Genomic DNA, 115,735 nt, shown 5'->3' with positions numbered 1-115,735 from the left:
CCTAGAGTTATGTGAAAAAATATTAAGAACATGACTGATACTTTTTAAGATTTCCAAGAATATTTAAAACGTTAAGAACCAATGCTGATATGATATCAAAAGCATGGACAACAAAAGCATAAACTGACAAATGAGATATCAAAGAAAACAGTCATCAAAGAGAATAGGCAACCTACAAAATGGGAGAAAATATTTACAAACTATACATATGATAAAGGGTTAACAGCCAATACATGTAAGGAACACATGCAATAGCAAAAATGTCAAAAACCTGATTAGAAGTGGACAAAGAATATGAATAGACATTTTTCCAAAATGGACATACAAATGTCTATGAAGAGATGCCCAACATTGTTAATCACCAAGGAGATACAAATCAAAACCACAATGAGATATCACCTCATACTTGTTAGTATGGCCATTATAAAAAAAAAAAAATAGCAAGTATTGATGAGAATTTGAAGAAATTGGAAGTCTGTGCTCTGTTGAAGGGAATGTAAAGTAGTGTAGCCATTATGGAACAGTATTAAGTTCCCTCAGAAAGCAAAAACTGAACTGCCATGTAGCCCAGCAATACCTTCTGAGTATTTATCCAAAATAATTGAATACAGGATCTTGAAAAGATGCTTGCAGTCCCATGCTCACTGCAGCATTATCCACAATTGCCAAGATGTGGAAACAACCAGAATATCCAACAACAGATGGATAAAGAAGGTGTGGTACATGCATATTATGGAATATTATTGAATTTTTTAAAAAAGGTGAGGTGGGACATTTGGCCTAGTGATGCCACCTTGGACACTGGCACCACACACCTGAATGCCTAGAGTTGAGTCCTGGCTCTGTTCCCTGTTCCAGCTTCCTGCTAATGTAGACCCCAGGAAGTAGCAGTCAACGGCTCAAAGAGTTGGGTCCCTGCCACCTATGTGTGAGACCTGGATTGAGTCCCTGGCTTCCATCTTTGGCCTTCCCAGGCCCAGCCATTGTGAGCATTTAGGGAGTGAGTCAGTGGATGAGATGCCCCCTCATCTCTTTGCTTTTCAAATTAATTATTTTTAAAAAAGGAGATCCTGCCACATGGTATAACACCGAGTTTGAGGACATTATGCTAAGTGAAATAAGCTAGTCACAAAAAAGGCAATGATTCTAAAGTAGACAAACTCATAGAAGCAAAAAGTACTGGGAGCCAGGGACTGCAGGAAGTGAGAAATCAGTTGCTGCTGAGTGGGTATAGGGTTTTAGTCATGCAAGATGAAACCATTCTAGAGATCTTTTGTGCAAAATGTACATATAGCTAATAACACTGTACATGTAAAAATTTGTTAAATCTTGTGGTTTTTTAAAAAAAATGTACTTTTTTTTCTTTCTTTGAATAGCAGTAAGACAGACAGACTGACAGATCCCTCATGCACTGGTTCACTCCCCAACAACAAATGGAGCTGGGCCATGCTGAAGCTAGGAGCCAGGAGCTCATCCTGGGTCTCCCATGTGAACAGCAGGGACCCAGCTACTTGATTCATCATTACAGCTGCCTCCCAGGGTCCACACTGGCAGGAAGCTGGGGACAAGAACGCGAACAAGGCAATCCAAGACAGATGCAGCCATCCCAACTGGTGACTTAACCACTATGCTAAATGCCTGCCCTCTACCTTTTAAATAAATGTTAGGATATAAGGTATGCAAGCTGATGCTACAAAATCTTTATGTATGTGTGTATGTGTGTATACAACAGTGGATCCAGTGAGCACATTAATCATTACATGTCTATTATGATTAAAAAAAAAAAAATCAGTGCTGTATGGCTAGACCTAAGCTTTGCCTTTATTTCTCTCTAATCCAACTGTGCCCTCTGGTGGGCATAATGGTTGTTAATAGATGTCAAACAGTCTGCTCCCTTTATAAATGTGACCTTTCCAAATGTATCTGTATGTCAGCTGATGGAAGACAATAATTTCCCTGTAGAAACAATGATATAAATCGTGGCAGATATTGCAGAACAGCCACCAAAACCCACATAATAGTACTTGAAATGGTACTGATGGTAGCCCTATGTCACTTGATCCATACCCTCCTTTTTCCTCCACCATCGGCCTCCTTGCTAGTAAATCAAACAAAATGCTGCACACCCAGTCATTGCTACCACTACTACTGCTGTGTCCTCATCACCACAGAAGTAGAAAGAGAAGAGAGAAAAATCTAACACCTTTATTAGTGGGCATCCTCTTTTCCCTGAAACTCCAAACCCATCCCAGGGCCTCCAAGGAAGTGGACCAGCTAGAAGGAAATTTAAAAGGTCCTTTTTTCCCCTTTCAGAATCTTGGGGGGCATATATTTTTAAAAATCCTTCTTTCCTCTTGCTCCACACATATTCTCTCTTAGCTCTCCACAGCCAGGGTCACCTTCCAAGTTGAAGGCAACAAGAAAGGGAAGGAAAAGAGAGAGAGAGAGAGAGAGAGAGAGAGAGAGAGAGAGAGAGAGAGAGAGAGAGAGAGAGAGAGAGAAAACCCTTTGACCCCAGGTGTCCTCATATCCAGAAGCCAGAATCACTCATCTGTATAACAGACCTTGCTTCTCCCCAGCTTTGTAAAACTCTGCCTCACTAGTCCCTACTAGGGTCCAGGTGGAAAAAGGCAGGGCTGAGGGAAGAAACTGTCTGTCTGGGTGATGTCCATCATAGGAGGAACTATCAAAAAGTTCATGAAAAATGCCTATTATGAAAACATTATGAATGATTTCAACATCTTGCCCACAGATAAAACTTTACTTCTCTTTCCATGAACTTTCTGAAGTTCCTTCATATAACATCAACACTTACTTGACGTGGTCAGCTTCATTTTTTGCTGTGTAATTCCTAGAGCCCCTCTCTAGAAAGGGAGCGATCCAGAAAGTGAATGACATAGACTCCACTGTCTAAACAGATATTTTAAAAACCCCATTATAGAGGAACTAGAAAAATTCTGTGGAATATTATCAAACCCACCCAAAGTGGCAAAAGAGAAAATTATGACTTTAGTAAAGTAGGAATAACAAGGAACTGGAAGAGCATATAGACAAGTAAAACACTAGGATTGGTTAGGATCTAGTGGTGGTGAATTATTTAATTTGGAATTACTGTAACATATCTACAATGTACAGTTTTAATAATAAATACAATCAGGATTGAGTGTTTAGCCTAGCAGTTGAGATGCCTGTATCCCACATTGGAGTACTCGTGTTTGTCTTGGCTCTGGCTCCTGACTTCTCCAAAATGAGGACTCCTCTTTCTTTGTCATTTTGCCTTTCAAATACATAAATCTTTTTTTTTTAATTGCCATCAAATTTATCTCTTCAAGAAATTTCCAGGGCTGGCGCTGTGGTGCAGCAAGTTAAAGCCCAGTCTGCAGTGCTGGCATCCCATACAGGTGCCAGTTCAAGTTCCAGCTGCTCCACTTCCATTTCAACTCCCTGCTAGTACACTTGGAAAAGAAGCAGAGGATGGCCCAAATCCTTGGGCCCCTGCACCCACATGGGAGACCAGGAAGAAGCTCCTGGCTCCTGGCTTCAGATCAGCTCAGCTCTGGCCATGTGGCCATTTGGGAAGTGAACCAGTGATTGGAAGATTTCTCTCTCTCTCTCTCTCTCTCTCTCTCTCTCTCCCTCCCTCTGTGTCTCCCTCACTCTCCGTAACTCTGCCTTCCAAATAAATTTTAAAAATCTTTTATAAAAGATAATATACTCACAAGTATTCCTATGCACAGTTACACATGGTATTAATTACAGTGAGTGAGATTAAATATGGAAATATGTTATCAACTGTAGGCACTTCAGGTTTTTCCCCTTTACATAATATGTAGAATATCTAGATTTCAATAAAACTAAGAAGCTTTTCATTTATTTCCTCTAGCACTTACCTGTGAAGCAATTAGGAACTTTAAGTATAAAATAGCTATTAGTTAGCAATTATCAGTTCAAATCAAAGGCTAAAAAAACATTCTGTTTACCCTTGGAAAGAGTATTTCCCACACAGAACTTGTATTTATGGTGTTGATTACAGCCAACTATCCTTCATGGTCGTAGGCAGTAGAAACCGTCACTTGTCAATTAAATGACATTTGTGGTAACACAGAGTTGGATTTTCAATTTAATATTCAAATCAATTTGTTCTCCAGTGCCACAAAGATCAGGAGTTCTTTGAGTGTAGTGGCTAGTCCCAGTAGTGCTCTAAAAGGTAGGGGAGGAGAGGAATCCTTATTAATATCTAAATATTCAATCACCTTTGGTATTATTTTAATAATAACAAAAAATACCATTAGTGAGTCCTTACAACATGCCAGACACAGCAAATTTTTTCAACAACTGTTCATTTAAAACAGCGCACCACGCTGTTCCGATGGCAGGAGCCAGGTGCTCATCCTGGTCTCCCATGGGGTGCGGGGCCCAAGGACTTGGGCCATCCTCCACTGCACTCCCTGGCCACAGCAGAGAGCTGGCCTGGAAGAGGGGCAACCAGGACAGGATCGGTGCCCCGACCGGGACTAGAACCCGGTGTGCCGGCGCCGCAAGGCGGAGGATTAGCCTGTTAAGCCACAGCGCCGGCCAGAACTGGGATTTAAACTCAACTATTTTGGTCCCAAAACCTCTGATCTCATGGTCTACTTTTATATGTACATATATAATTTTTAAATTATATTATATGGGCATATATATATAATTTCTTAAATAGTAGAATGGATAACTATAGAAGTATGTGGGAATGGTAAATGGTCATGTTTATTCTGTAAAGGGTGTAGAATCTTCAACTCAACCTGAAAACTGGCTATGTGTATTTGTTTTTGTAGGTCCTTTATAACCTTAAAAAGTGATTTATGTGGATTTCATATTCAAGTTTTTTCTACAATTAGACTTCCTAAAGAATAATTACTTTGTGGTTGAGGTCAATATTTAGCTAAAATGTTAGAGATGTATGACCAGTAATACGATGAGATATTTAATTATTTTCTCACAAAATCACATAGCAGAAAAGAATTGTGATAGGCTAACACTTCAAATTGTTAATTTCTGGTTCCTTCACCACCACCCCCAACTGCGTAAATGAATAGACATGAGTCACACAGAGTAAACTGAAGAAAATCAAGGTGGCAAATATTCAACCATTAACTCAAAAAAAGCCTCTGACTTGGGCCTTATATGGAAAGATTGCAGGCACACTCAGAGAGAGCTTTCACTCCTAGAGATAAAACGTGATCTCAGGGCTGAGAGGAAAAGCAATATGGACACGCAAGCACATGAAAGAGAGACCCCAAGTACTCACCAGTGCCTGGACTCACCAGCCCAGAGCCAGGGTGCTGCTTAGAAGCTGAGGCAGAGCTGAGCTGATCCCCTCAGTGTCATCCTCTGGCTTCTACCACTCACCAGGATTCACGAGTTCTATTTAAGTGAAGTTTGCCTATGCCCCAAGAATCTCTCCATGTTCCTCTGGTGGACCCTCTCTTGGGAGTAACCCTCATGTAACAGCCTGTTTTGCACTCCTCTCTGTCCCCAAAGTGGAGGGTAGAAGGCTTGGACTCTGTATTGAGGTTGGAGAAGGTTTAGAGACTGTTGGGTGAAGTTGGTGAGGGGTGAAAGAAATGGTTTGGGTCCAAAGAAAGCAGGTTATTTGCAATCAGTGTGAAATCATCTACTGAGCCAGGATAGCTGAGGAACACACTCTCCCATTTCCAAGTGTTAAGCAGCACCTTGTGCAGGTAGAGAAAGTTACAGCTGGAAGAGAACTTGGAGAACATGTAGTCCCACCCTGCCACCTGACAGAGGAAGCCCAGCAAGAAGCAGATTTGGGCTGGAAAGGGGACCTGACTGGCTTGAAGTCAAATAACTGCTGATTTGACTGACTTAGGACCAGAAATAAAATGTCCTGAGCATTCTCTTCAAGAAAAAACAAAGACAAATCGGGCTTGGGAGATCTTCCTTTGGAGGTAGATTTTTCTCTGATATTTGCTCATCATGATCAATGTAACAGAAATCTTAGGTTCAATGTAACAGATCCTAGGTTCTTACAAGTCCAAAAATCAATAGCTCAGGGTGATAAAGTATTTGTTAAATACTTTGGTTTACTGCCATAAGATAGGAGATTGAAGACATTTTTTAAATGGAGAGTTGTATCTGCTCATGGGTCACTTCCAAGATTCTTTTCCAGAGAATCTCTATGGAACTGCTCAGATTAGTCCACAGGTGCCTTTAACAGAGTAGTAGGATGAACTGCATTTTATTAGAGAGACTCCAAGCTTCTTTTCCCATGATTCATAAGGAACTGACATTCTGTGCAGCTATGCCTGTGTTCCACTGCCCGTTATTCCATGAATACTTCCGCACTAGGATTTTCATAGGTGGAGAAGGCAGGTGTCAACCTGTTGCTCAGCACTTCTCTAATATTCACTTTTTTATAAAGATTTATTTATTGAAATACAGAGTTAAAGAGAAGGAGAGGCAGAGAGAGGTGTCTTCCATCCACTGGTTCACTCCCCAGGTGGTCACGATGGCCAGAGCTGCACTGATCAGGAGCCAGGAGCTTCTTCTGGGACCCAAGGACTTGCATCATCCTCTACTGCTTTCCCAGGCCATAGCAGAGAGCTGGATAGGAAGTGGAGCAGCAGGGACTCAAACCAGCACCCATATGGGATGCTGGCACTGCAGGCAGCAGCTTTACCCACTATGCCACAGCACTGGCCCCTCTAATATTCACTTTGAAGTGTGTACACCTGCAGTTTCTCTGGATGTTTCCATGGCTTCACATCACTCAACGTTATCACACCCACAAAGCCCATCCTATTACATTGCATTTGTTCTCCATGCGCTCCCATTTCCTTTTCAGGTTTTGTGTCTTAGAAAACTGTTTTTTTTTTTTTCTCTGAAGAAACACTAGATTTTAGCACCACCTTATGTATGTCAGAAGGGATTTAATAGGTTTTTTTGAGGGATAGCAGATCAAAAATTTAAAGACTTCTCTTAGAGAAGTGTTGATGTAACATTCAAAAACTTCATTGACAAGGTACACAGATAGCCATATATGAAATAAATCAAAAATGGTTCTCACACATTTTTAAAACTGATTCCTTGTTGGCATTTTATACTCTTACTAATATTTTACACATTGTTTCTTCTGTTCAATCAATTGCAGAACTTCATGAAAAAGTTGAGTGGTAGGTTGGGTAATAGGGTAACACAACGGGAGCCTTTTTTTCAAGGCTGGCATGTGAATAAAGTACCTGCAAATCACAAAAAGAAAACAGTTTCACGAACAAGTATTTTCACACTGGTGACTTCAGTACACTCACATTCACTGCTGTAGCGTTTTTGGGTGCGGGTGTCTAAGTCCCAAGATTTAGTCAGTACTGTGAGCTTCCAAACCTCCTCCATTTGTGACCTATAAAACGTCTGACCTGGGTGCCTTTCAGCTCACCGAAGTGCTTAAGCAGAGAAGTGCAATACATTAATCATGTACTGGTCATTAACGAGTTAATAAGGAAGCTGCAACTGTCCTCACCACAGTTTGAGATGGGACTTCTGCTTCTTGGATTCTCGGGCCTTGCACCGTGGGAGCTGAAACGAAAGGTTCAGGCTAAGGCGATCATTAAGGCCACCTCAAGAGGGGAGGAAGGTTCATCTCCACAGACTTAGTAAAAGTCTAGGGGAGGCCAACAGGAGACACAAACCTGAGAAGGCCGTCAGTGATCCCTTCGGATGACCTAGAGAATGGCTCTCAACTGAGTGTACATCAGAATCACCTACCACTGCCCCGGGCTCACTTGGAAAAAACTGAAACAACTTCTGCTTTTGATACCTGGTTATCAGTATTTTAAAACAGTTACACAGGTGATTCAAATGCAAAGTGAGTTGAGAATCACCAGTTTAAAACAAGGACCACAAATCTAAATGCCCAAAAATAACATGAGGGGCCAGCACTGTAAGTATGGGCACTGGTTTGAGTCCCAGCTGTTTCTCTTCTGATCCAGGTCTCTGCTGTGGCCTGGGAAAGCAGTGGAGGATGGCCCAAGTCCTTGGACCCCTGCACCCACATGGGAGACCAGGAAGAAGCTCCTGGCTCTGGGCTTTGGATTGGGCCCACTCCAGCTGTTGCAGCCATTTGGGGAATGAACCAACGGATATAAGACTTTTCTCTCTCTCTCTATAACTCTACCTCTCAAATAAATAAAATCTTAAAAAAAAAAAAAAAAAAAAGTAACCAGCTCTCTGCTGTGGCCCAGGAAGGCAGTGGATGATGGCCCAAGTGCTTCGGCCCCCTGCACCCGCATGGGAAACCAGGATGGGGCACCTGGCTCCTGGCCTCAGATTGGCGCAGCGCGCTGGCTGTGGCAGCCATTTGGGGGGTAAACCAAGGAAGGAAGACCTTTCTCTCTGTCGCTCTCTCTCACTGTCTAACTCTGCCTGTCAAAAAAATAAAAAAAGAGTAACATGAATTAGGGAGGTAGGGTAAAAGTAAGCAAGAGAGAGACTGTGTTAAGCTAAACAAACACGATTCACTGTGGCGCAGCTGTAGCGAGTTCCAACCAACTGTTGTCATCTATTTGTGTGATATCATTTTTGCTGGTGGTCCTGCTTTTTAAATGTTCATAACTAAGTTTTTAAAATTGGGTTGTAGGGGCTGGCACTGTGGTGCAGAGGGTAACGCTCTGGCCTGAAGTGCCAGCATCCCATATGGGCGCCGGTTCGAGACTTGGCTGCTCCACTTCCTATCCAGCTCTCTGCTATGGCCTGGGAAAGCAGTAGAAGACGGCCCAAGTCCTTGGGCACCTGCACCCATGTGGGAGAGACCAGTAAGAAGCTCCTGGCTCCTGGCTTCAGATAGGTGCAGCTCCAGCCATTGCGGTCAATTGGGGAGTGAACCATCGGATGGAAGACCTCTCTCTCTCTGCCTCTCCTCTCTCTGTGTAACTGACTGTCAAATAAAAAAATAAAAATAAATCTTTTTTAAAAAATTGAGTTGTGTGATATGTGCTACAACATGGATGAACTTTGTAAACATTATGGTAAGTGAAAGCCCAACACAAAAAACTGCATGTGGTATGATCCCATTTAGATTTCTGCATGAAATCTGCAGTATAAGCAAGTTCACCAAGACATTCTATTAGTGATTGCAAGGGACTGGGGGCTTCGGAGAGAATGCAGTGTGATTATGAACGGGTACTGAGTTTGCTTTGGGATGATGAAAATGTTCTGCAATTAAATAACAGTGATGGTTACTAAGCATTACGAAATAGAGTAAAAACTACGGAGTTACACAGTTCAAAAATGGTAATTTCATGCTATGTGAATTTTACCTTAAAAAAAAAAGAAGTGGGAGGAGCTGAAATTGGATTTTTTGGACCAACTCAGCAAAAAATAAATCCCTTTAATGAGAGCCAGAATGGAACCTATGGTATAATACCACATGGGGTGTGGTGGGGGGACAAAGTCTACAAACTGGGGCCAACATTTTTAAAAAACCCACTCTAAGGCCAGAATGTAAACCTCCACATCCTTTAATATCTCTGTTCAGACTAGTGACAAAGCTACGCCCATTGCGCCCTTTTCATCTTAAGTCAAATGTAACCTGGTTTTTTCCTTAATAGGTGTTAATGCCGGTCTGTACTGCTAAGTGCACTTGGCTTCGCCAGCCTATAAATAGAAGTGCAACCCCTGAGGTGCAGAATAAGCTGGCTGATGAAACAACGCTGGCTACTGCACTTTCTTACTGTTCTGCTACTGAGCATAAGAGAGGGGTAAATGAAACATACAGACAAAACTTAATAACACCATTACTAGCTGTTCAATTGTGTCTTTCCAATGACTGAGTTGAACTCACAGTCCATAATCTATCACCCTTTCAATGGGATTTGTTACTCTAATTACTCACAGCAGATGAAAATTATTACCACTTCCATAAGACGCAGGATGCAGTAAAGAAAAAGAGCAGGAAACAGTTCTTCAAAGAGAAATGATGTCTTACTAGTCTTCTCTGGCCTGAGAACATACTTCAAATGGCAGTAGTTCTCAGAACTCCCCCAAATCCTACTTCACTTCAAATCAAGGTGAAATATTATTAAAACTAAAAATAGATTTTTCTGTTGTTACCTAATCTTGTAAATACTGGGCCACGTTGCAGGTTTGCGTGAAAATTAGAAATGAGTGGCGTTCTACTGCAGATTATGTTCATTATTTTTTTCTTACCTGAATTCTTCTCTGTAGTCATTTCTAATGTACTCAGCTAGGGTCTTGCTGTACTGCAGGCAGCTCTTGAGGATATAAAACTGCTGGTACAACAGAACTGCTTGGCGTGGACTTAGCAGCTGCAATGAAGCTGAAAGCCCCTTCATCACTTGCTTCACAATACTGGCCACAAAAGTAACCTAGACAAGGGAAAAGCAGTTACCTGGAGGCTGCCAGCTGCCCACAGAAGCACCTACTTCAGCTGCAGCCTCATTGACCAATCTAGGCTGACGCCCTCACCACCCTTCTGTCAATGCCTTTGCCCTACTTCTCACCAAAATGTAACTCAGTACTAGGACACAATCCACCTGAGGATTCAATCTGCAACTTCTTTAGCACCTTGTTCTAAGCAAGTGAGATAATCAGAGCAATTGACATGCAGGTGCATTCAATGATCCTGACTGTCTTTGCTCCAAAATTTCTCTCCCCTGGTCTGTTTCTGCTCATCTGGTCTAGAGCTGGGCTAACTGAAGCTTTCAGCAATGCTAACAGTCTTTCTGCCTTTTGCCAACCTTCATCCTGACAGGCTTCATGGTCACACTGGCCTCAAATTCAATTCAGTTCCTCTGTGAACCAGCTCTAGAGGCTGCTAAAGAAACTTCTCTATTGCTTGGAACCCTTGGGACCCCAGATTTCCACATATCAGTTCAGATGATGGGGTCTGCAACCATTGCACAGAATAAGCAAGGGGGTTGCATCTTGCTGAGATGAGCTTCCATTGCTGTTAGTGAATAACGTTATGACACTCTGTGAGGTGGGTCTGTAGACCAGCTAGGGTCTGTGTGCTGCTGAAGGAGCCAAGCTTAAGGGCTCAATCTCTGAATAAGGCAGTTGGCTGTTCTACCAACAAGTGTACCTTCTTGTCACCCTTGTCACAAGTGTTGCAGGGACCTGAGAAGGACAATCTAGATTTCCTAGGACAGACTATCACTCTGGGGGGAAAAAAAAAAAACAGCCCAAAGCCAGGAACTACTGATGATCAGCAGGCAATCAGGAAAAAGAACACATTACCTCATGTCAAGTCACCATTATTACTGAATATTTAATGTGGATATTTCCTATTAAAATGTGTTGATTGAATTTGCATGAATAAAGGGAAACCAAGTTTGAGGAGTTAAGAAGATATTAAAGGATAAAGCCTTTTTTAGAATTTATTCAGCAGATATTCTATTGAGCATCTATTATGTAACTAGCACAACAGACATAGCTCCTACCTTCATGGCACCAACAGTTTGTTGGGAGAGAGACACATTGTAATCATCATAATGGACTAGGTTCTGCTGGGGTAACAAACTTCCCTATGTACGATTAATTGCTTTGCATAAAACAACAGAGGTTCGTTATCAGTTTACACTGTATGTCCCTCATGGGTTGGTAAGTGACGCTGCTCGTTGTAGCCACTCAGGGCCATCAGATGGCAGGGTAACCACCATGTGGAGCATCGCCAGTTCCCATGCCAGAAGGAAAAGAGAAAGCAGGGAAGCATGACTGGCTCCTCTTTAGGCTTTTGTCAAGAGATCACAGAGGCCACTGGGCACATCAGACCTGGACAGAGGGGTCAGAGAATCATCCTCTGCTGCACCATGAATGGGGGCCAGCGAGGTGGGGAAAGGAATAAAAAGCACTTTGAGCCAGACATACTGTATGGTTTCAATGTGTCCTCCAAGTTCATGTGTCGGAAATTGAATCTCCAGTGCAACAGTGTTGGGAGAAGGAAGCTAGCAGGGGTGCATTAGGTCACAGTGGCTCTGCCCTCATGCATGGATTAAAGCTGTTATCTATGTGGACACTCACTGGAGTGGGTTCATTATCACAGAGTCAGTTTTTTATCAAAGTGAGTTTGCTCTGCCCTTCTGCGTTCTGCCGTGGGGTAGCAGGAGGTCCTTACCTGATGCAGCCCTTTAATCACGGGCTTTCTATCAGAACCATGAGCCAAATAAATATCTGTTCTTTATAAATTACCCATTCTGTGGTATTCTGTTATAGCAACACAAAACAGACTGAGACAGGGGCCATGGTAAAAACTCTGTGATAGAGTTGTTAGGGGAAGAGATGCTGTCAGTGTGTAAGAAACCCACAGAGCCAAGTAATGAGGCTGCAGGACCATAACCCTTGGGCCTTAGAGGTCCTATCAGTGAGTTTAGTTTTTATTAAAAGTGGAAATCTGATAAGAGATTTAAAGCAAGAGATGATTTTTACTTTAAATAGCTCCCTCTGGCTGTAATCTGGTGTGAAGATAGAGACAGACCATTTAGATGCAAGTGTAACACCAAGGTCAGACATGGTGCTAGTATGGACTAGGGTGGTATCTTCCAGGACAGGTGCACAGATGACCCAGATGTTATATTCATATTATTTAAGTGAAACGTTAATCTTTTTACTTAATTACAAAGTCAATAATTTGATACTATGTTTTTTGCACATATCCTAGAGTCTTTCATGAAATAAAGATCATTTTTAAGATATCATTTCAGTAAACAATCAAGTCTCGATGCAAAAACATTCTATTTCAATTAAATAATGATCAAATTTACATTTTTGTTTCTGTTTTACAGACGTGACTCTGTCACAGAGAAAATCTGTGTTTTACTAACTAAGCACAAGGGCATATCTTGGATGGTTTTGTTTTCCTGATAGATACTTACTATGGGAGGACAGTTTTGTAGAAAGGACATCATCCAGCTAATGGCAAACTTAGTGGATCCCAAGCCAAGATTCCCCTCAAAAATCAAGGAAATAAGTAAGATACAATCATGAAGCTCAAGTTCTACTGAAAAGGATAGCCTCAAATACATTTTTATCCTGACTAATCAAATAGTTAAAATTAGTGTTTAGTTAAATAAGCCAGCTGAGCACTTCATAGCAAAAGTAGTATTTAAGTAAAATAATTCTAGTTCATTATTAATAACACAATTTTATATACATAATAGTTAAGTCATATAATACACAATAAAATGTACCTGTTGAAAGACAAGAAGTATCTCATATAAAAGTGCTGTAGCTGTATCTGTATATTCCAGGATAAGCTTCTGTAACTAGAATTTTCAAGAGTTATCAATGCAAAATTATAGGTCAAGTTGGAAAACAATAATTTCTCTTAATTCCCTGTAACTACTTATACTTAGTCAAAAGAATTATGGATTAACTGAGAACATAATTAGTGTGGACCATTTTTCTGTTCCATTTGGTTCATTCATTCTCAAGAAAGCAGTTCTCATAAAAAGACCACACATTTAATAGTGGCTCAAAAAGTAAGACAAGGAAAGAAGATAGCAATGACCCACAAAAAACTAACACAAAAAACCTGAAGAATTGTTTGGCAAAATCAAGCAGATCAACAACCCTACTTCCTTTCAAGAATGTTAGAAATATGCTCCCAAGAATGGAGGTGGGAAGTTCTCTGGGAAATTGGGGCTTATTCCTGACTCGTTAAGATTCCTCCTGTGGTGCGAGTATATACAAAGCTCAGAGGCATTTTGTTGTTCTCAAGAACTCCAGCACTTGGTGACGCTGTCTTCTGCTCCATAAACTACTTAAGGCACGAGAACTGTCTGTAGGCAAGATACCAGGCAGCACATTCTCCCCAGCTATGTTCTTGCAAGGCAGGGCTCTCATTTGACATCTCACTCTATTAGACCTTGGAACCAAAATGTATATTACCTGTTGATGACCACACTAATAGCCAGGTGCAACACATCGGCAAATTCCAAAACAAGAAAACATGAAGTTGAGACCTATTCATTCTTCCTACTTGATATTTTCATATGGAAATACCATAGGAAAATCAAATCAACCCAAAACCAATTCAACAATTCCCACTTTGAACCTACTCTTCTGGCTGTAATTCTTACCTGACTCTCAAAACAAAACCTAAAAGTCATTTTCTAATCTTCACATTTTATTTTCACATCAACTTATCAACCCAATTTCCTAAAAATTCTGGAATCCACCTCTTTACTACTACCACCCTCTTCTTTTTTACTCATTCAACAACTATGCATCAGACACTGTGCTAGGTGCTGAGGATAAAATGGCAAACATGCACAGTTCCTTCTCTCAAGGAATGGAAGATCCAGTTGGGGAACAGACATCAATGTAACAATCAAATAAACAAAGACATAGTTATAAACTGAGACAAAGGCTGGAATGAAACAGAAGAGCCCCCAAAGAAAACTAGTTTGGGGTATTAAAGAAGGCTTCCTTCTGGCCCCACGTCATCTGTCACCTCGACTACTTCATTAGCTTCTAGCTTTTGTGTTTGTTTTAAGACTTATTTATGGGACTGGCACTGTGCCTAGTGGGTAAAGCAGCCGCCTGAAGTGCTGGCATCCCATATGGGTGCTGGTTCACATCTCAGCTACTCCATTTCTGATCCCGCTCTCTGCTAATGCGCCTTGAAAAGCAGCAGAAGACGGCCTAAGGACTTAGGCTCCTGAACCCATGTGAGAGACCCAGAAGAAACTCCTGGCTTTGGATCACCCCAGCTCCAGTAGTTGCAGCCATTTGGGGTATAAAACAGCAGATGGAAGATCTCTCTTTCTCTCTCTGTCACTCTGCCTTTCAAATAAATAAATAAATCTTAAAAAAAAAAAAAGTATACAATACCAGCCCCTGCATTAGCTTTCTAACAGCTTTGCCCATCTGAGTCTTGCTTCTGTCCCTCTCTCTCATCCCTGATCCACTCAATCATTGAAAGCAGTACTGTAGACACTCTGTATTACATGTAGATGCTCCATTACAGACTGCAGTCCTACTCATATATTCACAGGTGTTTTCTTCTTCCCCATCATATTATCAACTGATGAAAGCCGAGATTGAGGGGCTGGCACTGTGGTGCAGCAGATTAAAGCCCTGGCCTGAAGCTCCAGCAACCCATATGGGCGCTGGTTCTAGTCCTGGCTGCTCCACTTCTGATCCAGCTCTCTGCTATGGCCTGGGATAGCAGTAGAAGATGGCCCAAGTGCTTGGGTCCCTGCACCCACGTGGGAGACCTGGAAGAAACTCTTGGCTCCTGGCTTTGGAATGGCGCAGCTCCAGCTATTGGGGCCATCTGGGGAGTGAACCAGCGGATGGAAGACCTCTCTCTCTGTCTCTGCTTCTCTCTCTAACTCTTTCAAATAAAATAAAATAAATCTTAAAAAAAAAAAAGCAGAGACTGAATCTGTTTTACGTGTTGCTGGACACCACTGCCTAGCACACTGTTTGCTCACAATAGATGCTGACTAATATTTACTGAGTGAATGAGTAGATGAGAGTTGTCTAAAACGACTCTGCCTCAATGTTTAATAATGATCAAAACATGTCCCATTCTTGAAAAAAATTCTGTGTGACCTGGCTGAAAATAAACTAAAAACAAACTGACTCATTTTCTCAGAATACATGCTTTCTAGGCAGTCTGATATTTCTGATGTTTTAGTACAGCCTTAAAAAACAAATAACTCCCACTGAAAGTTTTCACTGCTCATTCAAGTAAAGAGATGGTAAATTAAAGCATGAGAGTTAGCTCTACATGTTTTTTTTCCAAGATTTATTTATTTATTTGAAAGTCAGAGTTACACATAGAGAGGAGAGGCAGAGAGAGAGAGAGAGAGAGAGAGAGAGAGACCCTCCATCCACCGGTTCACTTCCCAATTGACCACAACGGCCAGAGTTGCGCCAATCCGAAGCCAGGAGGCAGACCCTCTTCTGGGTCTCCCACAGGAGTATAGGGTCCCAAGCACTTAGGCCATCTTCCACTGCTTTCCTGGGCCATAGCAGAGAGCTGGATTGGAAGTGGAGCAGCTGGGACTAGAACCGGCGCCCATATGGGATGCCAGTGCTTCAAGCCAGGGCATTAACCCACTGCACCACAGCGCCGGCCCCAGCTCTACATGTTTTTTAAGATTTTATTTATTTGAGAGGCAGAGTTATACACAGAGAGAGGGAGAGACAGAGAGAAAGGTCTCCCATCCGCTAATGGCCGCAATGGCCAGAGCTGGGCTGATCTGAAGCCAGGAGCTTCTTCCGGGACTCCCACATGGTGTAGGGGCCCAAGCACTTAGACCATCTTCCACTGCCTTCCTAGGCCATTAGCAGAGAGCCGGATCTGAAGTGGAACAGCTGGGACATGAACCATTGCCCATATGAGATGCTGGGGCCACAGGACCATGCCACAGAGCTGGCCCCAGTTCTAAGATTTCTAAGACAGTGTGTTTCTTTTTAACTCATTAGACTTCTACTATGAAATTACATATACATCAATATTGTATTCAGAAACAGACATAAACTGAATTATCTACTTTATAAAGAATGCTAATTATTTTCTGTGGTATATGTATATAGCTTAAAACATATCAAATATATATAGAGAGAGCTTAAATATATAGCTTAACATATATAAAATAGGTATACTAGTATCGACTCAATAGTTATCCGAGTTTTTACATTAAAGACAAAGCGTCTACTCTTTAATTATATTCTCTATCCTACAATGTCATGGTCCACATTAAAAGCCAGAAACCCAAGATCTCTTAGAATTATATTTGGCCTGTCACCATAATTCTCATCTTACCTCAGCATCAACTAAAGTCGCATCAGCCAACTGGATATCAAACACAGGACAAGATTTTGGAATCTGAGGCTTGCTAATCAAAATTTCCAAGAGATTAAATAGTGTTCCCCTGGAAAATAAATAAATAAACAACAATTGATGGCAAAATTTAAAAAAGAAAAACTCCCAAGCTTTCACACACTGGATTTAATTGTATTTTTAAAAGATGAAACGGTGGGCACGTGGCACCGTGATTAAGATGCCACTTAGGATACCCACCTCCCATAACAGAGCGCCCTGAGTTTGTATCCTGGCTCTGCTCCCAATTCCAGCTTTCTATTAATGTACACTTGTGAAGCAGCAGGTGATAGTTCAAGTACTTGGATCCCTGCCACCCACCTAGGAGACCCAGACTGAGTTCCTGATTCCCTTTGGCCTGGCCCAAACCTGGCTATTGTATTTGAGGAGTGAACCAACAGATGGCCGTGTGCGCTCTCTCGCTCTTTGTCTTTCAAATATGAAGCACTGTAGATCATTTTGGACTGAACTTCTGGACACTTGCACATGCACATGAATATCCAGATACAAGAAATTTAAATGAAAATTTAATTTCTTGGTCTTTTGAATCAGCCAAAGGGTAGTTCTAGAAGTTCATATAGCTTGTAAAGCTTAGGATCTGGATTTAAGGGAGATTTGAGTGACTTCAATTATAGCAGTGTTTTCCAGAGGGCTTTTTATGGATTACTAATTACAAACAATATTATAATCAAATAGAGTCTGTGGTTAAATTACATTAGGGAGATACATGGTTAACCCAAGTTCACTGAGAATCTTCATACGAAGACTTCTCAGAGGCCCTACCATGCTAACATGTCCCGTGTGTCTCTGAGACAATGAAACAGCATGCAACATTTTTTTAAAGCTTTTTTAATTGGGCCAGCGCCGCAGCTCACTAGGCTAATCCTCTGCCTGTGGCGCCGGCAACCAGGGTTCTAGTCCCGGTCGGGGTGCCGGATTCTGTCCCTGTTGCTCCTCTTCCAGTCCAGCTCTCTGCTGTGGCCCGGGAAGGCAGTGGAGGATGGCCCAAAGTGTTTGGGCCCTGCACCTGCATGGGAGACCAGGAGGAAGCACCTGGCTCCTGGCTTCGGATCAGCACCACGCGCCAGCCGCAGCGCGCTGGCTGCAGCAGCCATTGGGGGGTGAACCAACAGAAAAGGAAGACCTTTCTCTCTGTCTCTCTCACTGTCCACTCTGCTTGTCAAAAAAAAAAAAAAAGTATTTTTAATTGGCAAAAATTGCACATGTTTATAGATGTTTTGAAATATCTATACATTATGGAATGGTTAAACCAAACTAATTAGCATGAATTCCTTCATGTGTCATTTTTTGGTAGTGAGAACATTTAACATCTGCTCTTGGCTGGGGCTGGTGCTGTGGCTCAGCAGGTTAAAGCCCTGGCCTGAAGTGCCCCCATCCCATATGGGCGCTGGTTCTAGTCCTGGCTGCTCCTCTTCCAATCCAGCTCTCTGCTATGGCCTGCTATAGTGGAGGATAGCCCAAGCCCTTGGGCCCCTGCACCCAAGTGGGAGACCGGGAGGAAGATCCTGGCTCCTGGCTTCGGATCGGCGCAGCTCTGGCCGTTGCGACCATCTGGGGAGTGAACCAGTTGATGGAAGACCTCTCTCTCTGTCTCTACCTCTCTTTGTAACTCTTTCAAATAAATAAAATAAATCTTTTGTTTGTTTGTTTGTTTTGACAGACAGAGTGGATAGTGAGAGAGAGAGACGGAGAGAAAGGTCTTCCTTTTTGCCGTTGGTTCATCCTCCAATGGCCGCTGCGGCCGGCGCATCGTGCTGATCCGAAGCCAGAAGCCAGGTGCTTCTCCTGGTCTCCCATGCAGGTGCAGGGCCCAAGCACTTGGGCCATCCTCCACTGCACTCCCGGGCCATAGCAGAGAGCTGGCCTGGAAGAGGGGCAACCGGGATAGAATCCGGCGCCCCAACCGGGACTAGAACCCGGTGTGCCGGCGCCACAAGGCGGAGGATTAGCCTGTTAAGCCACGGCACCGGCCTAAAATAAATCTTTTTTAAAAAATCTGCTCTTGGGTGAATTTTAAGTATGCAATACCTCATTATTGATTATAGTTGCCATGTTGTGCAATAGATCTCTTGAACTTATTTCTCCTATCTAACTGAAATTTGTATCCTTAGTTCAACATCTTCCAATCCCACCCACTCCCAGGCAACCACCATTCTTTACTTTCTGTGGGTTTAATTATTTTCAGATTCCACATTTAGCTGAGCTCCTGTGATGTTTGCCTTTTTATACCCAGCTTATTTCACTTAGCATAATACCCTCCAGGTTCATCCATTTTGTCACAAACAGGACTTCCTAATATTTTAAGGCTGAATAATATTCTGTCCATTTTGGTCACATTGTCTTTATCCATTCATCTGTTGCTGGGCATTTAGGTTGATTCCATATTCTGGCTGTTATAAATAATGTGTAGCATTTATTAAAATGTTTATTTATCCCGAGGTTTTTTGTTTTTGTTATTTCAGAGCCCTCATTTAAAAAAAAAAAATGTATTTGTTTATTTGAAAGTCAGAATTACAGAGGAGGGCAGAACGAGAGCAAGAGCGAGAGCAAGAGTGAGAACAAGAGCGAGAGAGAGCTTCTATCTGCTGGTTCATTCTCCAGAGGGACACAACAGCTAGGGCTAGACCAGGTCAAAGCCAGGAGCTTCTTCCAGGTCCCCTACATGGGTGACAGGGACCCAAATACTTGGACCATCTTCCATGGCTTTTCCCAGGCTATGAGCTTGGAGTTGGAATAGAAGTGGAGCAGCCAGTCTCAAACCGGCACCCATATGGGATGTCGCAGGTGGCAGCTTTACAAATGCCGGCGCCCTTCAGAGCCCTTTATTAAAACAGCATTTCAGGGCCTTACTGTTCTGCTGAACACCATTAGCTAATAGTTAATAAAACTAGTATTAAACCTCAGGTCTTTTGCTTTCAAATGCTGTACTGTCTATTGTACTTTCAAGTGTACTGTCTATTAATCTGCAGGAACAAATTACTTAAATGCCATTACATGTCTGAATAATATGCCCTTCTAATTGAAAATAAAAAGACCAAACAAAAATCACAATTCAAAATGTGCAGCTGAGGAGTTGAGTTAGTAGCATCATCTTCATATGTCAAGTACAATCCCTGTTTGGTTGAAAAGTAACTGGAAACAGACCATAAGAAAAGTCAATTGTCTAGTTGAAGACAGTGTCAGAATAGGCTTGAAGGGTGGAGTAGTGAAAGAATTCAAGATATGACCATACAAAGATGCTCTGTAACCATACGCATTCCTTTCCTACTGGAATAAAGGAAACTACAAACTGTCCTAGATTAGTAATATTTGAGGGTTCCTAATCTTCTTACAATCATTTCAGTCATTGTTGCGATCAGCAGCTAATGATTAACCAAAATTCTAATAAAAATACAATTTCTTTCCTTTTTCCAACTCAAAAAGTAACTCTAGAAAGCTCCGTGTCAATTTCTCAAGAAAAGCAGGATATATAATACAGAGTATTTATTCAGGCTACTTTAAAAGGCCAATTTTACTTCTGAAGACCCTTCCAAAATCAACAGAGCACTCCTTTTAGAAGCCTTTCCTGATACTAAGTTTGAAGTGACATTCTATTCACCATTATATTTAATTATAGTCTTTTATTTCCACCAACAGATTCTTTCCAAAGCTAAGGTCACTTACTGTGATAATATATGAATTCAACCATAACAGTACTAAAATATGAAAGGACATTTCACATTTCAAGAAGAATACAGCAAAAAGGGTTGAACTAATAAAACCTCCATTTATGAAAATAATAAAGAGGGGAATGCTGAAATGAATAACTGCATTTTTATTTGCTCAAAGGGAATTTAATTTGAAACACACCCCTTCTGCCAACTCACTTCATTTAAAATCCATTAAATCAATAATGGATAGAAGGAATTTTAATCAAAATGGTAGTTTCATCCTGAAAATATTGACTTACTATAGGATGGACAGCTCAGCCTTAAAAACAATCCCAACTATTTAATACATTCATTGTTCAGATGTTATTATTTCCAACACTTGAAGTTTTAATGCACTATAATATCTTTTAAAACAGACTTTGAAGGGCAAACTCACATCCTCCTAAGTCAGTGGGTGTTAAGATTCTAACATGACTTCCAAGACACCCACCTCCCTGCTATACATATTCTATTTAAGTTCCTTCGCCTTAAGTATGGGCTGGACCTGTGAATATGTTTGACGACCACTCTTGTGATTATATTAGGTGCAGAGGGTGAAGGCGTTTTGCAAATATAATTAAGGCCCCCAGTTAGCTATTTTTGAGGTTAGCAAAGGGAGATTATCCTAAGTGGGCAGGATCTAACCAGGTGAACCCTATGAAAGAATGCTTAGTCCTTCCCTGAACTCACAGAATGCTCCTGCTAAGAAATAAGCCTTAATGGGTTCTGCAGCTCAAAGGAAATTATTTCCACCAATAATTACCAAAATGAGCTTGGAAGAGAGCCCCAGGCCTCAGACAAGACTGTGGCCCAGCTAACACCTTGCTTGAAGCCTTACGAAACCCTGAGCAGAGGATGCAATTAAACAATGCCCAGATCCCTAATAAACAGAAACTGTGAGATAATAAACGTATGTTGTTTTAAGCCACTACACTTGTGGTAATTTGGTACTGGCAATAAAAGACTACTACCACTATATTGGACATTTACTGTGCTAGGTAATGCTGAGTCATGTGACTTGACCCAATGCTTATCAAAATTGGCTGAAAACAGTCTCTGCTGCAGCAATTCAATGCTCTTGTATTGAAGGAAATAAAAAAGTCATATCAGGTAAGAGATTTGATATAGTGAAACTGATATGGTAAAAACAAATTCAAAATAATTATCAAAAGTAATACTTTGCTACAGAGGTAAGGGTGATTTTTTTTTCACTTGATTAGAAAAAGGTAGGGACTAAAAGGTAGAGAAAAAGAGTAACAAGCTTTACTAATAATTTTCAAAATAGTCTTGAGGGGCCATCACCGTGGCTTAGCAGGTAAAGCTGCTGCCTATGATGCCACATCCCAGATGGGTACCAGCTCAAGACCTGGTTGCTCCACTTCTGATCCAGCTCCCTGCTAACACTCCTGGGAAGCAGTGGAGGATGGCACAAGTGCTTGGGCCCCTGCATCCACATGGGAGACCCAGAAGAAGCTCCTGGCTTCAGCCTGATCCAGTCCAGGTTGTTGCAGCCATTTAGGGAGTGAAACAGAGCATGGAAGATCTGTCTCTCCCTCTCTCTCTGTAACTCTGCCTTTCAAATAAATAAAATAAATCTTAAAAAAATAGTCTTAAATCTCCATTTTGGACATTGAGGAAGAGTGGCAGTACTACCAACTACATAACAAAGTGGGCAGAGAACATAATAAAGTGTATTGTCCTTGTTTGCTGTATAGCAGGGATCAGCAAATTATAGCCTGCTGGCCAGACTCAGTCCACAGCCTGTTTTTGTATATAAAGCTTTACTGGAACATAGCTGTGCCCATTCATTTATGTACTATAGTTGCTTTTGTGCTACAATGACAAAGTAAAGTAGGTGCAACAGAGGCTGTATGGCTTAAAAAGCCAAGAATATTTGCTGTATGGCCATTTACATAAATGTTCACCTACTTCTGCTATAAAGCAGAGCACGCCCATAATCCTTAGCACATAGCCAGTTACTTAAGAAACACAAATGAACAGCATCATTAACATTTATCTTTAAAGGACTTTAATAAATAGCCTAGGGAAATGCTACTAAAAGTTCTTATCCTTCTCCATGATTCATGCCTTCATCCTTCTGAATTCAGGTAAATAATTAATGAGGGTAGAAAAAAATTAAGATTTTTGGGCAAAGTTGTATAAATACGTATTAAAAATCAAGAGATAATTCAAAGCATGCAAACACAAACTTTCTGTAGCAAAGATGCCATTGTGCTCCACTAAACATTTTTCCATTCTTCCTTGTAATGACAGATGCCCTTATCACCATCCAAAGTTTAGCTAGACACATAGCTGTCCAACTGCAGACATATTTCCTAGCTCTCTTGAGTTCTCACCAACAGAACAGAGCAGAAGTGTTATATGCCTTGATTAAAAAGGAAATGTGTTTGCCCTCTACCTCTCTTTGTGCTTCCCACAGTCTGATGAAGGCATGAAGAGCAGCCAGCTCAACCAAAGGACAAGGACAGCATGACAGAAGATGGCAGAGGCACAGGAGGTGGCTGGCTTATGTAGGGGAAAGCTTGACTGTCTACTCTGAACTGTTACATGAGAAAGATTATCAATTTCTGTCTTCTTTGGATCACATATTTTAAGAGTGGCTTTATTACAGCTGCTCATCCAATATGTGGATAAATCCCCAGGTCATTCACTGCAAGGTCCCATAATTTCAGTCACGTGCCATACAATGACACATTCATCAACAAAGAACCGCATATATGATGGTGGTTTCATAAGATTACAATGATGCTGAAAAATTCCTACCCTCTGGCGACACTGTAGCCATCCTCACATTGTAGCACCACACATTACTCACATGTATGTCTATTTCTGTGCTGTCAGTCATATAAAAGCATAGCACATACAATTATGTACCAAAAAAGTCTGTGGGAAAATGGAATTAAAGTTTATTTAAATGCAAATAATTTTGAAATCCATGCACAGCTTTTTCATAACCCACATTTTAACATTTTAAAGAACTCTCATGTGCATGGATTTCAAAAATTTTTTGCACCAAAGTAAACTTATCTTTTAATTCAACTTTTCTATGAGCTTTTAGAAGTATCCTCATGTGTATGTATATGTGTGTGTATATGAAGTTATGCCATTTAGGCTAGTGCAAGTTTACTCCATATTTTCACAATGATGAAATTGCCTAACAGTACATTTCTCAGAACACATCCCAATCCCTAAGCAAAGCCTGACTGTACATAGTAAGTAAGGCTACTTATAACTCCTGCCTTTACAATGTAGTTTTTCTGTTGCGTAAATATAAGCGTACTCTGGAAAATTTCTAACAGAGACCTCCTTGCTTTTAATGTAGGATGGGCCATTTGGTCTTTTTCAAGTTCACCAGACTAGCACAAAAGATGAAATTATGCTAAGAAAATCTTTGTAGTCTTAACAATCCAGGGGAGCAGAGAGGACTCAGCATGTGCCAATTAATGTGATCATCACAGAAGGAAGTGAAAAGACAAGAGGGTATTATACTTTCAAGGGGATTGAACAGAAAAGTGAGAGATTCAAGTTCTGAAAGACACTCAACAAGAGTAGTTAATGGATTCCAACTACAAGGTCCCAGTGTTTTCCAAAACACTTTACTTCTTAGCTGCCAGTGTGTTCAGACGTGATGATTCAGTTTCTCTCTGAACATCAGTCCTAGGGTCTGCAGAATTTCAATGCATACCCTAGAAAACAAAGAGAAAAGAAGTATGGGAATGGCATGATTTCATTAGATATTCAGAATTCCACACATGTAGATAAGCTTGCTAGAATGCTTCAGATAGATATAAAAACACAAAGGCAGGACATTCTGTGCATGAAACTGCCAATATTGGTTGAGTGCCTCTCTGATTGCTACATTCAAAATTATCTGTTGAATGAGTAAGTAACTGGATGGTCACGATTAAGTCATTTTCATATTTTTATATATTTTTTCAACAGTTTTTAGGATAATCACACACTATTTTAAAAGCATTTTTTAAAATTTAGAGTTTTTTCAAATAGGTTATAACTGGCCCAAAACATCAAGAGTAGGACAGGTGTTTGGCCAAGAAGTTAGGAAACCTGCATCCAAGCAGCTGGGTTCAACTTCCAGCTCTGCTTCCCATTCCAGTTTCTTGCTAATGCACACCTTGGGAGGCAGCAAGTGATGATTCGCGTACTTGGTTCCCTGACACCTATGTAGGAGATCTGGAGTAAGCTCTTCGCTACTGGCTTCAACCTGACCTTGCCCTGGCTGTTGCGAGCATTTACAGAGTGAACCAGCAGACAGGAGTTCTCTCTCAATTACATTAAATTGATTAATACATTTTAAAATCTCAAAGGTAAAAACCAGAATACAGGAAAAGGTGTCTTTCCTCCAGACATCCATTTCTCCCATTAAAATTAGAACAAAATGAATGCTATTTTAAAAAATTCATGTGGAGCAAAACTTGCAGCACCATTAATCATTAATACTGCATATACGTTGTCCGGTGCCTTCAATTTTTCTTAAACATCCTGGTGGGGGGTGATCTATGGTTACCTACTTAATACTTACACCAGCTCATCAGCCCTTTGGCTTTTATTTTGACGTGCATTCTTATCCCTAGACTCTGGCAAATATTCATGAAGTTTGTTCACTAGGAAATAGAAAAGGTCACTGGTCTGTGAAAACAAGTGGAAAAGAAGATGGTAATTAAGAGTTCAGTTGTCAAAACTTGCTATCCTTACATTAAAGTATGAGGAAATGACTTGTTCTTTGGTGAGAGAACTGAGTAATAATGTCTCTCATTAAAACTAGCATAACCCAAATTGACAACACACTGTATACATGGAACTGGGCGATCGCCAGCGTGGAGCACAGAGAAGGAGCTAGGGAGTGATGCCAGGGTGATGTTATTGAAGCCTGGCTTGGTTATTAATATTGAAGATCCTCTAGAAATAGGTATGCAATTTCAGACAAGTCAGTCACTTTGGAAAATAGGGTTACTATAATTCCTGCCTTCCCAAAGTAATCTAGGCTTTGTTAAGGTATAACAAAATAATGGATAGGAATACTGGCATTTAAAAAATACTAGCACAATGATACATGTGTGGTATAGCCCTTAACAACGCTGCAAAACGATGTGAATACTTCTGGCAATGAAACAGAAAGGCAGATTTCCATTTCAGTCTCAATAAACACAGACTTAAGAATTGGGGAACTAATATTTTTGTGCTCCTATTCAGTCTCATGAAGTAAATTGAGCATGATAATAGGCACTGGTCCATGAAATCAGGCAGTTGGTACTAATGAGAAATATAATGGAATTGCTTTTCTTTTCTGTTCCTGTATTGTTCATTGTTTCTCCAGGACTTCTGATGACTAGTGACAACCTAGGCTCTTTGCTTAGGCGAGTATCTGTGTGCTTATTTAGGTGGCATACCACCAGAAGAGACTGAGGATGACGGTGTAGAAAGAGAAAGAGGAGCAGGAGTGGGACATATTCCAGGAACTGTCAAAAGTGCTTTGCTTATGCAGAACCTGAAAAATTAGTGGGGCTGGTGTTGTCACTTAGTGGGTTAAGCCACAACCTGTGGCACAAGAAAACTGGAATAGCAGGTCCTACACGTGAAGCAGGTAGAATCTAAGAAATTGCGAGACCTGCCTTGAACTGTGGGAAATTGTGTACTTCTGCACTGTTCAGTGAAGTGTGACTGCAGGGCAGGTGTTTGGCCTGGCAGTTAAGATGCCAGTTGGGATGGTCACGTTCCATAATGATGTGGCTTGGCTTGAGTTCTAGCTCAACTCCTAACTTCAGCTTCCTGCTAATGCACACCCTGGGAGGCAGCACATGGTGGCTCAGGGACTAGGTCCCTGCCAGCCACATGGGAAACCTAGACTGAGTTCCAAGCTCCTTGGTTCAGCTTGGCCCAGCCCTGACCTTGTGGGCATTTGAGGGAGCAGATCAGGGAGCACTCTTTCTCTCTCCTCAGCAAATAAATAAATAAATAAAAATGGTAGTAGCTATAAATGAGACCACTGGCCAGAATTAGGATTCAACAGAGAAACATCAACATGAATTCAGCCCTAGGCAAGGCTCACCTCCTCACCTGGGTCTCATTAGCACCACACCATTTTTTGGCATTTCCTTTTCTTTGTGTTTAGAGCCTACCAGCTCCTGCTTGAATTTTTTATACGGGATATAATTTACTGTGAACTATAGTTGCACCAATAGGCAGTTCACTTGAGCGCCTTAACGCCCTCGCCTGAAACTGAAAATGAAGCTCTGTTACTTACTAAGTGAGAACTAGGTTGCCTTGACTTCCCAGGGGTCGTACTTTATAAAATATCAGTCTTACACTTGTAAGTCAGTTGTAAAAATTATTTTTGTTATACGGGAAGCTGCACCGAACAACCTCATGAAATCTACTTTCCCATCTCAACGTCTACACTGATATGTGCATCTCGCATACCAAAAGCATCCCCTCTTATCTTGATATTCTGTGACTCTACTCACCCAACCAAGGGGCTACTATTTTGCTATCGACCCCTCCCTTCCACCCTAGTGCACATTTTTGATAACATCACAAATTTGCAGGTGCTAAGGTGTGGCTGCACTAAACTTAATCAGTTGTGGTGTAGTGGCTTAGCCTCCACCTGTGGCATCAGAATCCCATATGGGCACTGGTTCAAGTCCCAGATGCTCCTCTTCCGATACAGCTCTCTCCTATGGTCTGGGAAAATAGCAGAAGATGGCCCAAGTCCTACGGCCCCTGCACCAGAGTGGGAGACCTGGAAGAAGCTTCCAGCTCCTGGCTTCAGATCGGCTCAGGTCCGGCCATTGTGGCCATCTGCAGAGTAAACCAGCGAATGGAAGACCATTCTCTCTGTCTCTCCCTCTCTCTATAACACTTCCTTTCAAATAAATAAATAAAATCTTTCAAAAAATGTAATTACAAATAACCAAATCTTTAAAAAAATTAATCATCCTTTTAAAATACAGCATCAGCGGCCGGCACATGGCTCAATAGGCTAATCCTCTACCTGCGGCGCCAGCACACCAGGTTCTAGTCCCAGTCGGGGCGCCGGATTCTGTCCCGATTGCTCCTCTTCCAGTCCAGCTCTCTGCTGTGGCCCAGGAGGGCAGTGGAGGATGGCCCAAGTGCTTGGGCCCTGCACCCGCATGGGAGACCAGGAGAAGCACCTGGCTCCTTGCTTCGGATCAGCATGGTGCGCCGGCCACAGCGAACTGGCCGCAGCGGCCACTGGAGGGTGAACGAAGGGAAAAAGGAAGCCCTTTCTCTCTGTCTCTCTCTCTCTCTCACTGTCTACTCTGCCTGTCCCCCCCCCCCCAAAAAAAAGCATCAGCATAAAAGACACTTTTTATATTTTAATTCATGCCTGAATTTAATAAACAGGTGAAACAATTAATAAATGTTAAAAATAAAAGAAAACACTTACTTTCCAGAACAGCCTTTTCAGGATGAAATTTTTCCGGGCTGCTGCTTTAAGCTCCATAATTAAACAAAGTATCTTGCTCAGAGTATTGTCTTTAAGAAAAAGTTCAGATTTAAGTTGACTGAAGTGCTTAATTTTCTCCTCAGATCTACAGAAATGTGAGAAATTTTTCCATGAGAAAATTATAAGAAACATCAGGTTAGGAATACCAACAATTATTGACAGATTTGTACAACTTTGTTAGCGTAATTTTAATATAGTTTTGTACTTTCAGCCTTATTACTCATCAGTAGTGAAACTTGCTCCCCAAATGCAAACTGGTAAAGCCACTATGGAAGACAGTTTGGAGATTCCTCAGAAACCTGAATATAGCCCTACCACACGACCCAGCCATCGCACTCCTTGGAATTTACTCAAAGGAAATTAAATTGGCAAATAAAAGAGCTGTCTGCACCTCAATGTTTATTGCAGCTCAATTCACAATAGCTAAGACATGGAATCAACCTAAATGCCCATCAACAGAAGACTGTAAAAAGAAATTATGGGATATGTACTCTATAGAATACTATACAGCAGTAAAAAAAAAAAATGAAATCTGGCCATTTGCAACAAAATGGAGGAATCTGGAAAACATGCTGAGTGAAATAAGCCAGTCCCAAAGGGACAAATATCATCTGTTCTCCCTGATTGGTGACAACTAACTGAGCACTTAAAAGGAAACCTTTTGAAGTGAAATGGACACTAGAGAAACAATGACTTGATCAGCCCTTGTCCTGACTGTTGAGGAACAACTCTATTTTATTCCTTTTGGTGTTTGTTTGTTCTGCTTAATACCATTGGTTGAACTCTTAGATTAACACACAATTATTCTTAGTCGTTTAAATTTGACTGAAAAGTGATCCCTGTTGAATGTGGGAGTGGGAATAAGAGAGGGAGGAGATGTACAGTTTGGCACACGCTCACTCGGACTTACCCTAATGGTAGAGCTAGAGATGTGCCAGGGGATTCCAATTCAATCCCATCAAGGTGGCATGTACCAATGCCATCTTACTTGTTGGAGTGATGAGTTTAGGTTCATGGTTGATCGGGGGGATGGAATTGAGTGTGTCAAGGGGATTGCATGGATGGGACCAGTATCTGCAAGTAATTGATATAATTAAAAAGGAGAGAATGATCCTACATGGGAAGCAGGATACATAGTAGACTCATAGAATGGCAAAAGCCCTAAACAGCACTCTGGCCTCACAATCAGCCCTTAAGTCATTTGGATCTGGCTAAAAAGCCCATGAGAATTTCACAGGCATGGAAAGCCAAGACATTGTGGCAAAAAAAAAAAAAAAATGACCTTAATGAAAGATCTCTGTGAGTGAGATCCCAGTGGAAAGAATGGGCCATCAAAGAAGGAGGTACCTTAGGAGTCACTGTGCACTTGCTCCTCATGTGGGATCTCTGTCCTTAATATGCTGTACATTGTGATTTAATGCTATAACTAGTACTCAAACAGTATGTTTCACTTTGTGTTTCTATGTGGGTGCAAACTGTTGCAATCTTTATACTAAATTGATCTTCTGTATATAAAGAGAATTGCAAATGAATCTTGATGTGAATGGAAGGGGAGAGGGGGCGGGAGAGGGGAGGGTTGTGGGTGGGAGGGAAGTTATGGGAGGGGGAGGCCATTGTAATCCATAAGCTGTACACTGGAAATTTATATTCATTAAATAAAAGTTTAAAAATTAGAAAAAAAATAAAAAAATAAAAAATAAATAAATAAAAATAAAAATTATTTTCAGTAAAAAAAAAAAAAAAGAAGGAGGTACCTTTCTCTGAAGGGAGGACAGAACTTCCACTTTGACTATGACCTTTCTAAATAAGATCGAAGTCGGCAAATTCAAAAGGCTTCCATAGCCTCAGAAGCTCATGACAAGAGCCTCGAGTGATTACTGACATCATAAATAAGAGTGTCAATAGTTAAATCAACAATGGAAGTCACTGTGCACCTGCTCCCCATATAGGACCGCTGCCCTTAATGTGTTGTACTATGAGAATTAATTTTAAAACTACTACTCAAACAGTACTCTATACTCTGTGTGTCTGTGTGGGTGCAGTCTGTTGAAATCTTTACTTAGTATATACTAAGTTGACCTTCTGTATATAAAGATAATTGAAAATGAATCATGATGAAGAATGGGATGGGAGAGGGAGTGGGAGATGGGATAGTTGCGGCTGGGAGGGAGGTTATGGGAGGGAAAGCTGCTATTATAATTCAAAAGTTGTATTTTGGAAATTTATATTTATTAAATAAAAGTTGAAAAGAAAAAAAAGAAACTTGCTCCCCAAAAATGAGCCTGTTTATTACTCTCAAATACATTTTTGCCCATGTCCCTTTACTCAAGTTGTACCATACTAGGAATACTCACAGTCCCTAGCAAACTGTCCCTTTTTGCAGAATTTAGCCAGTACCATTTACCATCATTCATAACACATATGTAACACTAGCTTAATATGTTTTCTTTCAATCAACTCATTTTTCTGCTACAGAATATATTACATTGGTGTTAAGATGCCACTTAGGGCACTCACATCTCACATTGGAGTGCCGAGGTTTGAGTCCCACCTCCACTTTAATCCAGCTTCCAGCTAATGGGCTCCCTGGGAGGCAGCAGGTGATGGCTCAAGTACTTGGGTTCTTACCATCCACCTGGAAAACTTAAAAACTTAGATTGAGTTCCAGGATCCTCAGCATTTGGGGACTGAACCAGTGAATGGGAGCTAGCTTGCTCTCTCTGCCTTTCAAAAAAAAAATTTAAGGGATTGGCGCCATGGCTCACTTGGCTAATCCTCCACCTGCGGTGCCGGCATCCCATATGGGTGCCAGATTCTGTCCCGGTTGCTCCTCTTCCAGTCCAGCTCTCTGCTGTGGCCTGGGAAGGCAGCAGAGGATGGCCCAAGTGCTTGGGCACCTGCACCCACGTGGGAGACCAGGAAGAAGCACCTGGCTCCTGGCTTCGGATCGGCGTAGCTCTGGCTGTAGCGGCCATTTGGGGGTGAACCAACAGAAGGAAGACCTTTCTCTCTGTCTCTCCCTCTCACTCTCTGTAACTCTACCTCTCAAATAAATAAATAAATAAATAAATAAAATCTTTTAAAAAATTTTTAAGTATACTTACAAAGAAAACTTCGTATCACTTGGCATAGCGGGTAACTATAAAAACAGCCTGAAAGTAACACAAATTGTCAGGAGCTGCTCCATATTCTGAGCCTGAGGGCTGCTCTCTCTGACTACAAGGCAGGTGAGTGTGGGTTAGAGCTGTCCCTATTGACACCAAGCTGAGAAATTCTCACTGATGAGATCAGACTAGCTGGAAAAAGGTACATTTTTCCACCATGTAATTCAGTTATTTCATGCTAGGTCAAAGCACCACCTGAAATCATCTCCTATCATTGATCCACATGCATCCCACACTTCAGAGAACACTGGCTTAAATGAAAAAGCTGACACCTTCTCCTTAGATCTTTCCCTAATTCCACCAACAAAGGTGACCCCTCTCCCACTGCAGTTTTTCATACTTCTAATTTCACACTAATTCTACTTCACCTCACTGTGGTTATTTGTGTATGCATCCTGGCCAGTTAGCTGATTTTTATCAACTTGAAAAATTACTGAGTTAAATATTGTCTGTATGTCCCACAATGCTCAATAATAACTTGTATTTCACTGGGCACTGACCATGTGGCACGTCCTGCCCTTGGGACTTTTCATAGATGAGCTCACCCACTGAGTTTGCTCCCACTGAGGGATCTGAGCTGGGAATTATTATCACAATTTGTAGGATGTTAGAGGGGTCATCTAACCTGTCAAGGCTCACACAATGAGTGATTCAGAAAGTCAAGGAGCAAAATAACAGTGGGAAGAATATTTCATATCTGCACAGGCTGATGGAATCTTAGAATTTTTTTAAAAATTTATTTGACAGATAGAGTTACAGACAGTGAGAGAGACAGAGAGAAAGGTCTTCCTTCCACTGGTTCACCCCCCAAATGGCCACTACGGCCAGCACTACACTGATCTGAAGCCAGGAGCCAGGTGCTTCTTCCTGGTCTCCCACGCAGGTGCAGGGCCCAAGGACTTGGGCCATCCTCCACTGCCCTCCCGGGCCACAGCAGAGAGCTGGACTAAAAGAGGAGCAACTGGGACTAGAACCTGGCACCGATATGGGATGTGGGCACCACAGGCGGAGGATTAACCAAGTGAGCCACGGTGCTGGCCCCAAATCTTAGAATTTCTAACATGAACTAAAAACACTTATGCTACCTGCTCTAGAAACCTGTGATACTAGCCATTTATCCCAGAACTGCTACATAGAATGTTGGGCCTTTTTTCTTCAAAAAAAATTTGTGTGTATGTACAAAGGCAGAGAGAGAGATCCATCCTCCATCTGCTGGTTGACTCCCCAAATGCCTGCAACAGCCAGGGCTGGGCCAAACCCAAGCCAGGATCCAAGAACTCTATACTTGTCTCCCACATGGTAGCAGAGGCCCAAATACCAAGGCCATCACCTGCTGCCTTCCCAGGAACATTAGCAGGGAGCTGGATTAGAAGCAGATGCAGAGCAGGCAGGACTCAAACCAGCACATGGAAATGGGATGCCAGCAATGTAACTGGCAGCTTAACCCACTGTGCCACAATGTCAGCCCCTGGAATGCTGGATCTTACCCACTACCTTCCCTCTTTATTTAAAAAATATATATATCTAAGATGTTTTCCTTTCTCCAATCAATAAGCCTTCTTGCTGATGCCAAAATTAAGATTTTCTGAGAAAATGGTCTCTTTTAATAGAGATGCTGGAGGAAAAATCATCAGGAAATCAGCAACAGCAGTCACTGAGGTAGAAGAACAAAATGATTATGAGCATGAGGACTGAGGTAGGATCCTAGACCTGTCCCAACATGGCTAAGTAATTACCGTGGGCAAGCTGCATAGTCTTTCTGTGCCTCCACTTCCTCATCTGTAATGTGGGTGATGACTGTATTTCTGTGGTGCTTGCTGTTTCCATACATTAGTTAATGCATCCACTTAGCATACAGTAAGTGTTTAATAAACACTCTCAAAAAATGAATAAAGCAGGTTGTGCTTCGTATATACCCACTTCTAATCCCTAACATATTTCATTTTTAAAAAACTATAAAATCCCTCTATTCTTTGAGAATTCTTAAAAACAGCAAAAAAATGTAGTTTTCACAAATAAATAAGCTTAGAAAAACAAAAGCTCAGGTAAAATACAATGTCAACAGAATTATTCAAAATTGATTTTCCAGTTTTCCCCCTGAGGCGTCAGCAATTTGCTAAGATCTATAAGAGAGACAAACTGCTTTTAATCTTTGCCATCAATGATAAAAGATGATAATGTCAAACTAATTTCTTAAAGCGTAAACATTTTTCAATGGAAATTGCACACTAGTCTTTTATACTAAAAATTAATTCATATATAAATTGAGGTTTCATATGCACAATAAATTCAAGTTAGATCAGTCATTCTATATTACTATTACAGATAAGTTATCAAAATTATGATTTCTTTGGACATTTAGGAATATTTGCTTTTATATAAGTGACAAACTTCATTTGCCCAAATAAGAAAAAGTCTAGTGCCAGAAGACTACATTATTCAGTTTAGGAATATGAGGGAAATCTATATTAATAGTAACAGATACTCTATATTTTCATTAACTAGAAGACATAAATTTACCAAAATAATGTTGCAAGAAGGATTTTTATTAAATGATGTTCTATTTTTTCCTGTACTTTTTCATTTTCCAGACATTTAGTATAAATAGTACTCTACATTTACATCATGCTTTACAGCTGGAAAATCTTTTCCTATATTAAATGAGAGTCTAATTTGTATTTGTTTCCTTTGAAATTGAAGGTGCCTTGTAGGCAGAGATCATTTGTTGTGTACCAATATATCCTTCAGTATATTTTAAATACGTATGTTGCCTTCAGGAATTAGCTTTGTATTAAAGGCTCTTTTCGGGGCCAGCACCGTGGCTCACTTGGTTAATCCTCCACCTGCATCACCGGCATCCCATGTGGGCGCCAGGTTCTAGTCCCGGTTGCTCCTCTTCCAGTCCAGCTCTCTGCTATGGCCCGGGAAGGCAGTAGAGGATGGTCCAAGTGCTTAGGCCCTGCATCTGCATGGGAGACCAGAAAGAAGCTCCTGGCTCCTGATCAGAGCAGTTCCAGCCATGGTGGCCATTTGGGGGGTGAACCAGCAGAAGGAAGAGCTTTCTCTCTGTCTCCCTCTCTCATTATCTATAACTCTACCTATCAAATAAATTTTAAAAATTTCCTATTTTTATAAGGCACTCACACTTTTTTTTTAAAGACAATATTTCTTTTTTTTTTTTAAGATTTATTTATTTTACTTGAAAGTCAGAGTTACACAGAGAGAAGGAGAGGCAGAGAGAGAAAGAGAGGTCTTCCATCCTCTGGTTCACTCCTCAATTGGCCACAACGGCCGGAGCTGTGCCGATCCGAAGCTAGGAGCCAGGAGCTTCTTCCAGGTCTCCCACTCTGGTGCAGGGGCCGTAGGACTTGGGCCATCTTCTACTTTTCCCAGACCATAGCACACAGCTGGATCGGAAGTGGAGCAGCTGGGACTCAAACTGGCACCCATATGGGATGCCGGCACAGCAGGCTGCAGCTTTACCCACTACGCCACAGCACACTTTTAAATCAGACTCATGTTTAACTGTTTTAATAAAAGCACTCCATCAGTGGTACTATTCCATATTAAAGCAAATATAATGAGGCACAAAAAAGTCTGGTTGTTTCACTTAAGTGACACTATTTCTGATCAAAGGATTTAGTCAGTTACAACATGATCCCTCTGTTTTGAAGTTTCACTTTGCCTTTCCAGCTAATGCTTTCAGACACTGAGAACAGGTGCATGAATATCTTTATTCATTAGATGCTGCAAAATGGTAATGTTCTAATGCTAAGCCTCTTGTATTCATTAGCAAGAACTCTGTAAAATGGAATTTACCCTCATCACTTAGGACACCTTGCTCATCCTGAACAGGTTACAATTCATGCAGAAAAGGCAGGATGATTCTTTCCATCTGTTTGCTGTTTTTACAGAGTAAGGGATTGGTGCCCTAAGTTTCTTCCAATGTTCAATATCTTCTATTTCTTCTGAGGCTGGTGGGACAGGGAGTGACTTCTTTCTATGATGCACTGCTACACACCTCTGAATTTTTATATATTCACTGTGCTCAAACACCTCATTCCTTATTTATTCTGATGTTCAAATTGTACCACCTTTGTCAAATGGGAGCCTCTTCATGTGGATAGCTAAATCTCTTTAGTTAGGACCTCTTTTCCTAGGATTCTATTGCAGATTCATTTGATATATTTCTTGCCCCAGAACTAGAATTCTTCTGAAAACTTTGAGTTTTCATTCCCACCTTTTAGTGGGGAACGAAATTGCATCTTTTAAAATTAACTTAGTCTTAACTCATTTACTTGACCCATCCAAACTTCACTATCATACTATCATAAGCCTCTCAAAACTTGCCTATGACTTACTTGATATGTGGGGAAAAACTGTTATAATCCAAAAGTTATACTTTTGAAATTTATTAAATAAAAGTTTACTAAAAAATTTTTTTTAAAAAGATTGATGACATTAACTCACCAAGTGCTTATTATGTACAAAGAACTGTTTTAAGTAAGAAACATACTAAGATTTATATAAGGGATCTTTAAAAATTCATGGAAATGCATATAATGCAAAAATTGATGCACAGGTTATATAACTCATTGACTACAATAAACATGTTTAAATTCCATTTTTACATAAACATCTTAAAACACCCTTATAGGACTTTTCCATACCCTCCAAATACATATACCTTACCTTACTCACAATCTAGTAGGGAGATAGTCACATCACAAAGAACTACCACAATATAAGACTGATTGTGATAAGAACAGGAGAAAACTCTACAGTCTGAATACAATCCAGACTTACATATAAGATCTTTTATGATCAGATCTCAGCCTCTGTCTCATCTCAGTTACTCATTCATTGAAAACCGCATAACAACAAATGAAGCTAGCAATCATAATACAGGCTGGTAAGTCCTAAGCAGAGGCATGAATAGAGGCATCTCCTTCATGAGTTAGTTTTGAGAGGTGAAGGAAAGATTTCTAAAGGATGAATAAGCTAGGACTTGAAAAGTTGAAGTTATTGAGGAAGGGGGAAAGAGAGTAGAGTTGATGCATTTGGAGCAGGAGCTTAGGGCCAGAGAAAGGGAACTATGATAATTGAGGATGGGAAAATTAAAAGAGACATGAACTTCTTAATAAGCTGTTAGAGTTTAGACTTTCCTCTACGGGCAATGGGGAACCATTCAAAAGCCTTCAGGAAGGTGTTTCAGGATCAGATTTGCAATGGAGAACAGGCAAGAGAGGGGAAAGAATAAAAGGCAGAGAGACCAGCTAGGAAAGTACTGTAGAGGCCCAGAAGGGAGATCACTGGGCCTGCACAAGGGGCAGAGGAAAGAAGTAGATGTTATCCAGATACATTAAAAGCATATGGTGACTGGCTGGATAGAGGGAAAATGGGACTCCAGCTTAGGTGATCTGAGGATAACAACATCATTCTCTGTACTGGGAAGCACAAGAGGAAGGTCAGTTCACAGATGGAAGAGGCTGAGTTCTCTCTCGAATGTGCTTTCCGGCTGTTTGTGATACATGAGAAGTAACTAATATCCAGCAGCTGCCTGGGTTTGCAGGCCTAACTCAGGGAGGAGGGCGGCAATAGAGGCACAAATGTGATGGCCACACACAGTACAGTTAGGAGAGGCGAAGAGAAAAGAAAAACGCCCCAATGCAATTCTCTCATCCCTTCACACCTTACCTATATGGCTTCGGACTTCCAATAGCAGGAATGAGCTCACTAGCGTACATGGGATCTTGTAAAAGAGTAGCTTTCTGCAAGAGGACCAAAAGGGAAGCTTTAGAATCTTTGCTTACTGACAATCAATTCCCCCTGCCTTTAGTCATATCATATACAAGGGTAGAAGGCTCACGACAGGGGCTGGTGTTGTGGCACAGCAGGTTAAGCCACTTCCTGTGATACTGGTATCCCTTTTGAGCACCACCTGACTTTGTCCTGGCCCTGCCATGGCCATTGTGGCCATTTGTGGAATGAACCAGCTGAGGGGTGCTCTCTGCCTACTATCTGTCTCAGTCTCTCTTTCAAATAAAAAATTATAAATTTGTTAAAGTATGTTTATTTTGGTGCAAAAAAATTTGAAATCCATGCCTACCGGGGTCTTTGAAAAGTTTATGAGGAAAAACACTATGCATGGATTTCAAAATCTTTTGCATTAAAATAAACTTATCTTTTAATTCTATTTTCATGAACTTTTTGAAGTATCTGCCTGGGAGGACAGCAGAAGATGGCACAAGTATTTGTGTATCTGCCACCCATGTGGGAGACCCATATGAGTTCCTGGCTCTTAGGTTGGGACTGGCCCAGCCCAGGCTGTTGTGGCCATTTGGGTAGTGAACAAGCAGATGGAAGACTTCTTTGTCTGTCTCTTTCAGTTAGCCTGCCCTTCAAATAATAAATAAAATAAGCCTTTAAAAATTGTTGTGTTTCAGTCTCTGCATTTTATAAACCAAGGAACTTAAACTAGTTACCTCTAGATAAAGTTATCGGCTCCTAAAACAATGATTTCCATTAACCTACTGTTGGTAGTACAGCTAAGAAATACAAAAACACACTGACAATTAGAAATTTGAAATTTTCCTGTCACTCCCTCTAACTGCAGAAGACACCCTACTCACAAATGTTCCACGGTCTGTCTCCATCTTCCTGATGACTCCCATGAGACACACTATGGCCATCTTGTCTCTTGTCTTCCTGCCTCTTCAAAACCCCACTCCCGGCCGTGCCGCGGCTCACTAGGCTAATCCTCCGCCTGCGGCGCCAGCACACCAGGTTCTTTTTTTTTTTTAATTAATTAATTTATTTATTTTTTAATTTTTGACAGGCAGAGTGGACAGTGAGAGAGAGACAGAGAGAAAGGTCTTCCTCTTGCCGTTGGTTCACCCTCCAATGGCCGCCACGGCTGGCAGGAGCCAGGTGCTTCTCCTGGTCTCCCATGGGGTGCAGGGCCCAAGGACTTGGGCCATCCTCCACTGCACTCCCTGGCCACAGCAGAGAGCTGGCCTGGAAGAGGGGCAACCGGGACAGGATCGGTACCCCGACCGGGACTAGAACCCTGGGTGCCGGCGCCGCAAGGCGGAGGATTAGCCTAGTGAGCCGTGGCGCCGGCCTAGCACACCAGGTTCTAATCCCGGTTGGATTCTGTTGCTCTTCTTCCAGTCCAGCAGGATTCTGTTGCTCTTCTTCCAGTCCAGCTCTCTGCTGTGGCCTGGGAAGGCAGTGGAGGATGGCCCAAGTCCTTGGGCCCCTGTACCCATGTGGGAGACCAGGAGGAAGCTCCTGGCTCCTGGCTTCGGATTGGCGCAGCACGCCGGCCATAGTAGCCTTTTGGGGGGTGAACCAACGGAAGGAAGACCTTTGTCTCTCTCTCTCTCTCTCACTGTCTAACTCTGCCTGTCAAAAAAAAAAAATCACTCCCTGTTAATGCACATTTTCTCTATTTTGCAATAGCCTGAATAAAAGCAAACCATAATTGCCCAATGCATTTGTCTTTCACAATATTATTAAATCTCAAGACTAAATTTCCAAAATGGGGAAGTTGAGCAGGAAAGACACATTTGTCATTAAACAAAACAAAAACTCAGGTCAAGGCTAACTTATGAAGGCACTTACAATAATATAATTGTTCCATGAACTTTTTAAGTGGAGAAAGATAGATGAGGTGGTAGAAATAATGTACAAATGAAGTTCCAACTCCTTTTTCTCCAGGTTTGTGCTGCTCTGTAAAGGGGATGTTAGGAGGGAATTTTCTAAATAAAACTCATTTTTGTTCCCATTGCACTTGAAAGGGATTTCACATACAGAATCTTTGTGAGCTGCAAAGTCTTGGGGTTTTTTTGTGTTTGTGGTGCAAGAAGTCTTGCTGATGGCCTTGCCAGTAGCTGGTGTGGACTGACAGCTCCTCCTGGAGGGAGAAGGCAAGGGTTGAAAGGCACCTTGGCCACGAAGGGACAGCTTCTTGAAGTTTGGGGAAGGACAGAGAGTTGAGTCCTTGGACGGCGTGCTGCTCTCCAGGCAGTACCTGTCAGGTAGAAATTAGTGTTAAATGTGACATTTAGAATTGAACAGTAAGGAGCAGAGAGCCCCATAGCCCAATGCAGCAGTTTCAGACTCTGAAAGCAAATGTTTTCACATACTTGTAAATGGAATGCTTGTCAAGAGGAGGGAGTGATTTAACCTCACTTGCTACTACCCACTGACTAGGAAAAGTATGGCACGGCAATCCTCCAGAATATATTTTTTTCTTTCAAAAATAAAACTCTATCCAATGTCATATGAAGAAGCACTTTTCATTTTGGAAGCATGGTGCAATTCTTCATAGAGCCCCAAAATTTCCACAGAAAGGACTTTTCAGTCCAATTTTGAAATCAGGTTGCCCTTCAATTGTGTAACTGCTATTAGATCCTATAAAGAAAAAAATGTTCATAGAGATATAGGGGTGGGCACTGTGGTACAGCAGTTAAGCTACCAATTAAGACGCCTATATCCTATACTGGAGTGCCAGGATTTGAATTCCATGTACACTTCTGATCCAGTTTCCAGCTGATGCACACCCCGAGTGGCTGCAGATGGTGGTTCAAGTACTTAGGTCCCTGCCACCCAAGTGAGAGACCATGATGGAGTTCTGGGCTCCTGGCTTTGACCTGACCTACCCCTAGCCATCATGAGCATTTGGAGAGTAAACCAGCAAATGGAAGATTTCTCTCTCCCTCTGTTGCTCTGCTTTCAAATAAATGAAAACGTTTTTAAAGATATAAAAAGAGGTGCTTAAATGGTATTTTCTTCAACATCTAGCTAATTATCTAATGTACCCCATATCATCCCAGTAGCACTGGCACTTTTCCTAGAATCAATGCTGTGTCACATCTCTTTAGCATCTATTCTCTTCAGCTCACTAAGTGTATTCTCTATTTTGCTGTACAAGAAGCAAGGTAGTGAAGCTAAAACACTGCAGAGCTGGATCAGATTCAAATTCCTACCTTTGCCCTGGTAGGTATGTGACCTTTGTTACATAAAGTTTACAGAGGCCATTACCTTGGACCAGCCGACTGCACTAGACCCTAACAACGAGACCACACCACACCACACCACACCACTAAGGAGTCACTTAAGCTAATGCCACCAATCAGGCTGAAATTTGACCTGGGTTAGTTTCCAAAAACAAAAACAAGACAGGAGATATCAGTCAGCCTGAGTTGGAATAAGGAGAAAATCCACTATATTTTAACCAGACAAGGAAAGCACCTTTGAAATGACCGATTCATTTTTTGTCTCTGTTTCTGCTTTCTGCCTATAAATCTAACCTCATCTGATCAGAACATCAGAACATTCATGCTATTCTACAGAATGAAGCATTGCCTGATTTTAGAATCACAAACATTCCAGAATCACCTATAAACCCAATTAGGTGTGTTCAAAGAACCTTAGACAAGTTAAATTTAACACAGTTTAACTGAGCAAAGAACCATTTGCAAACTGGGATGCTTGGAGAACCAGCACAGGTTCAGAGAACTCCGACCTGTGATGTGGTCAGGCAGCAAGTGAGGACAGAAGATGGAAGGCGAAGATAGCTTGGTGAATTACAGACGGGCATTTTGCCTTATGTGACTTCACTTGGCTGCCTGTGATTGATGGAGGCTCAGCTGCTGCAAGATTAGGTTATTTATTGGACAAGTATATATTCTGAGGATAGGCTTTCAGTCAGTTTATATACTGGACTAGGCTGTAGTTCATTAGGTAAGAACTGAGGTACAAAAGCACCCTTGGGTCAAATTTAGTTTAACTTAACAGACATCTAAACTAAGTTTGTGTTAATTTTGTCTTTTGACACCTTACTTGACCTAAACTTTGATTTCTTCATTTAAAAATAGGAATGACCATAGCACAATCTCAGAGTTTCTGTAAAGATTGAAGAAAATACAAGGAATGTATATGTAATTCTGGAAACAATAGGAACTAACTAGCTATTGCTATCACCCTGTATAGCCTTGAGTTGAGGTTCCATAAGATTAGAAGTTCCACTTGGCTTTTATTATCCCTTCAGTTAATTTTAAATATACATAAAATTCATGTACTATCTGTACAGCGCTATCAAAAATGCTGAATTCCCATCTCCAGCTCCCTTCTCCACTGACCTTCCAGTTGTGTGCACACACACGCACTCACACAGAGCAGTGGTCACTCCAGGTCTTTCATCCAAGTTCTCCCTTCCCTTTTGCTAAGCCCTCAGGCTTAGGAGTGTGCACTATGCAAGCTGACATTGTTGTTTTTTTGTTTGTTTGTTGTTGTTTTTTTTTTTTTTGACAGATAGAGTTAGACAGTGAGAGAGAGAGAGAGAGAGAAATTTCTCTCCATTGATTCACCCCCAAATGGCTGCTACGGCCGGCGCTGTGCCAATCCGAATCCAGGAGCCAGGTGTTTCTTCCCGGTCTCCCATGTGGGTGCAGGGGCCCAAGCACTTGGGCCATCCTCCACTGCCCTCCCAGGCCACAGCAGAGAGCTGGACTGGAAGAGAAGCAACCGGGATTAGAACCTGGTGCCCATATGGGATGCTGGCACGGCAGGCGGAGGGTTAACCAAGGGAGCCATGGCACCGACCCCAACATTGTGGTTTTAGACTGTAGTCTAGAAGAGAAACACAGGACCTGTGGGATGACACATGGCATAGCCAGGTATTAGTATGTGACTGGATGTATTATTGTTTATAATGCACAATAATTACTGGATATCAACTAGTTCATAAGGTTCTACATGTACATAACAGTGTTATTAAAGTGTCTAAGAATATAGGATGCTCACACTAGGATTTTTAGATAAATGAATATTATAGACTGAATACTTGTGTCACCTCCAAATTCAGGTGTTCATATCCTAACCTCCAATGTGATGGTATTAGAAGGTAGGCTAGCCGGCGCCATGGCTCAACAGGTTAATCCTCCGCCTAGCGGTGCCGGCACACCGGGTTCTAGTTCTGGTCGGGGCACCGGATTCTGTCTCGGTTGCCCCTCTTCCAGGCCAGCTCTCTGCTGTGGCCTGGGAGTGCAGTGGAGGATGGCCCAAGTCCTTGGGCCCTGCACCCCATGGGAGACCAGGGGAAGCACCTGGCTCCTGCCTACGGATCAGCGCGGTGCGCCGGCCGCAGCACGCCGGCTGCAGCGGCCATTGGAGGGTGAACCAATGGCAAAGGAAGACCTTTCTCTCTGTGTCTCTCTCTCACTGTCCACTCTGCCTGTCAAAAAAAAAAAAAAAAAAAAGAAGGTAGGCTTTTGAGAAGGATTAGGGTCCTTATAAAGGAGACTTCAGACACTTCCCTTACCCTCTTTCTGTTACGTGAGATATAACAAGAAGTTGGCAGTCTGCAACCCAGAAAAGGGTCCTCACCAGAACTTGACCACACTGGCATTCTAATTTCAGACTTCCATCCTCCAGAACTGTGACAAATAAATTTCTGATGTTCATGAGCCACCCAGTCTGTGGTGTTACGTTAGCCTGAACTGACTAACACAGTTAATATGTCTAGATCAGAAATGAATGAAAATACCTCTTTGAAAAAATATATGTATTTTTATTCTTGCAAATGATACTTTCTAGAATTTTTGCTATGTAAATTGAAGAAAATTAAATAACCAGAGTGCACAGATAATGATATGTGATGTTATGGCTTTATGTTAAAATGTTCTATACAGAACACGTTTCATATGAAAGTTCAGTGAGAATGATTTCAGGAAATGTTAAAGTCTCACTTTAAGTAACTTTTATTTTCTCTGTTGTGCCAAAAAAAGTTATTTTGGAGAGTTAAAAAGGATTTCTTGGGGCCAGTCCTGGGGCAATGTAAGTAAAGCTGCTTCCTACAGTGCCAGCATCCCATATGGGTCGCAGTTCAAGTCCGAGCTGCTCCACTTCTGATCCAGCTCCCTGATAATGTGCCTGGGAAAGCAGTAGAAGATGGCCCAAGTCCTTCGGCCTTTGTACCCACGTGGGAAACCCAGAAGAAGCTCCTGGATCCTAGCTTCATATTATCTCAGCGTTCATTTGGAGAGTGAACCAGAGGATGGAAGATCTCTCTCTCTCTCTCTGCCTCTGCCTCTCTGTAATTCTTCCTTTCAAATAAATAAATAAATATTTTTAAAAGGGGGGGTTTCTTCTCACTGTATACAACACATAAAAATATTAGGTAATATATTTTGCTAATTAGCTAGATTTAGCCATTCTATGCTGTATACATTTCAAAACATCATGTTATATACTATAAGTATGCATAATTTTATGTCAACTTAAAAAGATAAATAAAATCTTTTTAAAAACAGGTTTCTAAAATGGATTTTTTGACAGCATAAATGAATATATCATGAGCATTATATCTTCACCAGTTAAGCAAGGGAACTCATTAAGCTGCTTTCTTAAGGTGAAATTCAATACTTCCCTTATTGTCCAATTAAAGAGCAAGAGTTCCAAAATAATGAATTTGCACATTTGCAAACTTCATATTTGCAGGACTAGGTTGCTCAAAGTCAAGTGGTTTTCTAACAAGCTAGTCACATTATTTCTGAGGAAAATCAAGCCACAAAGGAGAAAAGAGAAGCTAGAAAGAGAACACAAGAAATCAAAAGCGGGGGCCAGCGCTGTTAGGAAAGTTAAGCCTCCAGCTGCAGTGCCGGCATCCCATATGGGCAGCTGTTTGGGTCCTGGCTGTTCCACTCCCAATCCAGCTCGCTGCTAATGTGCCTGGGAAAGCAACAGAAGACGGCCCAAATGCCTGGGCCCCTGTACCCACATGGGAGACTTAGAAGAAATTCCTGGTTGAAACAGAACATTATTTGTTTAAAATTCAGGCAGCAACCATTTTAAAATATTTTATTTGAAAGACAGAGATCTCCTATCTGCTGGTTCACTTCCCAAATGAGCTCAAAAGCCAGAACTGGACCCAGATAATGCCAGGATCCAGGAACTCAATCCAGGTCTCACAAGGGGATGGCAGGACCCACCTCTCTGATCCATCCTGCTGCTTCGCAGGGTGCACATTAGCAGGAAGCTGGAGTCTGGAGATCTGGGACTTGAACCCAGGTACTCTAACATGGGATGTGAGGATCCACAGTAGGGTCTTAACTGTTGTACCCAGAAACCATTTCTAACTTACTAATAATACACACATGCCAGTTATGATGTCATTACAAAACAATTTCTCTTAGGTAATAGTGGAGACACTGTAAATACTCAACACTGAGTACAGGGTGTTAAGCTCCCAGGTAGGGGTTACAATAAATATCATAAGCATGCTCTCAAGTAAGCAAACATTAACTCCTTGGAGAATACTTTCATTAATGTAGTAACTGGATTCTACCTAAGACCTTGTCCTATTACTAAACAATTATTTATTATTTATCTTCTGAATTTTTATACACATCATAGATTGCCCCATTGTTATAGAGATGTGGTACTTATAAGAGAAAGAAAATCTCCATCCTTACCCAGGATGTTTACAATTTTTGGAAACAATTAGAAAAAAAAGAACTTATATTTTAGTCCAATTTGTACTTCCACACTGGGTGTGTTTTTGTTGTTGTTTTTCATCTGAAAAGCAGAAAGCACAGAGGAGAAGGAACAAAGAAACACAATGAGAGAGCTACTATCCACTGGTTCACCATCAAAATGCCTGCAACAGTTGAGATTGGGCCAGGAAAGGCCAGGAGCCAGAAACTCCATTCACATCTTCCATGTGGCTGGCTGGAACCCTGTTGCTCAGGCCACTACCACTGCTTTCCAGCGTCTGCACTGGCACGAAGCAGAAATTGGAAGCTGGAGCCAGGTATGAAGCCCAGGCAGCCCCACATAAGACACGGGTATCTTAACTGGTACCTTAACTGCTAGGTTAAATGCCTGCCCCAGATTGGGTAACTTATAAAGAACAGAAATTTATTATCTCATACTTTCAGAGGCTGAGAAGTTCAAGACCAAGGCACTGCTGGGTCCTGTCTCTGGTCCCAAGATTGGTACCTTGGGCTAGCACTGCGGCTCACTAGGCTAATCCTCCGCCTGTGGTGCCTGTACTCCGGGTACTAGTCCCAGTTGGGGCGCCGGTTCTGTTCCAATTGCTCCTCTTTCAGTCCAACTCTCTGCTGTGGCCTGGGAGGGCAGTGGAGGATGGCCCAAGTGCTTGGGCCCTGCACCTGCATGGGGGACTGGGAGGAAGCACCTGGCTCTTGGCTTCGGATCTGCGCAGCACACCGGCCATAGTGGCCATTTGGGGGGTGAACCAACAGAAGGAAGACCTCTCTCTCTCTCTCTCTCTCTCTCTGTGTCTAACTCTACCTGTCAAAAAAAAAAGATGGTACCTTGTTGCTCCTCTCTGTTTCTGATCCAGCTTCCTGCTACTATACCTGGAAGACAGTAGATGATGGCTCAAATACTCTTCCCCCATTGGAGACAGGGATAGAGTTATGGCTTCTGGCTTTGGGCTGGCCAGTCCCAGCTGTTGAGGCATTTGGAGAGTGAACTAGCATATGGAAGACCTCTTTCTCTGTCTCCTCTTTCTGTCACTCTGCCTTTCAAATAAATAAATAAACCTAAAAAGCAAAAAAGTTGGAGATCTTGAATCTTTTCTCTTGAATTTCTAAACACCCTGGATTCATGCGCTTATACACATTGTATATTTACGTAAACATAGGACTTGCTTCTCTAGTAGAATTAGAACAACCCATTGCATAAAAAATTCTTAGAGGGGCCAGAGTTGTGGCGTAGCATGTGGAGACACTGCCTACAGTGCTGGCACCCCATGTGGGCCCTGATTCGAGTACCAGCTGCTCTACTTCCAATCCTTCTCTGCTGTGGCCTGGGAAAGCAGTGAAAGATGGCCCAGGACCTTGGGCCCCTTCACCAGCATGGGAGACCCAGAAGAAGCTCCTGGTTCCTGGCTTCAGATCGGCACAGCTCCAGCCATTGTAGCCATCTGGGGAGTGAGCCAGCAGATGGAAGACCTCTCTCTCTCTTTGCCTCTGCCTCTCTGTAACTCTGCCTTTCAAATAAAGAAATAAATCTTTAAAAAAATTCTTAGAAAACTAATACAGGTGACACCTTATGCCATATTATTGCACAACAGCATATTTCTTTTTTTAAAGTAGTATAGTGATTTTTTTTTTTTTTTTGACAGGCAGAGTGGACAGTGAGAGAGAGACACAGAGAGAAAGGTCTTCCTTTGCCATTGGTTCACCCTCCAATGGCCGCCGCGGCCGGCACGCTGCAGCTGGCGCACAGCGCTGATCCGAAGGCAGGAGCCAGGTGCTTCTCCTGGTCTCCCATGGGGTGCAGGGCCCAAGGACTTGGGCCATCCTCCACTGCACTCCTGGGCCACAGCAGAGAGCTGGACTGGAAGAGGGGCAACCGGGACAGAATCCGGCGCCTCGACCGGGACTAGAACCCGGTGTGCTGGCATCGCTAGGCGGAGGATTAGCCTGTTGAGCAACGGCGCTGGCTGTATAGTGATTTTTTTAACAAAAATATTTATTTATTTATTTATTTATTGATTGATTGATTTTGAAAGTCAGAGTTAGAGAGACAAATTCTCCATCCACTGGTTCATTCCCTGGATGGCTACAACGACCTGGGCTGGGCCTAGTGGAAGCCAGGAGCCAGGAGCTTCATCTAGGTCTCCCACGTGGGTGGCAAGGGCCCAAGCACTTGGACTATCCTCTGCTGCTTTTCCCAGGACATTAGCAGGGAGCTGGACTGGAAGTGGAGCAGCCAGGACACAAACTGGCACGCATACAGCATGGTGGAGTTGCAGACAGTGGTTTTACCTGCTATGCCAGGCCCCAATACTAAGTGAGAGTAGAAAAAGAGGATAGTCAATCTACCCCAGGCCTTGATTCTAAGGATGCTGACTTGGTGACTGTCAAATCAGTAATCAACAGTAACAGAAGAACAGAGATTCAGTAAGGTGTCATTAAACGATGCATAGAGTGTAAGCACTTTACATCTACATGAGTGAGCCCTTATGTATCACCCTGTCTGGTAAGTATTACTATGAGCTGGAAAGTAATGATATGAGTATTACATCCCACCTATGAAAGAGTGAAGCCTGGGAAAACAGTCACCACAAAGCAGTCAGGATTCAAGTCAGTCAGTGTGACTCCAGAGCCTGCATGTGTACTTACTATGTAGAGAAAAATATCACAGCTCTCTTTTCCTACATTCAACCAAGAAATCCGTCTTGTTAGAGAAAAATGTAAGCTTCACTTTCTTAGGTTTTTCTCCTTCCATTTTTCTAAGATGTACAAATAAGTGTATACATTCTAAGTTCTTAAGAACACCAAGTTGGTCAGCTGTAAATTCTGTTTATTTAAGAGATCAGCTGGGGTGGTCACTGTAGCACAGTGTGTTATGCCACCACTTGGGGACATCCACATCCCATATCAGAGTAAAGTTTTCAGTCTTGGCTCCTCTACTTCCAACCCAGCTTCCTGCTAATGTGCCTGGGAAACAGTGGACAATGGTCCAAGTACTTATATTCTTGCCATCCATGTAGGAGAACCAGATGGAGTTCTGGATTCCAGGATTCCTGTCTTCAGCCTGGGCTGCCCCAGGCTGTTACAGGCATTTCAGGAGTAAACCAGTGGATGAACGATAGTGCGTGCTCTCTCTCTCTCTCTTACTTGGCCCTTCAAATAAATGAATAAACCTTAAAAAATTAAACAAAGACCTTTCCACAAGTTTATCTCTGTATTTGCCATGTACTGTGTTTAGAAAACCTACTTTCAGGAAGGGGCTGGAGTTGTGGTTCAACAGGTTAAGCTGCCTGTGACACTGGCATCCCATGAGTGCCACTTTGACTCCAGCTTCCTATTAATATGCCTAGGAAGGCAGCAGAAGATGGTCCAAGGGCTTGGATCCCTGCCACACCTCTGGGAGACCTGGATGGAGTTCTAGGCTCCTGGCTTTGGCATGGCCTAGCCAAGACATTGCAGGCATTTAGGGAGTAAACCAATGGATCTCTCCCTACCTTTTAAATAAATGAAAATAAATAAATAAAATGGAAAGCAAAATAATTGTTCTAAAAATAGATAAAAGCAATAGTATCTTTTTAAAAATTCAACCTAGAAAATATGGACTTAGTAGACCCAGACTAAAGCTAAGTATTGTCACTTCACATTCTGGCCATTTAGTGAGTGAAGTGAACCAGCAGATGGACACACACACACATTCACACACCCCATGTATATGTACATAAAATATATATTTCTCATACATACGAATTTCTCTCTATATATATAAATATATATAAACTGCTTTCAAACTTTCTTTAGCTAATTACCATTAAGGACTACAGATTCACATAAATTAAGATCAAAATCTACCCTGGGGGGTAGGCATTTGGTGCAGATACCACATGAGGTCTCAGATCTTCTATCAAAATGTCTGGGTTCAGGCCAGTGCTGCGGCTCAATAGGCTAATCCTCCACCTTGTGGCGCCAGCACACCAGGTTCTAGTCCCAGTCGGGACGCCGGATTCTGTCCCGGTTGCTCCTATTCCAGGCCAGCTCTCTGCTGTGGCCCGGGGAAGGCAGTGGAGGATGGCCCAAGTACTTGGGCCCTGCACCCGCATGGGAGACCAGGGGAAGTACCTGGCTCCTTGCTTCGGATCAGCGCAGTGCGCCGGCCGCAGCAGCCATTGTGGGTGAACCAACGGAAAAAGGAAGACCTTTCTCTCTGTCTCTCACTGTCCACTCTGCCTGTCAAAAAAAAAAAAAAAAAAAAAAAAGTCTGGGTTCAAATCTCAGTACTGCTTCCAATGCTAGCTTCCTTCCAGTGTGTACCCTGGGAAGCAGCAGGTGACAGCTCAAGTACTTGGGACTCTGCCACCCATGTGGGAGACTTAGATGGAGTTCCCAGCTCCTGGCTTTGGCCTGACATGGCTCCGGTCATTGCAGGCATTTAGGGAATAAACCAATGGATGAAAGATCTCTCCCTATCTTTTAAATAAATAAATAAAATGGAAAGTAAAATAATTGTTTTAAAAATAAACAAAAACAATAGTATCTTTTAAAAAATTCAACCTAGAAAATATGGACTTAGCAGACCCAGACTAAAGCTAAGCATTGTCACTGTTATTTTTCCCCTTGTATTATTCAAAGTGAAGTTAATTAAATTTATATAGTGCTGGCACTACTAGTTTCAATATTCCTCTATATTTTTAATACTCTCAAACAGTACCTTTAGGAAACTCTTAAGTCACAAGACATTTTCTCCTAAAAAATTATTTTGTTGAAATACCCACTTGTGTTTCCTCCTATGAAATGTCTATGAATACACAAAACTGTGCACTAATGAAGAGCTACCCTAAATACCCTAAATACCGATCTCATTATCAGCGATCACTGGTCTGTTTCCTATCCCTCAGGTGTTTCAAGCCCTGTTGTTTACTACTACCTTGAAAAGTAAGCATACTTATGTAAGTCTGGTGTCCCAAGATAACAGCATCCTCCTTATGACCTGGGGCTTCTCATAATTAGGCCTAAAACTTCACACCAAGGAGGTGTTTCAAAGCTCTGTATATGACAGCACACTTTCATCCCTTAATTAGTGTTTTCTAATTCTGATTCAAATGTTTAATTACACAGACGACAGTGCTTGAAAACTGTGAGAGTTCCCTCCTTACCTTTATTTGTTAGCTACCCCTCCCCTCCCTTCTGTGTGGAACACCCAGAAGCTGCCCTGTTTTTAAAGCCCCTGATGCTTTGGCAGTGGTGAGTGTTGTTCATTAGTGAACCATTTATTCAAGCTGGGAAGTCAGAGGCCTTCTCCAGGATTTTTAAAATTTGATGTAAGAAAGTGTTTCAGTTAGCCTTTGTCTAGTGGTTGGAGCTGTAAAATGTGACTTTGAGACAAGTGGAGATGGTCTACCATACCCTGGAGGATGCAGGATTCAACAACAGAAAATGAAGCTGACACACAAGTATCAGAGACAGAGTTCCCTGACACTCAGGCCCCTGGTTCCTAGCCTCACTCTTACCATTCCTACATTCTCGTGGTTTAGTCTTGCTCACTATGGTACAACCTCAAATGGAGCCCAGAGCCCAGGGATCAGAGTATGCCAGTTTAGGTAGATAGTTAGATTGACATCTATCTCTGTATCAGTCTATCCATCTGTTAAATGACATGCCTTAGTAATTTCAATAAATTCCCCATTTGCCCTAAGCTGGATTTCAACATACTTTCACAGAGTTCTAACTTCCAACAATAACCAAAATAACTACTGAAAACATTCATTAGAAAACTCCTTTACTTTCCTAAATTGCAGGAAAACAATGAGATCATCAGAGCATGCTGGAAGATTCTGGTAATTATATGCCAAAATGTGCAATGAAGACTAGTAATTCTGGAAGCATGCAGATGGCTGTCACTGGAAGTGCCTTTCTCTCAAAGCTCCTACCAAGGCAGAGAATCCTCCTCCAAGAAGTTCATAAACCACAACAGTGAAAGTAAATCAGCCTCTTCAAAACATGGTTTGTTATTATATAGATTCAGAGCAATTCACACTCTTGTAAGCCTACACAATGCAAGCCAGCCTAAGTTGTAAAGAATGCTACTTATTCAACAAATAGTAAACACCTATTATGTCCCAGGCTCTGGGCCAACACTAGAAATTTATCAGCATGCAAGAATATCTAGGTCTTATATTCTAATGGGAAGGCAGGCTACAAACAACAAATGTGTAATCAAAGCTAACAAAAGTGCTATGAAGGAGCCAACGTTGCAGTGGGTAAAACTGCTGCCTGAGACATCATCATCCCACATGACCACTGGTTCACTTCCAATCCAACTCCCTGCTAATGGCCTGAGAAAAGCAGCAAAAGATGGCCCAAGTGCTTCAGCCCCTGCCACCAATATGGGACACCTGGCTGAGGATCCTGGTCCCTGGCTTCGCCTGGTTCTGCCTCAGCCTTTGCAGCCAACTGGGGTGTAAACCAGCATATGGAAGATTCTCTCTCTCTGTAACTCTGACTTTCAAATAAATAATTTTTAAAAAGTGCTATGAAATAACAGAGCACTAGGGAAAAAAACCTGTATTTGCTGGAGGTGGTAAACTCAGACCAGATGATCAGGTAAAATCCAGTGGGGACATTGCAGATAAGATGTGAAGGGTGAGAAAGAGTGAGCTGGGTGAACGATAATGTTAAGAAAGGAAAAGAAGTGCAAAGGTCTGAGCTAGAAAGGGTTTGAGGTGTTCTGGCCAGTATGATGAGTGAAAGGTGACCTGGCATGAAATAAAGCTGCAGCAGTAAGCAAAGGGCAGGCCTTGCGGGGATGGCCAGACACAGTAAAAGGTTTTATTTGCTGTGCAATGGAACACCACTGAATTTTTTTTTCTTTTGGAGAGGGAGAAGGAGAGGGAGGGAGAGGAGGAGGAGGAGAGGTGGGGGAGGGGGAGACGTTGAAAGGTTTTAAGTAAGAAGGGAACATTTTCAAAAGATCACTTTGGTTTTAGGATGGATAATAGATGGGTGGGGAGATAGGTGGTGGAGAGGTACTGGAAATGGAATTGGGGAGGGTGGTCAGAGGTACAGGAGTACAGGTGACAATGACAGTGGCTTGTACTGGGTGTACTGGTAGTAGAAACTGAGAGAAGCTAGCAATTAGGGATAGATTATGGGTATAGACCTCAAGGGTCTCAATAATCTAGGAGAAGACCAGTCAGTGGAGAAAATCTAAACCAGTAACTCCCCAACCTTGGTAGCCAGCTAGCAGAACCATCTAGGAAATGACCAGAAACCAATTGCTGAGCACATCCCTGAAGATGGGGATTCAGTAGTCTGGAGTATAGCCTAAGAGTCAGCACTCTCCACCAGTGCTTGAGAAACTCTGATACATGGCCAGTCTTGAAAACTGAATTTTTGCTGTTACTCTAGGTCATCTTTATTCCCACTCCTACCCCCAAGCTGGGCTGACTCCTCATATAGCCTACATAGTCAGCACATGTTAAGATTGTAATTAATGGCCGGTGCCGCGGCTCACTAGGCTAATCCTCCACCTGCGGCGCTGGCGCCCCAGGTTCTGGTCCCAGTTGGGGCGCCGGATTCTGTCCTGGTTGCTCCTCTTCCAGTCCAGCTCTCTGCTGTGGCCCAGGAAGGCAGTGGAGGATGGCTCAAGTACTTGGGCCCTGCACCCACATGGGAGACCAGGATAAGCACCTGGCTCCTGGCTTCGGATCGGCACAGTGCGCTGGCCGTGGCAGCCATTTGGGGGATGAATCAACAGAAAGGAAGACCTTTCTCTCTCTGTCTCTCTCTCTCTCTCACTGTCTAACTCTGCCTGTCAGAAAAAAAAAGGTTGTAATTAATCTCAATGCAACAATACCACATTAGGAAGCAGCAATGAGTGTTTCAGATTTTGGACTCCTAGCCGCAAATTCAAGTCCCTGAGACCAATTTAATTCCTAACAGCAAGAGTTCTTGGGGATCAATGGGCTTTTGTGTTCAGTTGGTTTATCTAACCAACTTTGTTTTGGATATTGAACTCTGTTAAGATTTTCTAACGATGTGTGTGGCTTTTTGTTTTTGTAGAAGTCAAAATCTCAGGCATTCATGAATATTTGATAATCAGGGTCCTTCTAAGCTTCCAAATTATCTTTATTAACCTAGTCCAGAACTGGAATTGGTGAGTAGGTCTGAAATAGCAGGTTCCAAGAGCAGAAGCCAAGGCACGGGGATGTACACTGCCCCTCATCCCCTAGGATTTCCAACAGTCATCTCCCCCGTGAACCAGCACAAATAAATATATGTGCTACATAAAAACAATGCAGCTGTACCTGCCAAGGGAAAAGGAGTCTCCAGCCATCCTGAATAAGTATACAGTCTAAATAAATGGGTTCTCTCAACTCCTCTACTCTTGCCCCAAAGATCCTCTTTTAGAAATTCCAGAATCATCACTGTTTCCAAGAGGAATCTAATACCAATCCAAATTCTTGTCCATATATACTGAAGTAAGTGTCAAATTTTACCGGTTTTCTTCCACTTGCAGCCGAGATGGAATAGTACAAACCAGACATACCCTCCCACCTGATACAACCAAAAAACTGGACAAAATACCGAAGTAGGAAAAATAGGTTAAGACATCAGGAAAAAAAACACTGAGCTTTGAGAGACAGGAAGCAATTCATGGTGAAACCCAACAGTTGCCCCAGTTTATCACCTTGAAAAATTTCCAGGCCCCAGTGTAGGGAGAACAACATACAGGTATAATTTACTGTGTGTCAATTATACATCAATAAAGCTGCTAAAATTCTACTAATAGAGATTCTTTCCTAGGGCTGCTAGCTTTGATGTTTGTTAAAATGGAAGTCCCACAGAGGGGTAACCATTTAAAATCAGTATTGAGCTATCACACTATGATAAAAACCCAAACCCAAACAATAAAACCAATAAAAACACAAAATTTTGTGCTTACCAGAGAAGGTTAGAGATAGGACCACACAGGGAAGGGAGAAAGAACACAGGATGGGGGGAATGGAAACCAACTGGACCACCTGACAGGTGTGTTGAGTATTGGGACCACTGGAGTGGTTCACAAGAAATGTAGAGCAATGTTTCTAGTTGCCACAATAAACAGCAAACATTACTGGCACTTTTTTTTTTTTTTTTTTTTTTTTGACAGGCAGAGTGGACAGTGAGAGAGAGAGACAGAGAGAAAGGTCTTCCTTTTGCCATTGGTTCACCCTCCAATGGCCGCCGCGGTAGCGCGCTGCGGCCGGCGCACCGCGCTGTTCCGATGGCAGGAGCCAGGTGCTTATCCTGGTCTCCCACGTGGCTCAACAGGCTAATCCTCCGCCTTGCGGCGCCGGCACACCGGGTTCTAGTCCCGGTCGGGGCACCGATCCTGTCCCGGTTGCCCCTCTTCCAGGCCAGCTCTCTGCTGTGGCCAGGGAGTGCAGTGGAGGATGGCCCAAGTGCTTGGGCCCTGCACCCCATGGGAGACATTACTGGTACTTAACGGATACTAGCAAGGGAAGCTCAACTCCCACAAAGTGTGGAATTGTTCCACAGGACCATAAATGGTGCCCTACAAAATGTCAATAGCACCCTACTGGGAAACCCTGGTGAAAGAATTCAACTGTACAGGCTGTTGGTCTCCTCCTCAATACCAGCATTAGAAAGGGATGTTGGTGCGCATTTAGAGCTAGGAGGGGGCTTCAAAAGGATCATGGGAACAATTTAAAACAACAAGTTTATTTTCATGTAAGAAATGATTGAGAGGCCTGTGTGTGGCACACCAGGTTAAGTCACTGCTTGAAACATCGCATCCCATTTAGGTGTCAGTTTGAGTCTCAGCTGCTCTACTTCTCATCCAGCTTCCTGCTTGTGCATGTTGAAAAAGCAGTAGAAAATGGGCCTCTGCCACTCATGTGGGAGGCAAGGATAGAGTTCCAGTCTCCTGGCTGTTGTAGCCATTTGGGGAGTAAATCAACAGATGGAAAATCAATAAGTCTCTCCCCCCCAACTCCCATCACTCTACCTTTCAAATAAATAAGTAAATATTTTTAAAAGAGAGAAATGGGGGGAGGGGTCGGCACCATGGTGCAGTATGTTAATCCTCTGCCTGCGGCGCCAGCATCCCATATGGGTGCCGGTTCTGCTCCCAGCTGCTCCTCTTCCAATCCAGCTCTCTACTGTGGCCTGAGAAAGCAGTAGAAGATGGCCCGGGTCCTTGGGCCCCTGCACCCATATGTGAGACCGGGAAGAAGCTCCTGGCTCCTGGCTTCAGATCTGCACAGCTCTGGCCGTGGTGGTCCTTTGGGGAGTGAACCAACAGAAGGAAGACCTCTCTCTGTCTTTCCCTCTCACTGACTGTAGCTCTACCTCTCAAATAAATAAATAAAATCTTTAAAAATTAGAGAGAGAGAGAGAAATAGGGGCCAACACTGTGGCACAGTAGGTTAAGTATCCGCCTGCAGTGCCACATCCCATATGGAGTCCAGGATGTTTCACTTCTGATGTAACTCCCTGCTGATGGCTTGAAAAAGTAGCAGAGGATGGCCCAAGTACTTGGACCCTTGCACCTGCGTGGGAGACCTGGAAGAAGCTCCTGGCTCCTGGCTTTGGATCAGCCCAGCTCTGGCTGTTGCAGCCATTTGGGGAGTGAACCAGCAGATGGAAGACCTCTCTCTCTCTCTCTTTCTCTCTCTCTCTCTCTCTCTCTCTCTCCCTGTAACTCTGCCTCTCCGTAGTGGGTAAAGCCACTGTCTGCAATGCTGGCATCCCATATGGGTGCCAGTTAATGTCCTGGTTGCTCAACTTTCTATCCAGCTCCCTGCTGGTGGCCTCAGAAGGCAGCAGAGGATGGCCCAAGCGCTTGGGCCCCTGCTCCCATGTGAGACACCAGGGAGAAGTTCATAGCTTTTGGCTTCAGTCTGGCCCAGCCCCGGCCATAGAGGCCATTTGAGGAGTGAACCAACGGACGGAAGATCTCTCTGTGTCTCACTCTCACTCTCTGTAATTCTGTATGTCAAATAAATACAATAAATCTTTAAAATGAGAGAAATGGTTAAAATCCTGTAAAACAAATTGAGATGTGTTCCAAGTAGGGGGGAAAAGACTTCCTAAACCACTTTGGGTTTTGAAGGAAAGGCGATTATAATGCTGACTGTGGTCCTGCTGTGCAAACTGTGAGAGAAGATGAGAAGGAGGAAGGGGCGGTATGAGAAGGCCCCTTCCTAGCAGCGTAAGCAGATCAGCGTGTCACCCCACAGGTGTCTGAATCCTCCCCACGCTGGCCTCACTTCTCCCAGACGGCATTTACAATGCTTCTCTAACTTGGACATTTCCCATCGGCCATGATCTGTTTTTCAGGGCCCACAACACATATTAATTTTCTTGTATTATTATTGATTTATTTGAGAGACAGAGGGTAAGACAGAGACAGAGACAAAGAGAAATACAGACAGAAAAGGGTTCACATGGGAACTATCCAAATGCCTACAACAGCTTGGGCTGGGACAGTCGAAGTCAGGTGTTTGGGGACTCAATCCGGGTCTTCCATGTGGATGACAGAGACACAACTACTTAAGCCATTACCTGCTGCCTCCCAGAGTGCACATTAATAGGAAGCTGAAATTGGGAATGGAGTCAGGACTTAGACCCATGGCTCTAATATGGAATATGGCATCATTACTCTAGGTCAAATGCCTGTTCTCACATTAATTTTCCCTCTGCCTATGTGTCCATTCACAGCCAGCTCTTAGAATCCTAAGTTCCCCTCCTCTTTCTAATGTAGAGGTACTTAAAGTATATAATAGTATCATACTTCAACCTTGGAAATTCCTCTTTAAATTTACCAACAAATGTCACTCTTACTTCCAGACTGAAATTGCAACTGCCCAATGAAACTCTCCCCAGAAAAGGCCCACCAGGACCTCAGAATCAACCTGTCTAACCCAGTACCCAGGCTTGCTCCTACCTGACATCCTTACTTCTTTGAAGGGCATCACCATTCAATGACATCTGTAAACAACCAGAAACTCCAATATGGGTGGTAAAAGTCTTTCTTTCCAAGGTTGGTTGACTGATTTGAAAGGCAGCATGACAGAGAGAGATCTTCCACCCACTGGTTCACTTGCCAAATGGCTGCAAAAGCCAGATCCAAGCCAGGCCAAGGCCAGGAGCCAGGAACTCCATCCTGGTCTCCCACATGTGTGGCAGATCCTCAAGCACCTAGACCATCTTCTGCTGCCTTCCCAGGTGCATCAGCAAGAAGCTGGATAAGAAGCAGAGCAGCCAGAATTTGAACCAGCACTCTGATAAGGAATGCAGGCATCACAAGAGGTGACTTAACCTACTGTGCTACAAGGACAGCCCCAGAGGTAGGCTTCTTAATTTCCATGCCAAACACCTACTAGTAAATTTAAATTTAATCAATTATTTATTTATAGCATGACTTATATATATGCAGTTGAAATGAGAAAAATTACAGTTTACTATTTAACTAACTGGATTTCAATTTAGGAGAAAGTTCTCTCAAAATACCTTCTTCATTATTGCATATTGAGAAAACAGAACTCAATCCAAAGCCATTAGTAGAAGAAAAGCATGGGGGCCGGCGCCATGGCTCACTTGGTTAATCCTCCGCCTGCGGTGCCAGCATCCCATGTGGGCACTGGGCTCTAGTCCCGGTTGATCCTCTTCCAGTCCAGCTCTCTGCTGTGGCCTGGGAGGGCAGAGGAGGATGGCCCAAGTGCTTGGGCCCTGCACCCGCATGGGAGACCAGGAAGAAGCACCTAGCTCCTGGCTTCAGATCGACATAGCTCCAGCCACAGCAGCCATTTGGGGGGGGTGAACCAACAGAAGGAAGACCTTTCTCTCTGTCTCTCTCTCTCTCTCTCACTGTCTGTAACTCTATCTGTCAAATAAATAAATAAATAAAACGAAAAGCATGAATAAAAACAAATTGTCATATAAAATATCTTTTGGCTAACACATTACAAACATATTCCAAACAACAATCTCACCTGAGAGAGGATTCATTCGGACTTCTAGGCTCTTTGCTTTTCCAAAAGACAAGGCCATTATTCTCTTCCTTAACTTAAAAAAAAAAAAAGTTATTTGGCCATTAATTAAATAATTTTATTGAGTATATGAAGAAGACATATTCACATGTACTGATTTAATGATAGTTCAAAATTATAAGCCTGACAGCATGATGGAGAAAAAAGAACATTGGTTTAAATGCTAAAACATGTGCTCAAGTTCAGACTCTTCCAATAAACATGTGTGTGAACTTCACGAGTTCCGATTTTCTTCTGGCTTTTTTTTTTTTTTTTTTTTTTTTTTTTTTTTTTTTTGACAGGCAGAGTGGATAGTGAGAGAGACAGAGAGAAAGGTCTTCCTTTTTGCCATTGGTTCATCCTCCAATGGCTGCTGCGGCCGGCGCATCATGCTGATCCGAAGCCAGGTGCTTCTCCTGGTCTCCCATGCGGGTGCAGGGCCCAAGCACTTGGGCCATCCTCCACTGCCTTCCTGGGCCATAACAGAGAGCTGGCCTGGAAGAGGGGCAACCGGGATAGAATCCGGCGCCCCGACCGGGACTAGAACCCGGTGTTCCGGCGCCGCAAGGCGGAGGATTAGCCTGTTAAGCCACGGCACCAGCCTTCTTCTGGCTTTAATATCTTAATTTGTAAAAATGAAGATGGGGGCCAGTGTTGTAGAATAGTGGGTAAAGTCACCGCCTGTGACACAGGCATCTGGGCACTGGTTCGTGTCCTAGCTGTTCCACTTCCAATTCAGCTTGCTGCTAATGGCCTGTGAAAGGTAGTGGAAGATGGCTCAAGTATTTGGGTCCCTGCCACAAAGTGGGAGACCTGGATGAAACTCCTGGTTCCTGGCTTTGGCAGGGCCCAACGCTGGCCACTACAGCTACCTGGGAAATGAACCAGTGGATGGAAGCGCTATCTCTCTATCTCTCTTTCTCTCTCTCTCTCTGTAACTCTGACTTTCAACACAAATAAAATATACCTTTTTTAAAAATAAAAATGAATATGGTAATTTTGTGAATGAAAATGAGATAATATGTATAAAGATGACTTAGTTGCATGATGCCTGGTGGAGTGGGTGCAAAATAAATATTAGCTTCATTTAAAGTAAAAGCTGCCCTTCTTCTGATCCAGCTGTCTGCTAATGGCGTAGGAAAGCAATGGACCAAGTGCTTGGGCCCCTGCATCCATGTGGGAGACCTGGAAAAATCTCCTGGCTCCTAGCTTTGGATCAGCCCAGCTCTGGCTGTTGTGGCCATTTGGGGAGTGAATGAGAGGATGAAAGACCTTTCTCTCTGTCTCTCCCTCTCTCTGTAACTCTGCCTCTCAAATAAAAAATAAATAAATACAATAAAACAAAATCTTAAAAAATTATTTTAAAGTAAAATCAAAGAACCAGTCATAATTTACATCAAGAAAACTGTCACATCATCCTCATTATGAGTGTATCTTGGTTAAGATATTCTTATCTCTAGGTATTCTGAACAAGAACTGAATTCACATTTCCATAAACTACTGCATGGGGTCAGTATTGGCTATGCATTCAACCTCCAATGGAAACCCAGCATTCCCTGTCTGAACTCCTCCCCTTCTCTGAGGAAGAAGAGAGACTGAGTCAAGGATGCAAGAGCCAACCACAGCACTAGGGTGGGAAAGGCGGGAAGCCCTTGATCCCACAGAGAATTCTTGACCAGGGTTTCCCTGGCTCTCTTAGCTGTGTCCTCCCTTGGTGCACTTGTTTCCATTTCCTCCCTGACCTTCCCTTCCTTTTTTCAGTTTATTTTTCTTTTGAGGTAAAATTTGAGAAGATAGAATGAAAATATTGAGTGTATTTTCACTGACTTTGGCTATTTCCTTGTGAACGGCTCTGAACAGCTCTTCTGTCTCATTTATGCGTGTCTGAGAGACCAAGACACCTCAAACTTGAGAGAAAGAACTCCCGCACTTCAGAGGGCCAGAGACAGTATAGGAAGGGATCTATAGAGACATGGAATACACGGGCCACTACAGCTTGCTCTGGTCCAGGCATGAGAAGACAACCCAGAAATCAAAGACAACCAGGGGATTTGAGACAAAGGCCAGATGAAGGTAACATTCTTAAGAAACCTACAGCTGTAGAAGATACTGTTGGAAGCGTCAAAGTGTCGTCGTGGTTGGTGTGGTCTACACATGTATGTGAATCCCCACAACTCATATATTGGAACATAACACCCAATGTGATACTATTAAGAGGTAAGGTCTTTGGGGAAGTGATTAAACTATGAAAGACCTGCCCTTACGACTAGGATTAGCGCCCTTATAGAAGAGGCTGACAGGAGCAGCCAAGTCCATTCTACTCCTTCACTGTGTAAGACACAGAGTTCCTACGGAGTCCTTCAGTCCTTTAGTACAATCTGTATCAGATGGCATGTTAGTAGTGCTGACCTACTGAGGGACGTTTTTCACAAGGGACACTACAAAAATGATACGTCTGCTTTTTCAGTTGGAAGAAGTTTTATTACACTTATCAGAATCCTATTCCTGTAGAAAAGAGTTTCAAGCTTCCAGTTATAAAAACAAAACAAAACAAAACAACAAAAACAACAAAACTGTCTACTAAACCTGAGAGAATTGTCAGCACCTTGTGATTCTTGTCTCAGGACACGTCATTGTTTTTAGAGAAAGCCTAGGTTTTAGTTTACACATGCATACACACACACACACAGAGCTTGTGGACAAATGGAATCAAAAGGTAAGCTTATGGGTGGGGCATCTGACCTAGAGGTAAAGATATCAGTTAGGACACCTGCATTCCATATCAGAGCACCCAGCAATGTCCGGCTCTGACTCCAGTTTCCTGGAGTTTCCTGCTAATGCAGACCCTGGGATGCAGTGGTGATGGCTCAAGTAGTTCTGTCTCTGCTGCCCAGAAACGAGACCTGAACTGGGTTCCTGGCTCCTGGCTTTAGCCCCAGCCCAACCACACTCATTGTGGGCATCTGGGGACAAACCAACAGATGAGAGCTCTCTTTCTTATCTGTCTGTCTGTCTTTCCTAAGTAAATGATTTCTGTAAATAAAAAAATTTTTAAATCATCAATAGTTCTGTGCATAATATGCATTTTTATGAATTTTTAAGAACCCCCCAGGTATGGATTTCAAAATCTTCTGTACCAAAATTATCTTTGTTTCATTGTGAAAAATAAATTTTTTTTGACAGGCAGAGTGGACAGTGAGAGAGAGAGAGAGACAGAGAGAAAGGTCTTCCTTTTTCCGTTGGTTAACCCCCCAAGTGGCCGAAACGGCCCGCGCGCTGCGGCCAGCACACCACGCTGATCTGAAGCCAGGAGCCAGGTGCTTCTCCTGGTCTCCCATGCAGGTGCAAGGCCCAAGCACTTGGGCCATCCTCCACTGCACTCCCAGGCCACAGCAGAGAGCTGGACCGGAAGAGGAGCAACCAGGACAGAATCCGGCACCCCAACCGGGACTAGAACCCAGGGTGCCAGCACCGCAGGCGGAGGATTAGCCTCGTGAGCCCCACGCCGGCCAAAAATAAATATTTTTAAATTCTGTTTTCCATAAACTTTAAAAAATATTTATTTATTTATTTATTTGAAAGGCAGAGTTACAGACAGAGGGGGTGACAGGGCGAGAGATCTTCCATCCACTGGTTCACTCCCCAAATGGCTGTAACAGCCAGAGATGCGCTGATCAAAAGCCAGGAGCCAGGAGCTTCTTCTGGGTTTCCCACATGGGTACAGGGGCCCAAGTGCTAGGACCATCTTCCACTGCTTTCCCAGGCCATTAGCAGGGAGCTGGATTGGAGCAGCCAGGACTTAGGCTAATACCCATATGGGATGCCAGCACCGCAGGCAGAGGCTTAACCTACTATACCATGGTGCTGGCCCCTTCCATAAACTTTATTTATTTATTTATTTTTTGACAGGCAGAGTGGATAGTGAGAGAAAGAGAGAGACAGAGAGAAAGGTCTTCCTTTTTGCCGTTGGTTCACCCTCCAATGGCCACTGCGGCCGGCACATCTCGCTGATCCGAAGCCAGGAGCCAGGTGCTTCTCCTGGTCTCCCATGCGGGTGCAGGGCCCAAGGACTTGGGCCATCCTCCACTGCCTTCCCAGGCCATAGCAGAGAGCTGGCCTGGAAGAGGGGCAACCGGAATAGAATCAGGCGCCCCAACCGGGACTAGAACCCGGTGTGCTGGCGCCGCAAGGCGGAGGATTAGCCTGTTAAGCCACGGCGCCAGCCAACCCTTCCATAAACTTTAAAAAAAAAAAAAAAAAAAAACAAACAAAGAAACAAAGAAAAAAAAGATTTATTTGAAAGGTAAAGTGACAGAGAGAAGAAGAACAAGTAAGAGAGGGAAACAGAGAGAGAGAGAGCTCTCATCTGCTGGTTCACTTCCAAAATCTGGCAACAGACAGGGTTCGACCACGCTGAAGCCAGGAGCATGGAACTCTTTCAGGGTCTCCAGCATGGGTGGCAGGAACCCAGGTACTTGAGTCACCATCCACTTCCTTCCAGGCACACAGCAAGAATATGGATTGGAAGGGTAGAGTAGCCTGGAATGGATGTGTCTCATATTAAGGTGACTTAATCTGTTGGACCTCAATGTCCAAAGCCCCTCCACCCACAAACCTTTTAAAGTACCTGTGTGGGGGGGCAGCGCTGTGGTGCAGCAGGTTAAAGCCCCGGCTTGAAGTGCCAGCATCCCATATGGGTGCCAGTTTGAGTCCTAGCTGCTCAATTTCTGATTCAGCTTGCTGCTAATGCAGCTGGGAAAGCAGCAGAGGACGGTCCAAGTGCTTGGGCTCCTGCATTCACATGGGAGACCTGGAAGAAGCTCCTGGCTCGTGGCTTCAGATAGGCTCAGCTCCGGCTGTTGTGGCCATTTGGGGAGTGAGTGAGCAGATGGAGGACCTCTCTGTCTCCCTCTCTGTCTCTCTCTGTAACGCTTTCAAATAAATAAAATAAATTTTAATAAGAAAATAAATAAAGTACCTGTGTAAATAAATAAAGTGTGTGTGTGTGTGTGTATAAAACCTTGATTCAGTTTACAGTTCATTAAGCTGTTTCATGCAGGTTTGGAAACTGGTTGATTTCATTTCCTGCCTATATCTCAAAATATACCATTAAAGCTTTAAGGTCTTTTCTGATTCTAGACTTATGGTGAACATTTAGTAGTCACTAACCATCTGTGAGTATTTAGATTTAATTTAAAATTAAGATTCAGTTACCCATATTTCAAGCGCTAAATGGCCATGGGTAGCCTATGTCTACTGTAATAGATATAATCAGACCAGATCTAGAATATCTCCATTATTGCAGAAAGTTCTACTGATAGTTCTGTTCTAGAACATATCTGAAACTAAGTCATAATAACCCAATCTACTCAAGAGCTTTAGCTACTAATGCAATTCACTACTGTCACTCTATTCTCATCAACATTGTTTAATAACTATTTTCTTTCCTCTAAATGTAAAAAGTATGATTCAAAATGCTAACTGTGGGCCAGCGCCATGGCTCACTAGGCTAATCTTCCGCCTGTGGCGCCGGCACCCCAGGTTCTAGTCCCGGTTGGGGCGCCGGATTCTGTCCTGGTTGCTCCTCTTCCAGTCCAGCTCTCTGCTGTGGCCCGGGAGTGCAGTGGAGCATGGCCCAAGGGCTTGGGCCCTGCACCTGCATGGGAGACCAGAAGGAAGCACCTGGCTCCTGGCTTTGGATTGGCGCAGCGCACCGGCTGTAACGTGCTGGCCGTGGCGGCCACTTCGGGGGGTGAACCAATGGAAAAAGGAAGACCTTTCTCTCTGTCTCTCTCTCTCTCTCACTGTCTAACTCTGCCTGCCAAAAAAAAAAAAAAATCTATATATATATATTTTTAAAAAATGCTAACTGTGGCCACATGTATACTACAAACAAAAGACTCTTTCTCAATATCTCCAGAAAAGTTGGGTCTCATAAGGAATCCTGTTAAAAGTGTTTTACTATAAATGATGGGCAGTTTTGAGTTTGTTCAGATGATCAAGCTGATTAGAGTGTGGGCACCTCTGCCACATGACAAAAATATTCCCTAGGCTTTCACCCAAGAGGTTTGGACTCAGTTCTAATAATTACCTGTACTTAAGTGTACAGTGGCTAATACACACTGCTTCTCTAGGCATGACATCATCATTAACATTAAAGACTCTAGTAAAGACTATTTTTAAATGGATGGTCAGACGGGTTGTAGCCTATATATTCCTTCAGGACCGTGTATCATAGAATGTATGGCAGGTGAAGCGCTAGGGTATATACAGCAACATATAATCCAAGAAACAAGCAGCTTGGAGGAAAGAGAATGTTTCCATCCTGAAATGTGCTGTGGCTCTGTGTGACAGTGACCATTTTGTTTTCAAATCCTCTATGCAAAAGGGTCAGATGGTTGGGGATGAGGGTAAAGAACAAGCTGAGGTAATGTTATGACCAGCCAGGCACACAAAAACTCTTCACTGCTTCAACACCATTTGAAACGCTTCTAGGCGTTTAAATTTCATAGAACTTCAACCTGTTTTATTATTCTTTTCACATGTGTTTTCATCTTCTTACACATGTTGGGGACAAAAAGCCAAGAATAATTACACTCATGGACAAGGATAAATATGCATTTAAGGCAAACACCACCAGTTAGACGCCTTAATTAGTGTGACAAGAGACCTGGTGAGCAACCAGGGATTTAATAAGCCTGCTAATTACAACGACTTCTGCAAAGTTTCCATGCTCATAGTGTGTTAGTGTGGAAAGGTGCTCATCCATGAAAACGTACAAACACCAGATAACCGCCTCATACTTGTAGCTATCCAATGCTCCAAGAGGCTCTAGTCTGACTTGGAGACCCAGCAGAATAGCTGGCATGGGCTAGTCCAGTCACACTGACCGGATGCCAGATGTGGAAAGGCCTATCCAGGAGCCACCTTGGACCTTTACCCTTCCCTTCTCCTATGCAAAGGATGCAATCTTTTTTTTTTTTTTTTTTTGACAGGCAGAGTGGACAGTGAGAGAGAGAGACAGAGAGAAAGGTCTTCCTTTTTGCCGTTGGTTCACCCTCCAATGGCCGCCGCAGCTGGCAAGCTGTGGCCGGCGCACCACACTGATCCAAAACCAGGAGCCAGGTGCTTCTCCTGGTCTCCCATGGGGTGCAAGGCCCAAGTACTTGGGCCATCCTCCACTGCCTTCCCAGGCCACAGCAGAGAGCTGGCCTGGAAGAGGGGCAACCAGGACAGAATCCGGTGCCCCGACCGGGACTAGAACCTGGTGTGCTGGTGCCGCTAGGCAGAGGATTAGCCTGTTGAGCCACGTCGCCAGCCAGGATGCAATCTTAATGACCGACCACATTAAGTCAGCCATCCCAGCTGTATGTACTGTATGTACTCCCAGTACTGCTCACACTGTTTCATGTTAACACAGTTCTGTGAAACTAGTGACAGAGTGAGGAAATTGAGGCTCACAAAGGTTAAGTAACTTGCAGAAGGTTTCTTAGCCAAACCTGAGCTTAGCCAAGTCCAGGGTCCACATTCTTTATCCCTGCTTTTCAGCAGCCCTCCATTACAGGGGCAGATGCCTTACAGAGCTCATGTATCTACACAGGTATAGCTATGTCTACAGATCTCTAACTCTGTATACCTGATCTGGTTTTACTCACAACATGTCTGACAGCAAATATATGGGGTTTCTCCTCCACCCCAAAAACCAATTTTCCACTTCTTCAGACACCAAGTAGGTATTCTACAATTCAGTTCAATTCTGACACTGAAGCGTAGACCCACAGGTAAAGGTTTTAGCGCCACAAGACTGCCCCAACTTCAGGCACCAGTTGTCAAATCCTAGGTTTCCACCTGTAGTTCTGCCCTCCTAAAGAGGATCAGTAGATGTAGCCTTGAAAGATGCCACTTTGGGCCGGCGCCGCTGCTCACTAGGCTAATCCTCCGCCTTGCGGCGCTGGCACACCGGGTTCTAGTCCCGGTCGGGGCACTGATCCTGTCCCGGTTGCCCCTCTTCCAGGCCAGCTTTCTGCTGTGGCCCGGGAGTGCAGTGGAGGATGGCCCAAGTGCTTGGGCCCTGCACCCCATGGGAGGCCAGGAGAAGCACCTGGCTCCTGCCATCGGATCAGCGTGGTGCGCCGGCCGCAGTGCGCCTACCACGGCGGCCATTAGAGGGTGAACCAACGGCAAAAGGAAGACCTTTCTCTCTTTCTCTCTCTCTCTCACTGTCCACTCTGCCTGTCAAAAAAAAAAAAAAAAGAAAAGAAAGATGCCACTTTGATGTGTTGGTTATTTTGAGCTGAAGGCACTTGAGAAAGAACATATGCAGGAAGGGCTCTCTGTTCTTTCTACCTAAAAGATAGGTATAAATTTCCCATGAAAAAAATGTGACCTCTCTGTGCCAAGAAGGGGAGAGCACTGTCATTACCAGAAACAGGGAGTTAATGTAAAGATGTGTAATAACTCTTATCATTCGTTAATGTTCCCACATATTTCCTAGCCATCTCTCCTCTATGAGGGCCTCCATGCCATGTGAAAATGTTAACATTTGGGTGTTAGCATTGCAATGCAGTGGGTTAAGCTGTCACTTGCAATGTCAGCATCCCACACCAGAGTGCCAGTTCAAGTCCTGGCTGCTTTGCTTCTGATCCAGCTCCCTGCTAATGTGCCTGAGAGAGCAACAGATAATAGTGTAAGTGCTTGGGCCCCTGCTACCCACATGAGAATCCAGGTGGAATTCTAGGTTCCTGGTTTCAGTCTGGCCCAGCTCTGGCCATTGTGGCCATTTGGAAAGTGAACCAACAGATGGAAGATCTCTGTCTCCCTCTCTCTCTCCCTTTCTCTCTCCCTGTCACTCTGACTTTCAAAACAAATAAACCTTTTTAAAAAAATCATTAACATTTAATCGAATATGCATGCCTTTTCCCTGTTAATCTGCCCTTTTGTCAGTTTAATCCTCCAGCCCATCCACATAAGCTAACAGGGCAGAGGAAAAGTCGCTCCTTCCCTGCACCCCAACCCCATCCTCAGGCTCCATAATTTGCAAGAACAGCTCACAGAACTGAACACAGTGCTTTACTTACTATACTCCCACTCAGTTATAAAGGGGACCACTCAGGAACAGCCAAATGGAAAAGATAGATAGGGCAAGGAGTCTGGGACAGGTGCCCTCTCCCAGTGCAGCATCCTTCCCAAAAGTCCACGTGTTCACCAACCCAGGAACTCTCCAAGCCTCATCCCTGAGGAGGTTTTCTGGAGGTTTAAATGGGCATGATTGTTTACAACATTGGTCACTGGGAATTCACTTGATCTCCAGCCTCTCTTCCTTTCCTGAGGGTGGAAGAGGACTGAGAGTTCCTACTTTCTGCCCCCTTGTCAGAGGAACCAGCCCTCCACCTGAGGCTACCCAGTGGCTCACCAACGGTGGCTCCATTAGCACAGACTCAGGTATGGTAAAAAAGGAGCTTGTTATGAATAACAAACAAATTCTTGTCACACCTATCACTCAGAATATTCCAAGGTTTTAGAAGTTCTGTGTCAGGAACCTGGGACAAATACATATTTTAATTGTATAACAATATATAAATAAATTACATATAATAGATATTAAAATATATAATAAATAGTAAATTGCTGAAGTACATATGATATTACATGGATAATTATATTTTTACCCATTTGTCTGTGGATTTTTAAAACTTCTTCACAGGAGAAAAGCCTGGGAAAAGCCTAACAAGTGAAACATACAGGCAAAGTAGTTTTGGTTGAGTCAGGAGGGTGCTAGGACCCCTGGCTCCTCGCCCTTCTCCTCTCCCCACCCCACTGTGGATCTTCCAGATCTCCATGGGCTCAGTAGGAAAATCACCTGCATCAGATGCTGAGCTCTCCAAGAACAGGATCTAAGGTGACTTTTCATCTTTGTATCTAGGTGTGTGTCGCAGTTCTTGGGTGGTGACAAAGATTCTTTCCTTGGTCAACCTCACCTCATGCTCCCCTAAGCTTTTCCATTAGGCTTTAACTCTTGGACTTGTCTGCACCATCCAGTTTTAGCAAAAGTTCTGCTAAGTTGGTTTAGCCAGCAACCCCATCCTCCATATACAATCATTCTTTACCTCTCATAGGCTTTCTCCCCCAGGTGATGTCTGATCACCCTGATCTGCCTTCAGCTAGGATACTATTAGGTCAGTTTTGTCAGAATCCCCCACATACCTCACTCCAAGGTTTTCTTGTGGTAATTTTCTTTTCTTTTTTTTTTTTTTTTTTCTTTTTTTTTTTGACAGGCAGAGTTAGACAGTGAGAGATCTGAAGTCAGGAGCCAGGTGTTTCCTCCTGGTCTTCCATGCGGGTGCAAGGCCCAAGCACTTGGGCCATCCTCCACTGCCTTCCCGGGCCACAGCAGAGAGCTGGACTGGAAGAGGAGCAACCAGGACAGAATCCAGCGCCACCAGACAGAACCCGGGACTAGAACCTGGGGTGCCGGTGCCGCAGGTGGAGGATTAGCCTAGTGAGCCGTGGCGCCGGCCACTTGTGGTAATTTTCTATCCAACAACCCATCCTGTTCCTTGGCTACAAATCCCCACTTGTCCTTACTGTACTCAGAATGGAGCCAGGGTCCGTACTGAGGTCTCTTTTTTTCTACTGCAACAATCCTGAGTAAAAATCTGTTTTTCCCACTTTACTATCCAGTTCTAATTTTTGTTGACAGATTCCCAACAAATATTTTTGCATAAAGAGTGAATGCTGTTAATAACCATAACTATCAGAAAACGAGCTGATGGCTTCCCTGTCTGGTGAGAGGCCCAAGGCTCATTTCTATAAAGCCAGATTCAAAGTATTTCTGGTTACCTGACTGTACTTCTTCTCCAGGTTTTAGGTTAAAATTTTTAGATATTAATAAGATTATTAAAATAAAACAAGAACTGACCACATGGAATCATGATCCTAACTTTATTTAAAACTAGGATGTAGTGAATAAAGTTCTTTTTCTCTTTTCCTTTCTTTCCCTTTCCTTCTGTTTTTATTTATTTTCATTTTATTTGAAAAGCTGGAAAACAGAGTGAGAGACTGACAGAGATCTTCAATTGGCTAGTTCACCCTCAAACAGCCAGCGCTGGGTCTGGCCAAAACCAGGAACCCAGAACTCAATCTGGGTCTCCCATGTAGGTGGCAGGGACCCGAATATTGCTTCCCAGGGTGTGTATTAGCAGGAAGCTGGACTGGAAGCACAGTAGCCAGGACTCAAATCAAGTACTCTGATACAAGATGGGGCATCCCAAGTAGAAACTTAACAGCTGCACCAAACGCTCAACACCCTCCCATTCTAAACACTGGTATTCATGGCAAACTTTGTCCAGCCACTGTGCTACTGATAATGGACTGGTCAGCTCAGCTTTGGTGTAAAGAACATTAGGATTTTTTTTATCTCATAAAGAAACATATTTTGTTATAAATTTTAAGAAATATATTACATACCTTTTTTATTCTTAGCATTGGCATAATGAAATGGAAACAGGAATTTTCCAACACCTTTTGACTTTTCACATTCTTTTTTAACAGTTGAAGAATAGATGATACGAATATGTTGGTTGACTTCTCTATCAGGTGAATTCAAAAATTCTGGGTAATCATCAATCTGAAAAAAAGTAATTTAACTCATTGAAGATAAATATGACTACTTACCTATTCTGGAATAATAAATCTCCCAAAGCTGGTAGCAAGTTTAAACTGATTTATTTCTTCTTTTATTTTGTCCACTAGGACATCTTTCTTCTTCCTTTTCGGTTTCTCAATTCTTCCACTATGGGAGAAAATGTGCTGAAAATGGGCTCAGCAGCAGAACCCAAGAAACTACTGACTCTCTAGGATTGTTAAATAGTAACAATGTTTTTATTTACTAAATGTATCCCCCTCCATTTCCATTTTGTTGTTTGTTTTCTTTCAAGTTTCTTTTTCTTAATAACTTGATTTTTTAAATTTATTTTTATTTTATTTGAAAGATTGGAGAGAGAGAAAAGAGAAAGATTTTTTCCATTCAGTGATTCACTTCACAAATGCCCCAATAGCCAGGGCTGGACCTGGCCAAAGCCAGGAGTCAGCAACTTTACCTGGGTCTCCCACATGGGTAGCAGGCACCCAAGTACTCTAGCCATCACCTGCTATCCTCCAGGGTGTACCTACATCATCAGGAAGCTGGAATTGGAAGAGAAGCTGGGACTCAAACCCAAGCACTACCCTGATATGTGCAGCCAAGCAACTTCTGAACTGCTGCACCAAATGCTTGCTCTTTCATTTCCAATTTGAAAAACAGATTAAGAAAAAAAGATTTTTAAAATGTACAATGAATGGGTTTAACTTAGGATTTTTCTATGGAGGATGCAATGTCCTACAACAGGCTCTGTAAATACAAACATTCAGAGCTGAACTATGGGAAATGCTTCCTCTCCAACATGCTTGGTTTTCTGTTCTTGATTAAGAGGGAAAAGGCGGGTCGCCACTGTGGCACAGCAGGTTAAAGTCCTAGCATGCCGGGTTGGTATCCCATATGGGTGCCAGTTCGAGTCCTGGCTACTCTACCTCAGATCCAGCCACCTGCTAACGTGCCTAGGAAAGCAGTGGAGGATGGCTCAAGTTCTCGGGCTCTTGTTCCCACGTGGGAGCCCCCAGAAGAAGCTCCTGGCTCCTGGCTCTGGATCAGCTTAGCTCTGGCCATTGCAGCCATTTGGGGAGTGAACCAGTAGATGGAAGATCTCTCTCTCTCTCTCTTTCTCTAACTCTCTCTGTAACTCTGTCTCTCAAATAAATAAAATAAATCATAAATGTGGGGAAAAGATCTTAATAAATACTTAGGACTTTTAAATCTTGTCTTTGATAAGCTAACTTCTCTTTTTATGACAGGCAACAAAGCATCTGATTGAAATGAATAAAAGCTAGAGAATCATCAGAGGGATATCTAAAACCATTAATTCAAGAATCAGCAGGGGTTCCTCTATAGACTTTTTATAAGTTCTAAGAAATTACAAAATTCTATGATCATGTAGCTTCATCTTTCTCTTTTCACAAATATAAGAAAATGTCAAGTAATAATAACATTTAGAAAATCCAACTCAAATAGTTGAAGATAGGAAATGGATTAATGAACTCAGTCTTTAAAATCAAAGGCTGCTTGGGATGCCCACATCATAGGTTCAAGTCCCAGCTCTGGCTCCCAATTCCAGCTTGCTGCTAATGTGCACCCTGGGAAGCAAAATACAATGGCTCTAGTACTTGGGTTCCTGCGACCCAGGTCAGAGTTGTAGACTGAATTCCAGGTTCCCAGCTTCAGTCTGGCCCAGCCCTGGCTGTAGTGGGCATTTAGGAAGTGAACCAGCAGATAGGAGATATCTGTCTTTCTGCATTTCAGAGAATTAAATGTTAAAAATTCCTTTAAGGGGCCAGCGCTGTGGCACAGCGGGTTGATGCCCTGGCCTGAAGCGCCGGATCCCATATGGGCGCCGGTTTGAGACCCGGCTGCTTCACTTCCGATCCAGCTCTCTGCTATGGCCTGGGAAAGCAGTAGAAGATGGCCCAAGTCCTTGGGCCCCTGCACCCACGTGGGAGACCCAGAAGAGGCTCCTGGCTCCTGGCTTTGGATTGGCAGAAAATTGGGGCGTGAACCATCGGATGGAGGACCTCTCTCTCCTCTCTCTCTCTCTGCCTCTCTTCTCTCTGTGTAACTCTGAATTTCAAAAATAAATAAATCTTAAGAAAAAAGTCCTTTAAAATAAACAGAGTAATTCAAACCAGCAAATGAATCATAGCCCACTGGAGTTCAGTCAATGGTAAGGTTTTACTGTTAGTAAGGCAATTCTTCTCTGCACAAGAGTTCAGAAATGCCTTATTATAAATCTTTCCATTTTTAAATGATTTTTGTTATATATCTCATTGTAAAAATAAATTTAAAATGCATGCATGTAAAAACAGAGGAAAAAAAGAGAAAATCATCAGTGACTCCTTTACTCTGAGAAATCCACCATAAACTGGGCATGTAGATATTTCTTTTTCTTTGCAAAGCTGTGTTTATAAAATTAGAATCATACATAGCTAAGTCTTTGTGTTGCATAACTGTATGATGAATATTTTTCTCTTGCCTTTATCATGAAAAGTTATGAAAGACTTTGAAAGGAACAAAAGAGATTACTCAGGTTTTTGCCACATTTTACTCTTTGAGCTGTTTTAAACTGTAAATTATAGAAAACTGATAAGAAAATGGTTCTTGTCCCTAATGATATAAATGGATTATATACAATTTGACTGATCTTTTATACAAATTGATATAGATGAAAATGACTCTTGTCCATATGTCCAGCAGAATAAAACCTATTATTGCTCTCCAGCAAAGAGCATCTGGACCAGCATTTCTATGTTTATTGATCTGAAGCTCTAACTTCTTTCTACATGTAGATATTTGTAATCCAGAAAAGCTTTTATCTCTTACTCTGTTGGTGTGTAATATTTTCCTATACTGAGGGTATTAATAAATTAGAATATAAAAACTCCTGGGACAGGCATGTAGGCTAGCGGTTAAAACGACGTGTGCCATATCGAAGTACCTGGGTTCTATTACCAGATCCAGTTCCTGACTCCGGCTTCCTGCTAAAACAATGAGACACTGTGGTGATGGTTCCAGAGCTGGATCATCACCACTCACGTGAGAGACCTGAAGTGGGTTCCCAGCTCCCAGCTTCAGCCTTGGCTCAGTCCTGGATGTTAAAGGTGCGTGGAGAGGGAACCTGAAGATAGGAGCTCTCTAATTCTAGCTATCTGCCTCTTGCTTTGTCTCTCTGCCACTCAAAAAAAAAAAAAAAAAAAAATCTCTTAATGGAATCTGACTCTAATTCCCAGAAAAATATGAAAATTTAACATCTAATAATTCAAGTATGCTATACTTAAAGAAAATTATTCTTACAAAAACTCAGAAATCTTCAGACCACAGGTTTAAAAAATTAACATTCACTTTGGCAAAAAAGATTAGTTTAATAATTTTGTTTTAATTGAAGTAGCTTTGTCTTCTCTAATTTATCTGTGTTACATAAAAATCATATATTTCATTTTATTAGGGTTTATTTTTCCTAAATTTATAAAGATTTGCTAATCTAACAAACTAACATTACTTATATACAACGTCAAAAATTACAAAAAGTATAAATTTGGGTTCAACAAAATGGAATCACTATTCTGACAAATGTTTATTTGAACTTCATGTTTTATAATATCTTAGATTGAAGATAATTTCCAAGATTTTTAAGCAACTTAAAGCTTTGGACGGATATTCAATTGAGCTAATTAGTGGATAATTATTAGATACTAAGATAAATTCTGGGGTTGGCGCCCTGGCATAGCAGGTAAAGCTGCCGCCTGCAGTGCCAGCATCCCATATGGGAGCTGGTTCGAGTCCTAGCTGCTCCAATTCCAATCCAGCTCTCTGCTATGGCTGGGAAAGCAGTAGAAGATGGCCCAAGTGCTTGGGCCCCTGCACCCACATAGGAGACCCAGAAGAAGCTCCTGGCTCCTGGCTTCAGATCGGCCTAGCTCCGGCCATTGCAGCCATTTGGGGAGAGAACCAGCAGATGGAAGACCTCTCTTTCTCTCTCTGCCTCTGTGTAATTCTGCCTTTCAAAGAAAAATAAATAAATCTTTTTAAAAAGTAAGATAAATTCTAAGTAACAGAGGATAGTGAAGTACTGGCTACTTCAGGATAATTTTAAGCATATACACTTATGCTTCTTATTTTTATATTCTATAAAGAAGTAATGTTTTGATCCTGTTAACCAATGTGCTCATTGACAAAAGTCTCACATTTGTGAAAGGCATTTTTTTCAAGCATGTTGGTTTCTCTGTCTATTGTTAGGTGTTTTATTGTCACCTTCACTAAATAGATAACCAAGTACATTTCACAGGCACCCATGATTCTCTCTTAACCAAGAGTCTAAATTTCCTCTAATAACTTCTTGATTTTTACCTTCCTCAAACATGATCCTAATCATAAGAAATATTTAGGGGTAGGCGTTTGGCACAGCAGGTGAAGGCCACATTACATTTAAAGTCCCGGATCAAGTCCTGGCTAGGAGGCTTCCAACCAAGCTTCCTACTAATGCATCCCAGGAGGCAGCAGATGATGCTTCAAGTACTTGAGTCCATGGCACCCACATGGGAGACCTGGATGGAGTTTGGGTTCTTGGCTTTGGCCTGGCAGAATCCTAGTAGCTGCAGGCATTTGGGGAGTGAACCAGTGAATGGAAGATCTCTCTTTGTCTGTCTCTCTGTATCTCTCCATCTTTCTTCTTTTCAGAGAAATTGAAATTTTTTTTGTAAAAAGAAAAATAGACTGGCGCTGGAGCTCAATAGGCTAATCCTCCGCCTGCAGCGCCAGCACACGAGGTTCTAGTCCCGGTTGGGGCGCCGGATTCTGTCCCGGTTGCCCCTCTTCCAGTCCAGCTCTCTACTGTGGCCTGGGAAGGCAGTGGAGGATGGCCCAAGTCCTTGGGCCCTGCACCCGCATGGGAGACCAGGAGAAGCACCTGGCTCCTGCCTTTGGATCAGCGTGGTGCGCTGGCCGCAGTGCCATGGCTGCGGCGGCCATTAGAGGGTGAACCAACGGCAAAAGGAAGACCTTTCTCTCTGTGTCTCTCTCTCACTGTCCACTCTGCCTGTCAAAAAAAATTTAAAAATAAAAAAGAAAGATAAATATATAGAACTTTCAGGGTCTTTTATCTCTAAAATATATTTGAGATTTCTAAGAGAGTCCCTGAAAAAAAAGTCAAAGACATGTTTCCTTCTTTTATAAAGGGGGGGGGGGGGATGTTTGAATCAATTAGCTTTACTTTATCTATATACTCTTGTAAAATTAAGAGGAATAGTTGTAAAACCAGAAGAGACATCTGGCCTTCTTTAAGCTAAATTTTTATGGGTAAATTTTTTTAAAGATTTTTATTTATTTATTTGAGAGGCAGAATTACAGATAGTGAGAGGGAAAGACAGAGAGAAAGGTCTTCCATCCATTGGTTCACTCCCCAAATGACTGCAATGGCCGGAGCTGCACCGATCCAAAGCCAGGAACGAGGTGCTTCTGCCCGGTCTCCCACATGGATGCAGGGGCCCAAGCACTTAGGCCATCTTCTACTGCTTTCCCAGGCCACAGCAGAGAGCTGAATTGGAAGAGGAACAGCTGGGACTTGAACCAGTGCCCATATGAGATACCAGCGCTGCAGGCCAAAGATTAACCTGCTGCATCATGGCACCAGCCCTGGGTGAATTTTTATAATATAAAAATTTCAGAAAGTGTTTGTGTAATGGGAAGCCTTTGTGGATTTGTTGGTACTCTTGCTATCCATTTATCAGTCTTGTTGGTGCATGGACTGAATATGTGAGACAACTGGAATATGTGTTATCTGTCATAATTTCAGACATGCAAAATATTGACTTGCCAAACAGCCTTTTTTTTTTTTAATTTGAATGTATCACCTTCTAGACCGGTAAATTATTAGTGGGGAAATTATGTCAGTCTTACCTACTCAATTTGTGAAAAATACAGCTATTTAAGCCTTACTTCAAACTTGTGAATCCCTCTACTTACTACTCTTGGCATCTTATTTATATTATATTATATATATATATATATGTTATATGTATATACATACATATATATATACTAAGATATATAGTATCAGTAATATTATATGTCATATCTGAAGACTTTCCCTCTACATAAACTATATCCATTTCCTTTTTTTAAAAGCCTGGAGGCCGGCACCGTGGCTCAACAGGCTAATCCTCCGCCTAGCAGCACCGGCACACCGGGTTCTAGTCCCGGTCAGGGCACCGGATTCTGTCCCAGTTGCCCCTCTTCCAGGCCAGTTCTCTGCTGTGGCCAGGGAGTGCAGTGGAGGATGGCCCAAGTGCTTGGGCCCTGAACCCCATGGGAGACCAGGAGAAGCACCTGGCTCCTGCCTTCAGATCAGCGCGGTGCGCTGGCCGCAGTGCGCCCGCCGTGGCGGCCATTGGAGGGTGAACCAACGGCAAAGGAAGACCTTTCTCTCTGTCTCTCTCTCTCACTATCCACTCTGTCAAAAGAAAAAAAAAAAAAGCCTGGAGCTTTTTCTGGGTCTCCCACATGGCTGGCAGGAGCCCAAGCATTTGAGTCATCCTCCACTTCTATCCCAGGTACACTAGAAAGGAGCTGGATTGGAGGTGGATCAGCTGGGTCTCAAACTGGTACCCAAATGGGATGCACGAAACTCAGGCAGAGGCTTAACCTGCTATGCCACAACACTCGCTCCTGTTCATCAATTTTCACAAATCAAATATAACATTTACTGATTTCTTTAAAAACAGGCAAGGACAGGCATCTGGCACAGTGGCTTGGGATGCTGCATTCCACACTGGAATTTTATTTTATTTATTTATTTATTTGAAAAGGACAGAGTGACAGAGATAGAAGGAGAGACAGAGAGAGAAAGACACATCTTGCATCTATTGGTTCACTCCCCAGATGGCTGAAAGAAGCACAGAGCTTCATGAGAGGATCCACTGAGGGTGGCAGGGGCCCCAGTATTTGGGCCATCTTCCACTGTTCTGATCCAGCTTCCTGCTAACGAGCACCCCAGTTGGCAACTGGTGATGGTTCAGGTACTCAATTCTCAACATCACTGCTGGAGACTGGGATTGAGTTGAGGGCTCTGGCTTTGACTTGGCCCAGGCCTGGCTGTTACAGGCATCTGGAGAGTGAACCAGCAGAGGGAAGATATCTGTTGGTCCCTCTATCTTCTCTCTCTCTCTCTTTGACTTTTTAAATGAAAATTGAAAAAAAAAAAAAAGAAAAAAGAAAAAGAAAAAAAGAAAGAAAACAGGATTATTCATTATCCTTAAAATTTAAAAAAAATTTTGCAACAGTTCTATGGTTTGGATATTTGTTTGGATATTGGATGACCCTCAAAGCCTTACATGTTAAAGTTTTGGTCCCCAGGGTGGCAATGTTGAGAAGAGGTGGAACCATTGGGAGGTAGGGCCCCACGTGAAGTCCTCAGGCCATCAAGAACATACCTCAGAAGGTAGTTTTTGTGTGATCTCTTGAGATCTCCGAAGAGGACTGATATAAAAGCCTGAGTTTGAATTCAACCACTGTTTCCTGCACAGTATGTGATCTTTCCTTGACACTCATTGTGCCACTGCCAATCTAATGAGGCCTGATCTTGGACTTCAACTTCCAAAACTGTGAACTAAATAAATCTTTTCTTCTTAAAGAAAAAAAGTTGGGGCTGGCGCTGTGGTACAGCAAGTTAAAACCCAGGCCTATAGTGCTGGCATCCCTTATGGGTGCTGGGTTTGAGTCCCAGCTGCTCCATTTCCAATCCAGCTCTCTGCTAATGCACCTGGGAAAGTAGCAGAGGATGGCCCACGTCCTTGGCCCCTGAACCTGGATGGGAGACCCAGAAGAAGCTCCTGGCTCCTGGCTCCTGACTTCAGATAGACTCAGCTCTGGCCATTGTGGCTATTTGAAGAGTGAACCAACGGATGGAAGACCTGTCTCTGTGTGTGTGTGTGTGTGTCTCTACTTCTCTCTGTAACTCTTTCAAATAAAAAAAATAATAAATCTTTTTTTTTTTTTTTGACAGGCAGAGTTAGACAGTGAGAGAGAGAGAGACAGAGAGAAAGGTCTTCCTTTCCGTTGGTTAACTCCTCAAATGGCCGCTACGGCCAGCGCTGCACCAATCCGAAGCCAGGAGCCAGGTGCTTCCTCCTGGTCTCCCATGTGGGCGTAGGGCCTAAGTACATGGGCCATCCTCCACTGCCTTCCTGGGCAACAGCAGAGAGCTGAACTGGAAGAGAAGCAACCGGGACAGAATTCGGCGCCCCAACCGAGACTAGAACTCGGGGTGCCGGTGCCGCAGGTGGAGGATTAGCCAAGTGAGCCACGGTGCTGGCCCAAATAAAATAAATCTTCAAAAAAAAAAAAAAGTTGCCTCAGGTATTTCGTTACAGTAATGAGAAGTTGATAAATACAAATGGCTTTATCATCTTTGTTCTTCAGGCCACAGGAACATAGACAATTTCTTTTCAGTTGCTTTATTCTTACCATGAGCTTCCATCTGCCCTTTCACAATTGAGAGTCCTCAGCAATAAACTACCCATAGCCAGCTGAAGTCTCTTATTTTACTCTGGGATTCTGGTGCTCCCCTGAAGGTTCTACTACAATCTAAAAGTCAGTCCGTATCTTCAACAAAAAAGGACAATCTCAGAGGCTCCTCCAAAAGGACTGCACAAAACCTCTCAAACTATTTAGTGTCCCGTCAAGGGTGAGCCGACATTGCTTAGCCAACTCTGAAGTCACAACAGTGGACTGAGGATTTTCAGGACTCTATGAGGTCAAATGGACATTTTCATGAGACTTTAACTCAAGATTCAGACAAGTAAGAACCAACATCCCAGGTCTGAATGCAATTGATAAGGAAAACTTTATTGTGTCTATTTTGTTTTCAATACCATGGATGTTGTTTGAATACTGTTTTATGGACATATAAAAAAGCCATTTCTGTTTTTTCCTAAATCACAAGTCATGTGCAACTTGCAACAATTTTGTAAATTCTCTCTTTGTAAGCTGAAAGGTCACAAACATCTGATTTTCACTGACTCTTCCAGAATTCAGAAAGTCTTCCTATATTCAGTGAGAATCTGCCTTCTTTTGTACCAGGATATAATTAGACACACTGAATCTACAACCAAAGGTGTGCATGAGTGTCATATTTAAGGGGAGTGTTCATTTAGACAGGAAGGACAAGCCATGTCAGAACTGAAGGCTGGTTGCACTTCCAGAACCAATGTTTACAAAACCCTCCCAGGAAAGCTGGCCTGCATCTGGCTTACAGGACCCCAGCTGTAGTACTGAAAGATTTTCAGAACCTTTAAAAGAAAATTTTAGTACCTCAAAATTCACTCAAATGTGTATCTACTGCAACAGAAATCTGATGGAGAGCTTCTCTGGCTTGGTTTTCTAGAGCTGTTAGAAAGTCTAACCCAACATTGATTATGAAATCTTCTAGAAGAAGTTAACTTTATGTCTGCAATAGATGGTGGGGGCTGGGAGGGACCATCGGAAAAAATTGTGAAGAACTCTGAATTGGACTGGAGCAGAAGATGAGCTTGTGTTGCTATTTTAGTTCAGATAGCCAGATTATCAATGCTTTTCACTATCTTTGAGCTATTCTACAATGCTATAACTTGTATAAAACGTTTTTGTGTTTTATAAAAACATAGAGAAATTTAAATTATCTATGTGACAAATCTATCAACTTCTCTTTATTATTTCTTCCTTTGATTTATGCTTAGAAATGCCTCTACACCTTGACATCAGATAAATATTCACTCCTTTTATTTCACTGCATTTTATAGCTTCCTCTTTTCCCCTACTCCTTCTTAAATCTATAGGGGGAATGCACCTTAAGAATTTGATCTAGGGCCAGCGCTGTGGCTTAGAGGGTAAAGCCGCTGCCTATGACAAACTAGCACCCCATATGGGTGCCAGTTCAAGTCGCAGGTGCTCCACTTCAGATCCAGCTCCCTGATAATGGCCTGGGGAAAAGTAGAGGAAGACAGCTCAGGTACTTAGGCCTCTGCCACCCACATGGGAGACCAGATGGAGCTCCTGGCTCCTGGCTTTGGCCTGGCTCAACTCTAGCCTGTGCAGTCACTTGGGGAGTAAACCAGCAGATGGAAGATCTCTCTCTCTCTCTCTCTTTCTTTCTAACTTTGACTTTCAAATAAATAAATAAATCTTAAAAATAAATCTGATGAAAACCATACTGTAAGTAAAGAATGAATGTGAATAAATACGTATTTCTGAATTGACTCACTTATTAGCAGTCAGGGGAGGGAGGCAAAGTATTTATAATAATTTGAGGGGCCTGCGCTATGGCACAGCAGGTTAAAGCCCTGGCCTGAAGTGCTGGCATCCCATATGGGCGCTGGTTCGAGACCCGGCTGCTCCTCTTCCAATCCCCTCTCAGCTGTGGCCTGGGAAAGCAGTAGAAGATGGCCCAAGTCCTTGGGCCCTTGCACCCACATGGGAGACCCAGAAGAAGCTCCTGGCTCCTGGCTTCAGATCTGTGCAGCTCCGGCGTTGCGGCTATCTGGGGAGTGAACCAGCGGATGGAAAACCTCTCACTCTGTCTCTACCTCTCTCTGTAACTCTGTCTTTGAAATAAATAAAATAAATCTTTAAAAAAAATAATTTGAATAATAATTAATTTATGGAACACAAAACAAAGATGATCTTATATAATCCTCACAAAAACCTATGAGGCAGTTATTAGTAACCCCCTGTTGCAAATAAGGTAAGTGACATTAAGAGAGAGTTAAAGCTTACAAAACTAATAAATGGTAGAACTGAAATTATAAGTCAGAACTACAACTACAAGACAATTTGTCTGCAAAGACAATTTTATGAGAACAACTAATGTTTAAGAGCAGAGCCCTGGCCGGCGCCGTGGCTTAACAGGCTAATCCTCTACCTTGCGGCGCCAGCACACCAGATTCTAGTCCCGGTTAGGGCGCCGGATTCTATCCCGGTTGCCCCTCTTCCAGGCCAGCTCTCTGCTATGGCCCGGGAAGGCAGTGGAGGATGGCCCAAGTGCTTGGGCCCTGCACCCCATGGGAGACCAGGAGAAGCACCTGGCTCCTGGCTTCGGATCAGCGAGATGTGCCGGCCGCAGCGGCCATTGGAGAGTGAACCAACGGCAAAAAGGAAGACCTTTCTCTCTGTCTCTCTGACTATCCACTCTGCCTGTCAAAAAAAGATAAAAAAAAAAAAAAAAAAAAAGAGCAGAGCCCTACTAGTGGCCAGGGGTGGGAATCCAAATGGTAATCAAGCAGCTGGACTCGCTATTATGTCAGGGCTTCAATCACATTATGTTAATTCCTTTATTTTGGAGGAAGCTGAGCCAGACCTCTTTCAGTTGCTGTTATCATTGAATTTGGTTTGCTTTGTCATTCAAGAATACTTTCCTTAAACAAACGATGACAGAATTCATATAAAAACATCTGTGTAACTTTTTTCTATATTCATTGGCACAGAAAAATATTCACCATATGCTGTAAAGGGAAAATAACATATTATAAAACATTATGTGGAGTATGGTTCTGTGTGTGTGTGTTAATGCAGAGAAAACAGTTTGGAATGTTGTATATCACATTTTCTTGTGTCTGTTATTAGATGTGGTCATCCCTGGATGGTGGAATTATAGGTATTTATATTTATTTTTTAAAAATTTTAACTCAAAGAATAATCTAGATAATATTATAGAGACAATTATTTGGCTGATTTTTGTTGCTCTTTTTAATATTTCAACTGGTGTTCTTGTCATCTCATAATCATAAAATACAAACTTGCGCATTCTTCCCTGAAAATGTGTCACAAAGAACGGGGGAGTAAGGGAGTAAGGATAACAACTAACGTGACTCATGAAGAAAGTTTATTGTTATAGTAACCTCGCTTTTATTTTATTTTTTTATTTTATTTATTTATTTATTTATTTTATTTTTGACAGGCAGAGTGGACAGTGAGAGAGAGAGAGAGACAGAGAGAAAGGTCTTCCTTTGCCGTTGGTTCACCCTCTAATGGCCGCCGCGGTAGCGCGCTGCGGCCGGCGCAACGCGCTGTTCCGATGGCAGGAGCCAGGTGCTTCTCCTGGTCTCCCATGGGGTGCAGAGCCCAAACACTTGGGCCATCCTCCACTGCACTCCCTGGCCACAGCAGAGAGCTGGCCTGGAAGAGGGGCAACCGGGACAGGATCGGTGCCCCGACCGGGACTAGAACCCGGTGTGCCGGCGCCGCAAGGCGGAGGATTAGCCTGTTGAGCCACGGCGCCGGCCGTAACCTCGCTTTTAAAAAGCAATTTCCATGCACCCTACAAGGCCTCCATCTCTGCCAGGAAGTGATAGATGATTACACTGATGGCTGTCACACACCAAGGGGAAATGCATATATAAAAAGGATGATGGCCGGTGCCGTGGCTTAACAGGCTAATCCTCCGCCTTGCGGTGCTGGCACACCGGGTTCTAGTCCCGGTCGGGGCACTGATCCTGTCCCGGTTGCCCCTCTTCCAGGCCAGCTCTCTGCTATGGCCCGGGAAGGCAGTGGATGATGGCCCAAGTCCTTGGGCCCTGTACCCGCAGGGGAGACCAGGAGAAGCGCCTGGCTCCTGGCTTTGGATCAGCACGATGCGCTGGCCGCAGTGGCCATTGGAGGGTGAACCAACGGCAAAAAGGAAGATTTTTCTCTCTGTCTCTCTCTCTCTCACTATCCACTCTGCCTGTCAAAATAAAAAAATAAAAATTAAAAAAAAAAAGAATGTTGACCAATCTGATAAAAAGAATGATCTACTGCTTTTCACCTCTCCCATTCTCTTACTGGTTCACTTAACAAGCACAGTGTTAACTGCAATGCCTATGACCACAAAATTAGATACAGAACAAAACTCTGGCAGAAGCATTTAAGTCAGCTTGAATTTGAATGACATAGATGAAGTATTAATGTAAGGAGGGTCGTTGTTTTCTTTTTCATTGTGATGGAGTTCAGGATATACTGCCCCAACATATGAACATAATATGCCAACACCACACCATAATGAATATTTTGTGCTTATTAAATACAATTTATAGGAGGCCATTGGGTTGGACTGAGCTCCTGCACTACGCCTAACAGACTAATGGAGAGGCAGTTCCTCCTGCTGAAGGTCCACACCACCTAGCCAAGACTAAATTGTTTAATCTGACCTTCCAATATATCAGGAGAGAGCACAGGCAAATCCCCGACAGGCCAGTTTTAGCCAGCACAATAAGGAAGTTCCCTCAGCTTTACCCCTTACACAAAAGTAACCTGCTGTTCACCAGTCATCGTTATTGCTATTGTCCTGCGTCCTGCTTCCCACTGCACAAAATCCTTGTTCTGCTACTGCCCAGTGGGACTCTCATGCCATTTTGTAGAACTGAAGCTGCCGTGATCCATGAGTCACAAATAAAGATCAACTAAATCCGTTGCGATTTGTTTTCTGACGAGCTGAGGGAACTTGAGGAATGACACGGGCAGGAAGGACTTTCTGACTTTCCCCTGAAGCATGTCATAAAGTCCAGGGAGGCTTTTCTGAATCTCTGCTAAAACAGGTTATGAGACCACTAGTTGGAAAGCACCCTGCCTATTCCCAGAGTAGAGGAGCATTCTGATCTCTGAAGACAACACAGAAGAATCTGAACAAACAGGCCTTGCTATACTTCCACCAGTTTCATACTTTATCTTATCATACTTCTCCAGGACTTTCTACTCTTCATCAAACCTAGCATAAAACATACAGGTTTGGGGCTGGTGCTGTGGCGCAGCGGGTTAACGCCCTGGCCTGAAGTACTGGCATCCCATATGGGCGCTGGTTCGAGTCCCAGCTGCTCCACTTCCAATACAGCTCTCTGCTATGGCCTGGGAAAGCAGAAGATGGCCCAAGACTTTGAGTCCCTGCACCCACGTGGGAGACCCGGAAGAAGCTCCTGGCTTCGGATCAGCACAGCTCCGGCTGTTGCGGCCAACTAGGGAGTAACCAGTGGATGGAAGACCTTTCTCTCTCTCTCTGCCTCTCTTCTCTCTGTGTAACTCTGACTTTCAAATAAATAAATAAATCTTTAAAAAAAAAAAAAACACTCCACCATTTGCGGCCAGTCCGATTGAGCATGTTCCAAATTGTTCATCTCTGGTGGAGTTAGAAATGTGCCAGGGGATTCCAACACAATCCCATCAAGATGGCATGTACCAATGCCATCTCACTAGTCCAAGTGATCAATTTCAGCTCACAATTGATAGCTCTGATAGGTCTAAGAGTCAAAGAGATCACACAAACAAGACAAGTGTCTGCTAATACTAACTGATAGAATCAAAAAGGGAGAGAAAGATCCAACATGGGAAGTGGGATACACAGCAGACTCATAGGATGGCAGATGTCCTAAACAACACTCTGGCCTCAGAATCAGCCCTCAAGGCATTCAGATCTGGCTGAAGATCCCATGAGAGTATAGCAGGCATGGAAAGCCAGGATATCATGGAAGAGGAAAAAAAAAAAAAAGACCTAAATGAATGATCTCGGTGAGTGAGATCCCAGTGGAATGAACGGGGCCATCAAAGAAGGAAGTACCCTTCTCCGAAGGGAGGAGAGAACTTCCACTTTGACTATGACCCTATCGGAATAAGATCGAAGTCAGCGAACTCTAAAGGCTTCCATAGCCCTGGCAACTCATGACTGGAGCCTAGGGAGATTACTGACGCCATGAACAGGAGTGTCAAATTGTTAAGTCAGCAACAGGAGTCACTGTGTACTTACACCCCATGTGGGATCTGTCCCTAATGTGTCGTCTAAAGCCAAGTGATGCTATAACTGGTACTGAAACGGTATTTTTATACTTTGCGTTTCTGTGTGTGCACAAACTGATGAGGTCTTTACTAATTATATACTGAAGTGATCTTCTGTATATAAAGAGAATTGGAAATGAAAAAAAAAAAAAAACAACCTGGTGTTAAAATGGAAATGGCATAGAAAATTAATTAATTAAAAAAAAATTATGTAGGATCTCTGTCTTTAATGTGCTGTACATTGCTATTTAATGCTATAATTAGTGATCCAATGGTAGTTTTTTCACTTTATGTTGCTATATGGGCAAAATGTTGAAATCTTTACCTAATGTATACTAGACTGATCTTCTGTATACAAAGAGAATTGAAAGTGAATCTTTACATGAATGGAAGGGGAAAGGGAGCAGGAGAGGGGAGGGTTGCGGGCGGGAGGGAAGTTGTGGGAGGGGGGAAGCCATTGTAACCCATAAGCTATACTTTGGAAATTTATATTCATTAAATAAAAGTTTAATAAAAAAAAAAGAAAAAAAAACAAACAAACAAAAAAACATACACGTTTAACTACTTCCTCAGGTCTTCATTTCTGTGCCACGTAAAACTTTTTAAAAAATTAATTATTGTTTATTTGAAAGGCAGATGGGAGAGAGAGAGAGAGAGAGAGAGAGAGCGAGCTCAATCTTCCATCCATTGGTACACTCCCCAAAGGGCCACAAAAGCTGGGCCTGGGCCAGGCCAAAGCCTGGTTCCTGGAACTCCATCTGGGTCTCCCAAATGGGTGGCAGGGGCCCAACCACCTGGGCCATCTAGCGCTGCTTTCCCAGGTGCATTAGCAGGAAGCTGGATCAGAAGCGAAGCAGCCAGGACTCAACCCAGTGCTTTATAGCACGCCGACGTTGCAGGCAGTGGTTTCAGGCACTGTGCCACATGGCCAGGCTCCACTTAAAACTTATAATGAGTAAGTTTGTACACTTTTCTCTTTTGTTACATGAGTCCCAGTCAATGAGCCCAATCTGAGTAGAAAGAAATTTTTCCTTCCCTTTACACTTTTTTTTTATTATTACTTTTGACAGGCAGAGTTAGACAGTGAGAGAGAGAGAGAGACAGAGAGAAAGGTCTTCCTTTACCGTTGGTTCACCCTCCAATGACCGCTGCAACCAGCGCGCTGTAGCTGGCACATGCGCTGATCCGAAGCCAGGAGCCAGGTGCTTCTCCTGGTCTCCCATGTGGGTGCAGGGCCCAAGCACTTGGGCCATTCTCCACTGCACTCCCGGGCCACAGCGGAGAGCTGGACTGGAAAAGGGGCAACAGGGACAGAATCTGGTGCCCCGACCGGGACTAGAATCTGGTGTGCCGGCGCCGCAGGCTGAGGATTAGCCTATTGAGCCGCGGCACCGGCCCCCTTTACATTTTAAAAATAAAACAAAAAATTTCAAAATTCAAAATCTTTTTGAAAATAACATGCTTGTGAAGCATGAGAGGAATAATCAAGAACTAAGCAAACCAAATTTATACATCCATGGGGGCTAAAGAATTTTCCAAAAGTTTCTCCACTATGAGCACTGAATATGGCAAGAAGGCTTAGTCTGGGGCCTTCACTGTGGCGTAACAGGTAAATCCACCTCCTGCAATGCCAGCATCCCATATAGGCACCAGTTTGAGTCCCAGCTACTCCACTTCCGATCCAGCTAATGTGCCTAGGAAAGCAGTGGAAGATGGTCCAAATGCTTGAACACCCACATGAGAGATCTGGATGAAGCTCCAGGCTCCTGACATCACCCTGGCCCAACCCTATCTGTTGCAGCCTTTGGGGAGTAAACGAATGGATAGATCTCTTTCTGTCCCTCTCTTTCTCTCTGCAACTCGACTTTCAAATAAATAAATAAATCTTTATTTAAAAAAGAAAAAAAAAAGACTACTTAGCCCAAACAACATATTGTCTATGCCCAAAAGGAAGAAAAGAAAGCTCTGAAAGAGATAGAGCTGGATTCAGTCTCTTGCTCAGAATTTATTTTAGACATGGTGTTATTCTTTTTTAAAAATGTTTTTGCATTTACATTAGAGAGATCGTTAGAAAATTTAAATGCCAAAACTTTCACTTCACCCCAAAGTATGAAAAGATCAGTAGATGATAGGTAGATAGATAAGATAGACAGCTAGATAATTATAATGGTCCCACTGAATTATTATCTAAAATTTTTCTACTTTATTTATTAAAATGAACTATAAATGCTATAATTAAAATTCTATTTTATAAATGGAACTTTAAACATTTAGGCAGGAAAAGAGCTAGTATTTTACATTTTTTCCATACAGCATTGAATTTGTTTTAGGACTGCTTATCAAATTTGAGAGAACTTTTATCAGACACATGACAGCACAGGTGACAGTATCTGCATAATATCTGATTAGTCCTTTGTTGTTGTTACTATTAAAGAATACCTGAGAAAGACTAATCTTGTAAGAGGTTTCTTTTGGCTCATGGTTCTGTAGGTTCACAGCCCAAGATCAGGCAGATTCCATTGGTTTGGCCTCTGGTAACGGCACTCCCCTGAGGTGGCAGAGAGCATCAGGTGGCAACAGATGGGGATTGTGCCTGTCTGTTCATATCTGTGTCCCAGTTCTTACAAAGTCCTCAGGACTCAGTTATGAGGACTCCACCCTAAAGAGCTAATCCAATCCCAATCCTCACTCATAGTTTCCATCCCTAAACAACACAGTCAGATTAAATTTCCTTCCCCTCTTAATGTCATTAACATAAGACTTTGGAGATTAAACTCCTGCATGAGTTGGGAGGGATAAATTATATTCAAACCATAGCAATATCAGCATAGAAATAAATAAAAATAACTTTAAAGTCCAAATCAGGGCACATAATAGATTCTTTTCTATGAATTACTGACCGAAAGTCCTCTTACATAGCTAGTAAATCATATTATTCACATATATTTGATAGATTGCCTCTTTTTAAATATAATTACTTAAAATGATTACTGCCTCAGTACTGTACTTAGAGTGTCCACTAATCCAATCTAAATGGTAACTTTAACTCATTTTTTTAAAGATTTATTATTTATTTTAAAGTCAGAGTTACAGGGAGAGAGGAAGAGACACAGAGAATGGTCTTCCAACAGCTGATTCACTCCCCTAGATGGTCACAACGACTGGGGCTGGGCCAAGCCAAAGCCAGGAGGCAGAAGTTTCTTCCAAATCTCTCTGGTGGGTAGCAGGGTCCAAGTATGTGGGTTATCCTCCACTGCTTTTCCCAGATCATAAGCAGGGATTTGGATCTGAAGTGGACCAGCCAGCACATGAACGAATGCCCATAAGGGAAGCTGGCACTGCAGGCAGTGCCTTTACCCGCTACGCCATAGCACTGGCCCTGTCTTTTCTCATTAGAAACTGAGACAGGGGAACTTGAAGTTATTTGCCTTTGGCCTCCTAAATTTTCAGTCCCAGCCATTATCAACGAAAACACTCCAAGACCATTCTTCGTCTACAGCACTTTTCAGTATCTGACTTGACTTTCTTTACCTGAGGAAGGTGCCTCCTATCAGGGTACTTTAAAAAATTTGTAGAAATGAATTTAAAAGTTAGGCCTAAAGCCCACCAGATTATTATCAAGCCCCTTCTATCAGGTTCTATTTGCCTCTCAATCAGAAAACTTCATTGTAGCTTAGACAGCACCTTTCTTAGCTCCTCTAATAATGACTCTGTCCTTTGTTCTAGGCCCTGTCTAGTGCACTTGGGCCTCATTCCTTTGTAATCATAACCTCTACTCTACCACCAATGGCTCTACTCCCAACATGTGTGTACTGATGGTCCTCTTCCCCACTTAATGCTGTATAATTGTTCAAACCTGGTAAATGCCACTCTTAGGATCATTGGTTACTATCCTCACTCTGTCTTTTATGACCTTGTCTAAATATGATCAGAGTCGGCAAACTTGGAAGGCTTCCATAGCCTTGGCAACTCATGACGACAGCCTAGGATGGTTACTGGCGCCATAAACTAGAGTGTCAATTTGTTGGGTCAACAACAGGAGCCACTGTGCACTTGCTCCTCATGTGGGATCTCTGTCCTTAATGTGCTGTACATTGTGATTTAATGCTATAACTAGTACTCAAACAGTATGTTTCACTTTGTGTTTCTATGTGGGTGCAAACTGTTGCAATCTTTATACTAAATTGATCTTCTGTATATAAAGAGAATTGAAAATGAATCTTGATGCAAATGGAAGGGGAGAGGGAGCGGGAGAGGGGAGGGTTGAGGGTGGGAGGGAAGTTATGGGGGGGGGGGAAGCCATTGTAATCCATAAGAGCTGTACACTGGAAATTTATATTCATTAAATAAAAGTTAAAAAAAAAAAGTTTATTTTGGTACAAAAAAAATTTGAAGTCCATACATATGAATGGCCTTCAAAAAGTTCATTGAAAAAACTGCATGGATTTCAAAACTTTTTGAACAACAACAAAAAAAAACTTAAAAATCCATTTTGCCTAGTACTCACATAACTTTCATCACTGGTGGTTTGGTGTCAAATGGTGCACCAACTCTATTCTCCTAGGAAATCTAGGCCTTGGGAAAAATCTAAACAACCAGGCCTGTGTGAAGGGGAAACTATGTTGGCACACTAGCCATGTGCACCTTCTCTCATTTTCTGAAGTTGAAAGGACAGGTAAGTATGCAGGGAAGGGTTAACTCGGCAGGTGTGAGTTGCTCAAACACTGCACATTTCAAAGTCAGGTCTGTCTTCAGGACTGGCCCTTGGGCCACTCTGGATAGATAATCTCTGGGCTTTAATATATTCTGCTCAATTAGAGTGATTTTATATGAATAAGAATTTGGGCTATGCTGTATCAGTTTGACCAGATAAGTTTATCCTGGCAATGAGATTTATGGGAAACACTTGTTTTTGCTCAAGAGGTGGGAAGCGGAAGCATGAATAGCTGAAGTCAGTCACTCATGCAGGCCCTGCGTGCCCTTCCACTGACCCTCAATAAGAACTCTGCACACTGAGGCTCAGGTGAGCTTCACTGGTTGGCAACACTCTGCACATGTCATTACAAGTTGCAGGGAGAATTAAGCATGTCTGGGCTACTCAGCCAGGAGAAGCGTGCACCTGGTTTGCACTGGATCTCATTCCAGTTGACTTCAATCTTCACCCATTCACTGTAATAAATGTCACTGTGATTATAACAGCTCTTCTGAGTCCTGTGAGTCCTTCCAGTGAATCGTCAAGCAGGAGGTGGGCTTGAAGACCCCCTACACAGTAGGACAATACTCAGGTGTATGGCTGCTAGCTGCCTAGGCTCTGGATCCTCTGGGCTCAGTGCAGCCTTGCAGGTCCCAGGCTGTAAGTCGGAGACAGGCCAGCCCACTTTCCCATCCTTCCTCTCCAAAGGATTTTGATCCTTGCGGCCGCTTTCTCCTCAGCATGAAGGTAAGCAAAAGAGAAAATAAACGTTCAAACGATTTCACATAGATTATAATAAGAACCAACATTTTCTGAGCACTCATTACATTCTTTTTTTTTTTTTTAATTTATTTATTTATTTATTTATTTTTTGACAGGCAGAGTGGACAGTGAGAGAGAGACAGAGAGAAAGGTCTTCCTTTTTGCCGTTGGTTCACCCTCCAATGGCCGCCGCGGTTGGCGCGCTGCGGCCGGCGCACCGGGCTGATCCGATGGCAGGAGCCAGGTGCTTCTCCTGGTCTCCCATGGGGTGCAGGGCCCAAGCACTTGGGCCATCCTCCACTGCACTCCCGGGCCACAGCAGAGAGCTGGCCTGGAAGAGGGGCAACCGGGACAGGATCGGTGCCCTGACCGGGACTAGAACCCGGTGTGCCGGCGCCGCAAGGCGGAGGATTAGCCTAGTGAGCCGCGGCGCCGGCCTCATTACATTCTTTTTTAAGAGTTTTGTAGGTATTATCTCACTGACTCCTCATACAACTCCATGTGTTGTTAAAACTGTTCCCATTTATAAGGGAATACAAGGAGCATAAGGCCTGGGAGTTAAGTTACTTGCCCAAGGTTCCACTGCTTGGAATACTAATAAATGTCAGATTAGATTCAAAATGAAGCCTCTGCCCTTAACTTACACAAAACAACGCATGAAATTCAATACAAACAGGGGCAGGGGCAGTGGCACAGTGGGTTAACTCCCTGGTCTGAAGTGCCAGCATCCCATATGGGTGCCGGTTCGAGTCCCGGCTGCTCCACTTCCAAACCAGCTCTCTGCTATGGCCTATGAAAGCAGTGGAAGATGGCCCAAGTTCTTGGGCCCCTGCACCCACGTGGGAGATCCAAAAGAAGTTTCTGGCTTCAATTGATGCAGCTCCGTCCATTGCGGCCAACTGGGGAGTGAATCATCAGATGAAAGACCTCTCTCTCTCTGCCTCTCCTCTCTCTGTGTAACTCTGACTTTCAAATAAGTAAATAAATCTTTAAAAAAAAAAAAAGGAAAAAGAAATACAATGCATACAGATAGGAAGGAACTAAAATACTGTGAGTCTAAAAATAAAATTGCTACCATTATGAGACAGGATAATGTTAAAAATGAATTGAGTTTTTCTATTCTCATGCTAAGACAATGTTTAAAGAGAAGCACTCTACTACCATACATGATTAATATGGTAATCACAAATGTCACAACAACTCTCAAAAAGTCTGAATTCACTGGTAACTGAATCGACCCATTTTGCTCTGGTGGCTTTCAATTCTTATGCATTCTCATGAACAGCCCACAGAGTTCCTATCAAAGGCCTGATATCAAAGTGGGATTGAATTATGAGCGAGATCCTCAGACTATGAAAGCCTAAAAATTGAATCTGTAAAATAATGTACAAGGATCAGGATCAAAATCACATGGAAATCAGACTTCTGAGCGGACAGTATCAAAGTTTTCCAACAGAAATCCATTAGGCAGACAGCAACCTAATTAACTTGTATAAATTATTCTAATTAAATTCTTATGGAATAATTCATTGTTTGGGGCCCTAATAATTTATCATCAAACTAGGTGATCATAGGTGACATCTTGACAGAAATTTGGAATGATGGGGAAACACCATGAATTAGCAGTCAGGAAATCTGATTTCTAGTGTGCCCTCTACTAAGAAGTAGTGTCATGACTTTGGTTAAGTCTCTCTTTTTTTTTTTTTAAAGATTTATTTATTTATTTGAAAGGCACAATTACATAGAGGCAGAGAGAGAGAGAGAGAGAGAGAGAGAGAGAGAGAGATATCTTCCACCCACTAATTCACTTCCCAAATGGCCGCAATGGCCAGAGCCAGGCCAATCTGAAGCCAGGATCTAGGAGCTTCTTCTGGGCTACCCACATGGGTGCAGGGGCCCAAGCACTTGGGGCATCTTCTATCTTTTTTTATATATATTTATTTCATTTATTTCAAAGAGTTACAGAGAGAGGCTGAGACAGAGAAAGACAGAGAGAGAGAGAGAGAGGTCCTTCATCCGCTGGTTCACTCCCCAAATGACCACAATGGCTTGAGCTGAGCCGATCCAAAGGCAAGAGCCAGGAGCTGCTTCCAGGTCTCCCACATGGGTGCAGGGGCCCAAGGACCTGGGCCATCCTCCACTGCTTTCCCAGGCACTTTAGCAGGGAGCTGAACTGTACAGCTGGCACTGTATTTGCTTCCATATGGTATGCCGGTACTGCAGGCCGAGACTTTCACCCACTATGCCACAGCATTGTTGGGGCACCTTCTACTGCTTTCCCAGGCCACACCAGAGACTGGATCAGAAAAGGAGCAGCTGGGACTTGAACCCACACCCATATGGGATGTTGGTATGCAGGCAGCAGCTTTACCTGCTACACCATAGCCCCACTTAATCTCTTTTGCCTTTGATGTCTTCATATGTAAAATGAGAACTATGGAATAAGTTTAAGGCCTTGTTTAGCTTAAACGAGTTTTTAAATATATATGTATGGGGCCAGCAGTGTGGTGTAGCGGGTAAAGCCGCCGCATGCAGTGCCGGCATCCCAAAGGGGCACCAGTTTGTGTCCTTGCTGCTCTACTTCCAATCCAGCTCACTGCTATGGCCTGGGAAAGCAGTAGAAGATGGCCTAAGTGCCTGGGCTCCTGCACCCACGTGGGAGACTTGGAAGAAGCTCCTGGCTCCTGGCTCCTGGCTTTGGATCGGCACCGCTCCAGTGGTTGCGGTCAGTTGGGGAGTGAAGCAGTGGATGGAAGACCTCTCTCTCTCCCTCTCCTTCTCTCTCTGTGTAACTCTGACTTTCAAATAAATAGATAAATCTTTTAAAATATATATATATGTATATATAACTATATATAACTTTACAATATCAAAACTTTCTGTTAATGATTATGTTTCAGGAAATGTACTTATAAAGATGCAAGCAAAGAGCATCTATGGAGCTTCATTTTAAGGAGAAGAAGGTTTATGTAAATATGTAATCATTTACATACTTCACATGTAGAATATTCCTTATGAAGAAACATACACATTTGAATATATGTTTATATATGTATGTATACATATATCTATAAAGATAGTCTATATTTTGTAAAAGATATCGGCACTAGCAAACCTACAACACAAACTAAAGGGAATACTTCAGGCTGAAATAAAAAGACCTAAGGAGTAACTCAAAGACAAATAAAGAAATAAGGAACATGCTCAAAGATAACTACATAGGTGAAAATAAAAGATAGTATACATGTATCATTTGTTGGTAACTCTTTCTCTGATGTAATTTAAAAGACAACAGCATAAATATTATTTATGGCACACAATGTATAAAATGTCATTTGTATGGTGATAACAGCACAAAGGAGGGAGAGAAAAATGGAGTTAAAAAGAAGCAGAATTTTTATTTAGTACTAATATTAAGCTGGTAATCATCTAAACTAGGGGTTTTTTTTACATATTAAGATATTACTTGTAACAATTCTAAAATTCCCATGGAATCACAAGAGACCCATGATAATCAAAACAATCTCGAGAAAGAACAAAGCTGGAGACATCATATTTCTTGATTTCAAATTATATGACACAGCTACATCATTAAACAGTAGGGTACTAGTATATAAATAGACATATAGAACAATGGAATAGAATAGAGAGCCAAGGAATAAACTCATACACATATGGTCAACTGATCTTCAGCAGGGATGCCAAGAATAAAAATGGGAAAAGAAGAGTCTCTTCAACAAATGATATTAGGAAAACTGAATGTGCACAACAACAACAACAACAAGAAACTGGTTTCTTATAGCATACACAAAAACCAACTCAAAATGGATTAAAGACTTAAAAAGTAAGACCTGAAAATGTAAGCTACTAAAAGGAAATATAAATGGAAAGTGTCATGACATTAGTCTTCACAATGATTTCATGGATATAGCAACAAAAGTAAAAATAGGTAAGGGGAACTACATCAAATGGAAAATCTCTGCACAACGAAGGAAACAACTGAGTGAAAGGCAATATAACAAACAGAAGAAAACATTCTGAAACATTTGAATGACAAGGGGTTAATATTTATAAACATAAGGAATTTCTACAAATAACTGAAAATCTATATATCTTTTATGGTAAAAGACTTGAATTTCTCCAAAAAAGGCATACAAATGTTCAACAAGTATGTGAAAAGATGCTCAATGTCATTAATCTACAGGGCAATACAAATCACTAAAAAGGAATGCTATGAACAATTGTATATCAACAAATTAAACTGTCTTTTAAAATGAACAAATTGGGGCTGGCATTGTGGCAAGTGGGTAAAGTGCAGTTTGCAGCATCGGCATCTCATATGGGCGCTGGTTCAAGTCTCAGCTGCTCCACTTCTGATCTAGTTCCCTGCTAATGCGCCTAGGAAAGCAGCAGGCAATGGCTCAAGTGCTTGAGTCCCTGCACCCACATGGGAGACCAGGAAGAAACTCCTGGCTTTGGATCAGCCCAGCTCCAGCCATTGCGGCCATTTGGGGAATGAACCAGTGGGTGAAAGATCTTGCTCTCTCTGTCTCTCTCTAATGCTGCCTTTCAAATAATATATAAATCTTTAAAAAAATGAACAAATCTCTAGAAATACACAAACTGGGGCTGGTGCTGTGGCGCAGCAGGTAAAGCCCCAGACTGCAGTGTTGGCATCCCATATGGGCACCGGTTCAAGTCCCAGCTGCTCCACTTCCGATTCATCTCTCTGCTATGGCCTGGGAAAGCAGTAGAAGATGGCCCAAGTCCTTGGGTCCCTGCACCCACGTGGGAGACCTGGAAGAAGTTCCTGGCTCCTAGCTTCAGATCAGCTCAGCTCTGGCAGTTGTGGTCATCTGGTGAGTGAATCAGAGGATCACTCTCTCTGTAATTCTTTCAAATAAATAAAATAAATCTTAAAAAAAAAAAAAAAGACAAGAAATGCACAAACTACCAGAACAAGTTCAAGAGAAACAGGGGCCAGCGCTGTGGCACAATAGGTTAAGTCACTGCCTGCAGTGTCAGCATCCCATATGAGTGCCGATTCAAGTCCGGGTTACTCCACTTCCCATTCAGCTCCCTGTTAATGTGCCTGGGGAAGCAGAGAGGATGGCCCAAGTGCTTGGACACTTCCACCAATTGAGAGACCCAGAAGAAGCTCCTGGCTCCTGGTTTCTGATTGACCCAGCTCTGGCCATTGCAGCGGCCATTTGAGGAGTAAACCAGAGGATGAAAGATCTCTTTCTCAATCTCTCTCTCTCTCTCCTCTGTAGGTCTGCCTTTCAAATAAATAAATAAAAATCTTAAAAAAAAAAAACAAAAGAGAAATAGAAAATATAAATAGACATATAACAAATACAGAGGTTGAATAAATAACCAAAAAAACTTCCCACAAAAAAAGGTGCTTCACTGGTAAAGTCTACCAAATGTACATGGAAGAATCAATGCCAATCCTTCACAAGCTCTTCCCAAAAGTAGAAGGGACACTTCCCAATTCATTGCATTAGGCCAGCATTCTCCCGATACCAAAACCAGACAAAGGCATCAAAAGGAAACTACTGACCAATATAAATATGTATGCTAAGTTCTTTCATAAAACACTGCATAGGCCGGAGCCTCGGCTCACTTGGCTAATCCTCCACCTGCGGCGCCGGCACACCAGGTTGTAGTCCCGGTCGGGGCGCCGGATTCTGTCCCGGTTGCTCCTCTTCCAGTCCAGCTCTCTGCTGTGGCCAGGGAGTGCAGTGGAGGATGGCCCAAGTGCTTGGGCCCTGCACCCGCATGGGAGACCAGGAGGAAGCACCTGGCTCCTGGCTTCGGATTGGCGCAGTGCGCCGGCTGTAGCAGCCATTTGGGGGGTAAAACATCCTATGAAAATTTAAGTCATACCTCCAATAAATCATGTAAAAATCTAGACGGCTAATAACTCTAGTTTTAAAAGAGAACCAGTAGACATAACTACCTACAAATCAATCTGACCATCACAAAAAGAAAGGCAAAAGACGGGATGACTACTGCTGGAGAGAAACAGAAAGCACACAGCACCAGCCATGAGTATTCCTGCCCTCAAAAACTGAACCTGCTTCCTACCACCCCAGTTTATTAGAAACAGGACAGAAAAACAGGTTAACAGATTTTACAGAGATGCAAATCAGGCAGATCCAGAATGTGGAAAACTTCCAGGACAAGTGACCTGGTTTCTCTAGCAAATAAATGATTAGTGGAAAAGAAACAAGGAAGGAAGAACAAAAGGGATTAAACAACCCTTTAATATGAGACAAGGCATCCCAGGTAGAGACTTAACCTGATGTGCCACAAAGCTGCACTTCATTATATTATTAATTCTAGTTTGTTTGTTTGGAATTTTCCATAAGAAAAAGCTAACAAAAGATAGAGATAACAATAAAATGCAATGTGTGCTTTCTGATTGCGTCCCTTGTAGGCAGCCATAAACAAGTCATAGACAAGTCAAGGTCAATCTTGGCTTGTGGAATTCCTGGGATGCAAAAGTCCCATACCCCCATGTTGAAGGAGAATGATCAAACAAGAACACTCTGCTAAAATTAACTATGTTGTGACTGTGTTGTAGAAAGCCCGATAAGTTGCTTGTGTATGTTGTTAACTTCTGAGTTGCCTTGAGCTGCAGCTGGTTATGCATAAATATCTCTGAGTCACTGGAATAAACGAGCCTTGATCAGCCTTGTTGTCTTGGCTCCATTCTCTGCGCCCTTGTCCCTCTTTTCATTCCCAATCCCTCCTTCAGGTTCTGTTCGACTGGTGTGGCTGGCCCGCACAGTCCCTGTTTGAACAAACCATCTATAAGCAAATTCTAGAAAGAGAAATTCCATATGGCTTTCACTGAAACATGATTCTACTTGGCTCTACTGCTTTGGGTTTAGACATACTGTAGAAGGGACTGGCATTGTGGCATGATGGGTTAAGTCACCACCTGCAATACAGGCATCCCATATGGATGCTGGTTCAAGTCCTGGCTGCTCCACTTCGGATCCAACTCCATGCTAATGCACCTGGGAAACCAGCAGAGGATGGCCCAAGTCCTTGGGGACCCTGTACCCATGTGGGAGACAGGAATGAAACTCCAGGCTCCTGGTTTTGGCCTGGCCCAGTCTGGCTGTTGTGGCCATTTGAGGAGTGAACCAGCAGATGGAAGATCTCTCTATTGCTCCCTCTCTGTAACTCTGCCTTTCAAATAAATAAAAGAAATAAAAAAAAAAAAAGACACACTGTAGAGAGCTGATGGGGTACATGCTATTCCCTCCTTCTGGAATATGCTTGTTCTTTTTTTCTGCCTAGAAACGTCTATTTATCCCTTAAAACCAAGCTTTTCACTTCCTTGGTGAAACTACTTATGTCATTTCCTTTGATAGAATGTCACTCCCTCTTCAGGATTCCTGCAATACTTGTATTCTATGTTTTCATGCTTCAGTATAATTATCTACTTGTAACTATTTTTCTATTTTCTCATCTGCTTGCCTCCCTCTCTAAATTATGAGATGCTCAAAAGCAGGTACCCTTTTAAAATTATTTTATATAGTTCCTGGTAATTCAAAACATGGGTAGAATGTTATATATAAAAAATCTTAATATCCATTCAACAGAAGTGTAAAGCACAGAGGAAAGTTGGTCTATCATCTGGACCTAGCTGGGAGATCACTTCACTTAATGTGGTGGAGGTCAGGCCCAGCAAGGGCTACACTGTGAGATGCCCTTCAATTTCCATGGTCCTTTCAGGACCTAACTTTCTCTCTGGGCAGTAAGCTCTAACTCTCCAGTCTCCAATAAAGGAAGGAAAGCAAGATTGATTAATTAATTATAGTTAAATGAGTTGCTGGTTCCAAGAATATTTCAGAGAGAATATTAAGAATAATCAATGCAAACCCAAAGGATTGAATCTATTAGTAAAATTCAAAAATTCCAAGTGGATTTTCCTCATAATAAATCAGACAAGCAATTAATTGTGTTACATGTACATAAGTTTAGTCCTAAGTAGAAGTTATTTTTACATTTGGAACATGGCAAATCCTCCCACTGTCATAATTAACAAACTTACTACAGTCTCTACCAGGTGGTTTTTTTCCATTATCTTCTACCTGGGCTTTAGTGTACCAATCCCTAAGGAAACCTGAGTAGCAGAGTTGTTTTTGGAATCTATGAATATTGCTGGCATGAATGATCCACCAACATATTCCCACAGGAATCACCAGCTGTGAACTTGGCAGTGCCCCATCTAATAGTGAAGACTCCCTAGATTATTTCAATGTTGGGCTTTGTATTAGTTGGCTTTTTGTTACTACAACTAAGATACCTGAGAGGAGTTACTTAGGTATGAAGAAGGTTTACTCCTGTTAACAGTTTTTAGCAGTTCACAGTCCAAGATCCAGCAGCTGCATTAGTTTGGCCTCTTTTGGAAGAGGGTGGTGGATGGTGGGATGTGTGCAGAGGGAGGATCATGTGGTAAGTCAAGAAGCACAGACAGGGGCTGGATCCAACTCAGCAAATGTAACCACCCCTCTCAGGAGAACTACCTTCCGAGGACATGCCCCCAGTGACCAAACACCTCTCCCTAGGCCCACCTCCTAGGTGCCATAATTAGCCAATTCTCCAGACTTAATGCATTAACCAGCAACATTAACCCATTAACCATTAACATAAGACTTTGGGGACCAAGTCCCCAATACACAGGCATTTGGTGGCTCAAATTGTTACCTGAACCATAACAGGCTTTAAAAAGTTCTGCCTCAGAACCAAGGGCCACAGCTAAGGAAGACAAAAAGAAAAATAGTTTCTCAAGTCTTGGTTCTGTGAAAAGGATGCCACTTTGGGGCCAGCATTGTGATGCAGCAGGTTAAGCTACCACCTTGATGATGTGGGCAACCAAAATGGGTACCAGTTCATGTCCTGGCTGCTCTACTTCCAATTCAGATTCCTGCTAATGTGCCTGGGAAAGCAATGGGGAACAGCCCAACTATTTGGGCCCTTACCACTCATGTAGAAACCTGAAAAACTGCTGGATTTGGCCTGGCCCAGCCTTGGCTGTTGTGGCTATTTGGGGAGTGAACCAGTGGATGGAAGAGCTTTCTTTCTGTGTCTCTCTCCCTCTCTCTATCTTTCTCTCTCTGTAACTCTGCTTTTCAACTAAATAAATGAATCAAATAAATCTTGAAAAGAAAAGAAAATGATGTTACATTCCACCTGGATCTTTTCAGTCAAACCTGTCTTGAGCTCCATGAGCCAAAATACTGACACCAGCTTTGAAGGACAATTTTGACTAGAGAGCTGTGGGGGAATGAAAGAGTTGTTTCACTTACAACTTTATCCCTTGACAACCAACGCCCAGAAACTCACATAATTTGCATTCTGTGGCTAACTGTGTTATCCCCATTGCAAAACTTATAAACTGTTAGAGAAACAGCATTAATTTACAGGCAGCCAAATGTTGCTATGTGGATACTAAAGAATGCTGGCTCTGAGTCAAAAGGCCTGAGTTCAGTCCAGCTCAGATGTCTTCTGATTACATGACCTTGTGCAAATATTTACCCCTTCTCTGCCTCAGTTTCTCCATCTGTAAACGACACATAATATTGCTTTCCTTATAAAGTTCATAAGATTAAATAAGGTGATTTATTGAGTGTTTTGCACAAGGCTGGCACATAATATTTGTTACTATTTATGACATTTCCTTGTTGACAAGAACCTCAATAATGCAACACTGAGTCACATTAATGGTCCATTCAGCCCAGGATTTTTCTCCAATGAGGGCAGCAAGGGGCATTTTGGGAAAGAACAGAGTACGATATTATTATTGCAAGAGAATAAAATACCTAGAAATGATTTTCATTGGAAAATATCCCTTACTTGTTTGACTAAATCTGAGCATATATAAATATTATTTTTACTTTATTTATACATGTAACTAATATTTATTTCTCTTAGTTATATTAAAATACTGCCTTCAGAAAAGAAAGATATACCCCTTGTTTCTTGGTTTCTGATATTTTATGAATAAATCCATCTTTGCCTTATCCCTCAGTTTTGATTTCACAACCTTGACTCAGACTTCATTTGCTCTTAATTTCAGAGGGAAAAAAAGACCCTCTAAACTTTCAGCAGCTGATTATCTAGTTTCTAATATATTCAATTCTATTCATTAGAGATATTTTTGAATCTGTGTGGAAAAGTTCAAAATTAAAATATATAAAATGCAAGTCAAATTTCTGTTTTCACAAGCTTAGAGTCTTGTGGGGATTCATCAACAACAAAAAAAGATTTTTTTTCTTTTAAACAACTATGTACTGAAGCAGCTATAGAGATTAAGAGAACTGATTCCGGAGTCACATTATATGGGCATTATCTGGAGTTCAAATTTTGTTACCGCCATGTAGTAGACATCCTTTGGCAAACTGCTTAAACTCTCTGTTATTGGCCGGCGCCGTGGCTCAATAGGCTAATCCTCTGCCTGTGGCACCGGCACCCCAGGTTCTAGTCCCAGTCGGGGCACCGGATTCTGTCCCAGTTGCCCCTCTTCCAGTCCAGCTATCTGCTGTGGCCCGGGAGTGCAATGGAGGATGGCCCAAGTCCTTGGGCCCTACACTTGCATGGGAGACCAGGAGAAGCACCTGGTTCCTAGCTTCGGATCAGCGCGGTGCGCTGGCCACAATGCACTAGCCGCAGCGGCCATTGGAGGGTGAACCAACAGTAAAGGAAGACCTTTGTCTCTGTCTCTCTCCCTATCCATTCTGCCTGTCAAAAAATAAATAAATAAATAAACTCTCTGTTATTTAGGCTCCTTATCTGTAAAACTGAGCTACCAATATTATCTGGAGTTGTTATGAGGCTGAGGAAGTTCCAAATGAAGCACTCAGAACAGCAGCTAATGTCATACAGTAAGCACTCAATAAATGTCAGTAATTTGAGGTTGGCATTACGGCTGCTTGTAATTATTCCCGTTCTACTTTTCTTCCAGATCTGTAGATGGATCATATTTTCCTGTCCCCTTAAAAGTCAGGTATGGCCACAATCCTAATTCCAGTTAATTGAATGTGAGAAAAGTTGATGTGTGTCACTTCTAGGTTGAAGCTTAAAAACCAGTATATAATTTGCCAAGTTAATTTCTTCTGCCATGGTGCTTAAGCAAGCATGCACTGAGATGGAGCCTCTAATACTAAGACGTGTGACTAAGTTATTGCATATCTTATGTTGAAAATGAATAGAACCTCTTGCTAATCCACTATGGGCAAGTGGTTTAAATGAGACACACTTCATGCTGTATAAAGCACTGAGACTCTGGGGTATTTTACCTTACTCTATCTTGGTTGATACATTATCATTACAGTCACTGAGGATACAGCTGAGAACCAAACTGTCTTGAATATTCCATAGTATTCTGTCCAAACTATTAAGAAGCTGGAATGACCAATGTGAGTTTAACCATTTCCTTCTTCTTCCCGCAACGAGAGCTCTGAAATGCTCTAAAGAAGTCAAAATAGTCAAAATAGAGGAAAACGAAAAGAAAAGAAGCATTGAGGCAGGTGTCACAGCACAGTTGGGTAAGCCATTGCTTGGGATGCTTGCATCCCATGTCACAGTGCTGGTTTGAGTCGTGGCTGTTCTGTTTCTAACCCAGCTACTGCTAACATGCCTGAGAAGGTGGAGGGGGATGGCCCAAGTACTAGGGTCCCTGCCATGCATATGGGAGACCTGGATGGCATTCTTGGCTCCTTGCTTCAGCCTGGCCCAGTATCTGTTATTGCAGGCATTTGGAGAGTGAACCAGTGGATGGAAGCTCTGTGTGTGTGTGTGTGTATCTGTGTGTCCTCTCTGTCACTCTGCCTTTTTCAAATAAATAAGTAAACCCTTTTTTAAAAAAATCCATAATAAACTTCATCTTTTCATCTTACATAACTTAACTACCGATCAAAACTCATGAAGCAGCTAAGCAATAGCCTGCTCATCTCATACCAACACAAAGGAATGTGAGGAGAGCTGGACGTGAGCATCATAAGACCTGAGAGATTTTACAGTGGCTCTACCACTGACTGTGTAACCCTGGCCAGTATAAGTAGCCAGACCCCCAGGTCCCTTGACTCTTCTAAATAAGGTATGAACTCCTCTAAGAGGTAAATTATAGGATAGGTCTGAGCATTCATTCATTTTTCCAATCAACAAATAGTGACCATCTACTCTATCCCAGGGATTGTAAAGCACAGAGGTAAAAAGGACAGGTAAGGGGCAGGCACTGTGGCGCAGAGGGTTAAAGCCTCAGCCTACAGCACTGGCATCCCATATGGGCGCCGATTCAAATCTTGGCTGCTCCATTTCCAATCTAGCTCCCTGCTAATGTGCCTGGGAAAGCAGCAGAGGATGGCCCTAGGGCTTGGGCCCCTGCACTTGAATGGGAGACCCGGAAGAAGCCCCTGGCTACTGGCTTCAGCACGGCCCAGCCCCAGTCATTGCAACTATCTGAGGAGTGAACCAGTGGATAGAAGACTTTTCTCTGTCTACTGCTCTCTGTAACTCTTTCAAATAAATAAAATAAATTTTTTTAAAAATACTATGTATTTTCCATAAACTATCTGAACAACACTTGCATGGAAATTTCAAAATTTTTTTTTCACCAAAATAAACTTGTCTTTTAATTCCACTTCCCAAGAACTTTAAAAAAATTATTTATTCGAAAAGGAGAGTGACAGCGGTACAGAGAAAGAATATCCTCCATCCACTGATGTACTCCCTAAATTGCCGCCAATAGCCACTGCTGGTCCAGGCCTAAGCCAGGAGCCCAGAGCTCCACCTGGGTCTCCCATGTGAGTGGCAGGGGCCCAAGTACTGGAGCCATTTTCCACTGCCTCCCCAGGAGCATTAGTAAGAAGCTGAGTAGACATGATTTGAACAAGCATTCTGATACAGGATTACTAGTGTTACAGGCAGTAACTTAACCCACTACACCATAATGCCAGCCTCAAGAAACATACTTAATCAAGACTGAAAGAGTTGGGGGCTGGCACTCTGGCACAGTGGGTTAATGCCCTGGCCTGAAGCGCCGGCATACAATATGAGTGCCAGTTTGAGACCTGGCTGTTCCACTTCCAATCCAGCTCTCTGCTATGACCTGGTATGGTAGTAGAAGATGGCCCAAGTCCTTGAGCCCCTGCACCCATGTGGGAGATCCAGAAGAAGCTCCTGGCTCTTGGCTTCAGATTGGCGCAGCTCTGGCCATTGTGGCCAATTGGGGAGTGACCCATCGGATGGAAGACCTCTCTCTCTCTCTCTCTGCTTCCCCTCTCTCTATGTAACTCTGATTTTCAAAGAAATAAATAAATCTTTAAAAAAAAAAAAACGATTTAAAGAGTTAACCTATGTGAGGTGCTTAGAATAGCATGTAGCACACAGCAGGTGCTCAATAATTGTTAGCTATAATTAGTTAACTTGCTTGTTTTTACATATGTTTTTATTTGAGAGGATGAGACACAGAGAGTGCTCCCATCCATTATTTCACTCCCCAAATGCCCACAACACCTAGGACCAATCTAGGTCCAAGTCAGGACCCAGAAATACAATCTAGGTGTCCCACATGAGTGTCAGGGACCCAACTGCTTGAACCATTATCAGCTGCCTCCCAGGGTCCACATTAGCAGGAAGCAAGAGTCGGGCATTGGCACCCAGAATCAAACCCAGACACTCAGATATGGGATGTGGGCATTTAAACCACTAGAGTAAACACCTACTACCCCATTACATATTTTTTAAGTGCCTATAATGGATTGAGCCCTGTGCTGTATGCTGGAGAAATGGTTCAAATCCTCTAGGGGTTCACAAATGAGTGGGGAGGTAGATAAGCCAACACACTAACAGAAGAAAGAGTAAGTATGAGAAGTGCTGTGTGTGACCTGCTGTGGGGGTGGGAGTATCTGCGAGGATCAGGGTGATTAAGTGACAGGAGATGAGAGGGAGAGAAGCAGGTTACAGCAAAGGGAAGGGCTTTTGCAAAAGTCCAGAGAAAAGTAAGCCTGTCACAGACAAAAGGTTCTTCCTTATGGCTGAAGTACAGAGGGAAACCGGATGGAGCTGCAATTAGAGCAGGGGGTGGATGGTGAAGAACCTGGGCCACCAATTAAGATGTTTGGACTTTAATCCTGAGGATGATGAGGGACCACTGAAGGGTTAAGAACACTATCTTATCAGATTCATGAACTGTATGAAAAAAATTCCATTTTCTCAGCAACTCTAAGCTGGTGCCATTATTTGACTATAAATGTCATATTCAGCTCTAGTGACTGTTCTCACTTTAGCATTTATTCACTTCTTGACATCTTCCCTTCTTGTCTCCACTCTCCTGTTTGGTCTGTACTGACTTGCTTCTTAAAAGCATCATTAGAAGATGTTAGGGAGAATGTTGTAGTGCTGTGGGTTAAGCAGCTGCCTGCAATACCGTCATCCCATATGGGTGCCAATTCCAGTCCCAGCTGCTCCACTTCCGAGCCAGCTCTCTGCTAATGCTCCTGGGAAAGCAGTGGAAGATGGCCCAAGTGCTTGGGCCCCTGCCACCAACATGAGAGACCCAGAAGAAGCTCCTGGCTCCTGGCTTCAGTTCAGCCCAGCCCTGGCCATTGCGAGCACTTGGAGAATGAGCCAGTGTATGGAAGATTCTCTGTCTGCCCAGCCCTGGCTGTTGCAGCCATTTGAGAAGTAAAAAAGCAGATAGAAATTATTTCATTCTCTTTCTCTCTCTCATTCTCTCCTTCTCTCTCTCTCCTTTCAAACCTCCCCCTTTCTCTTTGTCATTCTTTCCAATAAATGACTTTAACAAAGAAAAATTGTGCAGAGAATGTAATGAACAGACTTGCACCTCTACCCAGCAAATACTTCAGCATATGTACTTCAGACTTTTTTTTTTTTTTTTTTTTTTTTTTTTTGGACAGGCAGAGTGGACAGTGAGAGAGAGACAGAGAGAAAGGTCTTCCTTTTTGCCATTGGTTCACCCTCCAGTGGCCGGCGTGCTGCAGCTGGCGCACCGCGCTGATCCGATGGCAGGAGCCAGGTGCTTCTCCTGGTCTCCCATGGGGTGCAGGGCCCAAGCACTTGGGCCATCCTCCACTGCACTCCCTGGCCACAGCAGAGAGCTGGCCTGGAAGAGGGGAAACCGGGACAGGATCGGTGCCCCGACCGGGACTAGAATCCGGTGTGCCAGCGCCGCAAGGCGGAGGATTAGCCTAGTGAGCCGCAGCACCGGCTCAGACTTTTTTTTTTTTAAAGTCAGTCCCTTATGCTCCCTTTCCTGAACTCACCTCCTCTTCCCAGAGGTAGCCACTCTCTTTAATGTAAATCAATACCTTTAATGTCTTCAGACTGTTATCCAATATTTAGGCATCCCTAAACCATACAATATTTTGGTCTACATTTATGTCAATGGCACCATACTATATATAACTTTCTACAACATTTTTTTCAAATCTTCATTATATATTGAGATATATCTATAGAGCTATCAACACATCTAAGTCATTCCTTTTACTATTATATGGTATTTATTTGCCCATTCAATTATCAATATACATTTCAATTTGCTGCTACTATAAACACTGACTCTTCTGCCTCCCTCTGACACTTTTTTTTTTTTTTTAAGAGTTTATCTAGGGGCCGGCGCCGTGGCACACTAGGTTAATCCTCCGCCTGCGGTGCCGGCATCCCATATGGATGCCGGTTCAAGTCCCAGTTGCTCCTCTTACAGTCCAGCTCTCTGCTGTGGCCTGGGAAAGCAGTAGAAGATGGCCCAAGTGCTTGAGCCCCTGCACCCTCATGGGAAACCAGGAAGAAGCACCTGGCTCCTGGCTTCGCAGGACTGGCGCAGCTCCAGCCGTTGCGGCCATTTGGGGGGTGAACCAACGGAAGGAAGACCTTTCTCTCTCTCACTGTCTGTAACTCTACCTGTCAAATAAATAAATAAAATCTTAAAAAAAAAAAAGAGTTTATCTATTTGAAAAGCAAAGTTAGAGAGAGGGAGAGACAGATAGAGATCTTCCATTTGCTGTTTCACTCCCTAAATGGAGCAATGGCCAAGGCTGGGAAAGGCTCAAACCAGGAGCCTGGAACACCATCTAGGTCTCCCACACAGGTGGCAGGGACCCAAGCATTTAGGCCATCTTCTGCTACTTTCTCACGGACATTAGCAGTGAGCTGGATCAGAAGTGGGGCAGCTGGAACTCAAACCGGCACACATATGGGTTGCCACTGTCAGAGGTAGACACTTAACATGCTATACCACAACATCAGGCCTCTCTGCCAGTTCTGAAGAAGTGATTGCACTGAGCCCCCCCCCCCCCCAGATAATCCACATTAATTTCCCTATCTTAAGATCAACTGATTAGGGCCAGTGCTGTGGCATAGCGAGTAAAGCTGCCGCATGTAGTGCCGGCATCCCATATGGGCACCACTTTGAGTCCCAGCTGTTCCACTTCCAATCCAACTATCTGTTATGGCCTGGGAAAGCAGTGGAAGATGGCTGAAGTCCTTGGCCCCCTGCACCTGCATGGGAGACCTGGAGGAAGCTCCTGGCTCCTTGCTTCAGATCCACGCAGCTCTGGCTGTTGCGGCCAATTGGGCAGTGAAGCAGCGGATGGAAGACCTCTCTCTTTCTGCCTCTCCTTCTCTCTCTGTGTAACTCTGACTTTCAAATAAATAAATAAATCTTAAAAAAAAGATCAACCGACTAACAACTTATACCCCATTTATAATTTTAATCCCCCCTTGCTATGTAATCTAACATATAGGCTTCTCTTTTGGAAGTATTGTGTCTACCATAACTTGCAAAGTTAAACTACCTTGCACAATATGAACATTCAGTCTTTCAATAATGTTGACATCCTGGAGTTGTTCAGCATATTTATAGACATTACACAGTCTTCTATATGCCAAAAAGGTAAGTCCTATACATTAAAAAAGAATGACCAAATAAATTACCAAGCCTTTTTGTAGGAATCGTGGCTTAGCCTTGATCAATTGAGTTTTATCATCAAACTTTTCAGTTTCTGACAGCTTATAACAACTATATATATATATTGTCTCTTTTTGGGGAAAGTAACAATATCCTAGCATCGTTATTTTTTGGCAAAACAATAAATGCTTGCACTGGAGATAGCAGAAAAGCCTGAGCATTTAAAGCTTTTAAAGATATTTAATAAAGGAAATTTAAAATTTTTAAATTTTAGTTTAAGAAAATAGAAATAGCGGTGAGGAAAAAGGCAAACTTTCACTTCCAACCTTTACTCAAAAAAGAAGCAAACAAACTTGCACAGTGATATTACACCTCAGGGAAATTTTGAATAAAAAAATATCCTATTTGTCATTTCTTTTTTTTTTCTTTTTTTATAGACACATGCAAAACAAGTTATGATTCCCTCCAGCAAAATTGCTCCATCCAGGGTTTCGCCAACCTCTCCCTTGCGAACACCAACCTCTCCCTTGCGGATGGGAGGTAAAGCAAGAGAAAGAAAGAGGCTAGACACCTGTCCCCAGTGGAAAAAGGAAGCACACACCTGGAGAGCAGCTCAGACAAAGGGAGCCAACGGGGGGAAAAACAGTAATTGGAGGAGACTGTGCTTCCAACCTGCTGCTGGTTTATAAAGTAAATCTACTCTCAGGGGACAGGGATACAGCAGTAGCATACCAAAAACTGGGACAAGGCGGGCTGTGCCAGATTCCATCTCCACTCTCCTTCCCGGCGGTCAAGAGACCCTCCCGACATCACCAGGCATCCCGTGCACGTCTCATAAAAGCATGCAAGCATTCATTTATTCAGTCACTGTGCACCTAACATGCTCTACGCACTTGGGACAAAAAAAAATAAGAAAGTATACATGGAATAAGGATGCTTAACACTTGGAATTACTTGCTCTGGCGTTGGCTTTCTGTCCGCACCCCCTCACAACCGCTTCTAAGAAAGGGCTCTGCTTCGTTTTGTAAGTTGCTTTTGTTTTGCTGTGTTTTGTTCTTCCCTGCCATCCTCCGGATAGAGCACAATGCCTGGCACAGACTAAGTACTTATTGAACTGAGGAGTGACTTCAGAGCGTATTTCTGATAGGAAGCTACGTTCTCAACTCTGTAGCCCCGCGGGTAGACACGATACGAACGGGACAAGCAAGCTTTCCTGGCCGAGTTCAGGGCGGGGAGTCCAGGGCGGGATGCAGGAGGGCCGGGATTTCGGAGCTCGGGACCCAGGTGCTCGCTGCGCGCCCAAGCCCGCCCGCGCGCCTCACCAGCTCAATGGCCACCACGTCCCGCAGCGCCACGGCTCGTCGGATGGACTTGGGCGGGTTCTCGGTCAGGTAGATGAGACGGTCGCTGAGCACCACGTACTTGAAGGTGTGGTTCTCCGAGTCGGACACCACAACACAAGGCTCGTAGGCGCGGATGGCGTCGTAGACCTCGGGCGCCAGACGCCTCCGCAGGAACGCGTCCAGGCGGCTGTTCATGCGCGCGGGGAAGCCGGACCGCGCCGGGCTGCCCATGCTCGGCGGGCGCCGGGCCAAGTGCAGGGGGCGACTGGCCCCCAGCCCCGCCCGCCTCCGCGCCACTGGCGGTGGAACCCCCGCCGCCACAAAGTCGCCTGCTCCACCGCGTTTCCCCCTGGGCGCGGAAGAGCCAGGGCCAACTTGAGGGGGTTCTGCCTCCAATCTTTGTCCTAACCGCAGACAACGATGGGCGGGGCAAGACGCTGGTCCTTAGGGCTGGGCTGACGGGCAACCAGGATAATGGTGGCAGAGTGCCCTGCGAATTTAGGGGCCCTCCAGGCCCACCCCTTACCCTGCCCCAGCCCTGCCGACTCCAGTTATTGGGGACTGCTCTACCCTATACTAACTTTATCCATAAAGGAAGTCAGCTTTATTCAGGTCTCTCTCTTTAAAATTTTTGAAAATTTTTATTTATTTTTTAAACATTTATTTATTTGAAAGTTAGAGAGAGAGAGAGAGAGAGAGAGAGAGAGAGAGATTGTGAGAGATCTTCCATCTCCTGGTTCACTCCCTAGAGGGCCACATCATGGCCAGGGCTGGGCCAAGGCGAAGCCAGGAGACAGGAGCTGCTTCTAATTCTCCCATGTGGTAAACAGGGGCCCAGGCACTTGGACCATGGTCCACTCTTTTCCCAGGCCATTAGCAGGGAGTTGGAATGGAAACGGATCAGCCAAGACATGAACCAGCACCCATATGGGATAACAGGGTTGCAGGCAGTGGTTTTACCCACTATGCCACAAAGCTGGCCCCTATTCTGGTCTCTTAAGAGAGAAACTTGAAAGAGATGGAATTTAACAATGTATTTTGAACCCTAGAATCCTATTAAGACATAGATTTAGCATTTGATTATAACATTGTCTGGTCTACTTCTGTAGTTCTGTTAAGTTAAATGTTGGTTGTCTTTTCTCCAACTAGTTAAAAGCTCTGTGAGAGTAGGGATTCTTGCAGGTTGACTTAGACACAGTCAAGCCTACCTAAGGAATATGCTATGTCCCCATGCCCTGGATGATATAGGTAGGATGAAGGAGAGGGCGAGGTGGACATCTTAAAAAGCTGGAGCTGATTAGCTGAGAATGCTGATCACACAGGCATCAGACTGCAGTAGTGAAAGTAGCGCTGAGCTTTTACAGGCCAGGAGACATTTACAAATTAGGAGAGAGATGAGAGGAACACCACAGAAACTTGGCCTAGGTGAGAGCTTCTGTTTTTATTTCAAATCCTAGAAAGTCATTCATTCCCCTGCTTCCTTCACCTGATCATGGAAAACACATTGCTTCAGCTACATACATCCTGAATCCAATTATACATACTTTGCTGTAATTTACAGTCTCCTTTTCTTCCTATCCTACTATCGTGTACTGAATATTGTAAATAATTTCAATATACACTATTTCTTTTCTTAGAGAGACTGTATTTCGAGAGCAAGGAGAGAAGTGCCATCTGCTGGCAGAATCTTAATGACCCAGCATTTAGTGTTTTCTTAGGATCTGATCATACATCCAACCCCTCACAACTTCAACACTGGCTGAAAGGAGAACACCATCCTTTATGAACTTGATTGATAAGGGAAGCCTCCTTATTTGAAGTAAAGGCGATTCATTATCTAAAGCACTCCACAAACCAACAGAAAGGCAAAGGCCCTTCACCTCTGCAGAAGAGCCTCACCCGGGAGAGCAGCTGAGAAGCAAATGACTGTATCAGAGGTGGAAAGTGAGACTTGAGTAGGGGAAAAGCCCTCACCCCATGCTGCTGTTCTGGGTTCCCCAGGCCTCCTGCTTCACACTCACTTCACAAGACAAAGAAAAAGAATGGCTGGACCAGGATCAGATCTATCTGCCAGGAAGCCCATCATGAATACACTTTTGGTGGATAAGGGCCATAAACTTAACAAACATTAGGATGAAGCACACAAAGAAAAATATTTGACACAGGGAATGGTGATTAAGATGACTGTAGTTAAATTGTTAACTTTGGGGCACACAGAGGGGGCAGAATCGGAGTTTCCAGGCACTCCGTGTTCTACACCACCGTTGCCAAGGTAACAGCAAAGTTCAGGCTGCTGGAAAGGGATTACATATAATGGAAAGAGCAATGGATTCAAGAGAGCTCAGTAAGAGTGCTAACCCTGTTGCCCACAATCCGTGAGATTTTTGATAATGACTTAACCTTTCTGAGTCTCAGTTTCATCATCTGTAAAATTCAGCATTACTGCTTGCTCTGCTGCCCTTCAAGAGCTGGTGTAAGGATAATTGTGATGAATTATGGGCATCACAGATACATGGAGTGTTTGTTTCCTTACCTTTTGGAAAGCTTTTCATGAATAGTTAACCCAAATGCACCAAGACAGGCACTAACTTGTCTAAGTCCATTTAAACTCAAGAAGCATTTGGTACAGATCCGATGCAATCAGGCACTTAACAGATGTTTCTTGATAAAACTATCAAAAGAAATGAAACATTACTTACTTGAAATTAATTCTCAAGGCACTTTCCTTGACTTTCACCAGATCAGAGTAATCTTGGGTCCATAGTTGGTTGACCAATTCAACTGAAGACAGTAGTTATGAGCACTGGAGGCTGAATGACCTCGGGCAAATTACTCTACGCCTCAGTTTCTCCACTTGTGAAATAGGGCTAATAGTACCAACCCCAAATGGTTATTATGAGGATTAACAAAACTTCAAAAATATTTAGAGTAAGTACCTGGGACAGAGTAAGTGTAAGTGCTTAAAAGAAGAATCGGTTCACCAAGTCTGTGACTGCCTGTTGTGGCTGTGGTCATTCTGCTCCTCATTTACAGCCATGCCGGACAGTCCTTCACTTCATGCTGGTCTCATCTTTTTTACTTCTGACTTGGGCTCAAGGCAAGAATCTAATCCAATGCATAGAGAGAGAGAGAGAGAGAGGTAGAGAGAAAGAGAACACAGCAGTTTTACTTTTTTTTTAAGTCTTTTTTCATGAAGAAATGATCAATGGGCTATGTAATAAACTTGTAAAGATATCAAGTTAGAAGTTAAGATATCAAGATGTAAGTTCTCTTCAATGGGTCTAAGGATCCCAAGCACTCCCATTCCCCCAATATGAAACCAAAGAAAGCATGCATAGAAGGATACTTGGGGAGCTGGTGCTGTGGCGTAGTAGGCCATCTGGGGAGTCAGCCAGGGCTTGGAAGACCTCTCTCTCTCTCTCTCTCTCTGCCTCTGCCTCTCTGTAACTCTGCCTTTCTAATAAATAAATAAACTTTTTTAGAAAAGGATACTTAGAATGTGTAGTAGATAAACAGAACTTAAATTTTTAAAAGTGTCCAATCAAGAAACTGGTAGCTTTGGGATCCGCAAGGAGAAAAGGCCTATACTTCCAGGAATGGAGAGTCCCTACCTGTACTTCCGGGAAGAAAAGTCCTTGTCAAGGTCCCCATGGGTGCCTAAAGGTCAACCAATGAGGATCAGACCTGCCTCAACCTTTAACCCCCACGCCCTGCATTCATAAAAGGAGCCCTCCCAACCTCTGATGTGCGACTTCCCCGCCTCCACTCTGTTGGGACCGGGAACCTCTCCTGGGAGCGGATTCCCAATAAAAGCTTGTGAATTAATTGATTCATCTGCCTGGGAAGATTTGTTACGTGCCGGACACCTTGCAGAAACCTCTTAGTGCTTTAACTTGGTGTTAATAGTATGGGCCTGGTGTTATGGTACAGTGGGTTAAGCTGCTGCTGCCCACAATCCTGGCATCCCATATCAGTGCTGATTCCACTTCCAATTCAGCTCCCTGCTTATGTGCCTAGGAAAGCAGGAGATTGGGCCCCTGCCACCCAAATGGGAGACATGGCTCCAGGCTTCCGTTTGGCCCAGCCCTGGCTGTTGTGGCCATTTGGGGATTGCATCAGCAGATGAAAGATATATCCCTGCCTCTCTGTCTCTCATTCTGCCTTTCAAATAAATAAATCTCTTAAAAATGTATTAATAGGCAGTAACCATTTAGACATTTACAACAATTAGAATCTGAAGATATACAGAACAATGTCATCATAATAAAGTCTAAGGAATCATGCAAATGATTTGAATTTTTAAAAACCTGTTTTCTGGCCGGCGCCGTGGCTCAACAGGCTAATCCTCCGCCTTGCGGCGCCGGCACACCGGGTTCCAGTCCCGGTTGGGGTGCCGGATTCTATCCCGGTTGCCCCTCTTCCAGGCCAGCTCTCTGCTGTGGCCAGGGAGTGCAGTGGAGGATGGCCCAAGTCCTTGGGCCCTGCACCCGCATGGGAGACCAGGAGAAGCACCTGGCTCCTGGCTTCGGATCAGCGCGATGCGCTGGCCACAGCGGCCACTGGAGGGTGAACCAACGGCAAAAAGGAAGACCTTTCTCTCTGTCTCTCTCTCTCTCTCACTATCCACTCTGCCTGTCAAAAAAAAAAAAAAAAAAAAAAAAAAACCACCTGTTTTCTTTGACTGAATAATGCTTCAATGCCCTATTCAGCCCCGCAGGCTTTCTACCACAGCACACATGCACTTCCTCTAAAAACAAAACAAAACACCATGACTGGACTAGGACCAGTAAACCCAGCACAACTGACCTCTTTTCTGACTTCGTCTCTGCCAGGAAAACCATCATGAATTAGTTTTTTGTGATGACATTAGGTTTAACAAACATTGAGATGAAATAGAGAATCTGATGTACAACTTAGTGGTTACAGGGTCACAATTATATTATTTTTGGATCAACTCAAGACATTACACAAATATTTACTGAGAAATTACTATCTCTAAGCATAAACAAAATAATATTTTCAGTATTTAGGAACTACCTAATAGGTAAGATAATCACACAACATTTAATACAAAACAAAAGCATAGTAAAATATGTTATTGACATAGGATTTAAACTTTTGAACGTCAATGAAATGATCAAGCACAAAGCTGGCTGACGAAATCTGGAAGGACTTCCTGAAGGAAGTAGCACTCAATAAACATTCAAAGAGGGAATGAGGAGCCAGCGCCGTGGCTTAACAGGCTAATCCTCCACCTTGCGGCGCCGGCACACCGGGTTCTAGTCCCGGTTGGGGCGCCGGATTCTATCCCGGTTGCCCCTCTTCCAGGCCAGCTCTCTGCTATGGCCCGGGAAGGCAGTGGAGGATGGCCCAAGTCCTTGGGCCCTGCACCCGCATGGGAGACCAGGAGAAGCACCTGGCTCCTGGCTTCGGATCAGCACGATTCCCTGCCGCAGCGGCCATTGGAGAGTGAACCAACAGCAAAAAGGAAGACCTTTCTCTCTCTCTCTCTCTCTCTCACTATCCACTCTGCCTGTCAAAAAAAAAAAAGAGGGAATGAGACAGTTTTCCTTTTATTATTGTCAAGTTACTTTGGTTTCTGATTATGTAAGTAGCACATGGTTACTGTGGAGAATTTTTTTTAATCCAAAAAATTTACAAGCAAGAAAACAGAAGTCATCTGCAACCCCACTACCTAGAGATAACCATTTCAAGTGATGCATTTATATTTCCCTATTGAACTCAGTAAGTCTAGGAAAGAAGTCTTGATGGTCTAATCTAAGGATAGAGGGGCATGTATTTGGCAGTGGTTAACATGCCTGCATCTTATATCACAGTGACTGGGTTGGAGTCACAGCTCTACACCAGATTCTAGTTTCCCGCTAAGGTGCATCTTGGGAGGCAGCAGGTGATAGCTCAGGATGTTGGGTCTCTGCCACTCACATGGGAGACTTGGATTGAGCTCCTGGCTCCCAGCTGTAGCCTGGCCCAGATCCAGCTATTGCGGCTATTCGGGGACTGAATCAGCAGGTAAAAGACCTCTCTGTCTCTCTGTGTTACTGCCTTACACTTATTTGAAAGGCATAGTGATGGAGAAAGGAGAGAGAGAGAAATCTTCCGACTGCTTGTTCATTCCCGAAATGGCCACAACAGCTAGAGGTAGGCCAGGCTGAAGTCAGAGCCAGGAATTCCATCTGGTCTCCATGCAGGTGGCAGGGACTCAAGTATTTGAACTACTATCTTCTGCTCTCAAGCATATTAGCAGGGAGCTGGGTCAAAAGAGGAGTAGCCAGAACTGGAACTGGCACTCTGATATGGGATGTGGGTGTCCCAAGGGCAGCCTAACCCACTGTGCCGCAGTACCCATTTTATACACACACACACACATTTTAAAAAGGGGTAGAGAAAGAAAGGTATGGAATAGAACAGATGTGATAGATAATGCTATGAGGAAATAGTACTGGGACACTGAACATCAAGGAGACAAAGGTGACACCCCAGACCTTGAGTTATATTGAGAGGTTCATTGGGAGGAAGTTATTTTTGGGAGGAAGATCATGACTTTGGTCTTAGTCAGTTTGGGGTGTTATAACAAACTTTCATAGCCTGGATGACTTAAATAGCAATCGATTTCAAGATCAAGGTGCTTAAGGATCCAGCATCTAGTAAGGACCTGCTTCCTGTTTTAGAAATGGCTTTCTTCTCCTCGTACCTTCACATGGCAAAAGGAAAGATAGCTATCTCTTTAGCACTTCTTCTAAGGGCACTAATACCATTCACAAGGGCTCTACCTCATTACTTAATTACCTCCAAAGACCCCACCTCCGAATACCATCATCTTGGGATTAGGTTCAACATATGAATTTGGGGGTACACAAACTTTCAGTCCACTGACAATATTTTAGAGTTGAGGAGCTGGTGAGACACGTAGGTATCTGGGAACGCAAGACAGTATAGAATACTGGAAGCAGAAGTATAGAACTGGAGGTCATCTTCCTAGATTAAATACTGAAACTGTGGAAAGAGGTAACTTCTGAAGGGGCAAGTGTAGGCAAAAGAAAACCAGATGGCTAAGATCATAAACATGTCAAGGGAGCAGAAGCACGCATGTGGAGAAGACAGAGAGGAGGGCTTAAAATGTAACAGGAACTTAAGAATACTATAGGGTCAGAAGCCAAGACAGTAGAGAATTTCAAGGAGAAAGGAAATAAAAGTGGTCATAATGTCAGACAGCATGTAAGAGCTCAGTAGAGTGATTCAGGAGAACACAGATGACAAAAGCCAAGAGAAGCAAGAGGAACTGTGGGCAATAAACATGGTGCACTGGAGACAAGAAATTGGTAATCAAGTCCAGGGTTACAGCCAACCATTTACCAGCTGGACACACTACTTATAATAGATCCACCTTGGTTTCCTCATGAAGGGACAGCAACGACAATGATGATGATACCTGCTCTGTCCCTACAATGTTAAGTGGAACACAGAGGGAAAGATATATGGAATAACAGTATGATGAAATAAACATATAGATGTTACCTACTGGCATTCTCTGAAATTGAAAGAAAAGGGAGATTTAGGACAGGAACAAATAAAATGTTGTTTAAACAACAAAAGGAGAGGGTACCAGAGTACATTATAGGACCAGGAACTGACTCACACTGCTGCTTTACAATGTCATCAGTCTTAACTGACCTTTATTTCAGAGATGGGGGTTATGTGCACAGACTCTGCAGGAAGGCATGGGGAACCTTTCCTCTGCCAAGTACCATTCAGATATTTCCCATTTGTGTGCCACACAAAA

The 115,735-nt window shown here is 43.0% G+C and overlaps 1 protein-coding gene across 1 annotated transcript; it reads right to left on the bottom strand.

Moving 5' to 3' along the window:
• Positions 1 to 7,010: 7,010 nt before the first annotated feature.
• Positions 7,011 to 108,165, bottom strand: C10H12orf56 (chromosome 10 C12orf56 homolog). The gene is given in 14 exon segments (XM_062202086.1): positions 7,011 to 7,241; positions 10,204 to 10,382; positions 12,888 to 12,962; positions 13,203 to 13,277; positions 16,793 to 16,901; positions 24,181 to 24,223; positions 24,226 to 24,266; positions 25,121 to 25,227; positions 28,007 to 28,151; positions 36,928 to 37,001; positions 38,857 to 39,265; positions 57,737 to 57,809; positions 69,239 to 69,398; positions 107,914 to 108,165. Coding segments are annotated over 14 exon segments (1,872 nt in total). The 3' UTR covers positions 7,011 to 7,111.
• Between the last annotated feature and the right edge of the window lie 7,570 nt (positions 108,166 to 115,735).

This window comes from Lepus europaeus, chromosome 10 (assembly GCF_033115175.1).
Source record: "Lepus europaeus isolate LE1 chromosome 10, mLepTim1.pri, whole genome shotgun sequence".
Lineage (NCBI taxonomy): Eukaryota > Metazoa > Chordata > Mammalia > Lagomorpha > Leporidae > Lepus > Lepus europaeus.
Note: the sequence above shows the minus strand (reverse complement) of the source record. Positions and strands in the feature narration are given on the sequence as shown.